The 118,390-nt window shown below is 37.1% G+C and overlaps 2 protein-coding genes across 2 annotated transcripts; both read right to left on the bottom strand.

Annotated features, from left to right (window-relative positions):
* Positions 1-8,506: 8,506 nt before the first annotated feature.
* LOC145774103 (carbonic anhydrase 2-like) lies at positions 8,507-67,707 on the bottom strand. The gene is made up of 8 exons (XM_082585253.1): positions 67,582-67,707; positions 59,192-59,239; positions 44,440-44,607; positions 28,624-28,688; positions 28,059-28,235; positions 24,799-24,953; positions 20,591-20,672; positions 8,507-12,832 (listed from the first exon to the last, which is right to left on the bottom strand). The coding sequence occupies exons 1-8, from the start codon at positions 67,622-67,624 to the stop codon at positions 12,617-12,619; spliced, it is 954 nt and encodes a 317-aa protein (XP_082441379.1). The 5' UTR covers positions 67,625-67,707; the 3' UTR covers positions 8,507-12,616.
* Positions 67,708-80,672: 12,965 nt separating this feature from the next.
* On the bottom strand, positions 80,673-112,861 carry LOC145773977 (aminopeptidase N-like). Its single transcript, XM_082585105.1, has 21 exons — positions 112,756-112,861; positions 112,163-112,503; positions 109,288-109,469; positions 108,565-108,715; positions 105,747-105,869; positions 104,226-104,352; positions 100,373-100,527; positions 100,125-100,238; positions 97,639-97,842; positions 97,264-97,329; positions 96,212-96,405; positions 95,622-95,704; positions 94,382-94,506; positions 93,194-93,249; positions 90,967-91,114; positions 89,355-89,428; positions 88,224-88,334; positions 86,647-86,814; positions 85,943-86,083; positions 84,087-84,168; positions 80,673-82,224 (listed from the first exon to the last, which is right to left on the bottom strand). Exons 1-21 carry the CDS (start codon positions 112,823-112,825, stop codon positions 82,051-82,053), a joined length of 2,889 nt encoding a protein of 962 aa, XP_082441231.1. The 5' UTR covers positions 112,826-112,861; the 3' UTR covers positions 80,673-82,050.
* Positions 112,862-118,390: the final 5,529 nt, after the last annotated feature.

Genomic DNA, 118,390 nt, shown 5'->3' with positions numbered 1-118,390 from the left:
GGTCTATAGATGGTATAGCGTTGTTCAATGCAAATATTCATATTTTAGTGAAACAATAATACAAAAAAATACAAGTTATAGCCTAGAAAAAAAAAAGAAAAAAATTTGTTTTTAGTTTTTTCCACTTTTGATTTTTCAAGTTATAGCCTACAATTTTTAAGACACTTATCGTATTCAAAATCATAAAACCTCTGGCGACTTCGGGTCTCAATTGCCGGGTTACGTCCATGGCGTAATCAGGATCCAACATAGCCTACTTCGCTGGTTAAAAATTTCTCAGTGTAAGACGGATCATTCGTATAAAGAGTAAACTTGAAACAGTTACAGTGTGTAGAGAAGCACGGTCAGATGTCAGTATGAAGTTCATTTGTGAACATCCGCGCTCACACTGCTCGATGAAACTGGAAGGGATTATAGTGACGCTATCAAATTTTGAAGACTCTGGGATCTTCTTTTCGTAGTTATATATTCACGAAGTCCTCTCACAGCAGCTTCGCGTTCATCTAAGCGTAATCTCTTTGCCACTTCAATGATTTCGTTTTCTCCGTGTGTCATTACTGTGTCCTCTGGCCAAATAGTTGAATCAAGTATTTTTCAGCTGTTAATAAATGACAAGCCTGTTGAATTCAACAAGCGATCTTGGATGGAATTTCCAAAGTGATTGTACACCCTTCTCTGTTGGGTGGAAAATATCACCCTTTGGTAGGGTGGAAATGACCATCTTTCCCAATAGGCTATGGGGTGGGAATGAAAAAGTAGAAGTGGAATTTTTAGACCACCCCTAGAAGTGGTTAAAACTACACTTTTTGATTTACAGTGTAGAATATGCGGGGATTGATTAGCGGGCTATTTCTGCAATTGTTTACATGTAATTCTACACCTTTGAACTCTAAGTTTTCTTCAGCATCCTCAGCAATGCCATATTGTCGTCCGGGTTCGTTCCTTCGTGTTTCAAATAATTTTGCAAAATTATTAATTTTGTTATCTGCATCTCAAATAGTATAACCTACATGCTCTGTTTTACAGTTCAAGGCTAAGGCTATTTTGGATAATTCTTGCGAGTATTCGTACATCAAAGCCAAGTCCAACAAGAAATCCGTGGATGTTATCTTCGACAAGAGTCCTTGATATTTCGCACGTTCCCGAGAATCTCTTGTGTTGCTAATAGCTCCTTTTTTGAAAAATTTGACAAGTGCTGGGAAATCATTCCAGACGGCACTAACTGTGCGGAAACTCGAGGCTACCCAACGTGCGTCCAGTAGGCCTATACTCTTCCGATTTTCAACAACTGCTCTTCAACAGCCGCTGCACATTCACCCATTCCCTGCTATTGTTAGGAGAAGCGTGGTAAAGGCTAAAGCGTTTGTCCATAAAAGATTGAAATCGATTCAAATTACTGACTGATTTTACAGCATGACGAACCGATAGTTCCAATCTATGGTTGCACAATACCACACCACAATGTCTGGAAATTAATCACGAAGCCATATTGCTACACCATTTTTGCGACCTATCATCACAGCCGCGCCATCACATACAACACCAATCAAACAAGAAGATAAAAATGTTGTAGACATGCCATATGATTTTAGGCAGCTTTTCAGGGAATCAAAGATGCCATTCGCCGTAAGACTAGCGAGCTCAACAAGATCTACAAATACATTCACAGGTTCGCTTCCGTCAAGACTGGTACGAAGATATATTATCAGAGTAAATACCCGATTTAACGTGTTCGACTCATCAAGAATTATGGATATAGGCTACTTTCACTGAACAGGGCAAAGCATAATAAGAGTATAAAATATTTGAGCTTCTGGAACGCCGTTCCGGAGAAGTCAATTTTTTGATCGAGCTTCCGGAGCGGCGCTCCGGACCGCTCCGGCTGAAATCCAGCCCTGCTTGTGCGCTGATACTTTCTGCGGGCCGCAGCGATACAGCGTGGCGGGCCGCATGCGGCCCGCGGGCCGCCAGTTGGTGACCCCTGATTTAAAGTAAACTTTTGACAATGGCTTGAATTTGGTCAAGTTTAGGTAATCACCAGATGGAGCTAGTACTATTTTGGGACTTGGTATTAACTTAGTTGGTTAGATCTATGCTTGTGCTTTCCAACGATAGCAAATTTGTTGAAATTGAACAACAAATGAATAAATGGGAGACAATTTCCTTCAGGTGTTTTTCAGTGCATTTCCACCCCGTACTTCCTCTTTTATAATAGTCCATTCCAACCTGTGTGACGTATTAATACGTCATCATCCCAAAAGGACGAATTGTGAAAGAGCACCAATAATTACAGTAGTAAAGGTCCCATACTCAGATACTGAGCTTTGGGGAATGAGAAGATAAGGTTCTCATTATACTAAGCCTTCGGCACTAGGCAGAGTAGGGTGGCCAGTTCCTTTCTCTCGGTCGCCTTTTACTTCAGCAACTATGCCCACCCAATTTATTACACCCTGGGTAGAGGTGAGCGGTGTTTTTCAACAACCAGCTGAAGCCGGGAGTCGAACCAGGTTTGCATAATTGGAAAGCCAACGCCTTATCCGTTGCATCATCCCACCGACAATAATTACAGTAATTGGCTTTACTTCACATCAAAACTAGTGTCTCAGTCAGTGGCGTAACTACCCATTGGATCTTGTGGATAAATCCAGGGGCGGCACGTTGCTAGAGGGCGGCAAAATGTGATAACGTTTTAAAGTTTAAACGAACAAAGACAGTCACGTTAATTTATTCTCGGAGAGACTCAGACTTAAACGACCTAAGTTAACACTGATCTAAGTGAAGCCAAAAAATTAAACAAGTTAGACTATGCCTATAAACTAATTTGCAACTTTTTTAGATTGTGCCTCACCATGCGGTATTTGTGACGGTTTAATGATATTCATGCTGTTGAAGTAATGACAGAATGTCGGTTGTAACTTGTAAGCTATAGCATTGCTCAGTCAATTTAGCTTTGGTACGGTAGTTAAGTTCAGATTAGTTTTAAGTTTATTTCACTTCTTCTTCTTTCGTATGAGAGGTTGGTTTTCTGGACTACATTTCATTGGGGTCAAATGAAATGTTTATTTCACTTTCGGGAGGAGACAGGAATGGACCGTTGAGGTCATCGAGTCAACTGTCACCTTTACCATCTGTCTGTGGTAGATAGAGGGGATTCCTCCATCTTCATCTGTGAAGATGGGTTAGGTTAGTGAAAGGTTTAAGGTTTCAGGTCTTAAATAGATCACTTAGCTTAACTCAGCAAATTTGCAATTATGGTTATTGTTTTTAACTAATTTGCTGCAGATTCCAGAACAAGATTTAAGTTGCAATTTTTTTAAGTTAATTTTTGCCTATGACAAGAGTAAAAGAAAGTAAAGATTTTTTTAGAAAGAAAAAAAAAGCTAGAGAAGAGGAACTAAAAAGAATAAAGGAGTCATTTTGAAGTTCGTAAAAATTGCCTCTGATAAAAAGACAGAAGAGATTAGCACATTAAATGTCTACCTCAAGTTGAAGCGGAAGAAGAAGTGTAGACTACCTCGAGCAAAACAATAACAAAGTGATCATTGAAAGCCTGTGAATGAAACACTGTCAGATAAAGATAAAACAGATCAGGCCCGGATTTAGGGGGGCAGAGGGTGCAGGTGCCCCGGGCCCCCCGACTTTTGAAGGGCCCCCCTACGTAGAAAAAATGTGATTTTCTGTTTTTTTTTTTTACAGCCATTAAAGTTTCTGCAAAATGCTGTGCAGTGCTGGATTAATGCTGCTGTAGACGTAGAAGTGGTTTTTGCACGGGAGCCCCCCGATCTAAAAGTGCCCGGGCCCCACATCAGCTAAATCCAGCCCTGAAACAGATGCTATCTATTATTCTCATAACGATGTGACTACTTGGCCAGAAACATTAACTCATAACATGAGAGTTGAGATGATCAAACTAGGGCCCGAAAGGTTTCAGAATAAAGAAAGGCCATTCAAGCCAGCGATTAGAGTAATTAAAGGCGACAAAGAATCCTTCAGCTGTCTGAGTAAGAAGTGGTTTTATTTTAAACTTTCAATAAAATTAAACAAAACTGCTTTAATTCTTCTGTTGTGTGAAATTTTAATTAGCTTTTACGACGGTGTCAAGGGGAGTAGGGACGGCGTTTCGTGCAAAAATCCAAGGGCGGCATACTGCATTGCTACGCCACTGGTCTCAGTGACTTCTCAAAACACAAAAGTAAAGTAACAAACAATCCCTTCACCTAATCACCGATAGCTTCCACACGCTTACCCTAAAGATTTACGAGAACCAAAGTTGGAATCCCTGACCAGGGTCTGTTCTATTTGCAGTCCCTACATCGCTTGTTCAGTGACGCTAGAAAACTTTTTTCTGAAAAACCTACGTCATAAAGAAAAGAACAAGCAACACCGGACCTGCAGAATTTGCAGACCCAGAGTTGCCAATTAATTTTTGTAACACAAATGTTTTTTTTTTGCAAAAAAATTAATATTAAGAGTTTTTTTAATTCTTCAAGCAAAATAAATTAAAAAAACATGGCAAAACTATCTATATGTAATATAATTCACATATGCACAAAAATGTTGGGGGGGCTGCAGTCCCGCAGTCCCTTATGACGAGCCGCCACTGCTGAACAGTATAATAAAGGAAAGGGTTAGGCAGCAGGATTTGTAAAAGCGCTTTTGAGGCCACCATTTGTCGTTCCGACAAAGTGAAAATCGTAAGAAGAAATAAACAATATAAAAGTTAAGTTATAAATAAGATCAATTATTTGCAAAAGGTCCCCAGGACCTTGTCTCGGCCACAACATTTTGACATATTTTATTCGGGTTTGGTCGTTCTTATCCGCGATTTGTGACACAAAAACGTTTAAAAATACGCACTTTGTATTTGAGCATTTGTTTGTAGCCTAGCCTACTCTTTAATTCAAGTGCTTCAGAATATGTTTAACCGACTATTTTATTTTGCCAAGATTAACATGTAGGCTACAGCTCTTCTTGATGACAGATTTGTGTTCAAAATAAATGATCTCAATAGACTAGAGTTAAAGAATGCATAAAGTTTTTAAAATACTGTCAAGGCCTTTGGTGGCTGTTTTACATCTGTGAGTGAAGCAGTAGCGCACCCAGAAAAAAAATTAGGGGGGGGCTAATTCAAAAATGTCGGCCGAGTGATTTGCGATAACAGGGACAGTGAGAATAGGCCAATGCCAGTGGACTAGCCAGGAAATTTGAAAAGGGGGTTTTAACGGCTGGCGGGCAAAGCCAGACGGCGTGTTCGCCTAAAACGACACCCAGTAGAGGAGGTCTGGGGGGCCTCCCCCAAAATTTTTAACAAATTACTTTGAATTTGGTGCATTCTGAGAGCATTTTCAACAAAAATGTGGAAATGAATATTCCTGTAAAGTGGTGCTGTCCGGTGGCATAGCAAATGGATAGGGTCATGTTTTCTTCGGCAGTTTTCGGAAATAAAGCTTAGTCTCTATGTTTTCTTGTTGCTAATTCCTGGCTGAGATATTTGAATGTTTGGTATTGGCAAAACTCGCTTTTTTAATGCAGTTTCGTTTAAAATTAGGCAAACTTTGTTTTCGAGAAATAAAGAGACTGAAAGCATCATTCTCAATATCGTGATGTCACATACGTGCCAAAGGGGGGGGGGGGGGAGATTGAAACTCCCAACCCCCCCCCCCCTGGCTACGCCACTGGCCAATGCCCATTCCTTTAATTAATATTTAAAAGCACTCACAGCCATGCTACTAGCACCATCAGCATCCTCATCCCTACATCCACTCTCGAAATCGTTTATAGAACTCGAAATTTTTTCGTCATGTGTAACAAAATAGAATTATTAACTTTCCGTTTGCCAACACAACCAAGTGCAAAAACAACAACTAGCACGAAAATAGTTTGAAACAAAACACTACTTTTGTAAACAGTAAGTTTGATGTGGACGTTTTTCCTACTTACAAAACATTCAAAATTAGTTCGTATTTTCAACTAAAGTCCCAAACGCCTTCGTCTCTCTGCTCAAATGTCGTAGCCTACACAAACACAGTTTTACATGTCCGTGTGATTCGGCATTGACGTGCATCGGTATGTCCACCAGACATTTGAACACGAGAGTACGGGAGCATCTGAACTTTAGGGAGTTCTGAACTGAGGTCGACGACGAAAAGTGCTATCAAAGACCATATCATGGAGTGTTCTTTTTGCACAGATCGAAAATTCTCTGCTGACTCATCTAAAGTTTACACAAAGGCAAATCCCAATTTGATACCAAAATTCAGGAAGCAGTGTTAATCAAACGCTGCAACCCAAATTTAAACAAACCATTATTTGCTGGAGGTGCGTCCATTCTCCTCAACATTCACTTGATGTATCACGTTTCCTGTGGTGCGAACTTTTTGTAGTTATTTATGTACCAGTAGTTGCCTTTTCCTAATGTAATTTTACCTTCAAGAAGTTGAAACTCATTGCATTTTTATAAATATTTTCAGGTTCCTGATGAGGGCTTAAGTTAAGCCGAAAACGTTGGACTGTAAAACTATTTGTAAATATGTAAAATTGTGTTGTTATAATGCTCATGTTGTTGTAATGCTGATGTTGTGTCTTATTCATATCTGACCTGTGAGCAAAAGGAATAAACAGGGAACATACAAAAATTTTATTTTTGGTGGCAGGTTTTGGGGGGGGCTTGAGCCCCCTTAGCCCCATGCTGGGTGCGCTACTGGAGTGAAGTACAACCTTGTGGTACCGGTCAATGATCTGCTCTGTTTTTGCCATGTGTAGGCTAACCTTTAATTTGGTAAGATGATGTTACGCTTCAATGGAGTGAAAACATGGAATCGAATACAAAAATAATTAAAGGAAGGATTTGTTGAACAACCACAACCAAGAGTCTAACCACCAACCACGATTGCATGAGTAGAAAAAGAGAACTATATCTCCTGCATCTTCTCAAAGAGTTTGTTACTACCAGGAACCTCCAGAAAGGACCATATTCATATAATTTAGCTAGGTTTCTTCATATCCTTGAATTCTACAACCTTTTAATTAGATCTGAACAAAACAAGATGTCAATTGCTGTCAAGTCTTGCTACAATCGGCTGCCGAGAAACATAATATAGTTGATTGAATGGTTTAAATCAGGGGTCACCAACCTTTTTGCATGCGGACCACTTTGGCACTTAGGAGAGCTGTGGCGGGCCCAACGAGATATAACATGATATATGTTATAACATGTTATATGTTATAACGAGATATAACATATAACATGTGTTATATCTCGTTGGGCGGGCCGCACTAATAAAATTTTTGGTAGGTTGACTCTTATGCTAGAAAAGAACGCATTTCGTACCCAGTATCAATCGTTACATGTTGTTAATATTTATCTTAGAATACCGCAGCAACAAAATTAGTCGAACAACGCTACTGCCAGAGTGCCAGGCCAAGCTCCTCAACACTTTTGACTTCTTTAACATTGCCTAATAAAAGAGACCACTTTGCTTTGCGCACTTATAGCGAGGCGAGCGGTTTCATCAGAATATTCATCGACAAGCAAGAGTGGCGTTGTCACTTCGCTTTACAAAAGATATTTTGCCATTAGGCTAACAGTTCAGTAAACATGGAAATGTTTAACACATCGCAATACAGGCAACAATAGTGACCTGCAAACATATCAGCGAAAAATAGGCTCCAATAACATGGAGAAAGAAACCAGGCACCATGAAACAAACGCTTGTGGAAATCACCGAAAAAACGTTTCTATCGTAGGCTAATTCATGAACAGTGTTCCCTCCAAAAAAGCAATGAGTTGGTTCTTCATCCTTTTTGTGAGAGTCTATAAAATCGTCTTTTCTTGATTGTATAGACAAATGTCACATGCGGTGCTTATCAGCATGGCAAGAATTGTTGATTGACAATATTTTGCAGTACTACGCTAAATATTTTCATAATAGCAGAAAAAGTCTTTAAATTTATGTACAGTATAATATTTTTCCAATTTATTATAAATTGAGTTGGCACACCGACCTATAACACTTCTCGTGAAACCCAATAACGGTGAAACGCACACTGGTGTTTACAGGACATTTACAAACTTAAAATAAGCAACCATATGCTCACAGACATTTTTGAAATTTGAAAACAGACGTTTTAATCAACCACTGGGACAGTGTGGCTGGACATCGCATAGGAATAACTTAATTTAAATGACCCCTACTTAGAACTACAATCTGATTGGTCGGTCGGTGGAATCGTATGCAAAGCGAACGTGTGCTTCCCGAAAAGTATTTTTTGCTTTCATGCTGTTTAACTCATCAAGAAAAGTGTTTTTGGTTATACTTGTGCGCTGATACCTTCCGCGAGCAGCACATAACAGCGTGGCGGCCCGCTAGTTGGTGACCCCTGGTCTAAATGCTGGCTAGCGTGGAAGCTACACTGTTATGGTTAGCGGATCGGAATCGCAACTGCTCGCTGTACTAATGAGCACTCAGCTTTGTGCTCATAGCCAGGAAGAACGCTCTCTGCTTCACAACACGCTGTTAGTTTATTCGATTAGTTGACACAAAAATCAAACAAAATATACAGTATTAAAGGCATAGTAAATGAAGTTTTCAAACGGGAATTAAGCATTAAAATGCGTAAACTGAACATTCAAGAATACATTTCAAAAAGAATTACGGAAAAAAATTTGTTTTCAATGGCACTGGCAAGGCCCAAAGTTTAATGTTTCATTTATTTTTATTTTTTTTTCAAAATGACCAAAAGTGCAAACACTGCTTGAGAATACGTCACTATCGACAGCAATAACAAAGGCCACGTTAACACTAACATCAGATCTGATGTTTTGAGCAAACTGTCTGATGTTTTGATGTTGAAATCTGCTGTTTTGATGTACATACATATATAGCCTACAGTTAAATCGCCGGCAGTAACAACTATTGCGCGATCAACTGATTGCTCGCCTATAGTGACGTAGACTGTACAGTCGCACGCTTCACTGCTCACGCCCATTCTAGTTTTGAAAGTTTTGACAAAAGCGGGCGCGGAATGCTGATCAGACCGCAATGGGGCAAAATTTTATTGAAAATTGTTTTATGGTAGCATGTTAAACACAAAGAACGTGGAAAGTCGCCAAGTCGGGTTTTTTCTTTACTATCCCTTTAAGCTACATTTGCAACTTTAAATTGTCTAACCGTTGGCTTGCACCATTAAGCTAGTAGATGAACTGGAACTGCAAATGTCACGGGCTTAGGTTGTAAATTGTGTCTAAAGAAGTTGAGGAGCAATGTGAGTTTAACAAAATATTTCAGGAAGCAACGGCAATTTATATCCTGCGACATCATTAAAACCGTCTTTGAAAATGAAAATTTAACCTATAACTAGCCTATGATCTTTTAGCCAGTAATGCCATACCAACCAATAATAGACATTTTATAGTTGTGTGAATATAGACTGGTAGTTGTGCGAAAGACTTCACACGAGTTTGTTGTGATGTAACAAGACCTTATGCCACAATGCTGAGCTAAATATCGTAGTCACATGCCTACAGTATAACATTGTTGTTTTCGTTTTTCACTAGTATCAATTGTACACATTGATCTAGTGGCTATTCATACGATTCAATAAACTTAATTAGCTTAGGTTTTAGAACAAACTAAACCACAGAGAAAGAACGCAAATATATCGAGAACGGTGTTGTTACGTGGCCTAAGTATTGTTACTATTTTGTGAACGCTGGACACCGCAACAGTATAATAAATACCGGAACAGGCAGACGAGAAAATTGATATAAAATCATAATGTCAATCAACTCTTTTGTAAGAAATTGAACAAAATAAATTTAACTTTAAATTTTAGTGAGGTTTTGTTAGTTAGTTACTTTTTATTCGCTGGTAGACATACTTTCTCTGAATGCTATAGGAAGTTGCAAATACAATACATTCTAATGCTCAACAACTTGCAATTAGTAAAAGAGAAATATCAACTTTCTAAAAGTCATTGTTAAAAAAGCAACATGTAAACAAAGCTTTAATAGCTTTGGTTTTATATTTTGTCTTCCATTGTGTCTATTTGTAAATTCCTGTACATAGGCTGTTTTCGACATGTGTCGCGCTCCGAAGAAAGTCGGTTCGACACCGCTTAAGACAGTGGTTCCCAAACTTTTTTGAGCGCGACCCAAATATGAGTTTGGTGAACATCTCGCGACCCAAGAAGCAGAAAATCTGTATAAACAATTTCAGCAGTCTATACTGTTTTTGCAATGTTTGCCTGCTTCTTCTTCTTCTTCTCTTCTCTCGTTTGACTTGTAGTAGCTTAGATTGGCAATGCCTCATCGTGCAGCCATGATACGGTAGTTGGGTCCGGTTGTCAAATACGGTACCGATGTTTTCACTTGGAGGCCGTAAGATGGGACATTCGTGGAGTATGTATTGCATTGTTTGTTCTACCGCTCCGCAGACACATATCGGCGTATTGTGCAACCCCCACCTGAACAGATTAGCTCCAGTGCAGCCAACGTCACATCTGATCCTGTTCAATGTGACCCATGCCTTTCTTGAGAGGTATGCTCCAGGAGGGATGGAGAGTGCTGGTATAACTGAAAACTGGGGAGGGATATGTGGCAGCTCGTTCCATTCCTGGGACCATGTCTCCATGCAGCTGAAGTTCTTATCCACAAGCTGTGTAGCATATCGATGAAATGGGCGCCTTGATGACAGGCATTGAAGTCTGACTGTTCCATATCTTCGGGAGTGACTGTGGAGAAGGTGTTGAGGATCGAGTCTTGCATGCAAAGCCAGTTTGTGAGAGGCATCTTCCCTACGGACATGAGCAGGAGCAATGCCAGCCAAAGTTGGTAGATAAGCAGTAGGTGTGGGGCGGAGACAGCCAGTGATGATGCGCAAGGTGTCATTAATGCATACATCCATTTTTTTTGTGTTTCTGCTACGGTTCCACACAGCTGTGGCATATTCGGTTGAGCTGTAGACCAAGGCTAGTGCACTTGTACCCAAGGTTGATGCTCGGGCTCCCTATCCTGTTCCTGCAAGGCTTCTCAAGAGGTTATTTCTCGAGGTAACCTTGGCACGGAGTGACTCGATGTGGGGTCTGTAGGCCAACTGCCGGTCAAGTTTTACTCCAAGGTACGTTGGGTTTGCAGTATAATATGGTAAAGGATTTCCTTTTAGCGAGACAGACATTTGACGCTGGGATTCCCGATTATTTAAATGCCTGCTATAAACAAGACACAGACAACCAGTTGTAGAGTGGTGTACTGTAGCTCGTCTTGCTCAGAGGGTAAGTAAAAGTGCTGGATTCGTTGGAGAGTCAAACCGGCTTGGCTTCAGTGCCTCTTCTTGGTGCTTAAAAATAGCCTACACTCATTTTTTTGCACATGTCGGATGTCTCTTCTTGTTCTTCTTTAAGTATTCGTTTGACAACATTTTATAACACAGCCTACGTAGCGGCTTCCCTGCAACCAGGGTCGCAGATAAAAATTAACTTCAAATTAAAAGAGAATAATCTACGTTTAACGTGATTTGTTGAAGGAAGTGACTTGAATGCCGGTAAAACTGTTGGCTATAATTGATTGATAGAAGAGAAGCCAAATAAAAGTGTAAGATGCAATAATACTGTCGATGTTGGGATTAAAACAACTCAATAGAAGAAAAAAAAGTTTCTTTATAAATTAATTTACAACAGTCCTATTTTGGCAGATTTAGATCGTCTCTGCACGACCCATTTTCTGACCCTTCGCGACCCATGTTTGGGTCGCGACCCATACTTTGGGAACCACTGGCTTAAGAGAACCCATCAGCTATGGTCGTGAACATACCTCGTAAAGACATGATTAAAAATAACTAAAAGATTAGCTTTCTTGCCTTCTTGTTTCACTTAATCTAAATTTTCAAACCCTTGGCATAAGCCTGGATATGACAACAAAATGGCATGTTAGGCAATTTAGTAATTTGAGTATCTGCATTGAAGATTTCACACTGCTCATTACGCAAAGATAGGTTGATTGTAATCTAATATTGCTATGTTCGAAATTTGGATATAGCAAATAGAGTTTCCAGTCTAGCCAGCAGAAATTGAAGACTCGAGTTTGAAAAATTACTAGACACACAATTTTGAAATTTTAAGGCAATTCTAAAGTTAAGGCAATTTTGAAAGTATGAAGTGGTCAAAGCATCTTTTATTACCTCATTTCATTGTATTATCAAGTAGCTTATTTTTTCACAAAATCAATTCTGTTCTTCTAACTAAACTAATAAATATCATTCAATATGTGTTTTTTATAACGTAGCTTTGTTCAGTGGCTTTGTTAAACATAAATCTTCTTGAAAACTCTCTTTCGTGGCTATCAAGCTAGTTGAACTCAAGTCTTCAATTATTATCAAATAGTTTTTATAGATAACAATGTTTTTATAAGTTGCCTATGAAAAGCAGGCCTACATATTTATGAATAAAGCTTGTAAAGATTAATTTAGTAAAGATTAAAATAAAAAATGAGCTGAATATGGCGCTTCAGTGATGGTTTTCAAAACACTCTCGTTAATGTTTAAAATCAGAGAATTGTAATTCTACAAATGTGAAGTGGGCTTATAGCTTATAATTATGGCTTAGATTGGTTACAAAAGCATTATTGAATGAAGAGAAAAGCAATGTTTGCCAAGGAAACTGCTGCAAGAAGATTGAAAATAGGTGCCGAAAAAGTGCTCCAAGCTCCAGAAAAATCCATAGACCTCTCCACAGTTCTTTGTCCAACAGGTTGCACTGGTCTGTTATTGTTGATCAAGGGAGTTGACGAACCGTCCGTGGATGTTTCCTCAAAAACCATAGACCGCAGAATATTTGCCTTGAAGATAAAAAGCATTGTTTTTTCTATTCTAAATTTTGCTTTGAAAAAGTAAAATAAAAATTACATTAACCTTTATTGGCGCTTTATTAATAAGGGGGGGGGGGGGGGGGGGGGGTTAATCGGCTTTTTTCCAAATTCAATTTTAGCCCTAGTTTTAGGATACAATAGCACTTTCTAAGACCTCTAAAAAAAAATTGGAATTTCCTTTCAATTTACGTAGATTGATCCTTTGGTATGCTTCTGCTGCAACAATCAATTGAAAAATTCAAACTGACAACTGCTGTTCAAGATGCTTTTAATCTGAAGGTTGTTGTAATGGATGTCTGTCGACGCGAGGTGGTTGTTGAGAAAGCTCTATCAATAGAACTCTACACAATGCGCTGATCCTGTGTTATTAAAGTGAACTTTTCCAAAATTCGAGTGTCACAAAGGGTCTAAATCAGTGGTTCTCAACCGGGGGTCCGCGGACCCCTAGGGGTCCGTGAATCGATTTCAGGGGGTCCGTGAAAGTTTCCGAGTTTTCAGCATGATTGATAAATTACAAAATTTAAAAAAATTTTGTGCTTTGTTTATGTATTAGCCTATAGTGATTCTCAAACTGTAAGTCGCAACGCATTGGTGCGTCGTTTGAAATTGCAAAGGACATTGCACAAAGCAGGCGCAAATTTAAGAGTTTTTTTCGGGGGGGGGCCAGAAAATTTGAAAATAAATTAAAAAGAAAGAAAAAGCTAAACAGATATGAACAATGATACTACGACTGTACGACATATACGATATGCTAGAAAATAGACATTAAAACAACCATTTTCATCAATTGTGATGCCGATGGACTAATATCAGCTGTTTAGAAGCATATCAAACCATTTGATGCGGAAACATACAATTTTTCACAAAATTTTGGGGGGGCGGGGCCCCCTGGGCCTCCCTCATAAATCCGCGCCTGGCACAAAGGTTTGGTTTCTTAACAAATAATATCATATAAATCACTTAAACCTTTTAATAAGGCTATGTTGGCTTTGTTCAACTTAATTCTTTTGTAGCGGCAAATTGTTGTTCAATGATTAACTTGGAAATGCAAACTTCAGTCAGTCTGTCAATCACCACACAGTTTTGCAATGACTGTTATTAAAACGAATTAATGTTGATTACAAATGAAACAAGGGAAAAATTCTTTTTAATGGTCGCAAGTATTCTATTAACTTTTGATAAAATTTATAGAAAAATATCAAATGAGCATATAGCTTACCGATGTTGATCCTGTGTGCCAACATATAGCTCATAACATAATTTCGTCAATCTCATCAATCGTCAAGTGCGTTGCAAATTCAGAAAATTCTTCTACGTGTGTTGCTTTGAAACTTATGTAACATAATGGTTGCATGAGGAGACGCGATATACCAAACACTTTTAGGGGTCCGCGACCGCTTCGAAGGTACCAAAAGGGGTCCACCAAGACAAAAAGGTTGAGAACCACTGGTCTAAATATTATGTAATTCAAGATGGCCGCCATTTTACCGAAATACTCGTATATAGGCACCAAATCCAAAAAAACACTGATTCTTAACCAATAAAAATGGCAAATTTAACTATAAACTGCATTACCCCAGTAATCTTAACAGTTAACACCAGGGGTTGCCAACCTTTTTTGCACCGTGGCCCCCTTTGAAAATTTTGAAAAATCAATGGCCCCCCTATTTTTATCAACCTTTTGAAAAAATTAAGAAACGTCATTTTAATTAAAAAACTTGTTTTTACAGTAACCGGTACTTAGAATGATAAAATGATATAAATACAACACACAATAAACATGATAATACATTAATTAGTTATTACATATGCAGTTAATGTGATGGTTGAGCTTGTTTTTGCTGTGACATTGTCTTAATTTATGGTTTGGTGGTGGAAAGAACAAGCCGCATGTCATATTGAATATCCTTGTTGAAAACCCACAGATTTGGGCAAAATGTACTAGTATTTTTATTAAATTTTTTTTTTTGTTGTTGTTATATAGTGTTGGAGTGGACTTAGAGATAATAAATTAAAAAAATTATTATTTTTTAAATGTTTCCAAGGCCCCCTTGAAATAGGCTCATGGCCCCCATGTTGGGAACCCGTGGTTAACATAGTATTCTAACGTTAACTTTTGACGTCATTTATTACATCATCATGACGTTTTCACCTATTTAGGCTACACGAATATTTACAATTCTAAAGTATTTGGAGATATAGTAAAAAAAGACGTGTGCGAAAGATTGACTTACAGAAAACTTAACCAGTTTGCCTCATCTCCGATGACATCAATATGCCAATGTCTTCATTCATATGTTGTTTATTCACACTTTTTCATCACTAAATACGTTCAAAGAAGACTTTGATATACCAGAATTCACGAAACTGTCTTATCAGGTGTGAGTTATAAATCAGTCATCAGTATCTTTTAGAATGGGTGCATTGTTAATGTTTGCCTGGCAAGGACCACATGCCCTTGTACACTCAAGTTTATACTTCTTACAATCGCACCTGAGTGTATTGCACCCAGTTGAACAGGAGCAGGGTTTTTGTCCGTCATCACTGGTAATAGCTTATCCCCTTGAATTTTCCAACCCCATTTTTCAGCGTCCATTTAAGTACTTAGGCCCATCCATGCCATCACTTGCAAGTGGCAGCGTAATGAATGGTACAATGCATATTCTGTCGGTGGCAACTGCTCAGGCGTAACAAATGTGCTTGATGTCACAACTTTTTTGCAAAGATAGCCATCACGTAATAATGCGAGCAAGTCAGATGTTGTCCCATTAAATAGTGATACTAAAGCCTTACATTCTGCACTTTCTACACCTTGTTCAGAGTGTGGTGCACAAAAAATATTTGAGCATGATCGCAATACAGAGTCTCCCTTGATAACTTTTTGAAACACTGATTTTTTTCCAACACCAAAGATTCTGGAAGATGTATCACATTCTGTAAATGCATGAACAAACAACAGGTCAGTGCAGACCTAATTCCAAAGTAAATATTTCAGAACTGTGATGTTGTGGATAGTTTGCTTCCCATTGTCTGATCGGAAGTGCAGATCTTTACAGTCTACATCACCATAGTAGAGAAGCAGAATGAGGAGATCTGTATCCTCTCCAATGAGCGTGGTGTTTCTCAGTTTAGATGAATCCACCGTTGCTCGTACTATGTCTACATCTGCATCCCCTTCTGCTTTCACAACATAACAGTCACACTATTTTAGTCGAGTTGATATCATATCAACGAGTGACTGCTTGTTGGTATCATTTAATAGGAAGTCTTGCTTCACCCAACAAATTTAGTAGATTCGGTCACATTGACTTTCTAGCAGATGTCTTCCGTCTTTGGTGTGCGTTATCCTTTGTACTGGGCCCTCCATCTCCATCGCAAACGACAGTTGCTTTACCATACAAACCAGTTGTGAAAGATACGTAATCATCCACAATTGAACTATATGTGCATCCTTCTGTCCATTTCAGTCGATGTAAGAGAGGACCCCCATCTAGGACGTAGTGCTCTGTCTTTGATGCAGTCCGAAGAACAGCACTTTCCACAGAAGCGGCATAGTTCCGTATTGCTTCCAGCAGGGCAGGTTTGTCTGGCTTGCGTAATAGATTTTGAGCTTCAAATTTTTCAAAAGAGTTCGTACTGCATCACTTCATCCAAGCTTAGGTCTCCAGACTGCGATGCAACCATAAACCTCTGAAACAGGAGTGATGGTTCTATCAATCGCTCATCTGCAACCTTGATTGCCTTCGCTGATGCCAATGTTTTCACCTTTGTGTTCCGTCTATGTGAATATGAAAATAAATATCAACTGGCGATCCATTTTGGCATCAATTTCCATACCAACAGCAAAAAGGTTGTGTACATTCACGTCAGCGCCAGCGTTCATCCCAGTAATGATATTGTGCAGTGTGATCTCATCTTTAAATGGGCTATAGAGTTCGAGTGCAGTAGCCAGTTTAGTCCGTTCTACTGTGTCCCTTGAAATTCTTGCTGAAGTTTCCTCTTTGGCTGTTCACTGCTTGTGTACCTCCTCACAAAATTCTTGCATAGCACAATTGTAGGCAGATGATACAGACGACATCGTCCAGATGGTCCGCTGATGTTCCGTCATTCCACTGCCTCGTGTAGGCCTAAGCCCCCCAGTACTTTTCAGTGATCTCATTAGCGTCTGTTCGATCACCAAGTTGCAACCTAGTCCAGCCCACAATTTGTCACTTGGCCGAACGACATGCTATCCTTGTAGGAACATCTGAAACACATCAAGGTGTTCAATCTCTAAGACAGTAATCGTTTGGAGATATAGGTAAGCTGACTTCAGATAATTTGGGTGACCCGCGGCAGCAAATATTGGCAGAGAGTCGGATATGGTATGGAGATGCATTTCCCATGATCCAGTGCGATCGGCCTCGATAAGTTCTGGGACAATTCCCAACATCCGCTGATAGTTCAACCAAATCTTGCTAGTTTTCGAAATTTCAGACAACTCGTATTTCTTTGCGGAAACTGAACAAGCAAGCATATCTGTGCACGCTGATCTGGATAATGTGGCGACATCTATAATACCTTCCTCAGTTTGTATAATTGCTCAAGTTCAAGCAGACAAATCTCAAACTCTGGGTCACATTCAATGATCTCTGAGACAGTTTGGTTGGTGAGACACTATGGTCTACTAGGAGATGTCCTCGAAGCGCACGCTGCACAGCCTTTCCCTTCATCATGTGTACCACAGCATTCTCGCCATAGATTGTTTCTAGGACTACCTTGAGTCCACTTCCCTCCATCAATGTCCTGATGGTACCCAACAGATTCATGAGTGTATGGAAACTACCAAGTAACAAGACAATTTCTTTTAGTGGACACGAGTCTTCAACTTCGTTAACAATTTCAGAAGCCTTCCAAAATAATGGCTGATCAAAAGTTATAACAGGTGGAATGTTGTGCCTTGTTGCGAGCTTACAGGTGAAGTCAAGTGTGGCTAGAATACATGTTTCGTCGCCGGGGTACATATCGATCATTGGTAGGAAGAGAACAGATGATTGACCTGGATGTTCACGCCTACTGTATATTGTGTTGATCATTCCTTAATAGCTAATCTTCTATAGCATTATATAATTTCACGTTTGCACAGTGTAGCTACCTGTCTTGTTCAACTTCACTAAATTACAAGTTTTTTTCCATATTTTAGTGTCTCAGACCTCTGAAAAGCAGTTTTTTGGAAATATTTCTATTTCTGAAACAGATAGAAACTTTGCCCTTCTGCATCTTTTAAGACCAGTTTCACCTTTCTATCATAATTGGTTCAAAAGTTACGGCAATTTTATGAAATTTGACCTTTCCGTGACCTTTATCGGCCCCGGGCTCCACCAGTTTAGCGGGCAACACCCCCAAACCAGTTTTAGGCCATTTGCCAGGTTTTTGGAGGGGGATTTTTCTAGAAAAAAAATTTTTTTCAGTCCACCCTAGTAACAAATCGCTCAGTGAAACTGCTTGCTTAGAGGCGGCTATCTCTTACAGGCATAATGACATAATAATGACGTCATAATATTAATTGTAACACAAGCAAAATCTATCTATATTCTATTATAATGGAAAAATAACAACACTAGACACTTATTTTATAAATTCATTGTCAACAAATTATGGATAAACAGCTATGTTGGTTCACAATTGACAGTCCAGAGAGATTTTTTACCTGCAATAGGCCACTTTTTATGACGTCATATTTCAGACTTTGTGATGTTCAAATCTTGGAAAACTTTTCATATGTTGTTCTATTGAGGTTAAGCCAAAGGAAAAACCAATAAAACGTTTTCTTGCAATTTTTTTCGGGTCAGCCCATATATTTCCTATTTTGACCCTACTATCAGCATTATTTAAAGATGCTTTGGAAGCTTTCACCAGCAAGCTTGATATACTTGAAAGAGAAAAAGTTAGAATGAACAATTGAACATGTTACTATGTTTAAAGAATTATCATCGGTGCTGGTTGTTGACGGCAAAAAACAAGTTCTTCCAGAGTTGAAAAAATAATTGATTTTGCAACATGTCACAGCATTAGAACTGGAATTTATTCGAAATTTTCCTGAAATTTATGACGATGATCTTGATTTAATACGAAATTCATTTACATTGTTGATGGAAAAACTTCCCGATAAATTGCAGGATGAATTTTTAGAACTCAAAACAGATTCTTGCAAGAGACATATTCAGAGAAAATCAATCACTGGATTTTGGCCATTAATGTGTAATTCATATTCCAAAGTGGCTGAGAAGTTTCTTTTTCATTTGCTTCCACTTATCTAATCTATGCGAATCAGGTTTTTCAACTCTTGCAAATGAAAGCAAAACAGAGAAACAGATTAGACGTGGAGAATGATATTCGTTGTGCTCTTTGCAGTACTCTTCCAGCATTCATGAGTTGTCGAAACAAAAAATCACAATTTTTACACGGACTGTTAAATGCAATGACTCTTAAATTTTGAATGTATTCTTTGAATAAAATACTTTTCAGCAACGTTCTTCATTAATTAAATTATTTTAGTATGAAAAGGAATACTACAGTCTAAAAAGCTTATTACTAGTGAAAGTTTAGTTTGTATTCCAAGACTTAGATTACAATATTAATGTAAACGAGTTTTTTACAAACTAAAATTATAGGGGGGAGCTTACGTTTGAATACTGACAAAAAGGGTCCACCGGATAAAAAAGGTTGGGAACCACTGGGATAATACTTGCATAGAAAATACAAATAAAACTTCGTAAATGAACTTTTCAGTCTTCTTTTGAGTTTACCAATAATCCAAGTAGATGCATACTGTGATCAATACTGATCAAAGAAGTAGAGAGTAGCCTTGGATATTGCACTAAATTGACAAATTTAAGTGTATTGTGAAGCTTTCGCCACACAAGTGTGGCTTCGTCAGTGAATACATAATAATATCACATCAAAGAAGGTTTAAAGTTCTACTTTTGTAAGAATGATACGTAGACCATAGGCTACTTATGAAGGCATACTTGTGTGGCAAAAGCTGTACAATACCCTTGGATCAATTCAATGTAAGCCTATTCTCTATTTCTTCAATACAAATTAATCTGTATTTTTGGTACGCTTTTGCGCATGCGCGTAGTCATGCGGGAGTTTAAACGAAAATTTCATTTTTTTCTAGAGGTCTTAGAATGTGCTGTTGTATCCTAGTCAGGACTAAAGTTGAAATTAAAATTAACGTCGCCCTCCCCTACTATAAACAATTTGTCGATATCGACATTTTTCATTAGACTCACTTGAATGTTAATAACACAGCATGTTTTAGACAAATAAAACTTTTTGCTGGCTTTCTGCAGCCATGTTTTAAAACAGATGAAACAGTGTTTAGGTCAAATAAAAAGTTAACATGTGATTTGAATCAATGATAAGTTTCCAGTGAACAAAATGATCTTGAAATTATGTAAAAATTGAATTCTGGTGTGAATGTGTAAACCATGTTAGCTTGAACGTATCATTTGTACCGTAATATCGTTATCTTCAACTTAGACACTTGAAGAACGTTGTAACAACGTTTAGACGACTTTATTAACTTTTTTTATACAACATTTAATCTATACCACGATTTTTACCTCTCCCTTGAATTGTGGAGGTTAAGTTTTTAAAGGAAAAGTTGTAAATTCCAACTCCTTTTGACATCACCATTATGGCTGTATTTAGATTTAAAAAATTAATCTATTTAAGACCTACCTGTGCGGGAGAAATCTGAATAATATCGGTAAACACAGTCCAAACAACACTTTCATGACAACCAGGTGTAGTCAGTGAGCCCCTGAAATCATAACAGCTTCTTAGCATTTTTCAACTAACTTTGTGTTTAGAAGATAATTTACTATTCTCAAGCAGAAAAAATATTTACCAACAAACTTTATTCTCGTAAAAAAACAAACATTTATTGGGAATTCTGATCAACTGAGATCAACTGATTTGGTATGGTGCCGTACTCTAAAGTCTTCAATGCGTGGAGCCAGAAGTATGTCGCCATCAGTGAGAGTCGATATTCTAAAACTTGAGAATTTAGATTAGAGTATCATTGCTGCAACTCTGCAGCCTTGTGTGAGGATGTGTGACAAAATTATGAGTCGGATTGACATTAAAGGTGTACTAAAGGAAAAACCTGACTTGGCGATTTTCCACGTTCTTTGTGTTTAACCTGCTACCATAAAACGATTTTCAATAAAATTTTGCCCCATTGCGGTCTGATCAGCATTCCGCGCGTACTTTTGTCAGAGCTGTCAAAACCAGAATGGGCCTGAGCAGCGAAGCGTGCGACTGTACAGTCTACCTGTCTACGTAACAAAAGACGAGCAATCAGCTGATCACGCAACAGTTGTTACTGCCGGCGATTTAACTGTAGGCTATGTATGATGACATCAAAACATCAGACAGTTTGCTCAAAACCTCAGATCTGATGTTAAAACATTAGATGTTGTAACGTGGCTTTTGTTATTGCTGTCTTTTGTGACGTATTCTCGAGCTGTGTTTGCACTTTTTGGTCATTTTGAAAAAAATGAAAATAAATGAAACATTGGACTTTGGGCCTTGCCAGTGCCATTGAAAACAAATTTTTTTTCGGTAATTTTTTTTGAAATGTATTCTTGAATGTTCAGTTTACGCATTTTAATGCTTAATTCCCGTTTGAAAATTTTATTTAGTATGCTTTTAAGGTTTAAAAAATACCGTTATGGCCAATTCTGAACTGACTGAGTTCCATAGACGATAAAAATATTCAACTATTCATATATAGGCCAGTTTGCTTATGCCAATATTAATTTCTTTAAGTTTACTTTCGCTTCTATTTTTGACTTCAAGCAAAATTTGCGGATTCCGGCCACACTTTTTGGGCACAGAAAATTAAAGATGGACGAAGTCAACTTCTAAAAAATGTTTACTGTTTGGAATAGACCTTTTTGGAATTGCGATGGCAGAGCGTAAGATGCAATCCATATAGACTTTTTTGACACAACGAAAGCTAAGCTATGGCTTGCATAGTTTTTGGGAATTTTAGCACCGGCAGGTTTCCTATATCACATAGTTTTTTGTTGCATCACAAACAATTTTTCAGTTGATTACTGCAAAAATACACCTTCCAAAACCAATGCTTTGATGACAGAAGTAAACAAGAAAACATTTACAAAACTTCAAGGTATCAAACACAAAGTAGGTGATTCTTCACAATTCTGTGTACCCAATTCAAATTAGTATAGCCTAATTGAAAGGTGGGCAAACTGCGTCTCGCCGACATCTTTCTTGTGGCTCTTTTAGCTGAATGGTAACGTTAAAAAAGTGTCGTTTCTCATAACTCAAAAGTTTATCAGACACAGCTCAAAAGTTTTTAAAACAAAATCAAGGTTTTATTGAGACAAATGTCAAAAACATTCTGCCATTTTCTCAGTCTCAGTATGAGAACAAATGTTCTCCTGAAGAGGCAAGGTCAGACCAAATTGAAAGAATACAAAATTAAAGTGTAAAGATTGCTGGAGGAGTTGCAAGCCAGATTTGCAAGAGTTAAAACCATGCTTTGATATCCTTTTAAATTCATTCACTGTTAATGTAGTCAGTGCTATGGCCGTCCAGTTTGCCAACTGTTTGTAACAGGCATGTATGCTTTAGAAGTGAAACTCAATGAAATGCAAGACATGACTCTAAACATTTTTACTTAATACCACACTACAATTGAGTTTGGAAAAAAGATTCCAGAGTGTAAAAGACATTTCTGTATTGAGCAGGATATATTGTTGTGAATCTTTATTTTCTGAAATGAAGTTTGTAAAATCATGACATCTTGCAATCCTAACAAACGAATTAATTCGTACCTTTTTAATAACCAGTGATGTACGCGTAGGCTATATAAAAAATATTGACGCCGTCAGCGTGAACGCAAACGTTCGAAAAACCATTCGCTGTAAGAGTCAACGTAACCTGTAAAGAAAAGTTGGCGACGTCAGGGCATACACTAGCGCAGTGGTCTCCAACCTGTGGGTCGCGACCCCGAGTGGGGTCGCCTTAACTTTTCCTGGGGTCGCCACAACTCACCATATTCAATTTATTATCGTTTCAATTTATTACCGAAAAAAAGACTGATACTTTTTCAAAAATTTTTTTTGTTCTACTTCTAGTTCGCAACCTTTGCCTGTGTTTTGGACTCCTTGGAGTACAGCTACCTCGCATCACAATTAAACCATTGTGGTGCATTAATCAAAAACGCAATAGTTGCGACAAGTAGGACACAGATCAAAAGCATTGACGATGCTAGTTTAGACTAACTTTTTATTATTCAAGGTGACTCCAGAACGTGCGAATAGTTATTTATGCAGGACTGGTGTAGTGTGCAGACATTTCACCGGCTGTTTACTGTTTCCTTTGCAGCTAGTAGTGGTAATTTGTAGTTACAGTACCAAGTATAGCTAAATAATATACAAAAATGGCAGCAAAATAAGACCAGAAAAAGATCATATTACGAGGCTTTTTTAAAACTTGGTTTCACTGAATTTAATGGCAAACCAAAGTGTGTGATCTGTCTTAAAATTCTAGCAAAAGAATCGATGAAATTAAACCTCACTTTAAAAAAAATCATCCAGGCTGCGTGGATAAACCATCTGATTTTTTTTAAACGTAAATTGCAATCTCTTGCGTCACAAGCAAGTGTGATGAAAGCATTTACAGCGGTAAATAAAGCTGCTGTTTATTCTTCGTATGTCGCCTCTTACCAGATTGCAAAGCAAAAGAAAGCCCATACAATTGGAGAAAAAATGCTGCTGCCAGTATTGAAGGAAGTTGTGAAAATCATGACTGGAGAAAAAGAGACCAAAAATACAATTATTTTGGAATACTTTTGTGTAGCCACATTTCTCTGTAATTGTGCGTACTTACTCTTATTATTTAGTTTCAGCATTACTTGAAATATTTTTCTCCGTATCGGAAAACAAAATGGGGTCGCATGTAAATGCTGATTTCATTTTCATTTAAATTGGGGTCGCTTCTTAAAAAGGTTGGAGACCACTGCACTAGCGTACACTCCTTTTGTTGGCTACTGGCTAGGTGCCAAACATTCACACGGTATAAATAAACCACTCGAAACAAACAAGTTTTATTTTGAACTTCTACGAAGAAACACAAGCATCTGAAAGTGTTCATCTGACATTTTGCTGCGTTTTGGTTTCAATATGTCTTTGCCCATTGAAAACATTCTTTCAACTGCAGCGCTGGAAGGTATTGGCGTGTTGTAGCGAAAAAAAGACATTAAAAAGTATACGTTGACGCTATACGCTAAAAAACCGCGAAAACTTTACTCATAGCCTCAAGCGACAACTATCCAAAAAAATGTGGCCGTTAGCGTTAGCGTAAACAAAAGTCTACGCCGCAAGTCTACGGCGTAGAATTTGCGGCGTAGGCCTATACGTACATCTCTGTTAATAACACATATAGTCCAAACTTTCAGAGATTTGCAAATCACACAAAAACCTAATATTGTGTTTGTTGTTTTTTGTTTCTGCTAAGTTATTCCATGTAAAGCTTGCATTATTTAGGCTGACCCTACACATTTAGCGGCTCGCTAGTGGTTGTAATTTTTGGCAAGTGACTCTTTCATTGAACATGTTTGCCCACCCCTGGCCTAATTAATAATTAAATAAAATTTCAGATAAACTTTACGTTGGCTAGATAAAAAATAAATTGTAAAATGTGAAGGAGTTAACTGCACAGTCAAAAATAGTCGATAGATTTTTCGTACATTTCACCTGTAAAATACCAACGACGCCGAAAACAAGAAATGCCATTAAAATACTATGCGTCCAACGGCGATCAGATTGTTAAAAGTATTTGATGTAGATTTTATATTCAATTTGTAACTCTGTGCATTGTGCAACCTTTTTTAATTTGCCTAATTATTGTGGTACCTGTATCGATAGTAGGATCCAGTGCCAGATGGTAAAAGAGATTGTACAGAAAATACGTCTGGCAAAGTATAGCTGTCGTCCTTGTATTGAACATTCCCATTCGATATGTATTTCAACACTTGATCAAAGTCTGCGTTGTCTGTTTCTTTAATATCCTGCCCAAACGATAAAGTATTGCTCGTTTACAAAATGTGATTCACTATTGTACATCGTAGATCATACGTTTTAGAGTGACTCTTAATGATGTTAATAGTGATAGTGCTGGTATAGGGACAAATAGGCTAAACAAAAAATATCAGGTAAAAAAGCTGATTTTCGTTACTTTGAAAATTACACATCTAGACGTATGTACTACAATAGATCAGCAATCGCCAACCAATGCTTCGCGGACCACTTGTGATCCGTGCATAATTTTTGATAATTCTCAGAAAAGTTAAGATACTACTGTATTTCAATTTTTATAAAGATTAACATTAAAAATTACGAGTAACAAAACGTAGCCTATGATTGAGGGTATGTTTCAGACCTTATGCGATCTCGAAATAGGCACGAGTAGGACATTATCCAGGCATGGCACAACATCAAGGCTGTGGAGTCGAAGTCGTGGAGTTGGAATCGGAAAGATTTTGGAGTGTCTGAAGTCGGAGTCGTTAAAAAAAGGCCGACTCGAACTCCGACTCCGGCTTGATATTAAACAATAAAGAGTAAAATTTTTATTTGCAATCTTTTCAAAATGTTGTTTCTTGTTCTCCGTATTGAGCTTTATAGCTTCATCAAACAACAGAAGTGTCTGTTTTTGTCAGTTTTTACGAAAGTCGCCGTTTCCATTTCGATCACAACTTAAAGTGAAAATAAATTAAAAAAAGGTCAAAAAAATCTGGCAACCCTCCAAAATCTGGCAACACTGAGGCCGGAGTCGCGGTCGGAGTCGCCAGTTATAAAACGAGGAGTTGGAGTCGTACATTTTGCGTCCGGCTCCACATTTCCGTATAACATGACTTGTTGCATCTACAGGTAGGTGATGTATCTAGCGACATTTAGCAACACTGGTTTTCAGCGATGATACTTCAAGGTGTTGCAGAGATGAGCATGAACCGAAGCTGATTCACATCAGATGGTGGAAGAGAGGATAAAACCAGTGGAAAGATACTTTTATGCTTTGTATACTCACAATAGCCTACAAGCTACAAAATCTTAAATTTGTTACACCCCTTATGCCTTCAAAACAAATAACCTAGATGTATTAGTTAGAAAACAGCAGGTCTTTAATAGCTGTTTTATACACATTAAAGAAACTTTCGTACATAGGCTAACAGAAAGAAAAACCATGTTTTTTCAATAAAATCAAGCAGAGTTCCTAAGTAGGCTTGTTATGTTTCTAGAACATGATTTTGTATCTGTGATTTGCCGTTACTATGCATCATAAGAAATGGCTTTTAGTTTGTAACCTTATTAACCCTTTTGATTAAAAAAAAAGAAAACACTTCACTACAAAAATAACAAAAAGTACTGTAGGCTATAGCGCTTTTAAAATGATGATGATGATTATGTGCCTGATCTGATACAGACGTTGGCGATCATGGTCTTCCAAACTTCTCTGTCATTTGCCATTCGTATAAAATCGTTCGTTTTAACTGTTGTGTTTGTGGCCCATTGATTCAAGCTGTTTAAATAAGTTAATCTTTGTCGACCTCTGCTTCTTTTTCCCTGTATCATCCCCAATAGAGCTAATTTTTCCAAATCTCCATGTCTGTGAATATGACCTACAAATTGCATCTGACGCCTTCTAACTGTTGTTATTAATCTCCTTTCTGCATTTGCCAATTTCATAACTTCGTCATTACTCTTCTTTTCAATCCAAGATATCCTCAACATCCTTCTGAGAAACCACATCTCAGCAGCCTCTAGTCTTTTCTTCATATCTTTACTTATTGTCCAGCATTCACATCCGTAGGTTAGAATTGATTCTACATATGCTTTTAAAACTTTAATTTTGGTCTTTATTGTCATGTTGCGATTCCTGAAGACTGTGCTCATTTTACTGAAAGTATCCTTTGCTATGGCGATTCTCTTTTTAATTTCAGTGACACTTTTGCCATCGGAAGTTATAATATATCCAAGATATTTAAATTTATCAACTTGTTTCACTGTAATACCATTGAGTGTTAGGTTGCAATTTGGATAAGTTTTCTTTTTTGATACCGTCATGCATTCTGTTTTTCTTGAATTTAACTCTAAACCCATTGCTTTACTGTTATTGACAACAGAATTTAATAAGTCCTGTAGATTGTTTGCAGATTCTGCTATCAAGACTGTATCATCAGCGTATCTCAAGTTTGTTATATTTTGTCCTCCAACCTTTACTCCATTCATATTTTCGATGTCTCTCAAAATCATCTCACTGTAAACGTTGAAAAGATCTGGAGATAGGACACATCCTTGTCTGACGCCACGTTGTATCGATTTGAATTCGCTAAGATCGTTATTTATACGTATTGCAGCCGTTTGTTCCCAATAGAGGTTTCGTATGACTCTGAGGTCTTTACCGTCGATATCTAAAGAATGCAGTATATGGAATAATTTGGCATGTTGAACCTTATCAAAAGCTTTAGAAAAGTCTATGAAACATAGATAAAGATCCTTGTTCTTTTCTATACATCTCTCTGTTAACATTTTTAATGTAAAAATTCCATTTCTGGTCCCTTTGTCTGGGACAAATCCAAACTGTGCTGTTGAAATTTCCGGTTTTAGTTTTGGTCTCAATCTCATCATCACGATTCGGAGTAGGATCTTTGTTAGGTGACTCATAAGGCTAATTGTTCTGTGGAGTGAGCATTCTGTTGCTCCGGTTTTCTTTGGTAAAGTTATGAATATGGAACGTACCATATCACTAGGGATGTTTCCGGTGTCATAAATATGATTTAAGATCTCAGTGGTTAGGTCTAAACCCCACTCATCTAAAGCTTCGATAATTTCAACTGAGATATTATCTGGTCCAACTGCTCTTCCATGTTTTGTTTTGTTCATAGCGATTCTTACTTCTTCTTTCATGATAGCAGGACCTTCCATGGGTTTGGAGATGCCTGGCTTGTTTCCGCGTTCGTCGAAAAACAGCTCTTCAATGTATTCACACCAACGCTGCAGAATATCTTTTTGGTCCATCAGAATAGTTCCATCATTTGCCTTGATGCACAACTTTAAAATGATAGTTAACCCAAAAGCCATTTCAATAACAACTTTCTTAAGATATTTCGACTTACCGCTACGCAGTAACCAAATACAGCCAAACCATCCGACTTGTCTGCAGCCAATCCAAGGGAATCATATTTTGTGTTGTAATGAACAATATGAATCTCAGCAAAGGATTGAGCACCGTCCAATGTATGCTCCGATCCATTTTTTGAGGGTCCTCCCCAATGAAAATGAAACTGAGCAGCCTGTAGACACAATTTGGCAAGATATATAATTCAAGAGTCTCTATTATGAATATTTTTAAATGTTTGAGTGTTTGTTTAGAGGCCGAGATTAAAAAGGATTAATACCATTACTTTTGTCTAGACAAGTAGGCTAATATTGAAGATTTGTCCAGAAAGCTATATTTTCATAACTGTTTGCCAAACAGTGTCTCTTGCACGTTTTTTGCAGCAACAGTGCAACACTGCACACTTTTCGCACCAAAATAATACCCGAATGCAACAAATCAGATATCTTTTATCTCGACAACTGTTGAATTACTGTAGTTACTCACTCTTTGCGAAGTTAGTAGGCTTGTTTTATTCATGATGCAGTCTCCTAAATAGGCTTTACCTATTGTAAATGACTTACTTTAAATGGACTAGGCAAAAACTTTTCGTCGTTTATTGTGTAACCTCCTTCCAAATCCACTTGAACTGAAGAAAAAACGTACAAAACCATTGAAAATGAAAACAGGTTTAGTCTTCTAATGATTAGAAGGAAATCTAAAAAGAAATCTAATTAGAATCTAATTGTTTGCTGAGTTTAGCCTATAATTGAGGCTCTTTTGTTGATTTGATTTACATTTTTTGCAAATTTCTATACCAACACCAAATCAATTAAAAAAGAACGACTCGTTCGTTCTGAACGAGTGTACAAAAACTAAAAAAAGCGAATTGTTACAAGAAACAGGTCTACTGCATATTGTCAGCACGTCAGCGATATGTCAGATGAAAATTGGCAAAAAAGGTATTTGCACTGGACGGAAACAATCATGTTGGCTTCGCCATAGCACTCAAGCGTCATCAATTGTGTGCCATCACTAGACAAGGATTGAGCTGTCGCTGTAGGCCTACATACAACAATGAATGTCAAAGTCGAAGTAATGACTCCATCTGTGGTTTGTGAGTGTTTGGAAGAATATTTTGGTCCATACAAATATTGAAATTTTTGATTTCATGAAGTTGATAGTTATTGAACAAATTAAATAACTTATTGCCATTAAGTCATTTGTTACAATTTATTAAAAAATAAAACGTTTTGCTTATTGACTCATCCACCACAAAAATGTCAATCTTTTTGCCGTAGCCTACCATTAAGCCCTGTTGTGTGCCGAAAATTGTTCCACCAATATCAAAGTTTTAAATTTGTAGAGAGGTCGTGTTCTTTCTAATGCGTAGGCTATATTCTTCACAAATGAAATTTAATTTCTGACATTGCGTGTCTTTCTTGTCTTAATTTGGTTGGGCAGTCTTTGTCATGCGTCATAATACCGAGATGCAGATGAAAGATCTTGCCAATTTGAAGCAATACGGTACAAAATTTGGTTTTTATCGCTTTTTGAATTTTGCAAAACTTGCTCCTACACTTTTATTCTTTGCATAGATTTCCGCTTCGTATTGTAGTTTCCCTGCTTTGCTATACAGCGGCAAAATAATGCTCCCACTGCCTCAAAACCATTAAAAGCACACAGCTGTATCTTTGGCAGGATGCTAAATGTGGCATCTCTGAAGGTGGACACGAATATTGGTATCCTTGCCTTCATGTCCACTCCATATAAATCTTCAATTAATAGACATAAAGCCTGGATAAGATAAAAAACCTTAAAGTTATCTTTAATTTTTGCAAGACTATTGCCCACCCACGCATGTACTGGATAAATAATTTTTTTTTGTATGTTTACATATATGTGTAAAATATTGGACCGGTAGTAGGCCTATCCTATTAGATCAGTGTTTCTCAACCTTTTTTGGCCCAACGCCCTCTTTACAAACCGGCGAAATTTTACCGCCCCTCAACGAAAACGATTAATTACAAAAAGCTAATATATATTTACGAGCATAAAAACAGTATACAGGTAGTAGTGGTTACGTCATAATGGAACTCGCCAGATTTTGTGATATACCGCAGTGATGAGCAACCTTTTTGTGACTGTGGACCATAATTTTTTTTTAGAAATCTCTGTGGACCATAGCCTTTTTTGTATATCAGATTTATAATTGTGGCTTAAGTTTAGAAAAACAACATATTTATAAGTAATAAATTTAACCAAATATTTATAAGTAACAACTGACCAAATTTCGTAAAATTTTACGTCAGTGACTGCCTTGTTCTTAATGTTTGTCACACATTAAGTCATAATTACAAGTAAAAGTTTGATTCAATCTTAATCTTACTGTACCACGCTTATTAATATCAAGTCGGTTTCTTTTTTTACAAAAAAATATCATTAATAACAGAAAATCCAGCCTCAACTAGCCATGTTGTTGGAAAGGATATGATGAAAGATTGTAGGCTACAATTTCGTAAATCTGTGGATTAGAGCTCATTATTTCAGTATAACCAAAAACACCTTCCCTTTTTATTTTTGTAATATGCTCAACATTTTCTTTCATGTCTAACAGCTTTTCACATATTTTTGGATCAATATTTTCATTTGGTTCAAAGTTTGAAAGATCAAGAACTCATTTTGGGATATTTATTTCCAGAATGTCTTTAAACCGTCTCTCACAGTCTTCATGGAGACATTCCAAATGGTGGTAACAAGCGTTTATACAATTTTTTGAAAGATTACTGATTTCTAAATTCTTGAATAAAGATGTGTTTTTCTTTTGCAACAGATTTTTCCAATACATCAACTTATTCATGAAGCCCTTTATTTTCTGGATGGCTTTCACTAAGTCAGATTTTCTTCCTTGTATTGTCAAATTAAGTTGATTGATAGCTTCGAAAAAATCACTAAGATAAAATATTTTTGACTTGATTTCTGTATTTTCAAGCTTCTCCATAATGGTCTTTGCTTTGCAATCAGATTTAAGTGTGTGTGTCTTGAATTATTTTATCCGTGGACCACCGAAAATTCTTTGTGGACCACTTGTGGTCCACCTGGACCACGTTGCTCTTCACTGATATACCGTACTGAAAAATTACTGAATTTAAATTTTAAATAGATGGCGTTTGTAAACAAAACGGTTGGTCAATCAAATACGACGATGGTGTAAGAGAAATTGTTGGCTATCGTGCGAGCATGTAGAATAGATTATCCAGACAATGATGTGACGAAATGGTTACGCTGGTCGGTAGATGGCTTAAACCAGAATGCCCCCTAACATGGCCACCTGGAGATGCGGCCTGATTTGTCACAATTTGCAGATTTTGATTACAGCTACTGGTAGTGTTTCACTGAAATTTTTTGAAATGTTTTTACTTTATGCTGTCTCTTAATGATATAAAAGCTTTTTGTTGCCTTGGGGAAGCAAAAGCAAATGAGAAAAAATAAGTCGAAAAACGCTCAATCAGACTGTTATTAAAAAATTAACAATCTGACTAAAATCTTTCAAATCAAATTTTCTTTGTTTTTCAACAGCTGATGATGTTAAAACGTATTGTGTCATCTGGGGAAAACAGTAAAGAAAGCGTAAAAACCTAATTAAAAAAAATCATTTAAGCAGTCGTCCAAAGTTGGCAAAATCTGGAAATTTCTGCAAAATGTGACAAATCTGGCCGTATCTTTAGACAGCCATGCCCCTAATTATCAAAACGCCACCCTTAAACCGAGATAATCATACCGCCTCCCCTGCAAAATCAAAACGCTCCCCGGGGGGCGGTACCGTCCCCGTTGAAAACCACTGTATTAGATTGTGAAAATGAAAATTAAAGAGATAGATATGTAAAGCGATATGGCAATGCGTGTGACCAGCGTCGTGATGAGAAATGGCATATCATTTACAAGATTATGTAAGCTCACGTATTATAGCCAGGGGCTCCGAGAAATAGGGGAAGTCGGCTAAATTTCTTCCCTAGTAGGCCCCCTATAACACTGTAAAGGAAAAAGAGTAGTTTTGGGGTTTTTCACTTTTGAGGGGGGCCCATTTTTTGCTAAGCTTACAAAAATAAAAATGTAGCCTACCAACTTAAAAATGAACAAATTTTCGAGTGAAATGGGTAGTTTCAAGTATTTTTCTCTACTGCAGATAGGCAGGGCCGGAATAAGGTTTTGATGGACCTGGGGCTATATGGTAATCTAAGGCCTATATTTCATTCCCCTCATTGTACCAATCACAATTAAAATAAAATAACAAAAATTATACCCGAAGTACAGTATTTAATTATTAAACACAATCAAATGAGATGTTTTCTGGATTTAGACAAATCAAAGCTGTTAATAACATCATCGTTGTCTATTTTTTCCAAAATTTTGTTTTCGATGCAGAGTAAAGGTAAGAATGCAACTTTTTCTGGCCCGTGGATGAACGCAGTTGGTTCTTTACTCTTTTAAGAACCGAAAATGAGCGCTCGCTTGAACAATTGGAAATCATCAGACAAAGATACATTCTTAGTACAACCAGTGGCGCCGCCAGACCTTTAACATTGGGGGGGCAAAATATTGACAGTGCAAGACAGTAGCAAAGTCAACAATTTTGAAAAGGGGGGGTGTTGACAGCAGGCGGGCGAAGCCCGATGGCGTGTTCGCCGAAGGCGACACTTAGCGGTGGAGGTCTGGGGGGCCTCCCCCAGAAAATTTTGAAAAATTACTTTCAGTTTGGTGCATTTTGAGAGCATTTTCAACAAAAATGTGGGTATTAATATTTCTGTAAAATGGTGCTGTCCGGTGGCATAGCAAAAGGATAAGATCATGTTTTCTTCGTCATTTTTCGGAAATAAAGCTAAGTCTCTATGTTTTCTTGTTGCTAATTTCAGACTGAGATATTTGAATGTTTGGTAGCCTATTGGCAAAACTCGCTCTTTTAATGCAGTTTTGTTTAAAATTAGGCAAACTTTGTTTTAGAGACATAGGTTGATTGCTTTTTTTTGCGAGATTATTACAGTTTTATTATTTATCAATTTTCTCCTTAGTTGATCCAAAAAACGACCTTATTCCGGTAAGTCACTAACTTTTCTGCTCTGAAGTCAATCCAAAGTTTAGAAAATGTAACGTCATAGAGGTCATACATCTTGATGAGTGTCAAACAAAAAGCTTTGAGACAATGAAGTTACTTTAGGTTTAGGCTATTTCTGATATATTCAAGTTTTGTATAACGAATAGCTGTTTAGATGTTAACCTAGATCGAACAAGCGATCTCAGCAGTTGCAGATGGCTTGCATCCTTGCAGTTTGACGAGAAATTACATCATAGGCTAAAAAATTTTTTGTAAACAATGTATTAACATCCGTAAATTCAATTTGAAAGGTTGAAACCCCCGAACCCCCTCCCTTGGCTACGCCACTGGTGCAAGATAGTGGTATATTATTTAATTTCTCTTGTTTTCTACCAAGGCTGGAAAAAATGTTTAGCTTCCCGGGAATCTTTTTTTAGAGAAAAAATTTCCCGCGGTTTACAATCACGATAATGAGAACCTTATATTTTACTGATCTCCGGAGCTGACGTAAACCTTAAAAGTCATGTCGACATATTCTTGATGCCCCCCTTATCGAAAATTGTTCTTTGTATTACCGCTTTGAAGGAGGATGACGACTATGAACAAAAGAATAAATTTTGAACTTCATTTTGAATTGAAAAGACATGACGTAATGTCTTCCAACCTTAGTTATATACTTTTTCATTACGTAACGTCTTGTAGGAATAAATTGAAAATCAGAATGATCACTCAAAATGAAAGCAATGAGACTACGAATACTCACTAAACCAATCAATCAATGGTCTTGTTGCACTGAAGATGACAACCTTATATTTTACTGATCTCCGGAAACCCTTTGAAGGTTGGGGGGGGCTGTCAATTCAACTTTTTTGTATCAACAGTTATATCTCTAAAACCACTGAGGCAGCGACTACGAGATTTCTTGACTTTTCCTAACTTTTATTCACCTCTATTGAGCTGAAATTTTGAGCGAATAAAGGTTATAAATTGAAAGATATAAGGCATTTCTCAGCACATCCTCTGAAATATTTCATATTCTATTGTGAAACATTTTCCCACCAGCTTGATGAAAGTAGTTAATTTGGCCCATGTCTCGTTAATCCTAATTGTTTCACAGCGTGAAGGGCATTGGCTGTATGTAAAATAATGTAAAAAAAATTAATCACAACATTACTATGCACGTTCTTCATTACTCTACCAAAAAATAATGTGTAAACTCACGCTACAAATTACACTCATAAGTGACCTCAACATTTCAACGTATATGAGCAGTTCTAAAATTCACATAGTTTTAATTTTCGGATATGCTCAGCGTGAATAATTTTACAAAGTGAATCCCAAATTTTGAAACCGTGCCAAAATAACAGAGATATCACTCCTAAAGCATAAGAAGAATTGACAGCCCCCCCCCAAACTGAGCAAGACTCCAGGAGCCCAACCTTCTAAGGGCTAAAAGTCATGTCGACTTATTCTTGATGCCCCCCTTATCGAAAATTGTTCTTTGTAGTACCGCTTTGAAGGTGGATTACGACTATGAATAAAAGAATAAATTTTAAACTTCATATTTGTATTGAAAATACATGACGTAATGTCTTCCAACCTTATCACATTTTTTTCGTTACGTAATATTTACCACCACCAAACTACTTTTGACGATCGAATTTGTTAATTTATTATTCGGTAAAATGTTTAAATGATGTCACGTCATTATGCCGATTTGAGATATAATTTCATTTATGACGTCGTATGGATGAAAAACTTTTACAAGTTTTATACTCTGCTGAGATTAAAGAGGAAACATAAATGATAAATATTGGAGAAATTGAGTCTCCTTTACAACTTAAGAATCTAACAACTCAAAACTGCTGAAACAAAACGTTTTGTTTAAGTGAAAGAATCACTGCAAGCAACCAATACCAAAATGCGCGCGGAAGAAGTCATGGGAGTGTGAGGTATCAAAAATTTAACAGGTTGTTATTTCTTTACATCAATGTGACGTTAGTTAAAACTTTAAAAAGTCTATATCTTTGCTTTTGTAGAAAATCTTTTTATCTACTGTACAATTTAGTCATCAAGGTTTTCCATATTATACTTTTTTTTAAAGAGAGAGCTTTTACCTCCCCCCCCTCCCCCCTTGCAACTTGAGTTGACTTACTTGAGGTTGGAATCCAAATATTAAAAAAATAATATTAATATGTATTAATAAAAAAAAAAATTAAAAAGATGATGCCCAAAACATTGGGGGGGCAGCTGCCCCGCCTGCCCCCCCCCTGCCGGCGCCACTGAGTACAACAGATATATTAGAAAATGCATGCATAAACTCATTTTCATTGGTGAATAAAAACATTTAAGTTTCTTTGCTGCATTCGCTGTTAAAATGGTGTTGTTTTAGCAGTGCAGAAAAATGAATCATCTCTTCAGGCAGTGATTATTCTTGATCATCTGGATAATAGTGAAGCAATGTTTTAGCACTCTCTTCAATTTTACAGTTTGACATGGTGTTTAATTCCGCCAGAAACAAAAATCGTATTTGAACACGTTTGCATGCTGCAATTCTGGATTTCATACACAAAATAATTTGGTCAATGATTGGCAAACATAAGTCTACTTTGAATCTGCTCGATGGATCAAGTAATGTATCTTCAGATCCACCTTCGCTAGCCAAGCATAGTCTACTTTTCTTCCCTTCTTACTTGAACTTTCTTCAATATAATGATGACAGCCACTTAATACTCTAGCCTACCCTTTTCTTCGAATTCTTGAAATTTGGATCTTAACCCTTAGAAGGTTGGGCTTCTGGAGTCTTGCTCAGTTTGGGGGGGAGGGGGGCTGTCGATTCTTCTTATGCTTTAGGAGTGATATCTCTATTATTTTTTAAGACACTGCTTCAAAATTTGGGATTCACTTTGTAAAATTATTCACGTTAAGCATATCCGAAAATTGAAACTATGTGAATTTTAGAACTGCTCATATACTTTGAAATATTGAGGTGACTTATGACTGTAATTGTAGCGTGAGTTTAGCCTACACATTATTTTTTGGTAGAGTAATGAAGAACATGCATTGCAATGTTGTGATTAAACTTTTTTTACATAATTTTACATACAGCCAATTCCCTTCACGCTGTGAAGCAGTTAGGAAGGCCAAATTAATTACTTTCATCCAGCTGGTGGGAAAATTTTGAGCAATAGAATATGAAATATTTCAGAGGATGTGCTGAGAAATGCCTTATATCTCTCAATTTATAACCTTTATTCGCTCAAAATTTCAGCTCAATAGAGGTGAATAAAAGTTAGGAAAAGTCAAGAAATCTCGTAGTCGCAGCCTCAGTGGTTTTAGAGATAGGCCTACAACTGTTGATACAAAAAAGTTGAATTGACAGCCCCCCTTAACCTTCAAAGGGTTAAAGTTTGAACAAAGTCATGTAGACCTTGAAGCAAATTTGTTGTCTTATTCAAAGTAATTTTGCTATCCTGCAGCGCCCGACTAGTTTTATAAAACCGTTCGATTATGCTCGACCATAATTTTAACTCATATAAAATAACGCCAGATCTCGTGCCCCCTTGGAAATTAGCTGACGCCCCCTGGTTAAGAACCTCTGGTTCACACAGTTAGCATTCGTTCTATGATTTTCGTCCTTTATTCTTCCAATCCTGATAATAAGCATGCCAGTTGCTCTTAGTAAGTTGTTATGGGTGGGCCTATTTTTTTGGTGGGCCTAGGGATGCAGCCCCGTCAGACCCCGCCTTAATCCGGCCCTGCAGATAGGCTACTACTTTATTTGTTTCTCACCAAAAACAAATCGTTGTCGTATTAAGGCAGGCTATGTTCAACTGCTTCAATACGTAAACTCTGCTGTTATTAAGCCTAATGATTTCTGTGTCACTGAACGATTTGTGTTGTTTAACTCGAAAACTGGTTAAGTTTACTGCTTCAGCTAAGCGTGTAGCTGACTATTTTTGCTTGACCAATCGAACCATGACTTCAAAAACTGGTTGGCCAGGCATTTGATCCAACATGCCTGGAAAGGTGAAAATTTTCAATCCAGAATAATGAAACTAAACCTTCCTGCTTATTTTCTGCTTATGGATGGCCTTGCTTTAAATCTAGTTAGGCTCATAGTGTACACTGTACGGTATTGTCCAAATGTCCACATGTCATAGCAATTTTGGAGTAGCCTAATTGATCGAATGTAAGCTTGTGTCATTTTCAATTGTAACCGGCCAGATAGGAAATTCTAAAAAAAGCTGTCCCATTATTTGAGCAGCCTACTTGGAGCCTACAGTTTAAAATCTATGTGGATTACAGTCCTATTATGGTGGACTACAGTCCTATTACGTGGATTACCGTCGTAAACGAGATTCACTCAACCAACTTATTCATATAGCGAAAACAGGCCCGTAGCCAGGGGGGGTTCTCGGGGTTCTCGGAAACCCCCCCTTGAGCCGAAAAGGTCAACATTTTTGGAGCAGTGTAGTGTATACAATCACAGGATCAGCTGAAACCTTCCAGATAGTTCTGCATAAGAGGTTCTTTAATGTGGCTTTTTTGTTTGGCTTGAGGCTGCTGAATTTCTATGTGGTTAAGCGTTATTGCTGTGAAATTTTGTAGTGAGTAAATTGTATGATGATGATCTTCCAGCACCTGAGATGATGCAGCAAGAGTTTATTCGCTGGCCAATTACTGGAGAAAAGAAACCCGGCCCTAGTAGACTACTTGTGCAGAAGCACTCAAGTATAGTAGGCTACTCAGTAGGATCCAAATATCATAAATTGGCTATGGACAAATTACTATAAGGATATCAGCAACAACTCCAGTTTCTTCATGTGAATGCGAGAGGGCAACAAGTGTTCTTGGGCGGCTTCATACCTTCAACAGATTTACCACGAAAGAAGAACGCTTGACCTGGCTTAATTGTCCTGCTTCATACTCACTACAACCAAAGCATCGACCTGAATGAAGTCATCGCAGTGTTTTCACAGCAATACCCGAGGAAAATGGAATTGGGCAACATTCTTTTATCATAGCTGTGGCCTGCTTATGATGTTTTATTAAGTGCTCTTTTGATTACGTGGAATCTTTGTTGATGACCACATCGGTTCCCAAGGGCGCTGGAACGACTTTTTACTGGGTGGGGGGGGGGGGGGCAGAATTATCAAGAAAAGGCACTTTTGTTGCTAAAAAGCCTTTTTTTAAGTTTTAAGATAAGATATAGCGATAATTCTGAGCAATTCGATAATCTGTTGTCGTTGTTTGTCTGTTGTCTGTCATTATGGTACAAAACCACGTTTTTACTCGCCTCATAGCGCTAAAACTGCGTTCAGCATTGACCCTGACGAGCGCGATTGTAAGATAAATGCACAAAAGTTTGTGTATTTTCGAAAGACCGTCTTTGTTGCTTGTTTAGAACCCCGAAAATCGTACACAATTCTGTTATCTTAGACAATTTAGGCTAAAAGCAAATAGCAGAAATTGTTATATTGGAAAATGTGCAGTAGCTTACATGACTTTAAAAGGGCATTCGCCCCCTCGCTTCCGCCGCCCCTGTCAGTTCCACCGTAGATGTACTACCGGTATTGTTAATGTGAAAATTGTTTGTACGCTATTTATTTATTTCGTTATTGTAGGCCTAATGTTGACAATTTGAAGTTTGTTTTGTTTGTTGGTCTATATATTATGTAGCCTACTGGCTACTGCCACTTCTTATGTTTTGATTGCTTGTTTGTGAACACGCTAAAAAGAAAGTGTTTTCAAAAGGTCCATATTATTGGATTTGGGAACCCCCCCTTGAGAATGTCTGGCTATGGGCCTGCGAAAGGACTGTTCAAGTGTTTAATGGCCAATCAACTGACGAATTACAGGAAGGTGTAAACAAAATTAGAGAAAGCTGGAAAGAGTAGGCTACTCGCAAGCTAAGTTTGTTGTGGGAAGTATGAAAGTATGGAGAAGTATGAAATATGAATTAAAAAGATTCTCTGGGAACGGAACTCTCCTACAAAACTGCTTCACCGGTTCAATCATACAAACGAAGTTAATTTCTATCACAGGCTATGTAGTAAAAGTGTCGCTAGCTGTTGATAGTCTAGTAACAAAGTAGGCTATAAAGAAACTCAAACACATCATCGATTAGTTTGAAATTCTATGGAAATTTCATCGTAGGGCTATGTCTGAGGTGCAGTTGCAAGCATGTAGAACAATTTAACCCTTTGACCCCAAATTTTAAAGTGCTTGTTTTGGACAAAAAATCAGCTCCGATGATGAAATTAAAGCTCAATAGGAAAGGACGTAACAGACTACAAAAATCATAACTTATAAATAGCCTACTGTAGAAAAACCAAAACAACTCGAAATTTAACAAACAAGTCATACAGTAGCCCATGCACAAACCAAACTGATGCTGGTCTATTTTTGAGCAATGGTGAAACTATTGAGAGATTTAGCTAAAAAACGCATATTGGGCCTACATATTAGCTCACAAGAAAGATTAAGAGTATATATAGTATCGCATTCATTGCAAATGATTTGCAATGAATGTTCCTGGCAAACGTTGAGTTTGCAAGTAGCACAGAATTGTCTGCATTTTTGGTGTTTGTGTTTTTTGCAAAGATAGGATCTAGACTTCTTTGATTTTGGCGCCTGATTTTAAATAGCTGTTTCTTTTATTTTGTTGCGGATTTAAATGTCTTGTTGATATTGAAGTCGAAGCTGGTAATCCAGCAAGCTCTTTTCCTTGTTGGATCTAAAATTGTCTTCTCTTTCACGCTGAATGTGCTGCTATTTTCGCCTTGCAATTGATGCCATATCACAAAAGCATTGACAGCAGTGACATCGATCATATTGTAAAATACAGCTATCGGCCAGCTTCTCGTCATTCTTTTGGAAGTGTATTTCCTAACCATTGTGTCAATAGTGTCGACTCCTCTTTTAGTGCTGTTGTAATCCAAGATTACTTCGAATCCATTGGACCCCACGGTACAAGATGCTATTATTTTTTTCTATCCTACCGTGGCCATGATCCTACCAACTTTTGTTTGAAATCAATAATTATTATATTGTCCTAAAGATCAAGCAAAGCTGTGAAAAGTCAAGGTATATCAATATCGCATCTGCTATATGTCCTCAGAAATCGCAGAGCAAAATTAGTTTTGGGGTTCATTTGACCCCACGGTAGACAGAGGGTTAAACAAGTTGTAGCCTACAATAATGACATTTTGGATGAGTTGGTACTTTTGAAAGATACCTAGCAAACTTGAGCTTCAAACTGGAACTCATCACCCAGGATCTTTACTCAAAGAGATTTAATCGAAATTTTCGAAACACTTTTCCAAATATTTTGTTGCTTTGAGAATCTTTTACGTAAACCGGTAGGCTACCTACAACGGTTGCGTGTTTACACTGAAATTTGTAAAGAATTGCTTGTAAACAATGACTCAAAACTGATTGAACAGCCAGTAGGCCTACATGTTGTGCACCAAATCATACGTTGCATTTGATGCTTTGATCCGTAACTTTGCATTGCTATAGGTCAGGACTCAGGCCCGTAGCCAGACATTTTCAAGGGGGGTTCCCAAATCTAAAAATATGGACCTTTTGATAACATTTTCTTCATGGCGTGTCCACAAGCAAGCAATCAAAACATAGGAAGTGGCAGTACATAATATATAGACCAACAAACAAAACAAACTTCAAATTGTCAACATTACAAAAACGAAATAAATAAATAGGCTACAAACAATTTTCACATTAACAATAGCACATCTACAGTGGAACCGACGGGGCGCTGGAAGCGGGGGGCAGAGGGGGCGGATGCCCTTTTAAGGTCATGTAAGCTACTTCACATTTTGCAATGTAACAATTTCTGCTATTCGCTTTTAGTCTAAATTGTCTACGATATGCGAGGTTCTAAACCAGGGATCCGCAAATAGTGGGTCGCGAGACCATCCACAGTGGGTCACAAAAGAGTTTAAACTTACTATAAATATAACTTGTATGTCAAAAATAAATATAATCATATACTCTTTGATGTACTGAGTTTCGTACAATTTTGTACAAGAAAATTCTACTTTCCAAAGTGGTACAGTAGTCCCGGCTTATTAAACCCAAGGTTATAAAGCTAGAAGACACCTTGAGCCAGGACATGAAAACTCTCTCAGCTTATCTCCAGAACTTGCTACTGAAACTCAGCGAAACCAAAACTGTGGCAGCAGCTTTCCACCTACACAATCGGGAAGCTGATCGTGAGCTACATGTTCAAGAACAATGGAAAACCTCTGTCCTTCTGCCCCGAACCAGAATACCTTGGGGTGACACTAGACCAGGGCTTCCCGATTGGGGGTGCTCGCATCTCCTGGGGGTGCGAGTAGCTGTTGCTAGGGGTGCGAGAATCCACCGAGAAAGAAGAGCTATACCGTATATGGAGATGGATTTTGTTTAACGAGGGAGGTAATGATTATCTCTCAGAGCATTCTATGTTGGCCTATACAGCACAATGCACAACAACAACAAGAAAATAGGCTACCACCCGACAAGTTGCTGAGGCTGTGGTCCGAACGTCACATAATTGGTGGCGGGAGAATGCGATATTATTGTGTCAGCAATTTGCTCATTGCTTGCAATTATTTGTTCATTCTTGTTGGCAATTTCTTATCGTACACATTGGGAAAGAACGCGTTTTAAGCGAGAACAAAGTTTTTCTCGTTGTAGACTGTGGATTGACTTACGAAAAGGAAAGTGTCAACTGTTATTTCAGTCTACTAGTCAAACAGATAATTGCAAAGAGGCAGGTGAAAAGTCAAAGATTTTGATTAACGCCATTATGTTCTCAGTTTATGTTATTTCTTTATTTATTCGCTTTTGCATTTTGTGTGATTGCGTTGTTGAAGGCTGCCCTTTTTCCTATTCGTTAGCCATATCAAGGCCGGTGAGCTGCTTTTCTGCGTTGTTTTTGTACATATTTTGAATTTTTTCTCAGAACCACTCCGCTTCAAAACAGGGGGTGCGAGATTGGCTTCATCAATCCAATGGGGTGTGGGGTGATAAACGAATCGGGAAGCCCTGCACTAAACAAATTGCTCACATACTAGGCTACCACCATTTGGTGTCACTGCGCAAGAAACTGACATTCCGTGCTGGGCTACTCAAGTGCCTGGCAGGCTCCAGCTGGGGGGCGAGAGCTGACACTTTGCGTATAGCAGCCTTAGCCCTTGTCTACTCTTTGGCAGAATACTGTGCAAATGTTTGGTGCTGTAGTGCTCACTGCCACAACATCGACACTGCCATAAACGGACCAGAAATGAAATTCTGAACAGAAGTTATAAGTACCACCAGACTCCATTCGTTCATTTCCTACTCCGACGCATGCTCCATAGGCCTGACATTACAAAGACAGGCATGGGTGCGCCTCAACAATCTTCGTACGGGCGTCAGGCTTTTCTGCTCAACCATGCACCAATGCTAAATGGCCTCTTCCTCCTCCTGTGAATGTGGTGCCGAAGAACAGACCGCAGACCACATTATCAATGACTGTATAGGCTGTCACCTTCAAACCACCTCACGGAGTGGAAGGTTTGCGCTTCTTGGATGATGAAACCAAAGACTGGCTGCTCTCTAATAGCCTTCCAGTGTAGTCCTGGAACATCATGAATCTGGGGTGGTAAAAAGATAGACCTTCGGCCCCAGAGGCTTACACGACGACGACAAAGCCCACGGTTAGTAGGTCCACTTGCTTATTAAGCCTAATTTGGTCCATTCCTGAATTACTGAAGGTATAGGAGTGGTAGAAGATTCCCCCCGCTCAACAAGCCCAAAATTGTGTCCGGTCCCGATGTGGGCTTAATAAGCGGGGACGACTTTATTGAAATTGATAACTTATTAAACTGCAAAGTATTTTGCGCAAAATTATATGCTTCTGAAACGCTTGGGCCGCGAAGATTTCGAACGATTGTTTTTTGGGTCGCGCCAACAAGTATTTGCGGACCCCTGTTCTAAACAAGCAACAAAGACTATCTTTCGAAAATGCACAAACTATTGTGCATTTATCGAACAATCGCGCTCGTCTAGGTCAATGCTGAACGCAGTTTTAGCGCCCTGAGGCGAGTAAAAACGTTGCTTCGTACCACAATGACAGACAACAGTTTAAACAACCGAATGTTTGCGACTGTTCACAAGTAGGTGATGGACACCATTGACATTGCAACACAAGGCATTATGACGCAGCAATGATCAAAGTTTAATCCTTTACTATTGTAGGCTACAATGTACAATGTTCCATTTATCTTCCAGAAACCTCTTATTCAGAACTATCTGGAAGGTTTCAGCTGATCATAGGTAGTTGATCCTATTATCGTATGTACACTACACCTTCTCCAATATGTGGACCTTTTCGGCTCAAAGGGGGGGGGGATCCCGAGAAGCGAGAACCCCCCTGGCTACGGGTCTGGGACTGGATTGAATACTTTGTTGAGCTATTTTTATTGCCTACAGCATATTATGTGCTCACAAATGTTTCTCCATCTACGATTCTAAGCTATACTAAAATTACCACCTACAAAAATTTCGATTTGCACCATGATTGGAACCAATACTGGCCTGGCACGCGGACTTGTTAAGGGGAGGACACGTTGTCGCTGAGTCACTGACCAAACAACGGCTCTTCCAGGATTTCAAACAACAAACAGACAAGAATGGGTAACAGCTAACAGGATCATCAGCAAACACACCCGTACCACCCAAACACTACATAGATGTGGTAGCCTACTCTCAGCACTCAGCAGCCGTGAATGCAGTCAGTTACAATTGTTCTAGACAAAATAGGGAGGAACAAAAGTAATTTTGCTGCAAGTTTAGTTGAGTGATTTTGGTTGATTTTCATACTGAAAGTAGTTTTTTCATAACAATACGCTGTAAAACTCTAAACTTCAAAGAAATTCAGGTTCACACTGAAGAAAGTAGGCCAAGTTCAACATAAGAGATATGTTAAATGCATAATACAAATTTGTTGCTTTCATTTCTGCTGGAAATTGTTTTTCGGGGGGCCATTTTTCGTATTGTTTCCCGACCAGTTCTGATTTCTCTCGGAGGCCCTGATCAATGATCATAGCAAGGTGTCATTGGCATGAAAAACTTCTATCACGTCACGAAAACAAAATGCACAGAAATTCCAGGTATATTATTACAGTTGCTGATTAACACAGCGAAGGTACAGACGAATACTGTAAAAATTAAAAATGCTTTTTGTAAAAGTTAGATGGGCAGGGTGGACTTTATTTGAGCAGAATAGTTTCACTTTGTAGATTGTACAGTTACTCACTAGCATGACCGTTGTTCTTGAGAACCATGGAACTGGGTAGCTTAGCTGCAACAGATGTATTAAAGGGGCCGAGACTGTTGTTCATTGTCGTCTGCATTGAAACGATATTGATGGGTGACTGTTCGGTGCCATTGCATGTAGGAAAATCATTTCCCCAAGATTCAGGATCTGAAATAGCAATGCATGACAAGTCAAATTTAAAATTAATCACTATGACTGTTCTCTAGATATCTAAGTTGAACGGTGATAATCCTACTGTTAAACTACCGCTACTTTAAAAATGCATTTCTGTGAAGTTTAGAAAAAAGAAATATCCGACAGTATTTTTGTTTAACCTGTTAAGTGCGTAAGACGACAATTGTCGTCCGAGCATAGCCGTACGAGATCAAACCATTTTGGGGGGGGGGGCAGAATGTAAATTTGCCCAAATGTGCACGCTTTTATAGAAATTGCCCAAATATAATGTATGCGGTGTATGATAACAGTGAAAAACTAGCATAATAAGACCACCAGCAGTGGCGTAGCCAGGAATTTTGAAAGGGGGGGGGGGGGGGGGTTGACGGCTTGTTTCGCTTATGGCGACACCTAGCAGTGGGGGTCTGGGGGGCCCCCCAAAAAAATTTGAAAAATTACTTTGAATTTGGTGCATTCTGAGAGTATTTTCAACAAAAATGTGGGTATGAATATTTCTGTAAAACGGTGCTGTCCGGTGGCATAGCATAAGGATAAGATCATGTTTTCTTCGGCATTTTTCGGAAATAAAGCTACAAGTCTCTATGTTTTCCTGTTGCTAATTCCTGGCTGAGATATTTGAATGATTGGTAATGGCAAAACATGTTCAAATAATTAAAGTAGTTTTGATGATACGAATTTTAGTACAAAAAATAAAAAGGTCTGGCAGCACTACTTCTAAAAATATAGTTAGGCTAGGCTAGGTAATTTGATGACAAAAATAACTAATATATTCTAAGGTTGCATACAGACGGTGACGTAGGATTTAAAGAACCCAATTAGTCTAACGGTTCATATTGACATTGATTCAACGTCTAAATATTGAATAATATTCAATCGTCGGATTCGCAGAAGGCGTCGTTAGATTTTCAAAAAATCGCCGAATAGGGAACTCGCCGAAAAAGGCTATTGCCGAATAGGGAACTCGCCGAATAGCAGCAGACCCTTTCATAAAAGTAACCAAACAAAGCTAAGCAACACCTTAACATTACTTTTAACAGGTATAACATTTTTTTGTTAAATGTTGTGGTGTTGCTTAGCTATGTCTGTATATGGTTGAAAAAGTACTGTAACCTCTCCACCCGAATTGTTTTATAAAAGTATTCACCAGATTTATATAAATACATATATTTTCTGTAGTTGCCGAGAATCAAGATAATGCATTTATAGATATTATGAAAAAAATTAAAGACTTTGTAAATTTTGATGCGAGGCAACTGCATCATGCCAATTTGGGCAGTTTTATAAATAGACTATGATCAGATAATTTCATATTTTTTGTTGCCCAAATCTAAATGATACACTTGATACAGTTATGTAAATGGGAAAAATTAATGAATTTGTTCATTTTGGGGAAACTGCCTCACGGTAATTTGGGCAGAACTTTGCATAAATAGACTAATCAGTTTCATCAAATAATTTCATGTTTTCAGCTGCCCAAATCAATAAGATGCATTTGTGAAAATTAATAAAATTAGCTATATATATAGCAAATTTTGCGTTTTGATTTTGGCAGTTTCACAAAAGTATTAGAGACATATTTTGGTGGCTGCCCAAATTGGCATGATGCGGTTGGTTAAATGCATTTCGTACTACAGTTTGATCACCATACAATACATCAATACGGGTGTGCCAAATGAAAATTTTGCGGCACATTTCTTGTGCAAATAAGAGGTTGTACTTAGTTTGATAGGTAAAAGATATTAATTTATAGTTTTTCTTAACCCTATTTCCTGTGGGGGGGGGGGTCGGTGGGGACTTGCTCCTTTTCAAAGCAATATCATTAAAGAACTACGCGATCCACAGCTTTATAATTTCTTGACTTTTCCTAAAAATTATTCAAGTATTTATTCCGCTTTAAATGACGTTGCTATTGTCTATAGTTTTAGAGATATGGCATGATTTTCATAACATACTCTAATATTTTAGCTTGCTACTAGCTAGCCCTTTTGTTTTCAAATTATACGGATTAATAGGATTACTGAGCGCCGCCGTGCGTGGAACTGCGACGCAGATATCTCATGAGTTGGCTTTGTTGTAAAGCATTCAACCGTAATGAGTCCGCCCTTTGTTTGCAAACTCGAGTTTTGAGTTGCTTTGATTAATCTTTTAATTACATCTGAGTTGCTTTGAAATTATCAGAGAGCATCCGATAAGCTATACTGAAAAAATGTAATTTTACGTTGTTTTCTATGGCGAATACATTTTGTTTCTAACTTATAACAAGAAGCAGTAGGAAAATTCTTGCCAAAACTCTGTTTATCTCATAAAACAAACAGACTGATGTGGTAAGTTTCTTGATTTCTTGTCGGAAAGCAAGGAGTGCGTTCTTGACCCGCCAATAAACTTTTCCATGTACCTGTACACTTATATTCACATGAATGTTGTGAAAATGTTTTATGAAAACGAGAGATTGATGGATATTGAAAAGAACTTGACACAGACTATCTAAACTGCTTGGCTTTTGTGGAAAAACACGCGCAGCTAAATTATTGTGCTTTGACAAGCATTGTGCATATTGTATCATCACTGAATCTTTACCTAAATGGTAATTTTGCAGTTGCTTGAGAGATTACAAAATTATTTTTTCTCTACGAGGATTAAAAAGTTTTGATATATCTCAGCAGAAACACTATTAGGACCAACTCAATAATTTCAAACTTTTCATTCAAATGTTGATCTTCAAAAGCTTATTTTCACAAAACGGTGTAGGCCTACATCTTTTTCTCCATAAATTTAGACGTTTGTGTCATTTGGAGCAAAGTTGTTTGTTGGGTTGAAAGAATCTGAAATCAATGCCTCGTTTGTGTAACGTATCGTAACGTAATCTATCAGTCAGCGCTTTTGTGCCTTTTTGTTTTCGAATACATTTCCGTGACAAAAGATTGGCTTTTGTAATAACGCCATCAACCATAGAGTTGTATTCTCTGACTGCATCTCAATCGCTATGCCATACTCAGCAATTTTTCTAAAGCATTGTTACACAAAATGCATATCTGACAAAAGAAGGGAAATACGTTGAATTGAATTATATTTTATACGGATCGTTTTCCTTGTCCTTGAAAAAAAGAAAGAACGATTTTTATCGTTTGGCATAAAAATATGTATATTGAGGTTCACCTTGGTTTGCATAATGAAAATCACCCCAAAGAATTGCTTGAAGTGATTTTTGCAGCTATTTGATCCTTCGCGATGATATCAATTATAGTTTCCATCAGATGAAACCTGTTCAAACTATTTTTTTAAAACTATGGTTCATTCAAGAATATAATACTTTGTAAATATAGCTTACTTCATTTTTGCGTTTTTACTTCGATGTTTTCACAAGCAAGACTTTACACGAAACAAGTTATTTGCAACGTGAGTTGATTGACCATAGTAGCCTAAATGGACCAATATGCTGTGGCCAAAACTTGATTACTTTTTATCAAAATGTTTGCACATTGGAAACAGCAATCACTTTGTTTCAAATCAGCAAATCACTTTTTGTCATTGGTTCAACGTTTGCAGACGTCTAATCTAATATACGACAAAATTGGTTTTCTGGGTCTTCGGTTCGGAAAAACATCATTATGATGTATTGTGACGTGGTCTATCAGCCAGCAGTAGTTTATGCGTCTTTTGTTTTTGGATGTGTGTCAATTACAAAAGATGGCTTTTGCAGTAACGCCATCAACCGCAAACTGCATCTAAAATGCTATTTCAAAATTTGAACAGAAAGAAATCTTCTAATGCGTAATAAATAACTTGACACAAAATGCATGTCCAACAAATCAAAAAAAAATGTAGAAAACGTTATTTTGCAAATCTAGTTAACAACATGAAAAAAAACACTTCAATCCTATTGACACAAACGTGCATTTTTAAAATATCAATAACCTTCAATTTTGCCCAAGGAAAAAGTCAACACTTTAGTGATTTTTTTGTTTTTTTACGACAATAGCATCGGCCTGAAAAATAATTTTTTCTCTTTTTCGTATCGTTATGCCACGACTTTGAGTTTGTCAGGCAGAACGGGAGTTCCATTTGGCAAACGACTTGTTCTATAACCTACCAACACGATTTGACTAAACGATTATTATCACTACATTTTGTCACAACTGTTTGCAAAATTGTTTCATTCAAAGTGATCATTGTTGGTAAGTATTGAAACATTTCACTTTGGAATGCATCGTGACATAGTTTATCAGTAAGGAGTTTTAGACGCTCTTTGTTTTTGGAGAGCATGATGGCCTAAAATGGAACAAGCTCCTATCGAAGCAAGTCACTACCTTTGGATAGGTTGTTGTTCAAATACCACGTGACACCACAGGCTACCTTACTTTTCTGTATTCAACCGCTACCCAGACAGCAAATCAGACACTTTTTACATCGATTCAACGTCTTTAGACGTTGAAATAATGTTAAAAACGAATAAATAGCTTCCTGAGATGTGCTGTGAAATACAAAGTGTTTCTTGATCATGCATAACCAAATTCGACAGTGCGAATGTGAAAAAGTTTGCTTGATTTAGTTCCAATATCAAGTAATGACAGTACGTTTGAAAAAGTATAGACTATAAACATGTGGCTCAAAAAAAACTTGAAATAGTTTTTTTGTGGTGATTTTGTCTCATTCTCTGCAAATGTTGAAACAAAGCAAATTTTTTTTACAATGCCTCCGGCAAAACAACAAGCAAACGCGAGCAAACCCAATTACGATTTCATTGAAGCGTGGACGACGTCTCCGCGTAAGAGATTAAAATCCACACAATGGAATTAACCCGTCACACTCAATTATAAGTTAATTACGAAGCAATTTCTCAAGTCAAATAAAAAAAATATGACCAACCATCAAATTATTTGATTTTTCAAGTTGCGCTGTTGAACAAATTGCAAAAGAGTTTCGATGTTATGTTGTCAGATAAATTATCTACACCATGTGAAAATTTGATTGATCTATCTTGCGTAGTTTTTGAGTTACACGAACTCAAAGTGATAGTGTCGAACCGACCCCCCCGTCCGCAAGTCAACTGGCCAAAATACGTCACAGGATAAAGGGTTAATTTATGCAATTTTGTAGCTTTTCATATAGCAATTTTTGCCCGAATAATTGCAAAATTTTGCCCGAATTCGCGACGTTTTGAAACAACAGGGGGGGCGGCTGCCCCCCCCTGCTCCCCTGGCTCGTACGGCTATGCGTCCGAGACAGTCGCTCTTGCTGTGCGTAAGACGACAATTGTCGTTTTCGTGATCGCAGCTATTCATGGCACTTTTAATTTCGCTTTCCTCTATTCGCTTTGTCTGGAAGGCGCAATTATGACGTGTGAAGAAACATAGATGCATTGTTTACATTACAATAACTATTGCAGCCTGACGGAAATCATTAATCCCTAAATCACTCTATTACGATCAGCACTTCCACTTTTGTGGTAATTACCACAATTGTGGAATTTTCATCATGCTTGTGGTAAAAATGTGGTAATGAAAAATTTGTGGTAAAAATGTGGTAATATGGAAATTTTGTGTGGAAATGTTGCCAAAATGTGGAAATTATAAATTTTGAAAATTTGACATAAAATACTATCAATAAATAAGAGCATTTAAACTGTTGTCCTCCAAAATCGAACAGATATGCAAAAAACTACTTATAACAGCATGTGACTAGCATGTTCCGCTGTTTTCGGTTTGATTTTGGAATGCGTCCTGACTTTTAACTTTGAAGGTAGGGTGACCATGTGATCATATTCATAGTCAAGATGTCTTTCAGATTCTAGCTGCGGTGTCAAGTACAGAACTTTGCAGTGGCGCAACCAGGGGGGGGGGGGGGTTGGGGGTTACAACCCCCCTTTGACACGCATGTGACGTCACGATATTGAGAATGATGCTTTCAGTCTCTATGTCTCTAAAACAAAGTTTGCCTAATTTTAAACGAAACTGCATTAAAAGAGCGAGTTTTGCGAATACTAAACATTCAAATATCTCAGCCAGGAATTACTTAGCTTTTTTACTGAAAAATGCCCAAGAAAACATGATTTTATTCTTTTGCTATGCCACCAGACAGCATCATTTTACAGGAATATTTATACCCACATTTTTGTTGAAAATGCTCTCAGAATGCATCAAATTTAAAGTAATTTTTCAAAATTTTCAGGGGAGGCCCCCAGACCCCCCTGCCGCTAGGTGTCGCCTTTGGCAAAGAGCCGGCAGGCAAAGCCCGGCGGCCGTCAAAACCCCCCCTTTAAAAATTCCTGGCTTAGCTACTGGTACTTTGCTTTCTTATTTCGGACATTCTGTTAATTAACTGAGTAATTGTTTTAGGCCTTATTTTACACTATAATAGTGTAAATATAACCAAATAATAGCGTTGCCGGATAAGGAATTCTGTCGTAATTTGAGAAAAGTTTAAAGCTGTTCAATAGTTCTGGGTAAAGATCAAAACCCTAACCTTATTCCTAAGTCTTACCTTAACCCTTACAAACTTTAATCCTAACTCTGACAACACCTGATAGTAACTATGGCAACAAGTGGGTAAAAATAGCCACTGTGTTAATGTAAAAGTAAGTCGAAATACGGTTAAGATCGTGTAAAAAATCACAGTAAAAAATGTGGTAATTTGAGGACAAATGTAGTAATACAAGTGGTAATCTAGCTTTGTAAAAGTGGAAGCACTGATTACGATATTAGGTAGCTTCTGCACTCACCTACAATACAAACACAAGTGCAAGAATAAAAAGATTTCATTCTAAATGGTTTCTTTTTCTGAAATGGCTTCCTTCCAGTGTATAAAATTCGAATCACATTATACGCGTTTAGACAGTGTGAAGTCATTTTGATGTAATGTTGCAAGCAGTTTCAGAAATATTTTGTTGTGTTCGAAAGCATATTTTGTAACATAAGTCAACAAAACAATAAGGTTTTGTGTTGCTGCTAATGTTAGAACAAGCGTCAGAAAATGATACAGTTAGAATATTTCTAAACTAAACTTACGTGTACTTTGTTTAGTGTCATATAAATGCTTAGAAATTATTCTGTTCTGTGAGCTGATGTATTTTTTTTCTTCATAATAAACAACTAGTTGAATAATTTCACAATGGTGAAAAATATAATCACTTGAGAGTAATGCGATTACACCAGAAAACAATAGTCCAGCCGGAGACTTCTCCGCGATAGTCGATGAAAAGGTAAAGCAATAGACACAAAAGGAAATTGAACAAAAGCGTATTATGCTGCGTCATGGGGGTTCCCCAATATCCTAGCAAGCAATAATGCGACGAAAAATACTGCGAGTGTTCAAGTTAAATACGCACAGTAAGGAGAGTTTCGAAAAATTAATTACGCACTTAACGGGTTAACGCACCATTCTCTTATCAAGTGCAGGAGGCTGGTTGGATCGTGGACGTTGCTATAATTGCGACGACTTCGACGGAATCTTCTGTCTGTAAACTTTTCCCAGACAGCTATTTTATGTGGCCCAGAACTGGTAAAGATCTGGTCAGTTTTGAGCAAGCAAAGCGCGATCGCTCGTCAAGATGCAATCGTCAAAAGCAAGATGCAACATCAGGTTTGCATTAATAGCACAATGCAGACGCCATGCAGCGACAACTGAAATGTTAAGACTATTTGACTATTCAACTGGCGACCACCACGCCTGCCATTTCTTGCAACGAATACTCGGTTAATGAAAGCCAAAATTTCTGTTTACAGTGTCAACTTGACCCATTCCATTATAATAAGTTTGACCAGCATTGGCTTATCAACACAACTTTTTAATTTATTTTTGACTCTTCGAGAATTTTTTTTGATTGGTCGATGTTTCTCTAACTTGCTGGCGATGCTAAACAATTGAAATGTCATTCCCCTTACAGAAGAGCACTTTACAGTCAGAATACTTTTTTAGTCCATCGCCCCCTTTTCTTTATTGAAATAGAATTTCGCCCCCCAAATTCTGTCAAGTAAAATAAGCATTAGTAATAGAGTGATAGACAAATTTAGTTTTGGGAATGTAATCAACGAAATTGACAGTAACATGATAATGTTCAATGGGAATGATGAGCTTGGCTACGTTTACAAAATTTTGAAATGTTTGCCGACATCTTCCTAAGATAGAGTCGAACATCACCCGTTTATGAACTAGCAAGTGATTTCTTTGCTTTGAAAGCATCAATGCCACAGCCGAAAACCCCTTTCCAACCATATATGAAGTAGGAAACAAAAAAAATCCACATTTTAGCTTCTTTCCAGAGAAGCTAATATTTGCCAGCTACCTGGCACAAAAAAAATCGTATCGATCATTTCTGAATTTCACTCTTGAGGCTAGTTTCTAAAATCTATTCTGAAACTTTTTATCTAAAATCTATGTGTATGCTAAAATGTAAAACCTATATCTAAAATCTAAAAACTTCTGTTACAAATTTTGCCTACTATAAAATTGGAGATAAAGTTCCGAATTCTATCAAATCAAAATTAATTATGAAACCACTTTATTACTTCCCTTTGTTTGCCACCATAATTCATCGACAAGTCTAGCCTCGATTTTTGTTGTTGAACGTTTCTAACTATCAGCAGAGAATGTTGGGTTATTATTTAGGCTAAGAAGCCTGTTAATCCTGTTATAATTCAAACCAGTTATCACGGGGAAGGTAATTTGATACATTTTTAATATTTTTGCCTGTTACCTAAAAATTACGTGACACAAACAGTGGCGTAGCCAGAAAAAATTTTTGGGGGGGCCAAATATTGGATGAGTTGGAGAGAACGACAAAGTTTTTGATTCAAGCCATCGCCACCGGATGTGCAGTGGCGTATCCTGGTGGGTTGAGCAAGGAAAGCAATAAAACTGGTGGGGTGTTAGAGCGTGCCGAAGGCACGCGTATTCTAGGGGGGTCCGGGGGCATGTTCCCCCGGAAAATTTTTGCAAAATTACACTTAAATAATGAATTATAGCGCTTTCTGGAAACACTTTTAGGGTAATATTGGTATGAAATTTATTAGCAGATAAACAGCTATTAACTTATTAAAGGTAGCTCTTACACACGAACGGGCAAAACCTGCGGCTAAATTAGAGAACACCAAAACTCAGCTACAATAACTACACAAAAACATAACAGAGTAAGCCATTCTGAAATTGCTTCCACAAATTAGTTCAAAGAAACGTAAATCGCGTAAATTTTGCCCGATTTACGATTTGCAAAATTTATTGCTGTCTTTCTGTGTTCTAAAACAAGTCCTTGGGGGTGTTAATGGCCAGATGACTTGGAAAACTTTATAAGTTTCTACAAATTTTATTATATTTTCAACAAAGGGCTCAACTTCGGAATCCAAACTTTGAAAATTTGGGGGGGGCATGGCCCCTTTCGCCCCCCCTGGCTATGCCTATGGACACAAACTATTCATTTTAGGCTGAAATGAAAGTCTGATCCCTTACATACTTTTTAAAAACATTTCCACTTTTCTATTGCTGTTACTTTTTTTAATTGAAATTTTAAAAACGTCACTCAAGTGCCGGAAGGTAGGAAGGTAAGGTAACTAAGAATCAGTAAAGATAGCATAGGCACTCGCTTTGGAAAACCAAAGGATATACTATAGTTGCTCGAAAAAGCAGAGAGTATAGCCTACTGCGTAGAGCAGCGTTTCTTAACCGGGGGTGCTAGCACCCCTTGGAGGTGCTGGAATAGACTGTAGGGGGTGCTAAATACATGCAGTATAATACCAAAAAATGCCATTTTACTTTTCTGTATTTTTTCATCTTTCTGCTAGTATCAGCAGTTGTCATATCAATGATTGCTGTTTCGAATTAGCCAACATGATTTGCTGTTACTGTAGTCATCTCCCAGTCAAGTAAGCAAATTGATCCTGAGCAGATTGTGCGAACTTACCTGGTAGGTGCTTTGTTGTAATATTGTTGCTCAGTGCTCACCTCTCGCTTCTAGAAACCACCATGGCAAAATACATTCCCACAAATCACTCGTATCCAGAGTGGATACAGCAGCCCTTCTTGGCAGACATGAGTGATGATAATAGACTAAAGGAGGAGCTGATTGACATGCAGGTGAATCAGAGTTGTTGGACAAAATTTCGTCCTTCCGCTTGCTGATTTCTGGTGTGATCAGTTGACAGCATATCATGCATTGGCACAAACAACACTGGAATTGATCATTCCATTTCCGACTACCTACCTGTGTGAAAAGGCGTTTTCCACCATGCTCCAAATAAAAACAAAGGAATCGCCTTCAACATGGGTTGCTCCACGATATGAGAGTGGCTTTGACCAACACAAAGCCTCATCATCAAAGCCGAATAGAGAAATTGGTCACACATAAGCAACAACAGAAATCCCATTGATACATGTGTAACTAATTACCCAGCTGGGTAACTTAAGTATGCTTAAGTTTGTCCATGTTTTTTCACTATTCTCGGATTTTCCTATTTCTTTTATCACTAATGACGACAGTAGTTTTGAAGAATAAACAAAATGATCAACTTGTACATCGCTTTCCTTTCAATAGTGCAGGCCAAAGTTTAATAGCGGCACCGAAATTTTGACATGCTTTTTGATTGCTGGCGGTATATTTTGTATTTTTTTGTCACCTAACAAACTGTGCTGTTGTTTTAATAGAGTTGATTCACTTACATAATTATGGTTATAATTGAATTTCTGTTGGTGAATGAAAGTCAAATACCAAATCCTAAATCAACTTCGTTAAAAAAACTGCACAGTTTGTTAAACAACAAGAGACTTCATTACAAAATATATCGCCAGCGATCTGAAGGCATGTCAAAATTTCGGCCTCTACTAAACTTTTGGTCGGCACTGTAGTAGTATAGTTAGGGGGTGCTAGACTGGTCAGGCCTGTTTACAGGGGTGCTAGAGTCAGAAAAGGTTAAGAAACGCTGGCGTAGAGAGTATAGCCTACTACCGTATAACCTCGAATACAGCACTGCTTACAAGTCAATTGACCGGTATAGTAATTCTAGAGTTAAAAGTTTTAAATGTCTGAACACAAACTGAGAAACGTTTAAAAGCAAACTCGTGGATTATGCATATCTTTTATCATAAATCATCAAAGGACAAAAACTTATTAAAATTCCGATTAGACTTTTCCGATTAGATACAAATTTCAGTCCGAGAAGAGGGTTACTCAGATTTCTTTCCCTTGAATTTTCGAGATATAAATGTTGTAAAAAAACTAAAAAAAATATGGTTTTGCTAAGTATGTCGTCAACTCGCTCGTGTGAAGATGAACTCTCCAGTAATGTTGACGCAGTGGCGTAGCTAAAGGAGGGGGAGGGGGGGCGCCGGGGGGCGGACCGCCCCGGGTGGCACGTCTGGGGCGGCACTTGGCAAAATCTGAATCCGCCCCGGGCGGCACACTCCCTAGCTACGCCACTGTGTTGACGACAGGTCCAAAGGACCAAAAGGAAACTCAATACTTTCGTTTGGAGAGCATTTCGTACTGTCTTTGTTCTTTGCATAGTTTGCATAGTTTCTGCGAAATGACAAAAACTACGCTAGAACAAAGAAGCCACTCTATCAGCTATTCTGTCACGTTTTTAAGATTTTTGCATGGTTCATTACGTTTGCTTTTTTAAAGATAATACTGTTCAACACATAATTTGATGCCAAAACGTTTTGGTTTGTGGTGGACTTTGAAGTTTCTGAGTCCGAAAATTCATGGTTGTTTTTCTTTCAAATTAGGCTATGCTGTGGTTGATTGATTGATTGTGGGAATCTTTATCCTCGAACAGGGAAAGCTTCTTTGAGAGCTTAATCCTGGCAGTTTCGCATACTTGTATAGGCTTGGAACCACTGACGCAGGCCAGGTTACCGAGATTGAGAGAGTGAAGTTTCCGCTTGTTGAAGAGTTGTTGTCTGTGAGCTATTGCTTCCACCAGGTGCAAATGGAGAGCTAGTCCTTAAATGCGTTGTTCAAGCGCATGCCCGGAGAGTCGAACCTGTGCTGCTTGACCTTGAGTCGGACGCTTAACTAATGAGCTATCTTATAAAGAGTATGTGAATAAGAATATTTTATGTAACTTTTATGCCCACCAAGTAAAACAAACTGTTTTTAAAATTTAATGTAGTTCCACAACAATTGAAAATAGTCCACGCAAGGTTTAATAAAGGCTTTATGCACACGCTGGTGTCATGTAATAGTTTCCACAGCAGCTGAATCGTGAAAAATTATCTAGTCTGGTCTTCTGGACTATAAACCATCATCCACTCCAAAATAAACGATGAAGTTGAAACCCTACAACTAGCAACGTTAAAAAGCGGAAATGCAGAAGTGCGGAAATATGCTCTTTATGTTTATCTAAATGCAATTTATTAATTAAGAAATAACGCACAGTCATGCATGTTTCAAAGCACATCTCACAATCGAATTTCTTGTGTAAAAAAAAATTAAATTTGATTTGATTTCCTTCAATTTCGATTTTGTGGTAATAAATGGAGCTTGCTCCCAATAATTACACTGGAGAATGATCCTGTAGGTACTACTAAAAGTTGGAGTGCTTCTTCTTCTTCCAGTGTCGTGCTTGATTCCAAGCATTGACTGCCTCTTGTATGACAAGTTTCCATGACTCTTGGTCTTTTGCTGCGTGTATAAAGCGTATGTTGTTGTTGTTGGTTTAAGTAGGTTAATCTTTGTCTGTCTTGGGCGCGTTTCCCTTCAATTAGCTTGTGAAAGAGAGATGCTTTAATTTTCCTTTTCGCAGCACGGTCCTGGAAACTGAATTTGTTTTTTATCGATTCTTTTCAGTAGATTCTTTGTTTGATTAACTTATTTAAAACACTTCTGGCAGTCCAGGAAATCATTTGCATTTTTCGGAATGCCCACATTTCAAGCCGTTGTTCTTTTATTCAATCTTTTGTTGATTGTCCAGGTTTCTGAATTATATTTAAAAATTGGATAAATGTAACACTTTAATACTCAGTATCTAGTTGAGAAATTGTTGGTTTTCAATAGCTTTTTGACGGTCCGGTTTGGCCTGCAAATCATTAGAATTCCAACCGAGCGAGGAGCTTTCTTTTGAGGAATAGACTCCCTTCACTATGTTAATTATTTGATGTCGTTGGCAATAAAGTGACTTTAAAGTAAAGCCAGTCTCTGTGCAATGCAACATGCAACGATACAAGGTGTGTTGTTGAATCATGATCGACTCATTACAGAGAATGGCAAGATTTCTCATAAAGCAAGTTTTAATGTTATTTGGTACAAGGGAGGACTAGCCTATGAAGTCATTACAAAAACCTCAAATTGGAGTTTTACGTAAATAATTAATATCGTAACTCTCAGATTTTGCTATATCACGGCAAAGCTACCTAGTAAAGACCTCGGCTTTTGGCCTACAGAAGTATGCTTTGTGACACCCTTGGTAGGTTGAGGACCCAAGGAAGAGAAATCTTGCTTCAGTAGGAATCTTGTACAACAAATGCCCAGTTAAAAGTGTTTAGAAACTTGTATAATTTATTGACAAAGCTTTAGCCACCGTAAAGGCGGCTTCTTTAATATCTTATTTAAATAGGAATATTTTGTTGTCACTTACGCAACAAACAAAAAAACGAATTTTACAAAGGATTATTTCCAAGTGCAGTTGCTAGGAAGCAGCTCTCTTCAACAGTTTACCTGCAAAACTGAAATTAAGGCAAACAATGCAAATACTGATCTCACAGTTAAAGTTTTTATATGGAATTTTTGTATAAAAACAAAATTTCAGTTCTGAGTTGTGTTTAATACACGTATTTCCTCCGTTTTCTATTTAAAAAATTATTCTCAAATAGTAAGAGCGTATTACGTCACTTCGCATTTCCGCTTTCTGTGGTAAGTGTAAAGCTCTTGTTGTGAACAAGAAACCCAGGCTTAACCCAGGCTACGGTGTCATAGGCTGCTGTCAGGGTAAAAACACAATCCTTTCTTCTTTACCGAATAACTTTCAAGTGAGAGTCTCATGAATACCTCGAGTGAGCAATGTAACTTGATCTCATTTTCACCTGCCGTGTGGGCATCAAGCTTGTTCTTGAGGAAGCAATAAGTTTAATTGGCTTATCACAGGTGCAATGCAGCCTATCGAGGAATGTTGCAAAATTGGTCCACGACTTTAAAGTCTTACGGCTAGCAGTTAAAGTTTTTATTATCTCCGTAGCTAATTTATTATTATTTGTTATTGTCGCTCTTGTTATTTTTCGTTTTAAAGTACAACTATACCAGTTAGGTTATGTAAACAAAAGTTACATCATGCCCTCGCAACTATGACAGGATTGAATTGGATTCTAAGATGCAAATGAACATGGCACTGTCGCATTCCAAGAATTATTCAATTTTTAGTTTGTGGCTAAAACGACAAAGAATGTAGCCTATATGCAGGTGTAATACTGCAGCAAACATTCAAAAAAAGTATAAAGAAGCAACTATTTTAATAAAAAAGTAAGCAAAACGTCTATGGTAAAAATAAATTAGTTAACTTATTTGCTACATAAAACAAACACATTTGTCAAAAATACCGTGCTTTTTTTTTATAAATGACCAAACAAATCTATTTACCTGCGTAGCTCCACGTCACAGTTCCTTCGCAGAACTTTTTGTTATTACCTGCAAAAATGTTTGAAATATATTACTAAGGTTTGATGATAAGAAAATTTTTACTCAATAGTGCAAAGACGGTCAATTTGTTTAGGTTCATATCAAAGTTTTAATTTTGATATTAACCTAAACGAAGAGAATGCAAAGGAATTTATTTTCACACGAGTCAGTTCAATCATAAATAGCTAAAAATCGATTTCGATCAGCAAGGACTGCTTGATCTAGCTGATCGAAATCGATTTTTAGCTATTTATGATTGAACTGAATTGTGTGAAAATATATTCCTTTGCATTACAAGTTGTGGGTTTGACAGTAGTCAGAAAATACTTCATTTTCTTGATAAACGAGATGAAAAGTTATTGCAGTAACTTTGTAACAAAAAATATTATTTTGGAAATAAATTTGAATCTAACATCCTTTCAACAGGCAATCGTTTCTGCGTAGAAAATGCATAGGCTATGCATAAAGGTGTTGTGTTTGTAATAATATCAGTCAGCACCAAAAGAATCACAAAAACAATTACTACGAAGCAAAAATTCAAAAAGGAAATGGAGGATACATACATTGAAATTTAAAGAAGTAGAAATTGTAGGTTTGGTTTTTGAATGTTTATCCTCGAACTGACAAAGCCTTGATAGGTTATTCCTGGTAGTTTCGCATACTTGTATAGGCTGTTGATGCAGAGCCGATTACCGAGATTGGCAGAGTGAAGTTTTCCGATTGTTGAAGTGTTGTTGCCGGGGAATTATTCTATTCACTTGGTGCCGCTGATTGGAGAGCAGTCCTGAAATTCGTTGCTCAAGCCCACACCTCGAGTCGAACCAGCGCCGCGTAATCTTGAGGCGGACGCGTAACCACTGAGCTAACGGGGCGGACTAGCTAGTTGAAGAGTTAGCCCCTCATAAATGTGCGACAAAGATTATGCTGCTTTGAACTCATTCGCGTAGTTTTGGAACAATAATGCTTTTTGATTGAGGCAAGCATTATGTGTTCCGCTGTAAATATCAAATCAAACCAACATTTTTTATCGGTGTCAAAGTTCACAGTTTAAGTTAAAAAAAAGTTTAGTTTTAACCGATTTCACTAATTCAATTTCAGTAAAGTTTTGAGTTAGTTACCCTGTATGCTAAATTAAGTAAAAGCTGCAATTCGAGCCGAAAAGATTGCAGATACATGACATAAGCTACCGATCTATTTTTGTATTTGAGATTTGTTAGAAAATTTGTTATTACGTCAAACAGCTTGTTATTTGTCAAAACAAGTTAGCAAAAAAATAAAAAACGCACAAGCATTTGTTTGTGCCTTTTGTGATTTTCACATAGCAGTGACGTAAACGCAATCCAAATTGCCTTATATCTTCCTCCTATGATATGCAAGGGATGCTACCCTCCCAACTCCATTAACAAATGTTATATTGAGTAATAAAACTTTTCTATTTTTGTGAATCAACCCAGCAATCTGCCCACTTGAAGTGGTTGACTGTCTCGTATCATTAGTATAGTTCTATTACTCAACGCTACAAATACTGTAGTTTACCAGACTCATTTTTTAATCATAAATCGATTTCGCTATCACAGCATTGATCATGTCAAGAGCAAAAATAATAATAAAATTCTTCAAAAGTTTCAAGTTTAGGTATTGTGGCGTAACAATTGCATGTAACCCCACCATGGAAACAATTAAAACAAAATATAATAATCGATTACTACGTAATTTCTAACAGTGGCGCAGCCAGAAAAAAAATTGGGAGGGCAAATATTTGATGAGTTCAAGGGAACTACAGAGTGTTTATTTTAAGACACCGCCTTTTGATATAGGAGCCTATAGACACAAAAACTTAATAGTAGGCAAAGTAAGCCTCAAGCTTTTGCAAATTCATTGGTTGTTGAATTCAGACGCACAGTCCATATAAAAAGAATTACGGAAAAACAAGCAAACCAAATTAGGTACCGTTACCACATTCCAGAACGCCCAGAACAAACACTAATGCATGTTTCGTTGAAAGCGCAGAAAAAAAATTGACTTCATGCTTCTTTGTACATGTTCAGCGAAACGTTCAGGCCGTTGCGGTCATGGTCGAGAACGCTCTGTAGAGAAGTAATCTGGCTCTTCACGCATGGCACGGTGACTCCGACACGAGTGAAATGACACAATCGGCAAAAAGCCGGAATGTGACTTAAAAATACTTCGTTCATTAGTTTTTACAAAATTTATTGGTCGTCGTCGTCGTCGTCTGAGCTTCTGGGGCCGAGTGTCTATCCTTTTACCACCCCAGATTCACGATGTTCCCGGACTACACTGGAAGACTGCTAGAGAGTAGCCAGTCTTTAGTTTCATCATTCATGACGCGCAGACCTTCCACTCCGTAAGGTGGCTTGAAGATGGTACAGTCAGTGATGATGTGGTCTGCGGTCTGTTCCTCGGCACCACATTCACAGGAGGAGGAAGAAGCCATTCCCCATTGGTGCATGGTTGAGCAGAAAAGCCCGACGCCCGTACGGAGACGGTTGAGGCGCACCCATGCCTGTCTCTGTAGTGTCAGGCCGATGGGGCGTGTGTCGGCGTCGGGGATGAATGAATGGAGTCTGGTGGTGCTTGACCTCCATTCAGAATTCCATTTATGGTACGCCCAAGCAGCCGCAGAGATGTCTTGTACATCAGCTTCGTTGATCAGAAGCCGAGCGGCTGGCACGAAAGGGTGTCTTGATTTCAGTCGGCGGGGGTGCCCGTTTGGGAAGGCAGAGATCTTGTGGTGGAGAGGATGGTTAGGCTCCAGTGCCCGTCGACCGAGGAACAGAGTGGCTTCTTCGCGACGAAGCTCAGCATGTTGGATGCCAGCGAAAATGGGGAGATTGTCCAATGGTGTGGGACGCAGGCATCCGGTCACTGTGCGCAGGGCGCTGTTTATGGCAGTGTCGATGTTGTGGCAGTGAGCACTGCAGCACCAGACAGGTGCACAGTACTCTGATGAAGAGTAGACAAGGGCTAAGGCTGCTATTCGCAAAGTGTCAGCCCTCGCCCCCCAGCTAGAACCTGCCAGGCGCTTCAGTAGTGCAGCGCGAGACGTGAGTTTTTTGCGCAGTGACACCAAATGGTGGCGGTATGTGAGCAATCTGTCCAGTGTCACCCCAAGATATCTTGGCTCGGGGCAGAAGGACAGAGGTTTTCCGTTGTTGTGGACATGTAGCTCACGATCAGCTTCCCGATTGTGTAGGTGGAAAGCTGCCGCCACAGTTTTGGTTTCGCTGAGTTTCAGTCGCCAGTTCTGGAGATAAGCTGAGATGGTTTGCATGTCCTGGCTCAAGGTGTCTTCTAGATTTTCCCACGACTTTGTGGAGTGGAGAATTTCCAGATCGTCCGCATAAGCGTATTTTGCGGAGACCGTGGTTGGCAGGTCGTGGGTGTAGATGTTGAAATTGGTGTTTTTTTGTGTGTCCAAAATAAGCTGTGGGGGGTGTTAATAGTCAGATGTCTTGAAAAACGATACAATTTTCTACAAACTTTATTATATTTTCAACAAAAATCTCAATTTCAGAATCGAAACTTTGAAAATTGGAGGGGTCATGGCCCCTTTCGCCCCCCTACTCCTGGCTACGCCTATGATTACTAATGAAGAAACGTAACATCTAAAATTAAATAGAATAAAAAACAAAAAAGTCCATAACTTTTATTTTTTTACTGCATTTGATAAAAGTTATATAGACTCTTGTTTTCCATTCTGTTTAATTCTACATGTTACGTTTCTTCACTAGTAGTTGCGTAGTTGGTCTGTCTGCACTGTTTAAGTACCAAAGGATCGGTCAACAGTCTCAATACTTTATTAGAAATCGATTTCATGAGAGGCCGCAGCCCTCACATCTTCAGTCTCGTATGAACATTCATACATACATACATGGATTCATACGAGACTGAAGATGTGAGGGCTACGGCCTCTCATGAAATCGATTTCTAATGAAGTATTGAGACTGTTGACCGATCTTTTGGTACTTAGACAGTGCAGACAGACCAACTAAGTTAGTAATGGACAAAGGATCGTCGCAGCATAGTAGCCGCTTAGATAGTCAGGCAGATCTCCTTCATCAGTTTACGACTAGAGAACTTCAAAGACGTAATTGCGTAGTAATCGATTGCATAATTTGTTTAATTGTTTCCTTGGTGGCGTAACATGCAATTGTTACGCCACAATGCCTAAACTTGAAACCTTTGAAGAATTTTAATGCAAAGAAATTTATTCTCACACGATTTATTCTCACTCTCACTCGTGTGAGAATAAATTTCTTTGCATTACAAGACATGTAACCGAGTCGTTCATATCAAGCATTGTTGTGGGTTTGACACCTGTCAGAAGATACTTCATTTTCTTGATTGAAGAATTTTATTATTATTTTTGCTCTTGACATGATCACACTGAGGATGCTGTGATAGCGAATCGATTTATGATTAAAAAATGAAGCTGGTGAACTGTTTATTGCGTTGAGTAATAGCACTACAACAGGGGTTTTTAACCAGGGGTACGTGTACCCCTTGGGGGTCGAAGCACCAAAGCAGGGGGTACGACATGCAATGTGAAATTATACGCTATTTAGGCATATGTGTGAAGACTGCGTAACAAGTCACTTTTGTATATGTTTGTATACTGGAGAGGTTTCTACTTTTCAGTGATGGATGCAAGACCCATTTGTTTTCAGCCTACATTCTATGGATGATAATGACCAAATCAAAGACTATGTTATTGAAATGGAAGCTAGTAGTAAAAGCAAAATGGAGTTTGATCCAATGCAGTTAGGTGCCTTCTGGTGTGCACAACTCAACACATTTCTCCAGTTAGAAAAAAAGCTTTAGAAATACTAGAAATCCTTGTGGCATTTGCGACAACCTACCTATGTGAAACTGGGTTCTCAACTTTTGTAAACATCAAAGCTAAGTTGTGCAATGGTTTGGATCCAAGAGATAATATGTGTGTGTCTATCTTAAAGAAAGTACCTCGTTTCAACATCATCATTGACGAAAAGCAGCAACAAAAAAGCCATTCGTAGATTGACTAATAAATATTGTTGAACTTACAAGACTGTTTTTAATGCATACATGCATACATTCAACACGTAAACTTATAACTACACTGAGTTTAATTCCTATTATTACAATTTTATTTGTAGGCAGGGGGTACGAGAAAAGTTCATGAAAGCTCAAAGGGTAAGAGCGCTAAAAAGGTTAAGAAACGCTGCACTACAACAATGTTGGGCTATAGGCTATGTCTATTTATTTGATGACGTAACGTAGATGATTGATGATTTTTTTTATTTTGGAATGTACTGTATACTAGTGTACGTAGCCTATGCGTTTTATACACATTTTAGTATTTCTGGTGCACACGACCAAGTTCGTAGCCGTGCCACTTAAATCTTATGGTGATTTAAAACATGAATGCACTATGTCACCGGTTAGGTTGCTGAAATATGGCTGAAAGATCAAAAAGAGAAAGGAAATTTTGCAAAACGGATAAAAATTGCATGCTTTTCTTTGTTCATACGCAGAGATGGGCGTGATCTTGATCTTGAAGATCACTTTTTTTTTGGTGATCTTGATCTTGATCTAAGATCACTTTTTATTGTGTGATCTTGATCTTGAAGAATAATAAGATCAAGATCACTTTAAAATTGAAGTTTACTTAGTAGATAGAGGCATTTTTTTAGAACCCGTACTGTAAAAAGTAGTTAGTAGCATACTACTAACATAAAGCCACTGTTAATATGATATATGTCCAACAAACGACGATTTAAAGTCTCCATCTAATCTGGTCAGTGTTGCCATTTCAAAATTGAAAAAGTTTTCTGTGTTGGTCATAATAAAGAAGTCAACTTCCGTGTACTTTATGTTGACGTATAAGAATATTAAAGAAATATTTGCTTTCTTTGACCCAATTTTAGATGTTTCAAAAGTCTAGAATGGCGGTCTTAAAAAATCTGGACTCTAGCCGACTTTGGTCTTGTAAAGTGGTTTATTGCAGCAAATCAACAAGACTTGTTTAGGGTCTGAGTATGGAACGGTTTGTCTGAGCGCAAACCTCTGAACTTTTTTGATAGCAGACAACAGTATCAAGGTTGCCAGATGGGTAAATGGTGCAATAAACATTGACATATTACAGTGAAAGGTAAAACTACATAGTAACACGAATAAAAACTCTCACATGAACCAGACAAAAATTTGGTAAAAAGTGATGCAGTTCAAAGTTTATTTTTATTTATTTATTATAAATAAAAAGTATAAAACTAATGGCAAATTTTGCGACTTTTTCAGAATTACTGTAATTAACCTCGGTCTTGGGTGTGACGTTGCGATTCTACGCAAACTACGTCAACAGTTGATAGGCCTATTAGCAACAGTCACTAACTTATCACAATTCTAAGGCCAGCAATCGAGTAGTTAAAAGTAAAAGTTAGCAATACCAACTATATACCTTTACCCAGGGGTTGCTCATAGTAACTATTTTTTGCAACATCATAGATCAAAAACTTCTTTTTTTTTCAAGTACAAAAAAAGTGATCTTGAAAGTGATCTTGATCTTCAAGATCACGATCTTGATCTTGATCTTCAAGATCACATAGTTTGGTGATCTTGATCTTGATCTTTAAGATCACCTATTCCTGGTGATCTTGGTCTTGATCTTCAAGATCACCAATACTGGTGATCTTGCCCATCTCTGTTCATACGGCACAAGTTATCAAGTGGCCTTTGAATCCTAAATTAGCTACCGAGATATATTTTCGCTTTTCATGTGTGACGTATTGTCAAATATTAAACAATTAAGTAATTACAGAGATATAATCAAAAAATAAAAATAAAGAGCCCAAAATGTGAATACTCAATTCATGTTCAGCAAGGGTTTCGAAAACCAGACTGTTTCCACTTTTAATGCCATTGAAAGTGATATGACCATTGGATGTTTTCATTTTCATTGCTATTGAATACTAATAAATATTATATATTGAAGATGAAAACATCTAGTTGTCTTGCTGAGCATGAGTTTAGTAGCTACATTTTGAGATTTACTTTTTGATTAGGTCTATATATTGACCCAGAGCATGACCAGAGTTTCAACCATTTCGATTTTAAATGTAGTTTAGGCGTCGACAAATATAATTATAACAGTAAGCCATTCTAAATAAGGCAGTATTTTTTCGTTGTGGCCTACATGAAACAGAAAAACAATTAAATTTAAGAAAAGTGTACAGACAATAACAAAACGAAAAAGAAAAAACATTCATAAAAAATAATAGTAGGCTACCATACTTAATTTATTATGAGCTACTGGAAAAAGGGAAAAAAAATGAACAAGACATGAGGTTAAAATGAAAAGACAATATTATTTGGTCTTTAGTTTATACCAACAGAAAAAGTCCATTCCAGTGTCTTTTGTAAAGATTACGCTCATTTTGGTCATGTTTGATACAAAGCAACTAAATCATTTATCGTTTGCAACCAGTTGGGTCATGGCCTCTCTAGACTTACCTCATCAAGGTGTAACTGTTTGCTTAGTGATGTGGGGCGCTATTGTTCAGACATGTTGAGTTAGGGCTTGAAAGAGGGTGCTGTGAGTGGGTGAAATGCAGACGGAAGCCCACATCATCAAAGATTGCCCGCTGAATAGCGCTAAATAGCGGTCTCGCTGAATAGCGGTCACCTTATGGTATGGGAGGCCTAGTCTCCATCGACAATAACACCCTGAGATACCTTGACATGTAGGTCAACGGTGACAACAATAGCGTTAGAAAAAATGATTCCTAAAATATCAATTTGAAAACCATACTCGCTCGGTTATGTGAAACGATATCTATACGTCGGAAGAGTAGGCTATCCATGAATCAGTTTGATCACAACATAAGTGCAATGACTAGTTCTTTCAACTAAAGTTTTTATCAGAACTTGAATTAATGATGATGGCTATACCTCGTCTTCGAGGATGACGGTCTTCACATAAAAACGACTCATCGTTGAATTGAATTAATACAACGGCCCTCTTTTCATCGTGCTTGAAGTTTAATTTATGATGTCCGCAACGTTAGCTCAGTAATTACGCGCCCGACTCAAAATCATTCGGCTCTCGGGGTGTGCGCTTGAGCAACGCATTTCATGACTGCTCCCCATTCAGTGGCAACAAGTGGATGGAATAATTTCCCGGCAACAACACTTCAAGAATCGGAAAACTTCATTCTGCCAATCTTGGTAACCGGCCATTCGTCAAAAGCTTCTACAAGTATGCGAAACAACTAGGAATGACTTGTCAAGGCTTTGTCAGTCCGAGGATACAGATTCAAAACCAAACCAAGCCTACTTATTACCATAAAACTTACTATGAACTGCGACTAAAAGCAGAATCAATCCAAGTGTTGACATCTTGTAAGGTGACTTGATTTGCTGTCAGGAAGCTAAACCACAGTGTACAGTTAAGCTACCGATGAAACACCTGAATGGAAATCATTGCTAAACCATTTTCTTTGCGTTTTGAAGTATGTATAAAAAACAGTCTGAAAAATGTTAAACGACACGAATACTTTTTCTCCAAAAATAACTAGGAATATAGGGGAGAGTGGGGTTAGTTGGAAGGTGGGGTTAGTTGAAAAATAATCATTTTTTTAACTCTCGATAACTTTTTTAAATATTTACTGCCAACATGTGAAGTGGTTTATAAAAACACATAATTCATGTTAGTTTCGATTTGTTGAGTCAAGGTCTACCTGTTTGGCTGACAATTTTCTATTTTCTTACTTTCGAAGTAAAATTTTTGGCGTATTAAAAACCATTTTATGCGTCGATATCGTTAAAGATAGGCAGAAGTTTTTTGGTGTGTGTCATCTGTAGGTGTTCAGCAACACTAAGACATAAACAAATTTTAGTCCAATGCGCCATGCTTGAATATTTTAGGAAAATAGTTTGTCATATGCTAATGGGGCTACTTGGAAAATAGTGGGTGGGGTTAGTTGGAAAGTCGTTTGATAACGGTATGACTATGTAGTACGATACGAGTATATCGTCGTGGTATGATAATAAGTAGTATAAGCTCCAATGTATTTGTTTTAAGCAGACATACATTGTAAAATTTTAATTTGAATAACTTGGAAAGTGCTATATATACGACATCACAAGTTTTAACAATGCGTTTAATAAAAAATGGTTTTACGATGATTAGGTGTAGAATTCATTGCATTTTGATTTTAAAGCAGGTAAACATATTTGCTTACAATCCCATGTAATTGTTTGTTGGTTGAAAAAAGAGTATCCAGTTCATTAGAGGGCATTAAACTGACGTTTTTCAACTAACCCCAGGCATGGGGTTAGTTGAAAAATCAATTGTATGTTTGTTTATTTTAAATTTTCATTAAAAGCTGAATTGACTCAATACTTATTTTTGGTTGTATGATAGAAGACACCATAGATGATAAGTTAAGCCTCTTCACGTTGTCAGGTTATACACCAATTGTTTTAAATTTCAATTTTAAAAAAAATCTTTCCGACTAGCCCCACTCTCCCCTACTGTAGGCTACAGTGTACAGTGAGCCTACTATCCTTTTCAAAGTAGTTACCACAGTTGCTCTTTCTAGGAAGATATTTTTATAGCATTTATTTATTGCCTACACTTGTTGTGTAAGTTTTAAATGACTACAACTGCACCAAAAGCCCTTGGTTGCCCGAATGCAATCACTTGCCAGGCTCAATAGACAATACGTGCACTGAACAGCGTAATTTCTATTGTACAGAGCTTTGTGCACTGGAACAAAAAGTCTTTACACAACAATGCTCCCTGCTCAGTCTACAAATTTTCCGACATTGCAAAAGAAGTCACTTATAGAAAACAAACTTTTATGTTTTGTTTAAAATAAACCCGGTGAAGCGTTCCACTACACAAGGAAATACAGTAGCTTACTTAAAGTTTGTATGTTGCATATTTAACAAGTTGTCAGGAAAATGGGCTACTGATAGACTAATACTAAGATAGGCTATACTTATAGACTGCTACTTTTGTACTTCTATTACTGCTACTAGTATATTAATATACCTAATAGACTACTACTCCTGTTCTAAGCCAGTCATTTTTATTGATATGATTGATTGAATCTTCCTCGGACTGGGAAAGCTTCTTGTATAGCTTAATCCTGGGAGTTTTGCAAACTCGTAAAGGCTTTGAATCACTGACGCAGGCCCGGTCAGCGAGAGTGACAGAGTGAAGTTTCCGATTGTTAAAGTCTTTTTGCCGGGGAATTACTCCATTCATCAGATGCCGCTGAATGGAGAGCCAACGTGGGTTGCTCAAGCGCACCGCGCACACCTCGAGAGTTGAACCAGCGCCGCTTGATCTTGAAACTTCTTCGTTCCAGAACTCACGCGCTAACCAACTGAGCTATTGGGGCTTTCATAATGCTAAATCAGGTTGTAAAACTGCAAACCTTGACTTTTATTACAATATTTTCCTCATAATAGCTTGTTGATTAACCCTTGTGACGTCAGCCCCAATTTTATTTAAAATTTAGCAGCAGCAGGTAGGCCTACAGCTTTCATTTGCTTACATTGAAGATGAAAATAGTTTAATTTGAAAAACTTTCGCTGAGCATGAGTGTAGTATCTACATTTTGGGAGTTTTACTTTTGATTAATAAATTGTCATCATGTTATCATTTACAGTGTAACTTATCAAATTTTAAGTAAAGTTATGAGAAAACATTTGATGCGTGAGCTCCTCGCTGATGATGATTATGTGCCTGATCTGATACAGACGTTTTCGATCCTGGTCTTCCAAACTTCTCTGTCATTTGCTAATTTTTCCAAATCTCTATGTCTGTGAATATGACCTACAAATTTCATCTGGCGCCTTCTAACTGTTGTTATTAATCTCATTTATATTATCGCTCCGAGAAGCTCTATAGGCTACTGTATGTCCAATTGTCCATGCTACGAGGAGCTCTATATTAGAGCTCCTCGCTAGTTTATTTAAAAAGTTATTTAAGCCTAGCTTGTACTATTGGAAACGTATCTGTAAGCTTTTAATTTTTGTGTGAACATGTCCTTTAAGTTTGTAGGCCTCATGTGTTTGCATTTTGCTTTGCACGTTTTCCATGCCGCATAATTGGCCGCTGTTAAATACGCTTTCTCGACAGCCTTGTGGCATTCCAACTCTAATTCCAATACCAAGTTCAATCGATTTAGTGCCGCAACCAGTGGCCGTTTACGTAGCAAGTGTATGTTGAAGTCTGAGTACAAGTTGAGATTCAAATAAAGCTATCTGTTTGCGTATGACAGTTTGTCTAGGGATAGTTAGACGCCAAGGATTTCGTGTAACAGTACATAGCTAATTTGCATCCTGTCTCCTAGGAACGTCTGGCTAGTTTGCGATTTTATTTCAATCAAAAAAGTATGCTCAATACATTACCCGGTTTGAAACCCACAAAACATGCTACAAATTACACCGAACGATTTTGACGCATCATAGTCTTTTTCAGAAGTAACAATAGCTAGTAGCCTACATCTTTTCTAAATAACACCAATGCAGCAATAAAAGTTAACCGATAGGTTTTGAATGTTTATTCTCGGACTGACAAAGCCTTGATAAGTTATTCCTGGTAGTTTCACATACTTGTGGAGGCTTGTGACGCAGGGCCGGCTGTTGCCGGGAAATTATTCCATCTATTAGGTGCCGCTGAATGGAGAGCAGTCCTTGGAATGCGTTGCTCATGCGCACACTCAGAGAGTCGAACCAGCGCCGCTTGATCTCGAAGCTTCTTCATTCACGAAGTCACGCGCTCATCAACTCAGCTATCGGATCGTTGTTCTGCAGACGTGGCTAAATTTGATAATAATTCTTTGATTTCTAAATTGCATTATTAATGTTATTCATGACAAGCACACAATGATGCGCCGAAAACGTTCGATGTCAATGTTTGTTAATCTAGTTTTTTGTGTTTGTTAAAATAAATATGCTGAACTCAATAATGGTAAAGAAACTTTCTACAAAAGTTCTAATCCAAAAAACGCTAAAGCTGACTCACACTAAAAAACGGTGATCTGAAATTATTTTTCTAACCAAACCTAAAGTTGCTAAAGATTTAATAAAACCTTTTTCTTTCTAAAACGAGCTCATGCAAACTGTCCACTTGAAACGGTTGACTGATCTAGTTGATGTGGAGAGATGTGCTGCTAATAAAATGGGATAGTAAATTTACTAGCTACAAATTCATCAGCAAAAAATGGATCTTTTTTTAGAACACATTGCAACATCCAAGTGACGTTTGATCTTTAATACTAAAAGTGCCACTGTGGTTAATTTGATTCACTTCAATGAACATTTCATTCAATGTAATTTGAATAGATTTTTTTGAATTTCTGACTTGAAAAAACAAAACACAAAAGCTCTTAACTGAAGCTTCAACCACCAACTATAGCCTACATAGTAAAAATAAAAATAAAAAACTCAAAAAAACATGAACAAGCGTTTGCACTGCGCCGTTGCGTGAGAGGGATGCGGGCACCAAATTAAAGCGTCTTGCGTAATAACAATTAAGAGCACTAAACTAACATGTCAATAACAAAAGAGAATTCACCTTATTCTTCCCTCCTTGTTATGGATCAGCATATAGTCTCGAAATACAAAATAGTTTGTAATGCGACAATGTTTTACAATGAAGTTTGAAACCAATCGAGTTTGCGCCATTCTCTGCTTGAGCGGCGCAGTTCTTTCCTTCGTAACATTGTCATGGTGAGCAAATGTTCCATTACAATCATTCTGTGTAATTGTCGCAACTCACAATCAATAAGCGTAGTCCCGCGGCAAGCTACAGTTTTGTTTTAGAATTGGTGAACTATTTTACTGTGTAATTCTGATATGATGTTTCGACGATTACTGAACTATTGTAGTCTTTAGTTACGCAATTTGTTTTGTGAAATCTGCTTCTAAAAAATTGTCTGTAAGTAAGATTCTGGAACCTTCTTTGACTTGTGACCAGAAAAAATCAGTTCTTGTGATGTCATATTGCTTTAGTTTCTGTAAGATTCTGGTCCAAGCAAACCTGTAATAAATATTTGCTTGATTTGATTACAATTATTGGAGTTGTGTTGGGAGTTGTGTATTATGGGGACGTAAAGTTGTGATTAAAAATATATTGAAGATAATTGGAGAGTTCCAGCCGATATTGAATAGACTGTAAATGTAGAAGTTATAGGCAATTGTAAAGTAGCTGTTGCAAGTAGTAGCGTATATTTATTTTGAAATCGATGAAGACGTTTGCTGTTCAGAAATTGATTTCTTTGTGTGTTGGAAGTGCTGAACCATTTGTCAATTCAAGAATTTTTATCTTTCATCTCACAATTAAAACTATTCGACCATTTATTTGACTATACAACGTTTTATATTCCATAAGATCCGTCATCAATCTTTCGGAAGTTTCTTTTCGTCTACGAACTAGAAACAATTGTGACATTCTGGGAGCTCGCCCGAGAACAACCTGAAGAGAGAATTATATCATTCAATAACAAGCAATCAAAATGACTAATGTTGTCAAAACTCAGATGATTGAAAATTTACAGAGCATGTATGAACAAATTGGCCTGAAAGACAATGAGAAGTCCCAGTTTGTGATAAAAGAATATTGCAAGATAATAAACCAAAAAGCTCAGCGAAAAGCTGACGAAAGAAGAGCTGCTCGTGACAAGGAAAGCTAAACTAGAGGCTGAAGAAAACAGAGCGCAAGTAGACGCTGAAGAGGAGAGCACAACCAGATGCTGAAGGGAAAAGAGCTCAACAAGAAGCAGAAATGAAAAGTGCGCAACTAGATGCTGAAGAAAATAGAGCTCAACTTGAAGCAAAGGGGAAAAAGCACAAAGAGAAGCTGAAGAAAAGTGGGTTGTAAAGTTTGGTGACCCCTGCTGTAGTGAATACAGTATGACTGCAACTGGTATTATCAATATAAAGTCGGCAGCGGTGCAAAAGCATTAGAGAAGAAGATAAAACAAAAGTGTCGGAGATATGTGTAGAAAATTGCACTAGTGTGTTTACATTTTACTAAGTACTTTTTCGGTTGAATAATTGCATTGGGATGTATATTATCTCCATGTCTATTCAACCTGTATACTGAAATGATTTTCAGACAGATTGATGGTATGGAGGGTATCAGCATAGGAGGTATGAATGTATCCAATCTACGGAATGCAGACGATACTGTTTTGTTGGCGGAATAAGCAAAAGCTCTCCAAGAAAAGAAAATGTACCAAGTTTAAATATTACTATTGACGGAATGCTGGTCGAGTAAGTCAAAAGCTTTACCTATCTGGGTCACACAATAACTGAAAATGGCAGATGCGATACGGAAATATTGAGACGAATAGAAATAGCAAGAAAAAACTTGGTAAAAATGAAAAAGACTTTAACAACACGCAAAATTAACTTCAACACTCGAAAACGAATTATGAAATGCTATACAGTACCGGACAATTTATTATGAAATTTTTTTTTTTTGGACAATTTTACAGCAAATTTCAGATTTTTTTTGATAACTGAAAGCACTACAATAAATGTAATGGTGGTTCAAAGCAAAGAAGCTGCAATTCTCCAACATCGGTATTCATCATCACGTAATAATGCCGGATTATGACGTCATAATGGCGCAAGTCTCTGCTACAATGCCAGCAGTTTAGTTGAGCCTTTGTGACGTTAATTAAGACGTCACATGTGGCACTGTTGAATACCGATTGTGTAGAATTGAAGCTTCTTTGCTTTGGGCCACTATTACAATTATTTCAGAGCTCTCAGTAATCGGAAAAACAAAAAAATTGAGATTTGCTGTAAAATTGTTCAAAAAAAAAAAATCGATAATAAATTTGTCCAGTGGCCTACATTATTTTACAATGCAGAAACATGGACACTGTCATCACAAATGGTTAAACGACTTGAGGCATTTGAAATGTGGATTTATAGAAGAATGCTTAAAATTTCATGGAAGGATAAAATCACAAAGATGTACTATCCAGAATACAAACCAACGTGGAAATTCTACAAACAATTAAATCAAGAAAACTAAAGTAATTTGGCCACATGATTCGCAATAATCCTATTCAAAGACAACTACTAGAAGGAAAAATGAACGGCAAACGAAATAGGGGCAGACCAACAAGAATTTGGACTAATGATATTGAAGACTGGTCAGGACTTAATTACAAAACTGCAGTAGAAAAATCTCACAAGAGAGAAACTTGGCGGGTCATTGCCTCCAATCCTCGACGGGAGGAAGGAACTTAATGATGATGAATTGCATTACTTCAAAAACGTTTTTATGAGACAAACGGTTGATGATTAAAAAATGTCAATAATTCCAGAAAAATCATTGTTCAATGAAGCTCTGCTAGATTGCGTGCCACTGCAAGATAGCTATCGTTGCATGCAAAACTCTGTCACCATGTGATTTAAAAAACCAATCAACCATAAAACTAAAAAATACCTTTTCATTATTGAACTGCAGTGCACGCTTGAGCAATTAGTCTGCAGTTCAATAACGAAAAGGTATTTTTTAGTTTTATGGTTGATTGGTTTTTTAAATCACAGGGTGACAGGGTTTTGCATGCAACGATGGTTATCTTGCAGTGGTTCCAAACCTTTCTTTAGTCACGGTCATCTTTCAAAAGTTATCAAGCCGGTGACGCCTGAAGCGCGAATTAAGGTCATCATCCATACGGGCGTAACCCGACACCTTAAACAGACTTTTTTCAAACATTTCTTACCCTCACCAAATTCGACAATTCCTGTTTCTGCACTCCAGTGTCCTGCCCTAATTAGTGAAAAAAGGTCTGATTGCAGACCTCTTTTTCGAATGCCATAGTTTGGTTAACAAAAAAAGAAATAATAGGCTAATAATCTTGTTGACTTCTCAGGCAGTGACTAGTCAGTTGTGATCATTGTCTTCTAATCATGTCAGTGACAGGTCCCAAGTCACTGTAAAGGTGTTTATTGGTAATTTACTGCTTCCAACTAGTGTTGAGTGCTCTTGTTGGAAGTCTAGAAACCAGCTCAGTGTCCGAGTGGTTTCGCCTTCCGCTCTGGTGCTGGTAGATCTTCGATCGATTCCAGGCCGGGTCAAACTGAAGACTTTAAAAACAGTACCGATTGTGTTATATCTTGCATAACGTAGTGAGAACAAATAGGGTAATAATTTGATAGCATCGTAAACCTGATACAAAATGAGCCCTATCGCTAAAAGACCTTAGCAGTTGTAGAGCGACAATAAATAAAAGCATAACATTATTATGCTATGCTATTCTCTGTAGCCTACCTTTTGTTAGGATTCAACTTTCAGCACCATACGTCAAGACGCTTTCATCTGCTGCTCCTTTATTCCGGTAGCCTATAAACATTTTTCAAAATTAATGCCTGTTAAATTGGTAACTACTAGTGATTTTTCTAATATAAAATGCTAAAAATTTTTGTAGACTCCCAAAGGATCAGAGTGTTCCAAGTTAAGACCCACTAGACTTAATAATCTGTCTGCCCCCTTAGCTCAGTGCTAGTTACGCGCCCGGGTCAAAATCAAGCTGTGCTAGTTCGACTCTCGGGGTGTGCGCTTGAGCAACGCATTTCAAGACTACTCTCCTTTCAGCGGCACCTAGTGAATGGAATAATTCCCCGGCGGCGGCAACAACACTTCAACAATCGGAAAACTTCACTCTGCCAATCTCGGTAACCGGCCCTGCGTCAAGAGCCTCTACTTACAAGTACGCGAAACCATCAGGAATAGCCTATCAAAGCTTTGTCAGTCCGAGGATAAAGATTCTAAACCAATCAACGAATTGTATTTTTGACAACGAGAAAATATTCGGACAATTTACCAGTGACTAAAATGCCATTTGACATCGATTATGAACTCTAATATGCTATCCTGGCCTTGTTGCCAACGTGCATTTTCCCAAACACTCTAAATACAGGATAACTCGTAGTGAGCAGTCTGTGCCAACCATAGTGTTGACTGCTAGTACGTGAAGGTGCAGACAGCAAGCCATACAATCAAGAACTATCCTCTGTACCAGTGCTCTTCAACCTTGTTCTCGTGGTATAGCTTTTCTAATTCTTAAAAAAACTGTGCAGGTCTGCACCTGCACCTCACAAATAGAAATGTTCAATTGCGTTTTGAAAAAAACATCCAAAAATGAAAACTAGCAATAGATGGCTCATTAAGTTATAAACAATAATTGGTTTAGTTTGTATTGAACTAGCTTCAAATTGATTAAAAGACGAAACAAACATGGAGAAAATGATATTTCTAATAATACAGAGTCAAAAATAGATTTTGAATCAGTTGGACATCGGATTGTCCTACATCTTCCCTGGCGTTAATACACGAGCAAGAGCAGATTCAGAAAAAAAACAGCTTTTGGAGGAGATCAGAGTTTTATCGTGACAAAAATTTTAAGAAAAAAATAATAGAGAATGAGAAAAATGGAAACTCTGAAAAGCAAACCGATCTGGGGGCAGTTTTGGATGACTTATTGCGTATTTTGAGGCACAGTAATGCTTTTCTGTAGGCGTATATTTTGCATGCAACAAAATTCATCAAATTAAAAGTAGATTTGTGTAGACGTTGTAGATATGACAGAAAGATTTTTATTACCTTCAGTTTTTAACATAGTTCGTATAACCTAGTTTTGTATAGAATTGTAAGTTACAGACAGAGATGGGCATGATTTTGATCTTGATCTACGATCGCTTATTTTTGTGTGATCTTGAAGAACAATAAGATCAAGACCACTTTAAAATTGATGTTTACTTACTAGATGGAAGCATTTTTTTAGAACTTGTACTGTACAAAGAAATTAGTAACAATTATTAACATTAAGCCACTGTCAATATGATATAAGATATGTGTTCAACAAAACTCAATTTGAAGTTTTAATATAATTTGGTCAGGTTTGCCATTTAACTTTGTTCACAATTCTGTGATATGACTTCTAAAAAATGTTTGTTTTCTTCACCCAATTTTACTGTGGATTTTTAAAGTTTTTAGAAGGGCAAGGCTAAAACAGCAACTAGACTCAAAAGTAGGCTATAGCCGACTTTGGTCCTGTAAAGTGGTTTATTGCAGCAAATCTACCAGACCAAGAATTTTATAGGGACTGAGTATAAACAAACATTTTAAATGTGAAAACATTTGCGGCCTTTTTTTTTGTATAGCTTTGGTTGTTTAGCTTGGAGCGGCTTTTCTGATGGCAGAACTCTGAACGTTTTGATACCAGACAACAGTTTCAAGGTTGCCAGATGGGTAAATGGTGCAAGAAACATTAATATAATCCAATAAAAGTTTAAACTAATAACACGAATAAAAGCTTTCCACTTGAACCAGACAAAAATTTGGTGAAAAATGATGCAGTTCAAAAGTTTTCTTCTATTTTTAATGAAAAGTATAAAATTAATTGTAAATTTTGTGACTTTTTCAGTACTGCAATTACCTTACCCCAGCGATCGAGTAGCTAAAAGCAACAGTTAGCAATACCAGAGACATTTAGACTCGTAGATGCTAAACTTGTTTTAGCTGCTTACAATCGTAGGGTTCAATGTGGAAAAATAATATATCGAAAATTACTTTCTAACGCGAACAAACTCGATTCATAACCTTAATACAAGCATTATGTTGAAGCTGACATGAGGAACTAGAACCAGAATACTACGAAATAAGATGATATGTAGAAGTATGTATTTATTACTAAAGCATCGTTATAATGTACACATGCTGCTGTATCACTGTTGACTTGAGACTCAAATTGAAGATGAGACAAAAACAATATTGCAGATTGCAAACTACTGGCAAAACAGATCCGCTTATTCTAAAAAAATATGCATTCCTCAATAAGAACAATCAAGAAAAAATAATTTTGTAAAGAAATCATTTTAAACCAAGAAGAGCTGTCTCAAAACTAACATATGGGATTGTAGAATCCTCTCGGAAGTTCTACAGGAAGCGGGAAGTGTATCTGAAACTATGAGGCCGCTAGGAAAGCGAGCCAGGTAAGTCAACTAAGAAATGCGTAGACTGATGAGCAAAAAGCCAGTTACACGGAAGCAACAACAAGGCAACACAGCACGTAGAGCAATGGTTCTTAACCAGAGTTCAATCGAACCGCTGGGGTTCAACGAAGCTGTTTCAGGGTTTGGCGCGAACGTCCTCTGAAACATTAGTTAAGCTGAAAACAAGCTTTCTTTAGTACCACTCTCAAATAATGCTGTTAAAGACAGAATAAATGACATCGGTCCAGACATTCTCAGTCAAGTAGTAGCAGATTTGAAGGCAAGCCCAACAAAATTCAGCATACAACTTGACGAAACAGCCGATGTTGCTGATTTGAATTAGCTCATTGCATTTGTACGTTACGTCAAAGGACAGGAAATTAAAAAAGAGTTTCTTCTTTGCAAACAACTTACAACTACTGATGCAAAGGCCGTCGATGTGAAATATATTTTGGACGACTTCTTTGGAAGCAATGAACTTTCTTGGAATATGGTTTCTGCCGTGTGCACTGATAGGGCTCCTGCGATGATCGGGTGCAAGTCTGGATTAAGAGACTTAAGAGGCAAGTCTGGATTAAGACACTCTCGGGGTGTGCGCTTGAGCAACGCACGTTTATAAGCACTGCTCTCTATTCAGTGGTATCTAATGGATAGAATAATTTGCCCTTTTGTAGGTACTGAGAACAAGTACTTTAGCCTCAGTTTACGCCCCTGCTGAATACTATGTTGCAACCCACACTGACTTTGTTGATGTTCCATTGAACAATTGCCTGCGAACCATTGATTGTCTTCGATCAACTCCAATTGACTGTTTGCCTGTCCTTGCAAGCATTGACTTAGCCTAACTACACTGCAGCGCTAGTGTACAGTCCCTTCTCTAAGCTATAAATCTTAAAACTTCGGCCATCTGCTACATGCAGTCACATTAAGAAAACTATCAAGGTAGCTATTAAACTTAAGAAAGCCATTTGCACGCACTGCTCACGACCTTTTGTCAGTCTATGGTAGATGATCTAGTTCTAGCAAACATTGGTGCCATGAGTCGTGATGTGAAACATAGTCAGGTAGCACACCTCTACTTCGTTAAGTGATCGGATCTCAGATGAAGCCAGAAGATCAGAGATGCAGATCTCAGATGGAGCCAGAAGATCAGAGATGGAGATCTCACATAGAGCCAAAAGATCAGAGATGGAGATCTCAGATGGAACCAGTTGGGTTATGGCCTCTCTAGACTTGTATCATCAACGGCCTGCTCACTTGTGTAGGACGCTTTGCTGCAGATATGTTGGGTTCGACCAGATGGTTCGTCGTGTGGGTGGCTGGTACCGACCGTAGTTTGATAGACGAGCAGTGCCCACGTGACTGTAACACAGGTACGCTTGACTCATGTACCCGGTCTGCCAGTAGGCAGAGCGATTTGGAGTCTTCCACGAGGAAGAGGATGCGCGAGTGTAATTAGACATTATCTTATTAAGCTGTGAAAAAATTAAGGTTTGTGGAGTTACTGGATTCACAGGCTATACTGAATTGATGATCACGAAGTCTAAAGCTTTCATACAAGCTGAGACTTGCGCCATCAAAACCGAAGTGATTTGACTTTACGTTGTTTTGTGGCAGACAATATACTGTATATCAGATTTTACTGCGAGCAAACATTCATTTTCTTTTCATTTTTCACTATATTGGCCGTGTACTCGTGCAGGCTTTTTGATAACGAAGTGTCTTTAGTGTAGGCTTTTGCTTATTGAGAGACTCTGAGTTTCTGGCTACAAAAGGGTAATTTAGACTTTCTTTCTAGGGGTATGATTGCCTACAAAAATGAAACAAGTTAAATGTATTTTTTGTTAATCAAAGTTGCAAAGCTCTTCATCTGGAAACTGAGAAATACTTATCCTGTCTAACTCTCACCAGTTTAGTTTGTTGTGACGGGTGTCAGAAAAGCGACATTCTCCCGAGGAGAATTTTACCTTCTTGTTTGAGAGTCGTTCGGTCTGTTCTCTCTCTACCGTCTCTTTTACGAGTATTTTTCAATTCCCCGCTTATTTCATAATATATGGTGCCTTTTTATCAGTAATAGCCTATGATGGGAGTGATGAAAGCAGAACGGTTACACAGTTATATCGTTTCAGTAATACGGAAGTGGTGAGCTAAATTCCGTGAGAGTGGCATAACAGGAAGCTTGACCTAAATTTGTGAGAGCAGAATTTAGGTTTTGAATTTTCACAGTTGAAGTGCATTTTTAAACTGCAATTCTCATAGGTTTCGGTTAAATGTTCTCATAATTTAAATTTGCTCGTTAGAAACATGGTATAATGTTACAGCCGGATGTCGAACCAAAAAAGCTTAATTGGAAGCTTGTTCATTTCTTCTCCTTCGGTGCTTCAGGCAAACAAACACATGTTCTCTCATTAAATTTGTATTGCTCTTTCATTTATTTCGCTGCAATTAAGCGTAATGTAACAAAAACAGTACAGTAGAATGTGGCAATAAACACTCATCAGTTTATTGATAAAGTCTCTAATAATTTCCAGTTTACTTCTCATGGTATGGACTGAGAAATATCTGGCAAGCAAAGCAACATAACACAATCGGATTGAGCATTACAATAAGAGATTAGGCGACACATAGCTTATGTAGGTTACAAATCATTTGAAAATCGAACGCTTTTAGCTAACCAAAGCAATGATGAGAAATACTAAAAACTTTTCTGACAAATATAATAACATTTAATTGTTTAAACATGACAAGCTAAGTGAAGGAAAAACGAAAAACAAGCAAAGATCGAATATTGGCACAAAACGATCAACAGCAATTGAGAAAACAGTGAGACAGGTGAAAAACATCAACACAACAGTATTTCACTTCTCACTCTGTTTTTTTTACTGCTGTTTTCTTCTTTGTGTCAGTTTTCGATCTCTGCGCGTTTCCCGTTACTTAGGCACTTACCTAGTTAAGTTCAAGATGCTGAATTTAATTATTTTTGTTACAAAAATTTTTAGATTCCTGATGAGGACTTGGGTTCCCAAACACTTTCGACTATTAAAATTATATTTGTAATTATGTGTAATCTCTTATTGTAATGCTCAATCGTAAAAATTGTGCTGTTAGCCTTGTTTGCCTGCAGTACAAGAAAGTAAGCTTTATCCAAAAATAATAGTATTATAGAAATATCCGTTGCCTGCTTATGCGTAGAACAAAAGTGAACAAAAAATAATTTAAATTGACATAATATTACTTATATATATGGGTGAAGGGAAATTCAAAAAGTTTCAAATTCTTGAACATTACCGTAATCGATTCTTTAAAAATCACGACTAAATTAAAACCTGCACGTTCCCACCACGTTAATTAAACTCGTATTAATTTTCATTTCGGTTGCGAAGGTTGAAAGTGGTTGCGTCGTGGTATGCAGTCTTGTGATGGGACCATTGAAATTCAGTTGTAAGTCAAAAACTCTTCTGAAACTGTTGAAATTGTACGTATTGGATATTACAATTTGTTCCAACAAGATTGATTAGACAACATACGTTTCCATAAACACATGATCATTGCGATAACTGTACAAAATATTGTTACTAAAAATGTAAAACAATGCAATAGGTGCATAAAAAAATCTAATAGATTTATTGTAGGGATCATTTTGAAGAATTTAGAACAGAACGTTCAACAGTTGCAAAATTGTAATAAAAATGATTCACAAAATAACAATTAAAACATAAATTTCTTCAACATTGTACCAACACACAAACAGCCTACGTGACGATCTTTAAATCGACAAAAACTGATTGCAATTAATTGGTGGAACCTTCGTTGATTTCATCAACTTTTGCAGTAAGCCAATCAAACACAATTTCCTCATAGTCCTCTCTCCAGTTGATGTTTGTCTTTGTCTTTTCTATTGACTGCTCAACTGCACGCAAACCTGATCCCAGTTTATCCAAATTTTCTGTCTTAAACTTTTCCAACTGCGAAGCATAACAACAATGTTGCCTGATGTGAAATGCTCAAAGAACTATAACTTTAAAGTGATTTATTTCTATTTGAAACAGTGCTGTTCTTTTTTGGTTATTTATAAACAAATCAACTTTTTAGGTTAGTAGGAAGAGTGGGGCTAGTCGGAAAGTTTTTTTTTTAAGTGAAATTTAAAACAATCGGTGCATAACCTGACAACTTGAAGCGGCTTAAATTATCATCTATGGTGTCCTCTATATCATACAATCAAAAATAAGTATTGAGTCAATTCAGCTTTTAATGAAAATTTAAAATAAACAAACATACAATTGACTTTTCAATTAACCCCATGCCTGGGGTTAGTTGAAAAACGTCAGTTTAATGCCCAATAATAAACTGGATACTCTTTTTTCAACCAACAAACATTTACATGGGGTTGTAAGCAAATCTGTTTACTTACTTTAAAATCAAAATGCAATGAATTCTACATCCAATCATCGTAAAAACATTTTTTAATAAACGCATTGTTAAAACTTGTGATGCCGCATATAGGCCTATAGCACTTTCCAAGTTATTCAAATTAAAATTTTACAATAGTCATACCGCTATCAAAACATTTTCCAACTAACCCCACCCACTATTTTCCAACTAGCCCCATTAGCATATGACAAACTATTTTTCTAAAATATTCAAGCATAGTGCATTAAACTAAAATTTGTTTATTTCTTAGTGCTGTAGAACACCTACAGCTGACACACACTAAAAAACTTCTGCCTATCTTTAACGATATCGACGCATGAGATGTTTTTTAATACGCCAAAAAATTTACATTGAAAGTAAGAAAACAAAAAGTTGTCAGCCAAACAAACATACCTTGACTCTACAATTCGAAACTAACATGGATTGTGTGTTTTTATAAACTACTTCACATGTTTGCAGTAAATATTTAAAAAAAGTTATGGAGAGTTAAAAAATGATCATTTTTCAACTAACCCCGCCTTCCAACTAACCCCACTCTCTCCTACCAACCAGTGCCGGTCTTGGTTATTTCGGGCCCTGTGCGGAATATGCTTTGCGGGCCCCAATGACAATGATCTAATTCAGTAGCGTAGCTAGGTATTGTGAAAGGGGAGGGGTGGCGTGACGGTCGGTGGGCGAAGCCTGACGGCGCGATCGCCGACAGCGACACCCAGCGGTGGGAGGTCTGAGAGCCTTCCCCAGACAATTTTGAAATATTACTTTGAATTTGGGCCATTCTGAGAGCATGATTAACAAAAATTTGGGTATGAATATTACTTTAGAATGGTGCTGTCCGGTGGCATAGCAAAAGGATAAGATCATGCTTTCTTTGGCATTTTTCGGAAATAAAGCTATGTCTCTTTGTTGAGTCTGGATGCAACCTATTTTGTCCCCTGAAAAATTCGTACCTCGATTTCGTACCCTGAAATCGGAGTAACAAAATCAAATTTCGACCTATTTCGTCCCCTAAAAAGATCAAGAGAAATTATGAAATGTTTGCGGCAACTCCGATCAGCGACTTCGGCTCTGTTTTTTTTCTCAATCCTTTCAAGGTGCGAAATGTTCAGGGGACGAAATACTGTAGGTTACACCCGTTGAGTCTCTATGTTTTCTTGTTGCTAATTCCTTTGCTGAATTTTTCCATTAGAAATGATAAAATTACTGCATTTTCTGAGTAAATTGCGGGCCCCCTAATTTGCGGGCCCTGTGCGATCGCACGGTTTGCACACTCCAAAGACCGGCATTGGTACCAACTCACCGTACCAGGCCATGCCAACATTTTCATATGCTTCAATGCTTACAATTTGTAAACTGGTGTAAAATGTTTTTTATATACCTCCATTTATTTCTAGCTTACCTCTTGTAATTCAAACGTTGTTGAAAAATGCGAAGTGCAACTGCTGATAATCCCGCTGAACGAAAAGGATCCCGTTCCATATCTAATCATAAAATTGTAAAAATATATCCTTTAGTTCTTTGCAAATGTATCTTTTAGTTTGAGAATCTAAACTTTGTAAATAAAAATCTCATTTCTTACCCTCTTTCCTGCAGTGACGACAGTAGCGTTCACAAAAGGGACAGGAAGCCTTGGGTTGGGCCATGACTTCCACAAAAACAGTTTCTCATATAATTAAATTTCAACAAATAGTTGAACTGTTCTATGATAGTGTCAGTCATACAACTTTAGAATTTCATCGGAAACATGTTAAAAGTTGAAATCACAGCCCAAAATCTTTTACCTATAAGAAACCTGCGGCTGTTTAATGTCTGGGACTAGAGCTGATAGACTTGCAATGCTGTTCAGCCATGTACCAATGACTAATTGAAAACCAATAACTGAATTTTTTTCGTTTTCCAAATCTTACCACCATTCAAGTCACTTGGTCATAAAATTAGTTATTTGAAATGTTACGCAAATACTTTAATTCTAATTTAATATTACTAATTTAATAAATTCAGTAATATCTTTCATACTGTAATCTTTCAGTCATACAGTAACATACTGCACTTATTTTTTGAAAAAAGAAAAAGTGAAAAAAAGTGCCATCAAAAACCAATTATGAGATGTTCAGTTTGCATCGATCAAAACTGCTTTACTGACTCGTTTAAAGTTGTAAAGGAAAAACTCAATTCAACACAAAAATTCAGAAGGGCTGCAAATCAAACATAGCTTAACCCTATTCGGACCAAGCTATTTTTGGAAGCTAATGGCCTGACGTGTGGACTTATTCCATCCACACTTTCATTTTCTAATAACTTTTGATATAAAAACGTTACGAGGTTGCTTTTTTGGTTATTGCAAAGTTAGAGCAAAATTATTGACAAACTGGTTAAAATTTTAAGTGGACACACATACTCTACCAGTTTTTTGTTATTGCTTTTTTGCTAAAAGTAGTCAATTTTTTTTTAATTTGTCTGATGTCTCCGCCATAATCTCCTTAAATCACTAATCTCTTCGTTAAAGCCACGCACGGTCCAGTCATACTTTTTGACATGACCTACTTTCTTCCGACAACTGCTGACGCAAAATTCAGCGGTGGAGTTAATCCCTCTTAATCCCTATTTAAGTTCATGCTGATTAAAGTTTTACTAGTTTTGCAGACAATTTTGGGAGTAAGGTGTCAAAAACTGCTGATAACTAAAAAATTATACCACACAAAAATGTCATTTTATTACTAAACTAAAGATGAATAATTTATAGGAAAAGTTATAAAACTTCAGTTAATTTGAGCCAGTAGCTTTTGTGTAATCGATGAAAGTTTTAGAAATGGACGAACCCATCCACCCGTCATCCTAATAGGGTTAATCCAAATGCAAACAATTATTTGCTGTAGGTGTTTCGTTTCTTCTCAACATGTATTAGATTTATCTTGTTAGGCCACCCAATAGCTCACATTTTATTGTGGTCAGTTGTGTTTGCCCAAATCTTTGTTTTTGGGTTTCGTCGGTCTTTCTGATTTTTAAATTGCTATTTTTCTTTCTATGCCACATGTCAATTTTGCGTAATTTTCATTATGTAGTCAATTAGCAGGTCAGGTTGAAAAGTTGAACATTATTACGTTTGTAACAAAACTTTGAGATTCCTGATGAAGGTTTAGTTTAAGCCGAAAACATTTTTACAGCTTAAAATCCAAATGTAGGATTTCTGATAACCAAGCAAATATTGGGTTCTCTGCTTTTTCGTATATATAATTCTACTTGAAAACGACTTACTGGTTGTATATATAATCCCATTCACTTCTAATAAAATCCCAAGTGATGTCTCTTGCGTATTCATTGCTGCAAAGATCTTGAAAGATCGAAGATGCATCTTGTTTTCGGACCAGAGTAGCGTTCAAGACCCAATCCAAAAATCTGGAACCATTGGCACATTAGCTTACTTATGTCAACAATGAATAATATTTGCAGAATCACAAGAACTTACAAGGATCCTTTATTGCGTTTGTGATTGACACGATACACATACGCTACTACAACTCAAGGCTGTCAGAAGTATTTAACAAAGATTTACATACAGTATGTGTAGCCTAAATCGCTAAGTTAATTAGAAATAAAAAAAACCACAAAATCAATTAGAAAGAAACAATTTTTTGTGATTATTTTAAAGCACCAGATAAAAATCACAATCTTATTTGTGGGTTATTTGCATGCTTTCTTTTGTTTGAATTATGAAAAGTGAAGAATAAGCAATTTTTCTGCTACACCAAACACTTCAAAAAGATAGAACAATGATGGATTTAATATTTAACCAACAAAGCCATGCGATGTAGCAACAAAATAATGATAAAATAATAAATAATCGGATTATTGGTTCACGTTTACGCTCGATGTTTATGTGAAACCCTGGAAATCTACAAGATATCATGCTCTTTTTATAAGTTTGTGACATACGGTACTGATGCATCATGGATACACACCTTCGAATTATCCATGGAGTCTGGGTACATGAAAGAGCGTACTCTAGCTTTGACCTTTCTTGTGAATTACTTTCTTTTTGATATTGTTCCCAAGCAAAGTCCCATTCCTCACCTCCTCCATATCGAATCGCGTTGCAATAAACTATCGTTCTCAGATTTGCCGAAACACTGAAAAAGAACATTAGAAAATAAAACCCCTTAACTTAACTAAAAGCCTTGCAAGTTTTAATACAATCAAAAAACTACAATACAGAAGTTTTTTTTTGGCAAGCAACACAAGGTCAAGCACTCACTGATACAACAACATTGGCATAGCTTTCACGCTAATCGTGAAAATTCTAATTAACCATAAATTGGACAGCCGAATGTACAGTAGCAAGAATTGACACCGAACCACAGGGTGTTTCGACCATTGAGATGGCCTCATCAGTAACGTCCTCACTAACAACAATGACTTAATATCTGTTAATGAAGTTCCTGAAAAACAGCTTGCTCACTTTCTCGTTAACATTATAGCAAACCGCAGGTTTAAGGATGTTGTTCTTCTCTCTTTTTTTTTATAGCGACAGTTGTACCAAGACCAGTTTCTCAATTTAGTACTTGTATGGCGACGACGTGGTGGTACTTACTTTGGGTGTTAGTCGCTTCAAACACACTCACTAGGGTTTGTGTTACCCATCAGCCTGCACCTGCGGCCCACTTCAGACAGTACATCATACGTCATTGTGCAATTTTCCGATCTATAGGAATGTGGACCTCACAGACTCTGGAAAGCTACACCGGTACATTTGGAATAAGCAATATCCTCGCCTTGCAAGTGAATGCTCAGCATTGTAATTTTTATCGTATCTCGATTTGCGGCTGATTGGTGGAAATGTTGATTAATGGGCAAACAAGAAAGTCAATCACAGTGTCCACTCACAAACGTGCCTAGCATACGTGTCAAAGATACAGCCATGTGCTTTTGAGGGATGTCAAAGCAGCGTTGTTTGAGCGTTACACGACCCTGATTCTGATAACCAAGAAGAAGGTCTTGTAGAAATAATAGATTGGAATAAATCTGTGCTAAAGAACTTGAAATATAGCCTATTGCAGCACTTGCTCATATGTTAAAAAAAAATTCAAAGCTCCAATGCATATGTGTGAATATATATAATCGCTATAAAGGTACATTCCCAGACAACTGGTCTTTACGTTTTTACATTGATTCAACATCCCCAAAACTTGAATCAATGTAAAAAGACTTTTGCAAGATTAATTTGCATCCACCTTTGACAACGAATAGTAACGTAGGTAAAATTACCTTTTCCACGTTATTACCCAGACAGCAAAATCGTTTTTACATCCATTCAACGTCTATAGACGCTATCAACGTTTTTCGGGCTGTTCAAAGCGTCTACAGACGTTGAATCAATGTAAAAATAACAGATTTTGAATCTGGGTAGTAGCCTACGCATAGGCTATCCGTAGACCAAATAGCAATTTCATAAAACAAAAAAGTGGTTTGGTAAGAATAATATAAAAGTTTAACCATAAACTAAAACAAAACATAAATGAATGGTAGCATAATTAATTACTCGTTTTTAGTAGAGTCATTCATCCAGTTTCCGTATTGAGTTTGAGCATTGTCAACACAATCGGTTTGTTTGTAGAAACAGGCAGCATTCATAGCATTGACTCGTTGGTATCTACAAAGAAAACACAGTTGAATTGAAAAATGTAAAGATTAAAGAAATTTGTGTTGACGCAAGTTCGCAAATTTTTTCGGGCAATTCAAATATGATTTATGTTAGATAAATTTCTAAGTTTTCATCAAATTAAATCACTGTTTCAAACGCTGAACGAAGACAAGATGATGCGCAGCCAAAACATCGGCATTATTTATCCTTAGTAAAACGATACCTGCCATATCGTTTGTTGTTCTTTTGGGAATTACGTATAGACAATCCAAAAGGAATCACAATAAAATTTATGAGCCGACAAATGGATTATGACATGTGTAAAATCAAGTAACTATAAACAGCAATATGCAAGTAACAGCAATATGCAATATGCAAGTAACAGCAATAAACAGCAATATGCAATAGACTGCAGAGTGCAGAAAGTAGGCGTAATCAAGAATATGCAGATGGGTGTGGGCTACATCGAAGACGTGTTTCACATGTGAATCAGAAATTCAATCTAGGTGATTTTATTTTCTGTGTTAACGACATCAGCGGAGTACTAAGTCAAGTCAATTTATAAACTAATGATTTCAATGAGGCATGGCAACCTGGAGATGCGGCCAGATTTGTCACATTTTGCAGATTTTGATTGCAGCTACTGCTGGTGTTTGAGTAACATTTTCTGAGATTTTTTTTACTTTTTGCTGTCTCCTAATAATATAAAAGCTTTTTGTTGCCTTGGAGAAGCAGTGGAAAATGAGAAAAAGTAAGTTAAAAAACGCTGACTCAGACTGTTATTGAAAAAATAACAGTCTGACTAAATTCTTCGAAATCAAATTTTCTTTGTTTTTCAACATCTGAAGATGTTAAAACCTATTGTGTCATCTGGGGAAAACAGTAAAGAAAGCGTAAAAATATAATTTTTCGAAAAAATTATTTAAACATTCGCCCAAAGTTAGCAAAATCTGGAAGCTTCTGCAAAATGTGACAAATCAGGCCGTATCTTTAGGTAGCCATGAATGAGGTTATTCAATTTTCACTCACTGAACAAGGTGCTCTCCTGTATCTGTCCACGTAACGTTGTTATAAAGTGGATCAACCAGATACAGCAGATATTCCTGCGAAACATCTATAGTCAAGATCTTTTGTAGTCGAATTTTTTTATTTAATTTGTGGTGGAGATTATAATGGCATCACACATCACAGTTTAAGGAAAATAGTTAAAAAGCTTTATCTTTATCATCTCACCTACGTAAAGACTACAAGATATTTAGTTTCTGAATGAATACCTTTGAAAGGCTTGAAAAATAAGATTAATTTGTACGCTATAAAACCAATAGCCTACATCTGACCAACACGATCACATATACACCAATTGTGTTGTTTGAAAATTTATTACAGTAATTTTGTGTTAATTACTGTAAGTATACATATATTAATTTCCATTAAGAATAGGGGATCTCCTGACTAAGAAGCAGCAGGCCAGCGATTCTCCATCAAGTATCAATTAATCATTCTTTAAAACAAAAATACATGGAAAATCAGCAGAGCCCTATTGGCATACCGGTATGCATTTTGCTCTACTATTATAGAGCATCATTAGTGCCTTATTCTAATAGAATCTACTTATTATATATATGATATTTATAATATTATTATATAATAGAATCTTTTATATATATGGAATCTTATTAAATAGAATCTACTGTAAGTATAGTAGCTGCGTTATATTCAACAATGTGGCAGCGGCAAAAACTATGCTGAAATCTTGGAGCCTGGATTACAAAGACAAGACATGATGAACTTATTCTTATTTTCTTGTTATGTATGACTTTGCTGTGTGTTTATGAGTCCACTCTAGACAATCGTAATATGATCCGTCATGTTTTTTCAGCCGATAAAATAGACAAGTAGATGGACAGGGATTGAGCGGAGAATCTCAGAATGAGGGTTTAAATCGAAAATGCAAAGTAAATTTTTGCAGACAGAAGCCAAAGACGTTTTATCAGTTATCATAACAAAACAAGCTAAAAGTAACTATATTTTGAAAAGTGGTTTTTGGAGAAAAGTTTTGGTCAATTTACTGCGGCTCAACTACAACCAGTTTCATACCAGCTGTTTGCATTAATGTCACGGCTTTTGGCATGCTCGTATAGTCATGTGTACAAATCGAATTGACCACTTTCCTGCGTTTTACGACGAAAGCAAGACCAGAAAAATGTTTACGGCATTCTTGCAACATATTTAATGTGTTTTAGTACAATAGAAAATAATATTTGGACTTTAAATGCCATAAACAATAAGTGACCTCCATACAATATTAGGCAATTAAATGCGAAAAGTAATTTTCAGGTTAAGGGGTATGTCGATATATATTTCAATTTTTTTCCAGAGGTCTTAGAATGTACTGCTGTATCCTAAAACCAGAGCCAAAGTTGGATTTGGAAAACAAAGCCGATTAATCCCCTCCCTAATATTAGTTGGTTAACGAAAGAGTATCGCGTTATTGCATTATGCTTTAGTTTTAAATCAAACAAACTACATCTATCTCACATGAACAGTTTGAACACAAAATGTGTATTTTGTTATGGATTAAAATCTTTTAAATTAAACAGTAGACTATGTTGCTAAACCCTTAAAGGTTGCTTTCTTGTACCGAGTAAACACCGTAAACTTTTGATCTAGCAAGGATGAGGTCAAAGTATGCCATTCCGTCCAATGCACTTTCCCAAGGCACGTATTCAAAATCGTTTCTCAAAAACACGGTGAGACGGAGCGCTGTATCATATGTTAGGTCTCCTTGTCTGAAACAACAACCAACTTTTTAGTCAATAAAATGATACAAATTATTATCTATGAGTTAAATATGGATTGGAGTAGAAAGATTATTCTAGCAAGGGGCAGCTCTCGAGGAGACGTGAATTCAAGCACTCTGTTACAAACTCCTATCAATACCTTTGTGTAGTTGGTGAAAAATACTGCTTTTATTGAAGAAGGATTACGTTTTTATTTAGATCGCTTGTTTTATTTTCTTATTTTTTAGAGTGTTTTTATTTCTAAGGTCCAAGGGCGTCCGCACATAGGGGAAAATGGGGTCAGCTGCCCCCCCCCCTGGAAAATTGTTGGATAAAAAATGAAAAAGCGAGAATATGCAAAAATAGGCAATTTTCTGAAAGGGGGGGGGGGAGGGGTGAAGGTGATACGAGTGATGACTGGCTGGTCAAGCTCTCCGATTGTGATCATCACCCTTCTTTGGATGTGCTACCCGTAATCGCAAAATTCGACAACTTGAGCTCCTGTACTCTCAGAACCACATTACTAGTTCGGACACTGGCTTTATCTCACATAAATCTGAAGAAGGATAATTCACAGTTTCAGATAAAATCATCTCGTATTTCGTGAATTAAATGAAGCTGTTCGTAACATTGAATCATACAGAAAAGAACAATCAGCAACCAGTTTAGTTAGTCACTTCTTGAATAAAAAGTGGGTCTTTGCCGAATTTTTCGATGATTTTTTGGATGAACGAATTTTTGTCCGAGTTTATTCGGCTTCTGTGGACACTCATCATACACAGCCCGGGTAGCCTGTCGTCAGACATGGTTGATCTGAGTCATATTTTGACCCGCCTCATTGTGCTGAATGATTTTTCTACCGTACAAGTAGTGTCGGGGAGGGTCAGTAATGTTATCATCGCTTGGCGTACAGCTGGAAAAAGTTCCATATTTTTCACCAAGTCCACAAATTCCAATTCTTCCTGGTGTTCGAACTGAGGAAATTTTCCTTTTATGGTTATATCATACTACGACATGGCGCCCTGCTGAAAATTGTCAAAGTTGTAGAATTGGAGTATGGTTTTGACCAGGGCTTTGTAGTCTGAACGGTCAATTTTCTCCATCTGCTGTTGATATAATCACAACTCATAACTTTTTTCTGTGTATAGTTTTAAAGATTATAGACTCCCAAATACCATCGCGTAATTGAAATGCTTCTTTTTCTCTGTTCTTACCTTCTTTTACTATCTCTTCTTGGAACTACTAGCTACTAGCAGTCGGTCGCTGCGGAAACCACACAGTTATGACAAAACAAAGTGCATTATTACCCCAAATGTATATATTACACCATACGCAAGGTTCACTTGAGCACGATAATAGTATGCAATAAAACGATTATAACTTATAACTCTGATAATTTTTGCTCTGGCCAATTTTGATCAAAATCCGTAGAAATGCAAACACCGATAAAAATGATAAATTGTCTGGATGGTGTACAGTAATGGTCAAATTTTCAAAAAAATTTTGCATCCGGCCGAAAGGCCAAAGTGAACCCATCTTGACCCCTCCCTAACCGAAAACCTGCGGACGCCCTTGCTAAGGTCAACTACCGCCCTATTAGCTCTCAGGCTATTCCCGGAAACATAATCAACATGGGTGGCAAAAGGGTACACCCTTTCTCCAAAAAATCATAAGACAAATCAAAAGCTACAATTAATCGAATTTTGAGAACAAATAAGTAATCAAAACGTAACATTTTTAAATCATATGTAAGGCAATGTTTTCAGTAAGCGATACATACTGTATGTGGCACTGAACTTTGTAGCTATATACGGTTCATTGATTGTGGGAATTTATATTCTCAGACTGAGAAAGCTTATTTGAAGAGTTCAATCCTGTTAGTTTTACATACATATAAAGGCTTTGAACCACTGACGTTTGAATAATTTGAACTAAGTGTTAAGTTCATGGGAAGTCAAAAACAATACGCTGTTAAAAATAAATTGCAATTTCGTATCTTCAGCCTACTTAACAAAAACAAATAAAACTAAAAAATCTAAATAAAATGTGTTACGCAGAAACATGTTACAGCATTGCCAATGATATCACCTGGCAAGATTGAATGCATCATCAAGTAACTGTCCTCTGCTTCGCGCATCTATCACCTAATAAAGATAAAATAAAGTTGGTTGATACAACAGGAGAACTGGGCTACTCAGTAATTGTAGTGTAGAAAAATTCAAGGGTAGAAGCATCTTTGTGAGCAGTAAAATGTAAGCCAAAAGGAATATTTAGTAACACTTTAGAAGTTATTGAATTTTTTACATTGTAATTTTCAATTTCAACCGTATATCGTTCTATGAATAATTATATTCACAGCTCAACTACAAAAATATACAACGTAGTGGAAATAAAACCATGATGAAAAAAGTCAACATAGGGCTCCAGAGTTACAGACGACGCAACCAACAGGCGCAACGCTCAGGCGTTACTTTGAGGTCAGTGTAAGCATGACAAAACTTTTCCTGCTATTTACACAATGCATTCAATGCCCTCCCTTGATTGTTTTTTCAAATATTTCTATGCTTAGGTATTTACCAACATCGACGTTAATGGACGTTATTTCATGAAAAGCGTTTTGACTTCAGCAAACAAATCTTCACATGTCAAATATTTGATATGATACAGAACAAGAAAAAACAATAATGGAAAAAAGAAATTTTTTATTTAAGAGTTAATTTTAAAAGAATTTTTGAACATTTTTATATAATAACTTTGAAAACGCTTCTATACTATCGAATTGAAAAACTAAATAAGTACATGCGGTTGACGTAATGTTTGACGAAATACAACTTTGGGCAATTTTTGCTGTTTCCAACCAGACCTAGCCAGGATTATCATTTATTCCATTACCCTTAACAACAATTGTTTCATGTTTACGAAGAAAAAAAAAACGAAACTGACAATAAACAAAAGAAAACAGCGGGTTGCTAAAGAGCCTTTCGGAAATGGCTAGAGCTGGTGTCGAACCTAGCTCTAATGACGCAAAGAGATGTGCTCGAAATACTAGGCGACTACGCAAGTATGAACTTACGATATTGGCATTGTTTTATTTTGTGTGCTATTAAAATCAATATTGGAGGGTCGAGGAATAAAATATCCACGCCACTGATTTAGTTTTAGAGTAAGCTAATGGTGGTTAAAAAAATCTAAGTTAAAAAACTGCTAATTTAAGCAAAAACTAAAAAGAGTTTTGAGTGTCACATAAAATATGGTGTGTTTAAAAAGCAAACTCACAGAAAAATCGGTTTCGAGTTGTGTAATAATGCGATCCCAGTTTTCTTGGTCGTAGTTGACACGATAATAACCAAATGCTTCATAATTGCCAATGAAGTAATTGTTTGCATCCACTGTGAATGAGCCTTAAACAGAAAATCAATCGTTAATTCTACACAGTTTGCATGTCGTCGTCGTGTGAGCATCTGGGGCCGAGGGTCTACTCTTTTACCACCCCAGATTTACGATGTTCTCGGACTACACTGGAAGGCTACTAGAGAGTAGCCAGTCTTTGGTTTCATCATCCATGACACGCAGACCTTCCACTCAATTCGGATGTTTTTATAATTTTTTAATTCGCATGTGATACTCAAGATGGACGAACGTAATAATGTGGTGGTGAAACCAACTAGTAATAATAATAATGTTATGATTTCATTTATCGTCGCTCTACAACAGCTAAATGTGACGGGGTTCATTTTCATTTTATATCTGCTGTAACGATATCATCACACTATTACCCGATTTATTTTCACTGCTTTATGCAAGAAAAAACACAATCGGTACCGTTTAGGTCTTCGGTTTGACCCGACCTGGAATCGATTTCAGAACTTCCAGCAACAGAGCCGAAAGAGAAACCACTCGGCCAATGAGCTGGCGTGAAACCAACTAGGCAACATACAACATCCAGTTGGATCAAGCAATGTTAAAAATTTAATAATTAAAACAATCATAGTGATTTTAGTATTTAGTGTTTAGTATTCAGTGATTTTAGCATGCTGAATGCGAATCTTACCTCAGATTTCTTTTATCATTGGTTTTTGAGATATGTTAACAACAAATTTTTATTATTGGTAAAGGTGAATGATTTGACGTTTTGTTGATTACGCCTCACATTGTGTTGCATCCAGTAATCTATGCCATGGAGGTACACAAATAGCTGAACTAAACCTCACAGTAAACTAATCTAAGCTATTTTCGCTTACTTTGCACTGACGTCTCACTGTGGTACTGCATATATTGGTGGTAACGTAACACCAATGATGTAACTGTTAAAAGTAACGTGATTTTGATATCATACCTCAGATATCATACCTCAAAAGTCTGAAGTGATAGAAAAAGTCCGGGCTCAGATTCTAGTTCAGCACGTTAAAATTACTCCAAATCAGTTCTTGAAGTCCGGACCACATAAAAAATAATTGTTGTAGACCAGTGATATTCTTTATGAAAGTTTTTATATATTTATGCAATGAGCTCATACCGTCTTCGCCACTTTTCAACCACATAATCTCTTTGGTGACGTTTCCTTGCTCAATGTACCAAATTGGAACATCCCAAATATAGCTAAAAAGCATAATGGTTAAATTTTATGTGCTCCATTTGGAATTACCAAGCCAAGTCAAAACAAAGACATCTATCGTCTAATGTGACCATTGGTTCACAAACTTTTCTGCCTGGGAGACACCTCTTTTGCATCCAGGACCCCACCAATTAATTGAAAAATTGAAAAAGAAAAAGCTACAATAATATTACTAATGCACAACGACTCGTACTTTGATTGCTTGCTAAAACACAATTTTTGTGGGATATAGCTTGATATAGTAAAACAAAGAAAAGGGGGGCTAATTTAAAATCAATTTGGCTAACATAATTTATTGTTAAACTAATTTTAAAGCTGTTGCGTGGACCCTTTTAAATTTCTCCACAGACCACTAGGGGTCCGGGGACCATAGTTTGAGAACCACTGCATTAGACAGTTACAGTAGTGTATTTACATCAAAAATTACAGTAGGCTACACAATAATCTACCAGAATTGGTAAAACAATAGGTTTTTACAGCTAACAACGTACTTGTACGGACTCGGAGGTTCATTTGAGTTTGCCATTGGGTCCAACAAAAATCGTTTTTGAGTAATTTTTACATTATTGGTGATACCATCCCTCATCATATTAATCACAGGGTAACCCATTTGTAACATCCAAGTGTTCATAGAATTAATGAATCCAGAAGGAGGGTTGTCAACTCCAGGAGTGGCGTCGACAGCCTAACGATAACATAATTACTTCAAATTTAAATCAATTGTCTGATAACTCAGATCGGAATTATAATGTGCATTGGATAACTAAATTCAAAACTGACTGTGATAGAAATAACCTAAAATAATGCAATCTATTAGCAAATTTTAGGCATTGAGCTTTTAAATTTTTGTAATTTTCTTTCAACAATAATATCATGACCCCAAACAGAGTGTTTTCAGAAAGTAGTATCGCCATACGCCGGCATTTTGTATGGTACCTACCCACGTGATCATCTCCAGTGTAAACTACTTACTGCACTAATGAGGTCTTGAAGCCGAAACAGCGTGCTACTATCTGCAGTTTTGTAATGCTCTTGGTTTACGCCGAATGAGCACTATGATAGTGACACCTTGCTGTTGCATGGCGTAGCCTATAGCTCACGGCTTACAATGTGAGCACTCTGGCAAGGTTGGCTAAAGTTCCATTCTTTGATATATATGGGCTAAAATTGGGAAATTGCCACACGGTCATATACCCATATGGTCAACCCCAAGATGCCTAGCCTACTGCTTGTTTTGCAATGAACTTCAACAATAAAAACCAAGCCGAATCAAATATCTCTGCATACCAAAAATCAATATGTCCAACTCTTGCCTAACAACAAGAATATTGTAAGAACTGACCATAGCGACCTATACACTATACAGGTCGCCATGGAACTGATCCATAGTTTTACAACAACATTTGTATGCAGCCAAACTCTATCAATGTAGTAGTATTTTCTAATCCAATGCTATATTTGAGATTGGTTACAAGATCTGACAACATTGTTCTTGTCAATGGAAATGAGTCGGACGTCTCAGTGTCTGGCATCGCTGACCTACCTCTTCCCAAAACTCAAACAATTGATTGTGCTCCACTGGACCATAAGCGTACGCATTCAAATAATTCTGAAAGCAAAAGTTATATTTGGAAACTGTCCTGTACCAAGGCACCATACACTACAGTAAAATCTTTACAACTTAGACATAGGCTACTACTGTATAATTGATATAAGAACCTTGTTGGCTACGGCTTTTAATTGTAGTTGACAACAAACTATCAGAGAGACATTGAGTTATACAGAGTGTCATTGTCAATTTTGTTGATGCTTTCTGAAACGCATGATTACAGATGCTGGATCCTGCTGTAAAGAACACGCACATATCAAGATTATAACTTAACTCATTTCGTAAAAATCGTCAGCTCAATAAAAATACCTTTAAACCAAGCTTGAATGCTTTATCTCCTGTAAATTCGTTTATCATGCGAAGTATGCACGCGCCTTTGCTGTAAGAAATTGTATCAAAAAGAGCATTTATTTCAGCAGGTGTGCCAACGTTCTCAGCAACAATCGGTCGAGATGATGTCAAGCCATCCACTGCCAAAGCTCTTTGCAAGTCGCTCACTATAAATTGTTCATTCTACAAATAAATAACAAATTAAAATACAGTAGGCCTACACGACTGATTTTGTTGACTTTGTATTTTATCCGGACATAAGTAAAGTTAAGTTTTGTGGCTGTAACCCAGGAGCTCTAAAACAAAACTTCAACTGTGAAGGAAAAATTTCTTCTTCAGAATTTCATATTATTATATTTAAAAGAAGAAACCATGCTGTTTATAGTAGATAATCTTTTAATTTTTATTAGTAAATTATTAGGCCTACTAAAAAGTTTAGCAATTAAAATGTAAGATATTGCAAGAAATAGGAAGAAGGTTAAAATTTAAGGCGTTTAGGTTTGATTGCCGAAGTGGATGAAAGATGAGACAGAAGAAAACAATTGGTCTAGACTCTAGAATCAAGATAGACCGTATAGTGCCTTCCTAAATTACTGCCACTCTATCAAGAAAATAAAATACTAACTGTTAATTCTACTTATAAACTAGAAATAAGCAAATTTATGTACAAATTTTATAATAATAAACTACCGGAAAAGTTCAAAACTTTCTTTACACATGTATCAGCTATTCATTCGTATAACACCCGACGTTCAAGCTCCAATTCACTTTATACTAAACAGGCAAATACCCAATTATTTCAAAAAAGTTTAAAATGCATGGGAATCAAGGTATGGGACAGTTTACCTCAAAATATGTAAAAAAACATGAAAAAAGGCTTCAAATTTTTCAATAAAATGTGCAAAAAACACTTCTTCAATAATCAAGAGCTATAAAAACGACATCCACTACCTGACTATGTTAATTGTTATTATTTTTTGTAGTATCTGTATTTGTTTTGTTTTTTTCCTGTTCTTCCTTCCTTTTTCTTTTTTGTGTCAATTTGCTACAATATTTAAAAACGCAAAACTTTCTTTCGTATAACTATTTGAATGAGAGAGTGCAGACTCGACGACCTCCTACGCCTTCAGGGCTATGGTCTTTCGCACTCTCTCATTGGATGCACACTGTCAGTTTTTGTTTTATGTATGTTTCGGCGTTTCGCATCCAAACCTGATCCAAACAAAAATAAATGACCATCCATCCATCCATCCAATCTCATCTAAAGTTTTGTATGGCAAACCCCATACTATTTTATTGCTGATCTACGGTCCTCTATAGAATCAATTGTCAACATCTTAAAAATTGTAGACAGTTTTAGTATTTTGTTCTCTATTTACAAACGTAAATGTTGTATGATGTTCACTTTTCGTTTTCGAAAATAGCCAACGAATCTGAATCCAGTTTGAGGACTTTTCATTCAAAAATTGAACTAGCCGGCTAAACTTGCGAAAAATTTTGTTTTAAGTGAGAGAGAGCTGCGAAGGACTCCAGCCTGACTCTTTCTTCTCAAAGCTCCAGAGTCCAAAAGCAGACATGGTCAAGACGATTGGGTAAAGCATGGGTTACAGCAGAATGACTTTGTAAGCAGGTCTTGCAACTACAGTATGATATACTGGGTGGTGCCTTCTTGTTCATCAGCCTGTCCCAACTGCATCAAGTGATAATTTGTTTTCTGCTTAAGCTGCGACATAGGCTACCTAAGTTTTGCAATAAGGTGACATGCCTAACAATGCTATTTGAAACACAGCTAGGGTCCAGACAAGTATGGGAGTGATGGAAAACTAAAAGGTAAACTCCAGAGTTTCCACGTCATAAACTTTCTCACCAGTTGCAGTTTTAACGTCATGGCTAAGGCCAGTGATGTATAATGATCTGGGTCTCTAGGAGGACAACACAAACATCATTTCACTAAATAATAACTAGAACATAAAAGGAAAATTATTACAACAATTATAATCCAAAGAGCGCTGTTCAATATCATATGACGCCTTTAAATAGGGATGTCAAAACCGTAAAATTGCCGTATTTTTAGTTGACTAAAAGCATCATATTTAGCTTTAAAAAAGAGATGAACAAAAACAAGATTACTCTGCGGCTTTCCTTCTGTTTTAGGCTGGATGTAGGCCTACAGAAGTTTATGGTTACTTCTTTCATTTATTGTTTAAATAAGAATCGACTTGCTTTTGCAAGTAACCTACATGGCTCGTCATATTTTAAACATACGGCTAATTTGCAAAAGGGGAACAATATCGAAACAATTTTGCAATGCTCACGAAACAGGCAAATGCCATTTTAAAACTTTAATTGTTCACTTGTTTCCTTGAATAGGATTTCTGTGATGGCACTACAAAAATATAGACCTAGTTAGACATTTGGATAAAAAGACACAAAATGGTTGTTATTGGCACATTAGCCTATCTCACCATTTTCCATGTTGGCTCTACATGATTAGTTCCAATATATTCCACGTAACTGGCAAATCCTTCATTCAGCCAAAGCTCATCCCACCATAATGGACTGATCAGGTTGCCAAACCACTAAATAATAAAAAGAAACACTTCAGTGAACCTCAAATTGAAAGCATCATAGTTTAGAGAAGAAGCTCAATTAAAAGTGCATAGCGTTGAAGTGCTCAAAATGCAACCAAGAACTTTTTCTTGGTGTGGCTTACTTGATGTGCTAATTCATGAGCAATAACAACTGCTACTCTCTGCTTGTTCGATGCTGAGTTAATTGCCGGGTCATACAGAAGTGCAGTCTCGCGATAAATTACTAGTCCCCAGTTTTCCATTGCTCCTGCTGCAAAATCTGGTACTGCAATTTGATCTGAAAAGTGTTTAACATGAGAGTTAACATTTCTCAAAATTGTAAAAGCTATATCTTAATTTCGATCAGGGATATCTATAACTACGGGATTGGAAAGTCTATCCAGTGCTATACATCAGTAGGGTCATCACATTACTACGACCTTATACGACTACAGAAAGATTAACAAAATAAAACACCGACTAAAAGATACACAAAATTCGATTTTACAATAATAATACAAAATGTACTCTCACATTAAAACTTAATTGATTATAAAAGTGCATTTACGCTGCTAGAAAAAAAACAATGAATCCAGAAAATGAATGAATGCAACGAGTCCAAAAACCGCCTATTGTTGTTCTTTAGCATTTTGCGTAATGCAAATCAGATCAGAAGTAAATGAGGAGTGTTCAGCAATCAGTGAAATATGCCGTTGTATCATCAACTTGTTCACAGACCAATCCAATACGAAACCAATCCGTTTACGATGTCATCAGAACTAAAACCATTATTCATTCTGGAAATTTTGCGTAATGCTACCTCAAAGGGCAGCAAACAAAATACAACATCACTGTACTAATGGAATACAAACAAATAAACAAACCAGGCAAGCAGACACTTTACAATTTACAGCAGGTGAATTGATGATTACACTTTTGGTTGATCGTTTAGCCTACTACTTGCTGCCCTTTGAGGTCAATTTATGTGATTAATCATCACAGCAGCGCACAAAGAAAAGTGACCCTACTGGTGTATGAAATGGTTTTCAATTCCACAGAGTTTCCAATCCCGTAGTTATAGATATCCCTGATTTCAATTAAACTAATTCTATTTTACCCTGTAGTTTACTGTAGCTTATGAAATGCAAAAGCAAAATATTAAAAAATCAACACAATAAAATTGAATGCGCCTATTCATAAAGCATATAGCATGGTGCAAGATATTAAAGTACAAAATAAAATAAACAAAATTCAACTATGATCCAACAACATGTTGGTGGGGTCAACATCAACATGCAGACAGATTTTGGTGTCTGCATGCTTCTCAGTAGCCTACTGTATTTATTTAATGTTGTAGATATGTAAACATATTTTTGTCATTGTTGAAAAAAAATTGTGAAAAATCAGGCTTGCAGATTAAGGTTTATGAGCCCATTTCATGATTTTAATCGAATAAAACCCAATGTTCATTTGCATGTAATTATATCCATGGAATGGATATATAGGCAAAAGTTACCAGAGTTTAACTTGATATCTGCTAGTTTCTGTGCGATCCATCTTGCAATCAAAGAAAACAAAATCTTACGCGCTAAAATGCTTTTGGTGCTCATAGGAACACATCACATATGTATTAATGGATATGCTGGATGTCATCAAGGATATCAAATTTCAAACTGAAATCAAATACCAGAGAATATATTTGACAGCAACATCCAGCTTGCTGCCACTAACATTGGTGTCAATATGAAAACAATAGCATTTAAAAAGTTCACAATAGCATTCAGAAATTCAACTGACATCGTAAGCGTCGGTAACCTCAAGCTTGTGAAATATACCTGATCTGATAAGCAAATATACTGAGACATGATTTTCTAGATCTAAAATATTTATTAATTCGCATCTATCAAAAAGTAGTGTCAATTACAACTCATGGGAGCATTGTCAATTTTTGAAGCTTACATTGTTCCATTCATCAGAAACAACCCTGGAAAAAGGTAGCAAGCTAAAGACAAATCAAACAAAATAGAGGTAAAGGTTGAAGCGTAAAGTTTATCATATCTTGACGGCTAAACCATTCATCAGAAACAACCCTGGAAAAAGGTAGCAAGCTAAAGACAAATCAAACAAAATAGAGGTAAAGGTTGAAGCGTAAAGTTTATCATATCTTGACGGCTAAACCATTGCCAATTTCAACTCTACTATTCAACTCTACTAAAATCAAGGCACAAATGCAAACTGTGCTCACTTACAGAGACAAAAAACAAACCTACTGACAGCAGTCACAGATCTAGAAAAAAAGAAAGAAAAAAAGGAAACTAGGAGAGGCGTCGGAGATTAAACAAGACAAAAACTTTTAAAAAAATCGACAGTGAAAATGTTGTGGTTAAAAAAGCCACTAGTTTGTCAAGAAATCAAATCAAGACTTACCCCCAGTAAATTTTGAGAAATTTGCTTTGTTTTAGTTCCTATTTGTGTATTGTTTGACCCAATAATAAATAATCAGCCTAATTGTACAAAACTCACGCTTGTTTTTGACTGAATTTATCCAATAAAAACTAGATAGCCTACGTGTGTAAGTTAAAGTACGGTAAGTCGGCAACGTTTGCTTTAATGGAAGTTTTCAGTTTCAATTGTTTTCTCAACACCACAAAAGATTTTAATTTTTTTTTTATTTAACTTTTTATAGTCCTGCATATATATAGCGTTGTAGGCTATACGATAGTAGGCTATTCAGTAAAATTGCAAAAATCTGTCCGTGTTTCCATCTTTCCCAATATCAACCCTAATGCATTACAGTACATTCAAGGCACATTTCACCTCAAGTCGTTTTACCATTGGTGACGGCGATGTCCATGCTTCTGCATTGTAAAGAAACGTGGCCTAGTCCAGATACAGCATTTTATAATAATCGTTTTCGAGTGTTTTTATTGCGTGCTGAGGTAGTTTTCATTTTTACAAAGTTGTATTTTCTGTCGGTGTCAAAATTTTGTACAAATGAAAAATTTAGGGTAGATGTTTTTTTTTCTTGGTTTTTGAGGCAATTGACCAATCGCCACTGGGATCTGCTCCTGGCTGGCAACACTCCATACGTATGTGTGATACGACGTTTGAATATCATTTTCAATACGCTTTGATGGCATTTGGTCTCACAAAAATAGTATTAAATTGTTTTGCATATCTGAAGATATCCGCTGTAGCTTACAGTGAAACGAATAGGCTAGGCTAGAAGAAAAGTGGTAAATAGAAATATTTGAGTTGCAGTGCAGGCTAACAAGCTAAGACCACCATGTTTGTTATGTATGTTATCGCAATGGGCGCAAATAAAAGCATGGTTATTATTATTATTATTGTATAAAAAGTTGATAAGCAACCAACTTCGCAGCACCCAGTGCATTTGTTTTTCCTAAGATAAGAAAAGTAAGTTAAAAAACGTTCAATCAGACTGTTAGCAAGCGGAAAATAGTCTGCTGAAATTTTCTAAATCAATTTGACTTTGTTCTTCAAAGCCTGGTGATGTCAAAAGCTAATTTGTCACATTGGAAAAAGAGTGAAATGAACATTAAAATATTATTCAAAAAAAAATTGATGTAGACAGTTACCAAAAGTTGGCAAAATCTTGAAAATTCTGCAAGAATGTAACAACTCAGACAGTATCTCCAGGTAGCTATGGTTGTAGTTAAATGCTACAGTTTATGAAAGCTGTCACATAAAACATGCTCTTTTGTGAAATACGCATTCAATGTCAATGAATAGCTTTCTTTAGTTATCATTGTCAATGATAACTAAAGAAAGCTATTCAAAGTTGACACCAAACAAAAAATAAAACAGCACTCCCTCAAATAACTTAAATTAAAGTAGATTTTTCTTAAAAGCCTACTACAACAATTTTAATTGGGTTACTCTTTCAAGAAAAAAAATTACTGTGATTGCTAGCATACAAATGAATATATTTGTCAAATGAATATATAGTGTATATGAGTGCAGTTTATATCTTACCGCACTTGGGAAGAGGATAAGGTACATCAAAATAGTTGACAAAGTAATCGAGAACTGAAGGCGTGATGTCTCTGGCATAGTCGCCATTACCGTTTGATATTTGTTGTGGTCTTGCGTAAATAAAAGTCTAAAAAATGCAAAACAGGCTGAACATTCACAATCCAAATTCAACAAAATTACACAGATGGAGTAAAAGTGATCATATCGAAACTGCAAAACATCCTAAAACTAAAGTTATTCTACATTTGGCATCTATGCATTCACCAGAGTGCGCTAAAGAACCAGAAACAATTACTGTATTTTTCCCTTAAGACTGCAACTGACGTGCTTTGTAGATGAACCTCGCTAGATGTTAATTCATTCGTGGATTTCCGTGTTAATTTATTTGCCCATCAAATCTGACAAGTTGCGAAATTAGACGTCATCCGCAAACAGTTTGCTTGCAGATTAGCTGCTGACCAGCTATTACTTTCTGGTGATATACTCTCTAAACCAGCGTTTCTCATCCCAGGACGGTAGCAACCTTCTGGGATGCTGAAGTTGACTTACGGAGTGCTGAGAAGTTTCAAGCACATAACTGTATAGCAAAGTTACCATTATAAATCAACTTTAACACAACGCTCATAGAAATAGTTGAGTGTTAACAATAGTTAAGTGGTGTGCTGCGCAAGGCAACAGTAAATCACCAATATAACTTCGGCTCGTAAGTAAATGCATGGGCTGTCCAGGCGTTTTCAGCGCATACACACGACGTATAATACAGTAATTGCAAATCACGGATAAGGTTTGTCAGATGGAGTACGATATAGGGTTATATCGTTAGGTAACCTATCGTTAGGGTTACCGGTATATCGTTATATCGTGACTCAGTAGGCTATAACACTGCGTGGTTTACTGCTTTGTAACCTAGCATTTACCATATCGTGTTTGTTCATTTTCGAATCGAGCGAGTAAAATCGGTTTTATTATTGCACATATCACTTTTATTTAGAATCGTTGCCCTAGAAACTTCTGCTTCATTGGGAATAAAATATTTTAAACAGGTTTAGTTTTTACGATTTATTTGCTCCAAATTATATGACTCGTAAAAATTCTCATAAAATTTTATGAAAGACGTAAACACATCAAAAGTATTCTCATAAAATTAGTTTACAATCCACTATTAAAATTAATTTACCTGACAAGTAGTCGTTAGAGTTGTTGAACAGCTTATGTTTAACTCTAAATTAATTTTTCTCTTGCAATAAAATAACTTGCAATTGGAGTACAAAAGAAACATTTGCAACTACAGTGAAAAGCACTAAACTACAGTTACAAAACCAGATGGTTTTAACAGCCTTCTACACTCTAGTCGTGTAGTTGCATGAATAAGTACAGTATTTGATTTATCACAAACACAAACTTCATTGGATATTCATTGCTTTGTATAAGAAACTTATTTTGATTTTAACATTTACAGAAGTTTTACACTTTCAGTTGCAGCTGTGGTCAAAAAAACAAAAAAACGTTGATTCATCTTACTTGCACATCGGACGTGGTAGTGTTTTCCACATAGTCGAAATCACAAACAACAAAAGCGAGTAAGTATGTGCTCATTTTTACTGTTTGTTCAAATGTGGTTTTCATCCAATTTCCGTACATCACCTGCAAGATGAATTGAAAATTTACAACTTTTGCAACGCAACCTTTATCATGATTGGTGTGACTACATTGTAGACTTCTAAGTCGTAGGGTAAGCATAGAGTACAATAAAGTACTTTGTAGAATTGATGCGTTGTATCTACAGTTATTTTTATCGATTGATTGAGCTTTTTTGAGAGCTTAATCCTGGTAGTTTCGTGTGCTTTTACAGGTTTTGAACCACTGACGCAGGCCCAGTCACCGAGTTTGACAGAGTGAACCTTCCGGTTGTTGAAGTGTCGTTGTCTGTAAATTATTCCATCGACTAATAGCCACTGAATAGAGAACAGTCCTTGAAATGCGTAGCTCAAGCGCACCCTCGAAAGTCGAACCAAACGCCACTTGGTCTTACTGTTTCTTCGTTCGGGGCGGACATCGCGGCCTAACGTGCCGGACATCAATGGAAACGTGGAAAAACAATACTTTTCATGTTACGACTAGCAAAGGGTCAAGAATATTTATTACCAGACACAAACATTTCTTTGTCTGAGTCCAGCTACTGTTTGTATTTTGAAAAACATGTAAATATTCTTGTTAACTTTTCCACTTCGCCTTTCACTCCAGGTTTTGGAGCAAGGCCAATCATGCAGATTTGATTGTTTGAACGATTCTTGCATCCAATATAAACGGTGAAATGGTGTAACAAGCTAAAATTTGAGCAAAAACTAACACTAAATCAAACAAAACTTCTAGGGGCTGCTAGTAGGCCTATATGATGCTTAGGGAGCCATATTGGTTGGGCTAATGGCTTGATAAAATAGTCACAATAACACTCTTTTTGAGCATTGTATTTTTAAAGATGCAAGCTTGTAAAAGTTTTCTTTCAGATCGCTTTAATAGCTTATATTACTGAAACGGGTTGTGCCAGTTATATTAACTTATTTGGAAGAGCTAGGCAGATTAAAATGTTGCTTGAAGTAGATATTTATAGCGGAATTGTAGCAATAATATTGATGATAGGTTATTAGTAATGAGCTCCAGGGAAATGTTTCCAACAGACAATATAATATTTGCCATAAATCTCAATTTTGGTTCATCATTCAAAATGAAAGTTAGAAAATATAATATCTTCTTGTTTGCCTTTGTTTATTCCCTTCCTCGACAAATCGCCAATATAATAATTAATTTTATTGTCAACCCTCCTCTCTCTTCATGCCACATGTTGTATGAGATTTGTTCGCTATACCCATAAAACATAATTGGAGGCAATGTTGTTGTGTTTCGGACTAAAATGATAGGTTCTACTCTGCAAAAGCAGCATAGGCCTTATATTTTTTAACTTCACTGACTGACAAATTTCCATATAGACATCACTCTTTGTACTGTTCAAAGCAACTAGCTAAGCCTGAAAAATATACAAAGTTGCCAAACAAGCTGTTGTTGTAATTTATGTTGGGTGCTAACTTCTGCAGGCCTAATAAGTAACCTAAATTTATCGAAACCATCATATCGATGAGTTATTTCTGTGGTACAACCTTAAACATGTGACATGAATTGACAAGAGATCACTTAGTATCAAGTGGTTGCTGTTTTAAAAATTTCATGCTAAAATTGAATGAAAAATATTGGCTAATTTTTTAGATACGTGGTTAAAAATGATATAATTATTGTCTGGAAACTTTACAGAGAATTTGGCAACTCTCCTGCAAAACGGGCTACTCTCAGAACCAAAATGGAGTAAGTTTCGTTTCGCTATGATATTGACTTCTCTGGATTCATAAAGTGTAGTTGGTTTAGTTACAGTTTACTGTGGCATGAAAATTAGAGAAACATTTTTGCACGTAGACTTTTGCACAAAACTCGGTTAAACAGACATAACACGTTGTTGTTCAAACGATTTGGATCTCGATAAGAAAAACAACATTAGTTTATCACAATGCCCGATAACGTTGAAATAAAAAAGGTAAATCTTTTCAGGGTTTATGAAAACGCTGACATGAAAACTACAAAAAATGACGAGGCAAAAACATGCCTCAGTAGTCCAACAAATATTTCAGAAACAAGGTGGTGTTTTTCGCTTAGAAAATCACACAAACAGATTAACAGCAAACATTAAAATTAACGCTGCAATATGCAGCACTTTTTGTCTGTTTAAGTAGTCTGCTTAACGTTTTTTCTTTTAAAATGTGACGTCACGCATAACTTACCCTTTAGTCATTCACTTGCAGTTAAAGCAAATATTTAGCAAATTTAAATAAGATGCCTCGGCCCCATTTTCTGGAAACAAATTTTCTATTTTGCCAGTTACGTCAATACGGCCATGCATTGTGCTTTTGTTAACTCATTTTTTTCTACACGCAGTACAACGCGCTTCACTGAAGCTTAACAAATAGAACATTGTTAATGCTTTTGAAGTACGTTGACTGACCTGTACTTGACATATTATTTCAATCAAAACGGACAAAAGTAGAAGTTTTAATTTAGTGAAAAGCGTAGGCCATTAACTGCTAATAAAATCAAATTTGAAAACATATATTATAATTATTATTCTTTCCAGCGCAATACAGTAGTTATCATCATTATGTTTCTTCTTCGTATTGAGGGTCGGAGACAATTGTTTGCGATCATGAGCTTGTCGTGCCTCCCTTTCTTAATTTAATTTTGTCGGTTTAAAGATGTTTGTTGTACAATCTTACTAAGTTGATTACAAACATCATACCTCTGTGGATATGTTCGGCATGTTTGAAATGGCAAAGTTTGGCGGTTGGTGCCACAAAGAGACGTTGAATGTCGCTTTCAGCGCTGGCTCATCAAAACATGGGAAAGCTTTCCTGGCATCAGTCGGTTGCATTTGAGTCGTGGCGATGACACTGGAAAATCAAACATTTTTCTTTTCTTAGAATTAACTTCAGTTGTTGGATATGGATGTATAAACCTATTGTTTTTGCTTTGAAAAGTCGTCTGCATGGTTGAGTGGTGAGAGCCCTGGTTCGACGTTCAAAAGGGCCGCTGAAAAGTATATGGCTGTGTCTTTGGCAAGACACTTAAAGACATGCCTGAATGTGGACACAAAGATCTTATTCTTCAACTACAGGGTGTAAGCCTGGGCACCACAAAAAGTCTTAAATTTGTTCTATACCAAATCGCCATTTTAAACTCGTAAACAGTTACCATTTTGAATAAAGATTAATAGTTCTTATAAAAGTAATTGCATTAACTAGGTTACATAAGATTGGCACGACTATAACGTAGGCCTACTTCTCTATCAACGAAAACGATAGTAAACCAAAATATGGAAACCAAATTGAACCACTTCAAAATACCAATTCCCCGCTTTCAAGTAGTTGATTTTTTTCGGTCAAAGCAATGGTTGCACTTTACCATAGTGCACGTTAAAAATAATTGTTGTGGTATAAAGAGATCCTACAGACCTACAACTTACACTGAGTCCCCAGCATCATTTGTGTATGTACTGCGGTATAATCCACCTAAATCATCAGAAAGTTCTCCTTTAAATGATGTGTAGAGAGTATAGTTGTCCCCTGATGCCATTTCGTCACCCAACGTCACAATAAGGTATTGATTTGTTTCATAAAGTTGATATGTCGAAGTCATTTCCATTTGCTGCAATTTTTCACAGTTTTGCAATAGAATACGTCTGCGTAAACAACTACAGTAATCTTGTTTTTATAAAATCCTTTGCAATAGAAAAATATGAAGATATCATGGTCTTATTTTGGTTGGGTTCAAGTTAATAAGATCGAGATGCGTACTAACAACAACAATCTCACCCAAACATATTGTCAGGTCTAAGTGTTAGTTAAATGTGTCTAACTTAAAGAATCATTACTTTGTCTTGTAAGCTTTGCACTTTATTTTGTTGTCTTGGTCGTGTTGTGGCAAGTTGAGAAAAAACTTAAATGCTATTAAGATATAAGCCTAACAGAACTGATTTTGTGAACAAATTGCTGTATCTACCCTATAAAATCACACTTTGTTGATTTTGAACCATAAAACCAATAAACAATTCAGCAAACTATTCAAAAGTTGAAACGCAAGAAATTGTTGACAATAAATTATGGATATATCGCGCTGTCGTGTATATTTTGAAGGACAATTGTTACTGTACTTATAGCACGTTATGTAGCCTAATTGTGTTTTATTGTCATTCAAATAATGAATTCCATTCCATTTTTAATAAGTAAAAACACCACCGAATTATTAGTAGACTACCCAAGAGAATAAGCTGAATTTACTATTACTATAGCGAAATCGATTCTTAAGAAATTACATTAAGAGGTTAGATCAGTGTTTCCCAAACTTTTTTTTAATAGCGCCCCCCTGGACAACGAACAGAGTATCAAACGCCCCCTCGACAAAAAAAGTAAAACCAAAGTTATTTTCCATTCATGAGGTTGGTGCAATGTCATCAGGCTCTTGACATCGGGTTCCAGTTTGGATAAGAACAATCTTAAGTCTCTCTATCTGACTATGTCAAGAAGGTTTCTTTTGTAATTCAGAGGCGTTGCCACACACTGAAAGCACGCTACACGAAGTAGCCTAGGCTATGAGCTGAGAAAGACTATGATAAAAACTTTGACCCGATTCCACAAGTGAGGGTATTTCTCTTTGATTTGGTTCTGTAAACAGAACGATTGATACGAGATATTGAACTTCGGTTTGAGTGCAAAATCGCCTTGCAATGTTATCAGTTCCTTCTCAAAACTGCAAGTCGCGAGCCACACTAATTGTTAGAAAACATCGTCGTCAGCTTTTGCCTAAACGCTAAAGAAGTACACCAATCGATATTTTTTACAAATTATTGCATCCAGCTGCTTGGCTCTTTGACTCGCATTTTACCTTTCAGTCATAGGTGATTTTTTGCTGCAAACACGATAAAACTGCATTCCAAGATTGGTTTTTTAAAAAAGTTTAAAAGCAAGCAATATGACAACAATGCAACGTAGGAGATAGTTTACCAGAAAAAAATTACTAAGCTCAAGAGGAAGGGGAAACCTTCATGCATTCGCCACTTATCAATCCATCAACGTTTTTGGATGCATGACCCGGCAGTTCAACATAGGATAGTATCAAAAGAGAATATTGCTTTAAAATTTACCGAAACTCGTTTTGTGTGACAATGGATGCTACTGCGGAAGGGATGTCGTTTTACGCAGTTTTTTTGAAATTTATCCGATATGTCGTCCTTGTGTTTTATAGATGGTAGCTCATTAAACTGTCGCTAGATGAGCATATTGTTAGCTGCATGCGGGCACAAACACTTGTCAATCAACAATTGTATTAACAACATACATTTTAAACTGTAAGCCTACATAAATGTTTTGGTGTCATGTAGCCTTTTGATATTTCAAGATAAAGTAAAATTTTCAAAAGTTCAAGATTTTTTTACTGTGAAAGTTAATAATAGGATAAATAGTTTTTGTATATCCACAAAAATCATAAACCCATGCAAAGTGTATGGCCGAACAAAAACCAAGTTAGCTGCATTGTTAGCCGCATGCGGCCCGAGTAAAGCTTCTGTGCGGCCCGCGAACACTTTGTGCATGCCGGAATTATCAGTGCTAAATCCAAGGTTTAAAAATACACCTACGTTTTATAAATACATTACATTCGCCACAACCCTAAATAAGTCGCGCATAATTTGGTCAATAGGTAACTATGAGGGAACAATGTCGGTTTGTGACGACACAAACGTGCGTTGATATTTTGCTTTTGTGGCTAGCACTTTCTCCGTTATGAAGCGATTAAAAAGCGACACACCGAACAGAATGGCTGATGAAACCCTGGACGCCTGCTTACGTCTGTCGACCACTGAATTTAAACCAGAGATCGATACTATATGCAAAAGCAAAAAACAATAAATTGTTTTAGTTTGCTAATTTGTTGACGTGTTATGTATCGTATCTTTTTTACTAGCTGAAATCACTTTTTGAGTTGCAAGCAGAGATTAAAAAGTGAGTTAGGCGTGCAGCAAAACATTAGGTCGATCAGAACAGCAAACTCAGTCCTTTCATTGCAACTGTATTTTGTCAGCGACAAGATTTGTTAATGTTCATAGCCTGCGAACAGTAAGAATGTAGCTAAAACAGATCGAAATCTATAGAAAAGAAGTTCAAAATCGCAATCTAGTTAAGTTTTCATTTAACGTTTCTACTGTACTTTCAGCAACGCGTTATCATTTCTCACTATGCGGCCCGTGAAGTTTTTCTCAGACCCTAATGTGGCCCTTCATGTTCGCAGTCTTGGACCACCCTGTTCTAGAGTACAAAAATTCAGTTCTTAAAATAGTCACTTACATCTTTGTCATAGACAATGACGTCAGAATAGCTCAACTTGTTGCTATGGATGATAACATAGTTTGTCGCAGTTTTAACCATGAATTCAACTGTACTGGTGCCATTGAACCAATACATATCGTTGTTGTCAGGAGTCAAATCTGGCTGAAGGTCAACTGAATAATGTATCGGTAATAAAGTATCAGGAAGACGAATGTTTCTCCACGGTCCTGGAGGAATGTCTGTAGTTGTGGTTGGTACCGTAATCACTCCTACCGTGGTAGTGGGGGAAGGCCCAACAGCCTGGTCTGTTGTGCCGCCGTTTGATTTTCCAATCAGCCCAGCCATCAGACCAACAGCAACTGTAAGAATACGTAACAATGTTATAATTTTTTTTCTATCAAAACTTGGAAATATATGTTTAAGCAAAGCATACATATGTCAATATCCAATTTGCAAAAAGATTGCATTGTTCGTAAGTAATTTCCAACTTTCTCTATTTCAAATAGAAATACGATGCATTTAAATAAAATCAAAAATAAAAACTTCATTAGAAGTAAAGGTTTTATATTTCCGCAATATCGTGCTACAATAGTGTATTGTCGACTACATACCAATCAGCAATACTGTGACTACTACTGCAACTGCAAGAACCGTTTTGCTGATTACAACTTTTCCTTTCATTGACTGGCTTCCAGATCCATCAACTAGATCGAACTGTTTCACCATTGTAGAGTTTAAATATAACGTAGCCCAGTTGATATAAATCACAATAAAATCGCCTATTCCTCAGCCTGAAATACAACAACGCTAAGAGTAAATACTGAAACGTTCGGCTGTTCAACAGAAATACTATCGTTTCTAGCAGTAGTTGCAACGTTCATCTGATGGTGCGAAAGTAACCACCCGCAAATCTCTTCGTCACTATAACTTTTTATGTCTTGCCTTCAAACGTACTGCAGTATACTGTATAACTGAAAATTTTATTGTATGTTATTCGCTTTGAGGATGCGCTTTGTCATGATGCCGCTCAACCGCTCACACACCTTTGGCCAAACTTTAAAATAAAGTGTGATTAAGTTTTTCTTGCCTTCATCCACACTGCAGTATATAACTTTGTAATTTTTATTTTGTATGTTATTCGCTTTGAGGATGCGCATTGTCATGATGCGCGAAACGTCAGTGAAGCAATAAATCAACCTGTTTATTGTTGCTTCTACTTTCACTTTCATGAGATGAACGTTGCCACTAGTGCAAGAAATGCCTTATTTTACAAAACTTTGAATCAGAAGACTTTTCCAAAAATTGCTTGCAGTAGGATATGTTCAGTATTTATGGCAGCTTAAAAAATGCACAAGTAAAAAACTAAATGTTTGATTATCTTTGACTATGTTTTGACAGATAAAACGTCTTTAAGTGACTTTCGAGCAACCGAAAACGGGGTTTGAGCATGGACGATGAATATAACCATAGAATTTGTAAAACGTTTAGCCTACATTGTAGGCCTACCAATGTCGCCTGTTTTTCGCATGAAGCTTAAACCTCGTCTAGCCTGACATAGCCTATCCTAGCAATCAGTGGCCTACGTAAAAATGTTCTGAGGCTTTCCATTGTTAGCTTACCCTGCCCTTCCGTTTCTTCAAATAATGCAAAACTGTCAAACAATTGAAACCAAATTGTGATGCAAGTGAAGAAAAAGGCAAACAGTTGCCCATGCGGGAAATCATTTGTCGAGGAGAATATCCAAGTTAAAAGTCGAAACTTCAAGCCGTGGTTCCTACGGTTTGATACGAAAGGTTTCAATCTACTACACCTACAGACAGTGGCGTAGCTAGAAAAAAATTGGGGGGGGGGGCAAATATTTAATGAATTGAAGAGAACGACAAAGTGTTTGATTTAAGCCATCGCCATCTGATGTGCAGTGGCGTATCCTGGTGAGTTGAACAAGGGAAGCAACAAAAGTGGTGGGGGTGGAGGTAGAGTGTGCCGAAGGCACGCGGATTCTAGGGGGTCTGGGGGCATGCACCCCCGAAACATTTTTTGCAAAATTACGCTCAAATAATGGATTATAGCGCTTTCTGGAAAGTGGAAACAATTTTAGGGTAATATTTGTATGAAATTTATTAGCAGATAAACAGCTATTAACTTATTAAAGGTAGTTCTTACACACGAACGGGCAAAAACTGCAGCTAAAATTAGAGAACACCAAAAACTCAGCCACACAAAAACTCATTAACTACACAAAAATCCAACAGAGTAAGCCATTCTGAAATTGCTTCCACAAATTAGTTAAAAGAAACGTAAATGGCGTAAATTTTGCGCAATTTACGATTTGCAAAATTTATGGGTGTCTTTCTGTGTGTCTAAAACAAGTCCTTGGGGGTGTTAATAGCCAGATGTCTTGGAAAACGTTATAAATTTCTACAAATTTTATTATATTTTCAACAAAGGGCTCAACTTCGGAATCCAAACTTTGAAAATTTGGGGGGGCCATGGCCTCTTTCGCCCCCCCCCCCTGGCTACGCTTATGCCTACAGTCGACAGATGAAGAAAACTTCCAAAACAAATCTCAAACAAAACAAGTAGCAAAGGGGAACATAAACATACAGATTTTATGTTTTGTACCGTTACATCAGCGTCGTTGCTTTTCAGCATTGACTGCTTTCAAAGGGAGATACAAAAGTTTAGTCAAAACCATCTTTTTCTGGTTTTACTCCCATTTCAAGTGAAGTCGCCGGTGCAGATTGTAGTGCTTCACATCACTTTTTCAACACCTTCTTCTTCCTTCACCCTTACTAATAAATATTGCAAAAGAAAATAATAAATAGGCTACAGCAGTGGCGTAGCTAGGGAATGTGCCACCCGGGGGGGATTCAGTTTTGCCGCCCCTTTAAAAAAACCAGTGAAAATGAAATGCGTTTTTTTATCAGATTTTAATCAAAATCAAAAATCGTAGTCTGAAAGTGCCGCCCCCCCTCCCCCCCTAGCTACGCCACTGGGCTACAGGTTATCAAAAGCCCAGAACAGACTAAAAGTCACGCAGAGGTTTTGAGGGTATGTCTAGCAAGAACGGTCGCTTCTTCGGTGTTTTAACACATTTTTGCTGTCAAATTGCATCTTTATGGTGATGTGCTTCATGGACTAAAGGAAAGTCTTCACAATGTCATGTAGAAATTACCAGATAGAAAGCGTAATCTGTAATCAATTGAATGCAAGAAAACATATTCGAAAAATATGTTGGGCTTCTACACACTCTCTTGCATTGAAAGTCGACTAATTCGAAACATGAACAAGCAGTAACCAAAAAGTATTTTGTTAAAGCACTATACGCCATGGAGTAGAGAAGCCTACAAAATGATTTGCAGCAGTGCTGATGAGTGGTTAATTCTGTTGCGGTTAGTGTCACAAGCTACGTTCGTCTGTAGTGTCTTTAGGGAGTAATGAGAGTAATTGGTTTGATGAACTGCATTAACTGTAGACCAATTATATTTAATTAAATTAGTTTTAATTTTTTTTTTTGTTAGGATACTCTGATTTACCATTCTAAATGCCGATGGGTTGGAACCAACTACACGTCTATTCTATGCAACCACTCCCAAGGTCTATACGCAGCCTTCTGTATGGTGTATTTACAGGTTGGGCAATTTCGATTGATAGAATTGCTCGCCTGTTAAAGCTGTTCAACATGTGTTAAATTCAAACCTAATAAGTTTGAACTCAAGTTGTCAAAAGTAGCCTAGTATTGCAGACTCAGTGCTACATCATAACAGACGCATTGTCGCTAGGTATCGAAATTATGACAGAATTGTTTTTTTTTCAGCACAAGTGCATTAAAAACGCAAAAAAGTCAACAGTGAGTGCAGAACGTTCAAACCGGATAAAAAAAACTACAAATTTTTTCAACGAAGTTGAATCGCTGTATGCTTTTTTACCAGAAATGATGCAGTTGCTGAAAAATACTACATCGACCGTCATTTTGGCACTATAGCACATCCTCATTATGATTGATTGAATCTTTATCCTCGGACTGGGAAAGCTTCTTGCAGAGCTTAATCCTGGCAGTTTCGTAGAGGCTTTGAATAGGCTAACTGACGCAGGCCCGGTCACCGAGATTGACAGAGTGAAGTTTCCGATTGTTGATGTCCTGTTGCCGGGAATTACTCCAGTCATTAGGTGCCGCTGAATGGAGAGCAGTCGACGTGAGTTGCTCAAACACACACCCTGAGAGTCGATCCAGCGCCGTGTGATCTTGAAGCTTCATCGTTCCAGAAGTCACGTGTTACCCGACTGAGTTATCGGGGCGGACGCCTTTTATATAATACCTTTTATTAGCCTTACAATTATGCAATACGACACAATTTAAATAAGTCAGCAGAAAAATTTTGATCAACTGATGTAGGCTAGGGCCAGTAGGCTACCGTTGACACGTATTGTTGGCCCTGGACCCCGGGTGATATTAGGAGGCTGTAACTCATGCAAGAGGCCCAGGAATATGGAGAAACCACCGCATATTCTTTAAATATAGTGCTTTATTCTTATATTTGGCCCCCGAAGATCTCATTGGTATTGGGCCCAAACTATAAACCGTCCAGGTTTACCCTGGTTAGACTCACCAAGAGCGGCAAACATGTCATTGGCATACAACTCTACATTGTCGTGCAGAACTGATAGCCCAGAAAGCAGTCACATTTTAATAATAGCCTATAATTGCACAAGCTTTAAAAAATGGGCTAAATAAAGTAAACAAAGATGTATAAATAAATTTTGTAATATCATGAATGCTTAAATACATAATTTAGTTTTAACCCTAAAATAGGAACCTAAAGTTAAAAAAACGCATTTGAATAAAACAATATGGTGAAAGCAAGCTGGCAAAAAAATAGCAAAATCTACAGAATTCTGGCATGAATGCTGAGCCATTTGTTTTTCAAACTCAAGCATGGCCATAATTGCCAACTCAACTTAAATCTTGCTTCACAATCCGGTACAGGACAGTAGTGTTGTGTTAAAATATCTATATATAGCCTATTGTAACTGTCGTGCTGATTGCTGTGAGGGAATCACTTTCCCGACTTTCGTTGAATTAAGTTGACTGAAGGCAAGGAAACTAATCTTCGTGTCCATCTTCTGAAATGCCTTTAAGTGCCTTGCCGTGCCAGTGTCATGCGACGCAGCCAAATACTTTTGAACGGTATTGAACCAGCGCCCTTTCGAACGTCGAACAAGTCTCTCACTACTCGGCTATCAAGCCGTCAGAGGCGAACTGCTGTTTCAAACTTATAGTTTTCTTCCTTTTATTGCCATAGGCCCTATGCTACTGTAGTAGAGTGACGAGAGGCTTTTAGTTAAAAAGAAAAGATACTTTTTTGTGTATTTTTTTTAATTTAAGCTATTTCATTGAGCAATTACAACAAAAGCGAACAGCATGAAAATCATTGAACGCTTTTGCAATAAAATATAAAGTGTTTACCCCTGCATCATAGCTTTCAAGTATTTACTGATAAGGCTTCGAGCATTTCAGATACAGGTAATATCATTTCAAAGCGAATTTTTGTTTTGTTTTAGTGCGAAAGTTCTTTATCGTAGTTTTTTTTCGAAGCAGCCTACGTTTAATAGTCATAAATTTTTTTTTTAGTTTAAATCGAATTCATTAGGTCTTTATTGTGGAGACAAAGTTGCAAAATTTACTGAAGTGGTGTCTAAGTTCAATCTATGAGAGTTAGAATTGGCCTAATGTAAAAAGGACACTTTGACGAGTTTGCATGTCACAGATAATATCTCAAATCAATGTTGCAACTTGCAAATAAAATAAAACCTTCTAACTTTTCCTTTATGACACATCTTTATAATATGTACACCAGTACACCACTGTAAATTGCAACTGTAACTACGCTATATCACAGTCTAACTTTGACTATTTACAATTCTACTTTTATTGCTTTTTACTTTTGTTGCAATCAATTAAAGTTAAGTGACCTCAGTTAAAGTGACAATACTTTAATGCATGTCATCATGATAAAACTGAAAGTCAATATTTATGAGGGTTAAATGTTAAAATGGGGTTTGCCATAAAATAACCGAGCGCTGTCATTGTAATAGGCTTTCGTTACTGTAGGTGTACAATATTATAAATAACAATTGCTTGTAACCTAAATAGTTATACAAAAAAGCTTGAAATGTACTCGTTGTAAACCTATACAAGTAAAGGGTCAACGTCCATCAATGTACCCTTACATCACCCATGTTTAT

The sequence above is a fragment of the Aplidium turbinatum genome, chromosome 7 (assembly GCF_918807975.1).
Source record: "Aplidium turbinatum chromosome 7, kaAplTurb1.1, whole genome shotgun sequence".
Lineage (NCBI taxonomy): Eukaryota > Metazoa > Chordata > Ascidiacea > Aplousobranchia > Polyclinidae > Aplidium > Aplidium turbinatum.
Note: the sequence above shows the minus strand (reverse complement) of the source record. Positions and strands in the feature narration are given on the sequence as shown.

What these genes read in the sequence shown, in the direction of transcription:
- LOC145774103 (XM_082585253.1), bottom strand. Translation starts at nt 67,624, where the DNA reads ATGTCAACACTTGGATTGATTCTGCTTTTAGTCGCAGTTCATA. An exon ending in GCTTTTAGTCGCAGTTCATA is followed by an intron (nt 59,240 to 67,581) that starts GTAAGTTTTATG and finishes ACATTTTTGCAG; the next exon opens with GTAATAACAAAAAGTTCTGC. An exon ending in TTCAGATTTCTCCCGCACAG is followed by an intron (nt 12,833 to 20,590) that starts GTAGGTCTTAAA and finishes TTTATCTTCAAG; the next exon opens with GCAAATATTCTGCGGTCTAT.
- LOC145773977 (XM_082585105.1), bottom strand. Translation starts at nt 112,825, where the DNA reads ATGAAAGGAAAAGTTGTAATCAGCAAAACGGTTCTTGCAGTTGCAGTA. An exon ending in TTATCCTCTTCCCAAGTGCG is followed by an intron (nt 100,528 to 104,225) that starts GTAAGATATAAA and finishes AACACTTTTCAG; the next exon opens with ATCAAATTGCAGTACCAGAT. An exon ending in GTTGAAAAGTGGCGAAGACG is followed by an intron (nt 94,507 to 95,621) that starts GTATGAGCTCAT and finishes TTTCTGTTTAAG; the next exon opens with GCTCATTCACAGTGGATGCA.